The 144,179-nt window shown below is 39.7% G+C and overlaps 1 protein-coding gene across 1 annotated transcript; it reads right to left on the bottom strand.

Moving 5' to 3' along the window:
• Nucleotides 1-36,200: 36,200 nt before the first annotated feature.
• Nucleotides 36,201-100,100, bottom strand: RAB38 (RAB38, member RAS oncogene family). Its single transcript, XM_059070425.2, has 3 exons — nt 99,058-100,100; nt 75,282-75,562; nt 36,201-37,076 (listed from the first exon to the last, which is right to left on the bottom strand). Exons 1-3 carry the CDS (start codon nt 99,257-99,259, stop codon nt 36,924-36,926), a joined length of 636 nt encoding a protein of 211 aa, XP_058926408.1. The 5' UTR covers nt 99,260-100,100; the 3' UTR covers nt 36,201-36,923.
• Between the last annotated feature and the right edge of the window lie 44,079 nt (nt 100,101-144,179).

Genomic DNA, 144,179 nt, shown 5'->3' with positions numbered 1-144,179 from the left:
GGAAAGTGTCTGAAGAGCTGAGCAGGACATTTCGGTAGTCTCAAAAACAGAAATGAGATTTCTGTACTAACAAGAAGGAAGAGTAAAAAATAGATCTGGTGCCCAGCTGAAGATCCTAGGGGAATAGGGAGAATCGAGATAAATTATTAACCCCTAATAGCACTGCAACCTAGCCTTTCCTTAGAACTGCCCGTGATTGGATGAAGACCCCCCCCACCCCGCAACTGCCTAGAAAGAAAAAGGTGAAAGATAACACATCTGGAGTCTCTGTATTTTTTAACAGGCAATCAGAATTCTTTAAAAATTAATAAGACCAACAAAGTACAGTCTGCATGACTAAAAACAAGAGAATAATTAAGTCAGAGAGCAGAACCAGACCCACAAGTCATTCAGCTGCTGGAGTGAGGTAATGGGAACTTCACTCTGCTTAACACGACTAAGGAAGAGAAAAGGCATGACAAAAAGATTTTTTTAATTAGCTAAACATTGATCTTCTAAAAGGCAATCAAATGAAAAGTCTAGAATTGACCCATATAATATCTGAAATTAAATTGATTGGATTAAATCAAAATTTAAAAAATAGAACTGATAAGACACCTTCCTTGTCCTTTGTATGCAGTGAAATTGTGGTACTGGATGTATAATGAATGATGATGCACTAACCTTTCCCCCTTTTAGTGTCCTTCCTCTCGGCCTCTGTGTCTCAGGCTCTGATATTATTTCAAAAGTAAATACAACACTCTATGCCATATACAAAAGGCCCAGGCTGGGTGACTGCAGGTGGAAAGAGCAGCTGAGAGTTCAAGAGAAAAGATTGATAAGGCGTGGTTTGTACCCTCAGAGGAGACCGCTATATAATGAAAAACCTCAGAATACACATTAGAAATTCAGGAGAGTGGTTTCTAGTCCAAGCGTCTTATTAACTAGCTGTGAGACCTTAAGAAAGACTTTTTTCTCTAGATTTCAATTTCATTTTGTGTAAAACAAGAGAGTGACCCAAATATCTATGTCTAAGATCCCTTCCAATTCTGAGATTTAAAGCAAACTAAGCCAATAAGACAACATTCAGAAATCTCCAATTTAATTGTAGGAGAATCTACTCATGGTTTTCTGAAAGACGTTATAAATTCAGGTTTCTTGAGGGATAACTTACATAAAACACATTTCATCCATTTTAAGTGTACGGTTTCATACGTCTTGACAAATATACATATAGTTATGTAACTGCTACTGCAATCAACACATAGAACATCTGCAACAGCCCCAGAAGTCCCCATGTCTCTTTGTAGTCAATCTCAGCCTCTAGTAACCACTGATCTGATTCATGTCAATACGGTTTTGCATTTTCTAAAATGCTGTATAAATAGAATCATTACAGTATGAGGTCTTTTGCATCTGGCTCTCTTCATTTAACATAATGATTTTCAAATCTATTCATGTTGATGCATTTATCAACAGTTCATTCATTTTGTATACTGCTGAGTAGTATTTCATCCTATAGATAAGCTATGCTTTGTCTATCGATTCTTCAGTAGATGGATAATTGGGTTTCCAATTCCCAATGGAGCTATCATGCATAAAGCTGCTATGAACATTAGCATACAAGTTTTTGCCTAGACATGTTTTATTCAGTTGGGGTAAATACCCTGATATGAGATATCTGGTTCATATAACAGCTGTATGTTTAACTTTATGAAAAATCTAGCAAACTGTCTTCCAAAGTGGCTGTACCATTTTGCATCTCAAACAGCAATACATGAGAATTCCTGTTGCTTCATATCCTCTCCAACACATTCATGTGGTTTTAATTAGCATGTTCTTAATAACTAGTGATGTTAACTATCTTTTCATATACTTATATGTCATATGTATATCTTTGGTGAGATAATGGTTGTTAAAATCCCAAGCTCAGTTTTCTCATTTTTAATTGAAATTTGTACTGAGATAATTATAGATTCACATACAGTTGTAAGAAATAATATATAGTGATTTCTTGTAAAATTTGGTCAGTTTCTGATAACAGTAGCAGCTTGCAGAGTTATAGTTAATATCACAACCAGCATATTGACATTGATATATCCACCAGTCTTATTCAGATTTCCCCTGTTTGTGTGTGTGTGAAATTCTGCACAGTTATATCACTGGTGTAGGTTTGTGTATCCATCACACCTGTTGCCCTTTTATAATCACTCCTGCCTCTTCCACCTCCACCTTTCCCGTATCTGACCCTAACCCTTGGCAACCACTAATCTGTCTTTCATTTCTAAAATAACTTTCTATAAGTTATATAATTGGGGAATTCCCTGGCAGTCCAGTGGTTAGGACTCTGCACTCTAACTGCCAAGGGTCCGGGTTCAATCCCTGGTCAGGGAACAAAGATCCCACAAGCCAAAAATAAAATAAATAATATAAAGGATATAAAAGTTATATAATTGGAATCATACTCTATGTAACCTTTTGTGATTGACTTTTTCACTCAGCATGTTCCCTGAAGATTCATCCAAGTTGTTCTATGTTTCAGTAGTTGTTTCCTTTTTATTGCTGAAGAGTATTCCATGGTATGGCTAAACCACAGATTGGTTAAACACTCACCTAAAGGACAGCCAGGTTGATTCCAGATATTTGCTATTGCATATATGGCTGCTATGAACATTCGTGTATATTAGGGGCTCTGGTAGAGGAACTCCACTGCATTACTTTCCCACCAAGAGACACCAGCTGACCTGGCCTGATGAGACCCCTTCCACCTCCTCAGGCAAAAACAGCAGGGTTTCTATCATCTGTGTACAGCAGTACATCTTATAGAATGTTTTCTTTTGATTGTCTATTATAACAAAGACTTTTTTGTCACAAACTTGCTTTTCTTCCTCTCCACTCTTGCCTCACACCCTTGGCAAAAATTATCTTGAAATAGATCATGGTCTAAAAATATAAGCTAAAACTCTTAGTAAAGATAGAAAAACAAATTTTTATGAAATTGGGCTATGCAAACATTTCTTTGGTTACAAAACATATGAAACATAAAAGAAAAAAATATAAATTGATCTTCAAGTAAATTGGAAACTTTTACTCTTCCAAAAACACTAAAAATAATGTGAAAAGGCAAGCCACATATTAGGAGAAAATATTTGCAATTCATAAAATTGTTAAAGCACTTGTGTTCAGAGTATTTCAAACACTCTTACAACTCCGAAGTCAGAATACAAACAATTAAAAATTGGGCCAAATAAGGACCGGCAAGAGGAACAAGACAAAAAAGAAACAGTAACAGCAAGGAGCCATTCCAGGAGGTCTCTTTTACCCCATTGGCCCAAGACTATCCTCTCCTACTTAGAGAAAACTTCTCCATCTCAGAAGGGATAGGAGATCACTGGAGCTTGAGTTTGCTCCAGTAGCTCCACTGATGTGTCCAAGTGTTATATGGTCACCTTGGTGTTCATTTTCTCCCATATTCATCTATCTCCTGGGCTAGTGCTCTCTGCAACCACCTAACCCAGAGAGAGGAGGGAAATATGGTGAGGGTTACTTCCGAAGTGCTTCCTTTTCTGTTCCATTAACCCCGTGGTCTCCAACCTTTTTGGCACCAGGGACCAGTTTCATAGAAGACAATTCTTCCTCGACTGGCAGGGGGGATGGTTTTGGGACGATTCAAGCACATTACATTTATTGTACACTTTATTTCTATTATTATTACCTTGTAATATGTAATGAAATAATTATACAATTTACCATAATGCTGACAGGAGGCGGAGCTCAGGTGGTAACGTGAGCGATGGGGAGCAGCTGTAAATACAGATGAAGTTTTGCTCACTCGCCCACCACTCACCTCCTGCTGTGTGGCCCAGTTCCTAACAGGCCACAGACCAGAACCGGTCCACGGCCCAGGGGTCAGGGACCCCTGCATTAACCCCTTTCTTCTTTGTTCCAACATTTCCTTGCAACAGCATCCCCTTAAGCCACCAGAGGCGAGTGGCCTCTGAGGGCATGGAGGCTGGTTATGCAATGAGTCCCAGCTCTAGGGGTCACCCTCAGTGGGGGCTTAGTCTCTCAGGCAAAATCAAGTGCTGGCATAGTCTTTTCAACAATAGATGCTTGGACAACTGGACATCCACGTGCAAAAGAATGAAGCTGGATGCCGTCCTCATATCATACTCAAAAATTAACTAAAATTATATGATAGATCTAGACATAAGAGCTAAAAGTATAAACACTCTTAGGATAAAAAGAATAGGAAAAAATCTTCAGGACCCTGAGTTAGGCAAGACCTTGTTAGATATGAGATCAACCACACAAGAGAGAAAAGAAACAATAAACAAATCAGATGTCATCAAAATAAAAAACTTTTACACTTCAGAGGATGCCATCAAGAAAGTAAATGGAGAACCCATAGAACAGGAGAAAATGTTTACAAATCATATATCCAATAAGGGATTTTTATATAGAATTATATAAAGAACTCTTTTACAATTAAATAATAAAGAGATGAGGGGCCCAATTTAAAATGGTCAAATGATCTGAATAGATATTTCTTCAAGGAAGATATACAAATGGCCAATAAACACATGAAAAGATACTTAATATCCTTAGAAATCAGTTAAATGCAAACCCAAACCACAATGGGTTACCACTTCACATCCACTAGGGGAGCTATAGTCAAAAAGAGAAACTAAGAATTGTTGATGAGGATGTTGAGAAATTGGAAGCCTCATACATTGCTGGTGGGAATGTGAAATGGTACAGCAATGTTGGAAAAGAATTTGGCCGTACCTCAAAAAGTTAAACATAAAGTTACTGAAAGTTACTGTATGAGCCAAAAATTCCACTCCTGGGGTATATATCCAAGAGAATTGAAAACATATGTGCACAAAAAAACTTGCACATGAATGCTAAGTGAAGAAGGCAGTCACAAAAGACCACATATTGTATGTTTCAATTTATTAAAAAATGTGCAGAATAGACAAATCCACAGAGATGGAAAGTAGATTCGTGATTGCTAGGGAATGGGGAGGGAGGTAGCAATTGGTGGTGACTGCTAATGGTTATGGGGTTTCTCTCAGGGGTAATGACAGAGTTCCAAAGCTGACTGCAGTCATTGTCAGACAACTTTGTGGATATACTGAAAAACATTTAATGATACACTTTAAAAAAATATCTGCTGCAACTTTATACACTCACAGCCATTATTCTTGCTGACTGAGGCCCTTACCAATTCTTACCTGGATTATTATTATTTTTTGTTTGTTTGTTTTTTGTTTTTTGTGGGTTTTTTGCGGTACGCGGGCCTCTCACTGTTGTGGCCTCTCCCGTTGCGGAGCACAGGCTCCGGACGCGCAGGCTCAGCGGCCATGGCTCACGGGCCCAGCCGCTCCGCGTCATGTGGGATCTTCCCGGACCGGGGCACGAACCCATGTCCCCTGCATCGGCAGGCAGACTCTCAACCACTGCGCCACCAGGGAAGCCCTTACCTGGATTATTATTATAACATCCTAATTTGTCTTCCACCTCCAGTGCTGCTTTCAATCCACTTTCCATACGACAGGCAGAGCTTTCTAAAATCTAGACCTGGTGGTCACTCCTTTGTTTAAAACCGATGGTGACTCCAACTGCTTACAACATAAGACATCCTTACCATGGTTTGGACTAGTGTTTCAGACCCAGCTTGACAGCTTCTATACTACTTACACAGTAAGTGACCTGCCAATTAACTCTCCCCTCACATTTCAATTCATTTTCATACACTTTCTGTCTCTGCCAGATGTCCTAACCTCTTTAACTGTCTTGAAAGATACACTTATCCTTCAAAGGGCTCCTTGTTACCTCACCTGAGACAGTTTTTCCAACTCCAACTCCCCCGAGTCTTTCGTTATTGTTTTCATGACTAGTGATTACATGTTCATGATCACACAGAACACAGCTTTAATGATCTGTTTTCTGTCTCTTTCACTAGTCAGAAGCCCGGGTAAGCAGAATCCTTCTTTTATACTTTTTGACATCTCCACTCCCTGACACATTGGAGGACTCAATAAAGACCAAGTAAATGAGTCAATGAATGAAGCCAGCTTGAGTGTTTTTCCAACATACCACTATTCTCTCCCCTTCCTGGAGAGACACAAAACTTCCAAAACAACGCTCTTCCTCTTTATTTAAAGATTTTATCCTGCGCTTGCCACCATTTTCTAATTACACCTGTGCTATCATCGTTTTTGTGTGTGATTTCAGTAGGCACGTGGATAAATTTTCTAATATCATGGACCTCATCTTCTTTAATGATCTTATCCTTCTACGTACCTCAGCCACTCACCTCTGAGGTCTCCCCTAGCCCTGCCGTTACTAGTAACAAGTTTCACTTTCCATAAACAATCCTTTGACCCCATCTGTACCTATAGTATCACCTCCTTACTGTCCCTCAACTCCTCACATCTTCACTTTCCACCTTACCCACTTAAACTCCATTGTCAGTTACTATATTAACTCTCTTACATGCACTCTCATTTCCATTTTGCCTCTTTTCCTTGGTTGTACTTTCTCATTAAATCACCAATTCAGGTTGAATCTAAATCTCTTCCTACTTGAACCTGAACCTGCATAGCAGAATGTGACTGAGAAAAAGAAGCAACTATACTTGCTGATCTCATTTTAAATTTATAACCACCAACTTCAAATGAGTTCTTTGTGCTGGCAGGAAATTATATATATTTTTCATCAAGTCATCTTCCTTCCTTCTTTGATTATTTCACATCTTTTCATTTCTTCTCAAATCTTCCTCCACTGCCACTTTGAAGCCAACGTCATCACTCCCTTGGATTATCACAGTGATCTCCTACATGGTCTCTCTGCTTATCTCTGACCCTATAAACTCTTCTCCATTCAGCACCCAGAGGGGTCTTCTTAAGATGTAATTAGATCATGTCACTCATCTTCTCAATACCATCTAATCACTCCCTATTTTATTCCAATTAAAAGTCAAGGTAAAAAGTACTACATCTTCTCTCTCCACAGTTCCTTTCTTACCTCATATGCTACTGTCCTGCCCTTTGCTCAGTGTCTTCAAGTCACACTGGCCTCTTTGAGGATTTTTTAGACACTTCAAGTATGTGCAAATCTTCAGTGCCTTTGCATTTCCCATTCTTTCCTTCTGGAATTTTCTCTCAGGCATTTTCATGGCTTAGTTTCTCTTAGAAACTCTGCTTAGATCTCTGCTCAATTGTTGCCCCATCATAGAAGACTTCTTTATTTATTTTTTATTTATTTATTTATTTTTGTGGTACGTGGGCCTCTCACTGTTGTGGTCTCACCCATTGCGGAGCACAGGCTCCGGATGCACAGGCCCAGTGGCCATGGCTCACAGGCCCAGCAGCTCTGCGGCATGTGGGATCCTCCCGGATCGGGGCACGAACCCGTGTCCCCTGCATCTGCAGGCGGACTCCCAACCACTGCGCCACCAGGGAAGCCCCCATAGAAGACTTCTTTGACTAATGTATACAAATGGGATCCCAATAAACATTCTATCTCCCTCTTATGTGTCTTTATTTTTTTTCCTTGAAACTCATTAACATCTAACATATATATTTATTTGCATATTGTTCATTATTAACCGTTAGAATGCAACCTCCATGAGAACAGGGACTTTGCTCTACTCACTGCTTTATCCACAGCAACTCCATACTGCTGACAACTTGTTGAATAAATAAATTGCTTTTGAAGAAAGAATTCTATTACAACAAAAATAATAAAGTAAAGGAAGGAAGAAAGTGAAGAAGGAAGGAAAGAAGAAAGGAGGTGAGCCCTGTTTTTTTAAAAAAGGTTCTGTACATAGAAGAAATTATCCTATTATTTAGAGTGACAGTGTATATATAATTTGATACTAAGTTTTTAAATTTTTTTAAAAGAAAAGAAAAATGTGTATACATAGAAAAGAATCTAGAAATATATATATGTATCAAAATATCAACAGAGTATATCTTTCAGTAGTGTGAATATGATGAAGGTGGGTTTTTTTGGTGGGGACAGCCTGTTCTTTTTGTCTGTTATTTTGTATTTTTAAAATAAAAAACAGAATTTTACCTGTGAAAAATTTAAACAGAAAATTTTTTTTTAAAGAATAAGAACAGGATCCCCATATTTTAAAAATTCATTGTCTTTTTTTTCTTCTTTTTTTTTTAGATTCCATATATATGTGTTAACATATGGTATTTGCTTTTCTCTGACTTATTTCACTCTGTATGACAGACTCTAGGTTCCTCCACCTCACTACAAATAACTCAATTTTGTTTCTTTTTATGGCTGAGTAATATTCCATTGTATATATGTACCACAACTTCTTTATCCATTTGTCTGTCGATGGGCATTTAGGTTGCTTCCATGTCCTGGCTATTGTAAATAGTGCTGCAATGAACATATATGGAATCTAAGGGGGAAAAAAGGGTTCTGAAGAACCTAGGGGAAGGACAGGAATAAAGACGCAGATGTAGAGAATGGACTTGAGGACACGGAGAGGGGGAAGGATAAGCTGGCACAAAGTGAGAGAGTGGCACTGACATATATACACTACCAAATGTAAAATAGATAGCTAGTGGGAAGCAGCCACATAGCACAGGGAGATCAGCTCAGTGTTTTGTGACCACCTAGAGGGCTGGGATAGGGAGGGTGGGAGGGAGATACAAGAGGGAGGGGTTATGGGGATATATGTATACGTATAGCTGATTCACTTTGTTATACAGCAGCAACTAACAGAACAATGTAAAGCAATTATACCTCAATAAAGATGTTTAAAAAATTCATTTTCTACACAAAAACCTCAATACTGGACTGTCTAAATTAAAACAGACATGGTTTTACACATAAAGAACACTTTTCTTTCTATTCCCATTCCCATGGCTTTCCAGGCTATCCTTCAATACCCCCATGAAGTGGCTCTCACTCTATAGGGATCAGAGTGCTTCAGGTCTAATTCCAGATGCACAGCTTGGGCAAATTCAATCAGACAATTAGCATACTTTCAGCACCTACCTGATTGTGAGCTAAGAACAGAAGAAACACAGCACTCCATCTGTGCCCCCAAACAGCTTATAAACTGTTGGGAAAAAAACACTGAGTCTGTATTTGGAAAGTAAAACCATCTTTGATTGTGATTAACATATGTGCCTTGTTTTGCAGGAACACAGAAAAATGAGTAACCAAGAATGGAGAACAGAACCCTCCGCAGGGCACGTTCAGGATGCTTCAGGGCTGCTGTGACCACTCACAGTACTGAGGGTGGTATGGTGGTCTCAGCTTTGTCACTCATAAAGGTATCATGGGGATGTGATGAGCACACTAGGACCAAATCCATGAAATGCTACACAAAGGATTTGAGTTCCTTCATCCTTTCATTTCCTCTGTTGGCTCTACATTTTCATAGCCAACCTATTCGTACACTAATAGAAGGCCTGAATAATTAGAAAAGGAGTGATGGGCTTCTGAAGGAGGAGCCTTCAGAAGTTCTGATTATGCTTCTGAATAACCGATATCTTAATTACATTTGAATCTCAGAGCCTCAATTTTCTTATCAGTGAAATAAGTGGTTGTCGTGTGATCCAGCAATTTCACTTCCCAGAATATAACCTGAGAAAATGAAAACACTAACTTGAAATGATATCTGCACATCCATTTCATAGTGGCATTATTCACAATAGCCAAGACATGGAAACAACGTAAGTGTCTGTCAATGGATGAATGGATAAAGAAGTTTTGATATACATATACAACAGAATATTATTCAGCCATTAAAAAAATGAGGAAATCCTACCATTTACAACAACGTGAATGGACCTTGAAGGCATTTTGCTAGGTGAAATACATCAGACAAAGACAAATACTATATGATCTCACTTATAGGTGGAATCTAAAAAAACAAAAAAAGGGCTTCCCTGGTGGCGCAGTGGTTGAGAATCCGCCTGCCGATGCAGGGGACACGGGTTCGTGCCCCGGTCTGGGGAGACCCCACATGCCGCGGAGCGTTTAAGCCCGTGAGCCATGGCCGCTGAGCCTGCGCGTCTGGAGCCTGCGCGTCTGGAGCCTGCGCTCTGCAACAGGAGAGGCCACAGCAGTGAGAGGCCCACGTACTGAAAAAAAATCAAAAAAATCAAAAATAAAAAACAAACAAAAAAATCCCCACCAAACTCATAGAAAAAGAGATCCAATTTATGGCTACCAGAGGTGGGAAGGGAGGGGAAATTGGAGAAAGGTGGTCAAAAGTACAAACTTCCAGTTATAAGATAAATAAGTACTAGAAATGTAATGTACAACGTAGATGACTGTACGTAACACTGCTGTATGATATATAGGAAAGTTGTTAAGAGAATAGATCCTATCAGTTCTCATCACAAGGAAAAATTTTTTCCCTGTTATTGTATCTATATGAGATGATGAATGCTAACTAAAACAGTTGTGGTAATCATTTCACAACATATGTAAATCAAACAATTTTGCTGGACCCCTTAACACATACAGTGATGTATGTCAATTATTTCTCAATAAACCTGAAAAATAAAGAAACAAGCAAAAATATTTTAAATATGTTAGAGCATATTAAGCCTTCTAAATGATGATACATAGGATTGTTAACTTTAAGATGTCAAAATGTATATATTTGGAATATTGGAATACTGTTATGCTGAAATTGATTCTATTGTTATTAGAGATGAATAATAAGTTATTTATGTAAGAAAAAGAAATAATTGCTTGTGAAGATTGAATAAAGATACAAAAAGCATTTAACAAAATATTTTCACTTTATCAGTACCCTATTGCTCAGGACCCTGTTTTGCGAAGTCAGCCCCTCTACGCAGCCATCAACTTTCCTTTCGATTTGATTTATCAAGGAGAATGGCTAAGCACATTTGGAATTTGCCTTGAGCCACTTCTGAGCCTGTATAGACCAGCTATGTTAGAGATGCAGATATGGATATTATATATAATACATATTACTGTATAATACATATGTTTTATATGTATGTATGTTTTTTATATATAGGTATCATATTTGATAGTGCCTGCCTGACTTCTTATCAGAAATTTGGTACACAGCAAACCAGCCAGGAGAACAATAGCACAATGAAAGATTATTTCAATATTAGCGAGAGCAGGATGGAATCAAGGGGCTGTTATGAAGGAGATAGGGCAGAGTACCGGAAATACTCTATGCTAAGGGTCAGAACTGGATCTGAACCCACTTTTACTTTTGTGTGACCTCATGCAAGTGATTAACCTCTCTAAGCCTATGTTCCTATATTTGTCAAACGTGAATTTAAATCTACATTGCAAGTTTGCAATGCCAATTAAGTAAACTAATGTTAATAGAAGGGCTAGTACCCAACAGACTCTCAATGGCAGGAGATATTATTAGTGGAACAGTGGAGATGTAGCTTTTAGCCATCATTCTATATCTTAGCTAGTTGCGTGACCTCATATATGTCGCTGAACCTCCTTGAACTTCAATTTCATCTGTAAAATGAGTGGCTTGGATAAAAACCTAAAGACATTTTCACTCAAAGTTTTTAAAGCAGCCTCGTTTTGGGGGATGATGTGTAAAGAAGGTTGGATTTTTTGTTTTTACTAATGTCTTACAAAAGCACCTCTGGGATGCAACAAGAGAATCAAACCCAAGGCCAGGGCCGTTAGTGTACTTTTTAGCTGACCTCAGTAGGCTGTTCCTATTAGAATTCTGACTTAGCAGTTAATGACTCAGGACATCCTATGCATTGTATTTATTCCTAGCATCTCCTTCATGTCCTAGAGAACAGAAGAGACCCCTACCTTGTCTAAAAATAGTGCATCTTCAATTTGTGTCTTCTTAACAGGCATGATACTAAAAAAAATTTTTTTTGTAAGAAAATAGATTCTTTGTTGAGAAGCTAACTCTCTCCTACATCTTTTTGTGGTGGTTGCTTTTAATTGAGCATGGAGTGTAACAATAGAAATGAAAATGCTTCCCTAAGTGTTTGTTTTGTTTCAAATAAAGCTCTTTAATAATTTCTATTTGTTTTAATGATTATTAAAAACCAAATAGATCTAAAAAATCAAATGCAATCTCAATACAATAAGAAATTTGTCTATGCAATTTTCTCTTATGCAAACTGATAATGTGTAATATATTAAAGTGCAATAACATGATGACAAATAGACTCTGGGATTAAAATGAAGGCTGGTTTATTATTAAATATTCAGTGACTTTTATTCTCCAGAGTTCAAGGAAATCCTTTTCCTGTTATATTATTTTGTTTTTCAATTTTCACAGAATTCATTAGCTCCTCCTGAGTCTCTCAAGTTTTTTGTGTGTGTGACATCCCAGAAATCACATGAAGGGAGGGAGAAAGAGACCTTCAAATAGACACAGGTGGAAATTCTGTTTAAATCACATTAACATTCCATTGCTATCAATTAGAATCTCCTAAGGCGAGCAAACTAATCCAAAGTGTAAGCATAGCTGAATTAAAACACAATACAGCGGCACTCGTGTTGGTACACATATCCATACACACACATACACCTCACAAACACAGAGCTCGCATCTAGGGAGCTTAATGAATGGAGGCATACACTAAGATATGCCAGATGAGCCTCCTCCAACACTTGTAGTGCTTGACATTCTCTTAGAACAAGAGTGATGGGATCTGATCTCTCTAAATCTAAATATATGGTTTGCCACAGAACAGACCCTTGACACATAGGCTCAAGGTATGACTTTTGCCTTGTGATAATTTGAATTTGAATTCATATAAGAATAATAAGAGTTAACATTCCCTTAGTTCAAGATTTCAGGGACTCTACTTCAGATAGATTCTCTCATTCAATCCATTCAGCAACTCCATGATTAGGAATTTTATTCTTCCTGTTTTATTAGAAAGTATTTAAGGTAAAAAAACCCATCCTCTAACCCAAATCCCCAAGAATGAGGATAGCACAGTATTGACAAATGTCCTAAGCTCTGATTTAAGGTCAAAGTAAATTAAAAAGCAGTTATGGAATGCCTCTTTTATGGGAATCTAGCATTCTTCAGAGGGAACAAAAGAAATGAAAGAGGGGAATGAGATGGCATGTAACCTTAAAAAAATAAGAAAATAGTATAAGAAAGTAGTTCAAAATGGCATGTTAAAATTATAATCCATAGCACAATAGTCCTTGATATTTCATATTTTATGTTCCACAAATGCACTATATCAAAGAACCTGGTTCCCTTTTTAATTAAAATAGAAGACTGAGGGCTTCCCTGGTGGCGCAGTGGTTGAGAATCCGCCTGCGGATGCGGGGGACACGGGTTCATGCCCCGGTCTGGGAGGATCCCACGTGCCGTGGAGCGGCTGGGCCCGTGAGCCATGGCCGCTGGGCCTGCGCGTCCAGAGCCTGTGCTCCACAAAGGGAGAGGCCACAGCAGTGAGAGGCCCACGTACCACCAAAAAAAAAAAAAAATAGAAGACTGAGCATTTCGGGGGAGAAAACTGTCATGTCTGTATTTATTCTGTTATTAGAATTGTAGTTTTTGCAAAGTTAAGGTATGAACAACCTCAGTAGTTTTGGGAAGTACCTTTTATGGCCATGGATTTAAAACAAAGATAATTCAGTAGTCAAAACTGTAATGACACTTTTGGTAGCATAGATGTACTATAACACTAACTATAAATCACAAAGACGACTTATTCATTTTAGTAATACTGATATTATGGGCAAGCAGGTTTTGCAAGAGGCCCCAGGTTTTATCTTTCAAGTAGACAAAATAGTTCTTAGGAAACCCTGTTTTGGCTTAAATTTATTTTTATTTACTGCCATGACAGTTTTCTTCGACTATTATAGAGCAAACTGATCTTTCTCAAGGGTATTGCAGAAGAGGGAGAGAGAAGAGACCCACATTTGAATTTAATCTGATCTCCAACTGAAAGTGACATTGCTGTAATCTGACATCATGTGTTCCATGTCTGCAAAGCTTTCTCTTCTTTTCATATATTTACCATCCTTGCCCCACATATGTTGGAAGACCTTCTCCAGGGGATCTGCTATGCTTGTGAGTTTAAATAGGAGATATGATCATATCTTATTGTGCCCTTTGGGCATTTCAAAACATCACTGATGAGAGTAGAAATTGGTACACGCTTTCCGAAAGTCATTTTAAGATTGCTTAACTTTCTTTTTTGCAGTATGTGGGCCTCTCCCGTCGTGGAGCACAGGCTCCGGACGCGCAGGTTCAGCAGCCATGGCTCACAGGCCCAGCCGCTTTGCGGCATGTGGGAACTTCCCTGATCAGGGCACGAACCCGCGTCCCCTGCATCAGCAGGCAGACTCTCAACCACTTGGCGCCACCAGGGAAGCCCTGCTTAACTTTTTTTTTTTTTTACCTTTTTGCAGTACGCGGGCCTATCACCGCCGTGGCCTCTCCCGCCGCGGAGCACAGGCTCCAGACGCGCAGGCTCAGCAGCCACGGCCCACGTGGAGAGCCGCTCCATGGTATGTGGGATCCTCCTGGACCGGGGCACGAACCCTCGTCCCCTGCATCGGCAGGCGGACTCCTAACCACTGCGCCACCAGGGAAGCCCCTTGCTTAACTTTTGATTCAGCAAGTTCACTCCTAGGAATTTAATCTAAGGAACTGATCATGAGTGTGCCTAAAAATTTATCTTTGTAGCACTATTTAAAGGCAAAGCTACTGAAATAACTTAAATGTCTGTCATTAATGGTTTGGTTAAAAAAACACATGATATATTACAACAGAATATTTATTCATCTTCAAAATTTATGCTGTATATAATATTTAATGAACTTAAAAGTATTTACTACCAATTATCTTACTGTATTTAACTATATAGTACTACTACTATTATTTACTACCAAGAGAAGAAATTTAGGACACAAAACATCATATTCAAAACAATTCCATGTAGACAGAGAAAAAGCCTACTTACTGTGGGTAGTGGAATCATTCATGACTTTTATATTAGTTTTACTTATTTTCTATAATACATATGTTTAATATTCATTATGAGAGACAATATGTTATAAAGATTGCTATCTTTCATACAGCAAAAAATGTTTTGACTCCCATGGACACAAGCTCGCTAATGTTTTCAACAGCAGGTTATCAGGTGACCAATAAAGAAATTTAAGAATATATATAATTCTGTTCTTTAAATTATATGATTTATAGTCATATTTTTAATTATGTTATTTATTTATATAACTATTTCTTTCTGCCCATATAGAAATAATTGGACACTGACAATTATAATTCCCCATGAGATTCAGAGAAAATAGAATAAAATATAAATTGCAGTGGTTAACCTGGGGATCATGGAGAAAGTAAGAAAATAACAATAGCAAACATCTGCACTCACTAATGTGCCAGACGTTTTTCTACAAGTAGAGCACTCTGAACTGTACCTGGCACAGAGTAAATGTCATGTAAACATCTGACACAGCCATTGTTGCTGTCGTTGAATCTTTACAAGAAAGAACAGTCAAGTATGGTACTATTATCATCATCTCAATTTAAAAGATTAGAAAAAGCAGAGGATTATAAGAACACATGGTAGAGTTTACCAGACACCTTGAATAGTCTCAACAGAATAGAATTTTTCCCTTTTCACTAACAATATTCATGTAGGTGGTTCACGATTCTCAGGGCAAGTCAACATTACCTGGGACCCAGAATCCTTCTATCTTTATACTCTTTTCTTCTCCATATGAGGCTTCTATTTTGGAGTTCAAGGTGACTGCTCCGGCTCCCCACTTCATGTCTACATTCCAGAGATGAAGGGAAAAACACATTATTTTCTTTGAAAGACAACACTCAGAAGTTGCCTACATAATTTCAGTTGATTTTATACTGGCCAAATTTTTATCACATGACCATGCCCACCTACAAGGATGGCTGGAAAATGTATTTATCTGAGTGTCCAAATGCCCAGCAAAAATATATATTCTCAAGGAAGAAGGAGAGAAAGTTATTAGGCAGTGTCTTAGTCCATTTGCACTGCTATAACAAAAATATCATAAAATGGGTGGCTTGTAAACAATAAACATTTATTTCTCACAGTTTTGGAGATTAGGAAGTCCAAGATCATGGTGTCATCCAAAACGGCATGTGGTGAGAGCCCACTTCCTCACTAATGGTCCACTTCTCACTGCAACCTCACAAGGCAGAAAGGGCAAGGGCAGGAAGTGGGGAGGCTCAGACAAATGTTTTCCTTCTTCGGATGCTCCTTCTCAGCCACAGAAGTGGTGGCTTTACCCTGCACCTGCTAGTCCTGTATTCTTTAAGGTTATTTTTAACTTTAATTAATCCCTTTTTGCTAGCTAATAATTCTTTGTATTAAATGTTACTTGTTTACTGTATGATGACTATCTCTCTACTGAACCTTAACTGATACATACACAAAATAAATATACAATCTTAAAAATTGGTGCCATCTAAACTATGGTCACATAGAATCATGGTGAAACAAAGTCTTTTAAGTCAGTCAGTCTTGAGTGTGAGTGCTGGCTCTGTCACTTGCCAGTTGTGTGACCTGGGAAGAGTCTCTAAATATCTCTGACCTCTAAAATTGGGTTGACTCTCTACACCATGTTAAAAAAATGAAGAATAAAAACCATATGATCATCTCAATAGAGGCAGAAAAACTTCTGACAAAATTCAAAGCCTATTTATGATAAAAACTCTCCAGAAAGCAGGAATAGAGGGAACTTACCTCAACATAATAAAGGTCATATATGACAAACCCACAGCAAACATTATTCTCAATGGTGAAAAACTGAAAGCATTTCCTCTAAGAGCAGGAACAAGACAAGGACGTCCACTCCTACCACTATTATTCAACATAGTTTTGGAAGTCCTAGCCACAACAGTCAGAGAAGAACAAGAAATAAAATGAATACAAATTGGAAAACAAGAGGTAAAACTGTCACTGTTTGCAGATGACATGATACTATACCTAGAAAATCCTAAGGATGCTACCAGGAAACTCCTAGAGCTCATCAATGAATTTGGTAAAGTTGCAGGATACACAATTAATACACAGAAATCTCTTGCATTCCTATACACTAACAATGAAAGATCAGAAAGAGAAACTAAGGAAACAATCCCATTTACCATCACAACAAAAAGAATAAAACACTTAGGAATAAACCTACCTAAGTTAGCAAAAGACCTGTGCTCAGAAAACTATAAGACATTGATGAAAGAAATCAAAGACGAAAGAAATAGATGGAGAGATGTACCATGTTCTTGGATTAGAAGAATTAATATTGTAACAATGACTATACTACCCAAAGCAATCTACAGATTCAATGCAATCCCTATCAAATTACCAATGGCATTTTTTTCACAGAATTAGAACAAAAAAATTTACAATTTGTATGGAAACATGAAAGACCCTGAATAGCCAAAATAATCTTAAGAAAGAAAAACAGAGCTGGAGGAATCAGGCTCCCTAACTTCAGATACTACAAAGCTACAGTAATCAAAACAGTACGGAACTGGCACAAAAAGAGAAATATAGATCAGTTGAACAGGATAGAAAGCCCAGAGATAAACCCCTGCAACTATGATCACCTAATCTATGACAAAAGAGGCAAGAATATACAATGGAGAAAAGACAGTCTCATCAATAAACGGTTCTGGGAAAACTGGAGAGCTACTTGTAAAAGAATGAAATTAGAACACTCCCTAATACCATACACAAAAATAAACTCAAAATGTATTAAAGACCTAAATGTAAAACCAGACACTCTAAAACTCCTAGAGGAAAACATGGGCAGAACACTCTTTGACATAAACCACAGCAAGATCTTTTTTGATCCACCTCCTAGAGTAATGAAAGTAAAAACAAAAATAAACATATGGGATCTAATTAAACTTAAAAGCATTTGCACAGCAAAGGAAAACATAAATAAAACAAAAAGACAATCCACAGAATGGGAGAAAATATTTGCAAACAAAGTGACAAACAAGGGATTAATCTCCAAAATAGACAAGCCACTCATGCAGCTCAATAAAAAAAAATAAAATAAAATAAAACAAAAAAACGGATGGAAGATCTAAATAGACATTTCTCCAAAGAAGATACACAGATGGCCAAAAGGCACAAAAAAAGATGCTCAACATCAGTATTAGAGAGATGCTAATCAAAAATACAATGAGGTATCACCTCACATCGGTCAGAATGGCCATCATTAAAAAATCTGCAAACAATAAATGCTGGAGAGGGTGTGGAGAAAAGGGAACCCTTCTGCAGTGTTGGTGGGAATGTAAATTGGTACAGCCACTATGGAGAACAGAATGGAGGTTCCTTAAAAAACTATAAATAGAACTACCATATGACCCAGTGATCCCCCTGCAGGGCATATAACTGGAGAAAACCATAATTCGAAAAGATACATGCACCCCAGTGTTCCTTGCGGCACTATTTACAATAGCCAGGACAGGGAAACAACCTAGATGTCCATCAACAAATGAATGGATAATGGAGATGTGGTACATGTATACAATGGAATATTACTCAGCCATAAAAATGAACAAAATAATGCCATTTACAGCAACATGGATGGACCTAGAGATTGTCATACTGAGTGAAGTAAGTCAGACCAAGAAAGACAAATATCCTATGATATCACTTATATGTGGAATCAAAAAAAAAGAGTACAAATGAACTTATTTACAAAACAGAAGTAGAGTCACAGATGTAGAAAACAAATGTATAGTTACCAGGGGAAAAGGGAGGGAGGGATAAATTGGGAGATTGGGATTGTCATATACACACTACTATATATAAAATAGATAATTAATAAGAATCTGCTGTATAGCACAGGGAACTCTACTCAGTACTCTGTAATGGCCTATATAGGAAAAGAATATATATTAAAAAAGAGTGGATATATGCATATGTATAACTGATTCACTTTGCTGCATACCTGAAACTAACACAACATTGTAAATCAACTATACTCCAATAAAAATTTTAAAAATAAAATTGGGTTGACTCTCATCTGTAAAATTGGGTTAACGATGATGATCTTGTGGTGTTGCTGTAAAGATTAAGTAGCATATGTACAGCAGTTGGTACAAAGTAAGTAGTAAATAAATAGTATTTTACATACTTCACTATGATATTTTTTCAGTACCTATGATTTAGCATTATTTCATTTACTTGTCTTATTAGTGTGATTGTGTTCCCCCATACACTCTCTGTGCTTCGTTGTGCACTATGTTCAAACAAAGCATATCTGGATGTAGCTTAACCTTGGTCCTCTCATTTTGTTTCCTTTGCCAAAGGGGATAGCTTAATACCACTTTTCTTAAAATTAACCGGAATTTAAGTCATTTATCAAATTCCTTCTGATGCTTCTTTTGGGAGATTCCACGATCCCACACTGTTTTGCACTTTCACAAAATTTTTATTTTCCATCTTTTTTGGATCCCTCTCAGTATTCTCTGTCTCTCTCTCGCTAAAATAGAGATTCCCACAACTTTATGGAATTTTAGGAATAACTGTCTCCTGATTCTTGATTGAAAACACCATCTGGTTAAAGCACTTTTTGTTTTTTTTTTTTGTTTGTTTTGTTTTTTTTGCGGTACGCGGGCCTCTCACTGCTGTGGCCTCTCCCGTCGCGGAGCACAGGCTCCGGACACGCAGGCTCAGCGGCCATGGCTCACGGGCCCAGCCACTCCGCAGCATGTGGGATCTTCCCGGACCGGGGCACGAACCCGCGTCCCCTGCATCGGCAGGCGGACTCCCAACCACTGCGCCACCAGGGAAGCCAAAGCATTTTTTAAAATTTAATTTTTTATTGAAGTATAGTTGATTTACAGTGTTTCAGGTGTACAGCAAAGTGATTCAGTTATATATATCCATGTGTATGTATATATATGTATATATATTCCTTTTTAGATTCTTTTCCATTATAGGTTATTATAAGATATTGAATAGAGTTCCCTGTGCTATACAGTAGGTCCTTGTTGTTTATCTATTTTACATATAGTACTGTGAATCTGTTAATCCCAAATTCCTAATTTAAATTAGAAACTTTCAAAAAAGAGCATTTCAGTATTAATTTTTAAACATTAATTTAAATATTACGTGTGGTATGATATGCCTATTAGAACTTCCTCTGCAGTAACTTCACAATGTCATCGATTACCAAAAAGCATTTGTAGGCTTTATTTTTATTCTCTAAACCTCTTGTCACTATTTACCTGTTTATTTTGGAGTTACTGACTGTTTAGTTACTATTAGCATAAAACATCATTTTTCTATCAGTCATGTCTTTACATATTTCCCTACTAATAGAATATTTGAGGATATTTGAAGTAAAGCCTCCAATGCTTATAAAAATCTCCTATTTAAGTGGGAGTTATTATTGTAAATACACTTTACAGACCTGGAGGAGCTCTCATATACTCTTGGTGGGAATGTAAATTTGGTGCAGTTACTATGAAAACACTATGGATTTGCCTCAGAAAATTAAGAATAGGGACTTCCCTGGTGGTCCAGTGGTTAAGACTCCACCTTCCAATGCAGGGAAGGCATGTTCGATCACTGGTTGGGGAATTATGATCCCACATGCTGCGGGTCAACTAGGCCCACACACCGCAACTACTGAGCCTGCATGTTCTAGAACCCACATGCCACAACTAGAGAAGCCCGCACGCCACAGCAAAGAGCCCACACGCTGCAATGAAAGATCCCACATGCCGCAACTAAGACCCGATGCAGCCAAATAAATAGATAAATATTTTTTTAAAAAATTAAGAATAAGACTACCACATGATTCAGTTATTCCACTTCTGGGTATTTATCCAAAGAATATGAAAACACTAATTTGAAAAGATATCTGTACCCCTATGTTCATCATAGCAGTATTTACTACAGCAAAGATATAGAAACAACCTAAGTGCCCATCAATGGATGAATCGATAAAGATGTGTCAGACACAATATAATACTATGTACACAATGTAATACTAATCAGTCATTTAAAAAAGATGAAATCTTGCCATTTGCAACAGCATGGATGGACCTTGAGGGCATTATGCTAAGTGAAATAAATTAAGCGATGGGGAAGTACAAATACAGTATGATTTCACTCATGTGAAATCTAAAAATAATTAAAAATAAATGGACAAAACAAACATATATACAGAGAACAGAATAGTAGTTATCAGAGAAGAAGGGGGTGGGGGGAGGGCATGGGTAATGAGGGTCAACTGTATGATAATAAATGGAAACTAAACTTTTGGTGATGAGCACACTGTAGTGTATACAGAAATAAAAATATAGGGGGAGCGAGAAGATGGCGGAAGAGTAAGACGCGGGGATCACTCTTCCTCCTCACAGATACATCAGAAATACATCTACACGTGGAACTTCTCCTATAGAACACCCACCGAACGCTGGCAGAAGACCTCAGACCTCCCAAAAGGCAAGAAACTCCCCACGTACCTGGGTAGGGCCAAAGAAAAAAGAATAAACAGAGACAAAAGAATAGGGACGGGACCTGCACCAGTGGGAGGGAGCCGTAAAGGAGGAAAGGTTCCCACACACTAGAAGCCCCTTCGCGGGCGGAGACTGCAGGTGGCGGAGGGGGAAGCTTCAGAGCCGCGGAGGAGAGAGCAGCAACAGGGTGCGGAGGGCAAAGCGGAGAGATTCCCGCACGGAGGATCGGTGCGGATCAGCACTCACCGGCCTGACAGGCTTGTCTGCTCACCCGCCGCGGCAGGCGGGGCTGGGAACTGAGCCTCAGGCGGATCCCAGGGAAAGGTCTGGAGTTGGCAGAGTGAAAACAGCCTGAAGGGTTAGTGCACCACGGCTGGCCGGGAGGGAGTTCGGGAGAAGTCTAGAGCTGCCGAAGAGGCAAGAGACCTTTTCTTCCCTCTTTACCTCCTGCTGCGCGAGGAGAGGGGTTTAAGCGCGCCGCTTAAAGGAGCTCCAGAAAAGGGCGCGGAGCTGCCGAAGAGACAAGAGACTTTTTCTTACCTCTTCGCTTCCTGGGGCGCGAGGAAAGGGAATTAAGGGCACCACATAAAGGAGCTCCAGAAACGGGCGCGAGCTGCGGCTGTCGGCACGGACAACAGAGACGGGTGTGGGACGCTAGGGTTGCTACTGCCGCCACCAAGAGGCCTGTGTGTGAGCGCAGGTCACTCTCCACACCGGCCCTCCCGGGAGCCTGTGCAGCCCGCCAGCGCTGGGGTCCCGGGATCCTGCGACTGCTTCCCCGGGAAAACGCGCGGCGCGCCTCCGGCCAGTGCAGCATCACGCTGGCCTCTGCCGCCGCGGACTCGCCCCACATCCGTGCCCCCGCCCCCCCACGCCGCCTGAGTGAGCCAGAGACCACGAATCAGCTGCTCCGTTAACGCTGCTCCTTTGACCCCGCCCTCTCTGAGCGAAGGGCAGACGCCCTCGGACGACCTGCGCGCAGAGGCGGGGCCAGGTCCAGGGCTGAGCCCCAGGAGCTGTGCGAACAAAGAGAGGGGGTGGTCCCTCCCAGCAGCCTCAGAAAGAGCGGGTTAAAGCTCCACAGTCAGCTTGAAGTGCCCTGCATCTGTGGAAAACCTGAATAGACAGCGAAATATCCCAGGTTGAGGAAGTGGACTTTGGGAGCAAGATATACTATTATTTTCCCCTTTTTTCTTTTTGTGAGTGTGTATGTGGGTGCTGCTGTGTGAGATTTTGTCTGTGTAGCTTTGTTTTCACCATTTGTCCTGGGGTTAGACCAACCTTTTTTTTTTTTTTTTTTTTGGTCTTTTTTTTTTCTTTTTCTTTAATAGAAATTTTTCTTCTTAATAATTATTTTGTTATTTTAATAACTGTATTTTACCCTACTTTATTATGTCTTCTCCCCTTTCTTTCTTCCTTTCTTCCCTCCTTTCTTTCCTATTTCCCTCCTTCCTTCCTTCCTCCCTTCCTTTCTTTATTCCCTCCTTCCTTCCTCCCTTCCTTTCTTCCTCCCTCCCTTCCTTTCTTTATTCCCTCCTTCCTTCCTCCCTTCCTTTCTTCCTCCCTCCCTTCCTTTCTTCCTCCCTTCCTTCCTTTCTTTATTCCCTCCTTCCTTCCTCCCTTTCTTTCTTCCTCCCTCCCTTCCTTTCTTCCTTCCTTCCCTCCCTTCCTCCTTTCTTCCTTCCTTTCTTGCCTTTCTATTTTTTTCTCCCTTTTGTTTTGAGCCGTGTGGATTAAAGTCTCTTGGCACTCCAGCCAGGTGTCAAGGCTGTGTCTCTGAGGTGGGAGAACTAACCTCAGGACACTGGTCCACAAGAGACCTCTCAGCTCCACGTAATATCAAATGGCGAAAATCTCCCAGAGATCTCCATCTCAACACCAAGACCCAGATTCACTCAAGGACCAGCAACGAACAGTGCTGGACACCCTATCCCCAACAAAGAGCGAGACAGGTCTACAGCCCCATCCATTAGCAGAGAGGCTGCCTAGAATCACAGTAAGGCTACCGACATCCCCATACACGCCCCCAGACATGGACCTGCCCACCAGGGAGACGGGATCCAGCCTCATCCACCAGAACAGGGGCACTGGTCCCCCCAACCAGGAAACCTGCTCAACCCACTGAACCAACCTCAGCCACTGGGGACAGCCACCAAAAATAGATAGAAATACGAACCTGCAGCCTGCAAAAGGGAGACCCCAAACACAGTAAGATAAGCAAAATGAGAAGACAGAAAAACACACAGCAGATGAAGGAACAAGATAAAAACACACCAGACCTAACAAATGAAGAGGTAATAGCCAATCTACCTGAAAGAGAATTTAGAATAATGATGGTGAAGATGATGCAAAATCTTGGAAATAGAATAGACAAATTGCAAGAAACAGTTAACAAGGACCTAGAAGAAATAAAGAGGAAGCAAGTAACGATGAGCAACACAATAAATGAAATGAAAAATACTCTAGACGGGATCAGTAGCAGAATAACTGAGGCAGAAGGACGGATAAGTGACCTGGAAGATAAAATAGTGGAAATAACTACTGCAGAGCAGAAGAAAGAAAAAAGAATGAAAAGAACTGAGGACAGTCTCAGAGACCTCTGGGACAACATTAAACGCACCAACATTCGAATCATAGGGGTCCCAGAAGAAGAAGAGAAAAAGAAAGGGACTGAGAAAATATTTGAAGAGATTATAGTTGAAAACTTCCCTAATATAGGAAAGGAAATAGTCAACCAAGTCCAGGAAGCACAGAGAGTCCCATACAAGATAAACCCAAGGGTAAACACGCCGAGACACATAATAATCAAACTGTCAAAAATTAAATACAAAGAAAACATATTAAAAGCAGCAAGGGAAAAACAACAAATAACACACAAGGGAATCCCCATAAGGCTAACATCTGATCTTTCAGCAGAAACTCTACAAGCCAGAAGGGAGTGGCAGGACATATTTAAAGTGATGAAGGAGAAAAACCTACAACCAAGATTACTCTACCCAGCAAGGATCTCATTCAGATTTGATGGAGAAATTAAAACCTTTACAGACAAGCAAAAGCTGAGAGAGTTCAGCACCACCAAACCAGCTTTACAACAAATGCTAAAGGAACTTCTCTAAGCAAGAAACATAAGAGAAGGAAAAGACCTACAAGAACAACCCGAAACAATTAAGTAAATGGTAATAGGAACGCACATATCAATAATTACCTTAAATGTAAACGGATTAAATGCTCCCACCAAAAGACACAGACTGGCTGAATGGATACAAAAACAGGACCCATATATATGCTGTCTACAAGAGACCCACTTCAGACCTAGGGACACTTACAGGCTGAAAGTGAGGGGATGGAAAAAGATATTCCATGCAAATGGAAATCAAAAGAAAGCTGGAGTAGCAATTCTCATATCAGACAAAATAGACTTTAAAATAAAAACTATTACAAGAGACAAAGAAGGACACTATATAATGATCAAGGGATCGATCCATGAAGAAGATATAACAATTGTAAATATTTATGCACCCAACATAGGCGCACCTCAATACATAAGGCAAATACTAACAGCCATAAAAGGGAAAATCGACGGTAACACAATCATAGTAGGGGACTTTAACACCCCACTGTCACCAATGGACAGATCATCCAAAATGAAAATAAATAAGGAAACACAAGGTTTAAATGATACATTATACAAGATGGATTTACTTGATATTTATAGGACATTCCATCCAAAAACAACAGAATACACATTTTTCTCAAGTGCCCATGGAACATTCTCCAGGATAGATCATATCTTGGGTCACAAATCTAGCCTTGGCAAATTTAAGAAAACTGAAATCGTATCAAGTATCTTTTCTGACCACAACGCTATGAGACTAGATATCAATTACAGGAAAAGATCTGTAATAAATACAAACACATGGAGGCTAAACAATACACTACTTAATAACGAAGTGATCACTGAAGAAATCAAAGAGGAAATCCAAAAGTACTTAGAAACAAATGACAAGGAGACACGACGACCCAAAACCTATGGGATACAGCAAAAGCAGTTCTAAGAGGGAAGTTTATAGCAATACAATCATACCTTAAGAAACAGGAAGCATCTCGAATAAACAACTTAACTTTGCACCTAAAGCAATTAGAGAAGGAAGAACAAAAAAACCCCAAATTTAGCAGAAGGAAAGAAATCATAAAGATCAGATCAGAAATTAATGAAAAAGAAATGAAGGAAACAATAGCAAAGATCAATAAAAGTAAAAGCTGGTTCTTGGAGAAGATAAATAAAATTGATAAACCATTAGCCAGACTCATCAAGAAAAAAAAGGGAGAAGACTCAAATCAATAGAATTAGAAATGAAAAAGGAGATGTAACAACTCACTCTTCAGAAATACAAAAGATTATTAGAGATTACTACAAGCAACTCTATGCCAATAAAATGGACAACCTGGAAGAAATGGACAAATTCTTAGAAATGCACAACCTGCCAAGATTGAACCAGGAAGAAATAGAAAATATGAACAGACCAATCACAAGCACTGAAATTGAAACTGTGATTAAAAATCTTCCAACAAACAAAAGCCCAGGACCAGATGGCTTCACAGGCGAATTCTATCAAACATTTAGAGAAGAGCTAACACCTATCCTTCTCAAACTCTTCCAAAAGATAGCAGAGGGAGGAACACTCCCAAACTCATTCTATGAGGCCACCATCACCCTGATACCAAAACCAGACAAAGACGTCACAAAGAAAGAAACCTATAGCCCAATATTACTGATGAACATAGATGCAAAAATCCTCAACAAAATACTAGCAAACAGAATCCAACAGCACATTAAAAGGATCATACACCATGATCAAGTGGGGTTTATTCCAGGAATGCAAGAATTCTTCAATATACGCAAATCAATCAACGTGATACACCATATCAACAAACTGAAGGAGAAAAACCATATGATCATCTCAATAGATGCAGAGAAAGCTTTTGACAAAATTCAACACCCATTTATGATAAAAACCCTGCAGAAAGTAGGCATAGAGGGAACTTTCCTCAATATAATAAAGGCAATATATGACAAACCCACAGCCAGCATTGTTCTCAATGGTGAAAAACTGAAACCATTTCCACTAAGATCAGGAACAAGACAAGGTTGCCCATTCTCACCACTCTTATTCAACCTAGTTTTGGAAGTTCTAGCCACAGCAATTAGAGAAAATAAAGAAATAAAAGGAATCCAAATAGGAAAAGAAGAAGTAAAGCTGTCACTGTTTGCAGATGATATGATACTATACATAGAGAATACTAAGGATGCTACCAGAAAACTACTAGAACTAATCAATGAATTTGGTAAAGTAGCAGGATACAAAATGAATGCACAGAAATCTCTGGCATTCTTATACACTAATGATGAAAAATCTGAGAATGAAATTAAGAAAACACTCCCATTTACCATTGCAACAAAAAGAATAAAATATCTAGGAATAAACCTACCTAAGGAGACAAAAGACTTGTATGCAGAAAACTATAAGACACTTAGGAAAGAAATTAAAGATGATACAAATAGGTGGAGAAATATACCATGTTCATGGATTGGAAGAATCAACATAGTGAAAATGACTCTATTACCCAAAGCAATCTACAGATTCAATGCAATCCCTATCAAATTACCACTGGCATTTTTTACAGAACTAGAACAAAGAATTTCACAATTTGTATGGAAACACAAAAGACCCCGAATAGCCAAAGCAATCTTGAGAATGAAAAATGGAGCTGGAGAAATCAGGCTCCCTGACTTCAGACTATACTACAAGGCCACAGTAATCAAGACAGTATGGTACTGGCAAAAAAAACAGAAATATAGATCAATGGAACAGGATAGAAAGCCCAGAGATAAACCCACACACATATGGTCACCTTATCTTTGATAAAGGAGGGAAGGAAACACAGTGAAGAAAAGACAGCCTCTTCAATAAGTGGTGCTGGGAAAACTGGACAGCTACCTGTAGAAGTATGAAATTAGAACACTCCCTAACACCATACACAAAAATAAACTCAAAATGGGTTACAGACCTAAATGTAAGGCCAGACACTATCAAACTCTTAGAGGAAAACATAGGCAGAACACTCTATGACATCAATCACAGCAAGATCCTTTTTGACCCATCTCCTTGAGAAATGGAAATCAAAACAAAAATAAACAAATGGGACCTAATGAAACTTAAAAGCTTTTGCACAGCAAAGGATACCATAAACAAGACAAAAAGACAACCCTCAGAATGGGAGAAAATATTTGCAAACGAAGCAACTGACAAAGGATTAATATCCAAAATTTATAAACAACTCATGCAGCTCAATAACAAAAAAACAAACAACCCAATCCAAAAATGGGCAGAAGAACTAAATAAACATTTCTCCAAAGAAGATATACAGATAGCCAACAAACACATGAAAGAATGCTCAACATCATTAATCATTAGAGAAATGCAAATCAAAACTACAATGAGATATCATCTCACACCAGCCAGATTGGCCATCATCAAAAACTCTAGAAACAATAAATGCTGGAGAGGGTGTGGAGAAAAGGGAATACTCTTGCACTGTTGGTGGGAATGTAAAATGATACAGCCACTATGGAGAACAGTTTGGAGGTTCCTTAAAAAACTACAAATAGAACTACCATATGACCCAGCAATCCCACTACTGGGCATATACCCTGAGAAAACCATTATTCAAAAAGAGTCATGTACCAAAATGTTTATTGCAGCTCTATTTATGATAGCCAGGACATGGAAGCAACCTAAGTGTCCATCAACAGATGAATGGATAAGGAAGATGTGGCACATATATACAATGGAATATTACTCAGCCATAAAAAGAAATGAAACTGAGTTATTTGTAATGAGGTGGATAGACCTGGAATCTGTCATACAGAGTGAAGTAAGTCAGAAGGATAAAAACAAATACCGTATGCTAACACATATATATGGAATCTAAAAAAAAAAAAATGCCATGAAGAGATTAGTGGTAGGATGGGAATAAAACACAGACCTACTAGAGCATGGACTTGAGGATATGGGGAGGGGGAAGGGTAAGCTGTGATGATGTGAGAGAGTGGCAGGGACATATACACACTACCAAATGTAAATTAGATAGCTAGTGGGAAGCTGCTGCATAGCACAGGGAGATCACCTCTGTGCTTTGTGACCACCTAGAGGGGTGGGATAGGGAGGGTGGGAGGGAGGGTGACAAAAGAGGGAAGAGTTATGGGAACATATGTATATGTATAACTGATTCACTTTGTTGTAAAGGAGAAACTAACACACTATTGTAAAACAGTTATACTCAAATAAAGATGTTAAAAAAAAAGAAATAAAAATATAATACTGTATGCATAAAACTTATATGTTATAACCCAATAAAAAAATGGTTAAAAAAAACATGGACCTTGAGGGCCATGTACAGAGACACACAGGTACAAATCTAACTCCACTTTTAATTGTGTGGCTGTATTAGTTCAGTAGAGTCTGAATTTCAAGTGGCAGAAAAGCAACTCAATATGCCATAAACAGATGAACAAAGAAACCAAAGAGGAATTTATTGCTTCATGTAAACTAGCAAGTTAAAGTTAAATCAGGAATCACATAGAGCTGGACCAAGTCCCATCTGAGTCACATGGGTTGTTTTTTTTTTTCACTTCTTCCTGCCCTTCTCTCTCTCAAGCTTGCCTCTTCATCTCTCTGTGTATTGGTGTGTGCCCATCTAACTGTCGCATGTCACATGGGATAAGAAAATAATGGCCATTTTCTATGGCCCCCTTTCCTAAAGTGTTGGTGGGGAATGGGGGAAGGCACAGGAGAGGACTCTGCATGGTTCAGTTGGATCACAAGCTCATCTCTAGATCTGTCACTTTAGCCGGGCAGCATGAGGTCCTTCGATTAGGAGACCAAAAAGGAAGATACATTGACTAGGAATCCTGCCAGAATCACATAGTACGTGTGGATATTGTTTTTTATCACTCTGTTTTCTTATCCATAAAATGGGAAATCACTCTCCCCTCAATAGGGTGGTAGTGATGATGAAATGACACTATATTTGGAAAAGATATAATATAGAACTGAGCAATAAATGATAACTATTAACATTTATTATAATAGTAAAATAAAAATGAAGAGTGCTATGTAGTAGAAACAGAAACAACCTTCTTTTCTTGATCTAGACAGGTATCTTTTGCTGGTCTTGTTAACCCACCTCCCTCTCCCCAAGGAAAGAGCAAATTTAAAGAGCAGGGACCCATGACTTTTATTCCTCATGTTTCCATGACAACAACTAACACAGAGAAAGGAAAGAAACTAACATATATTAAGCACTATGCATTTTAGTAGAGGCCTTGACATGTGATCTACTTAAATGCGCCAAACACAGCAACTTGCTCAGAGCAGTCATTTGATAGCTATTTGTTCAATAAATGCAAATTGATTGATGTTATACATCTGGCATAAGGTAACTTCTTAAAAGTTCAAGACGAAACAGAACACATTGTATTGTATTACAAGTAGTAGCAACTCTTTGATATTTCACATTAAAAAAAGAACTTTCATCAGATTTCTCTAAATTCTTTTCAAAGCAAATTTTGTCCTAATAGAAAGCATAATCTGGGCCAGCTGGAAATTTGAATTCCAGAGTCTTAGTCTACCATTACAGTTTCAGTAAGGACACTGCACTTAGGACTATACTAAGACTTGTGCCTGGGGATTAATATTCTGAAAAAGCAATCAAATCGAACAAGATAAGTTGATTTGTGGAAATGGGAAATTTCAGACTCATCAATGCAGTGAAATAATGTACATATGCTTCTCAGAGTTGTTTGCCCTCATCTTTTTTTTTTTTTTTTTTTCTTTGCCGTACGCGGGCCTCTCACTGCTGTGACCTCTTCCACTGCAGAGCACAGGCTCCGGAAGCGCAGGCCCAGCGGCCATGGCTCACGGGCCCAGCCGCTCCGCGGCACGCGGGATCCTCCCGGACCAGGGCATGAACCCGTGTCCCCTGCATCAGCAGGCAGACTCCCAACCACTGCGCCACCAGGGAAGCCCTGCCCTCATCTTTGAGAGTTGCTTTGGCTTAGTTCATCAGCACTTCTGACCTGTTTATTGGGATTTCTCATGCTTTTTTCTCTTATAATATTGGGGAGTTTGTGGTGCTTAGAGATGCCAGAAAGACAAGAATATTTTCAGGCAGAAAAAGCTGAGATGTAGCTGAATTTAAACACATGTGTAATGCTAGTTCCAACATCTGAGTGCAAGTCATGAATGGAGAAGTGATGACTAAATAGGTACATGAAAATAGTGGTATAAAGGTACCTCCTAGGATTCCTTCTCTGGAATAAAACCAGGACTGTACTCCATAGTGGGGTTAACATATTGCAATGGAGGAAACAAGAACCTCATACTGCTTTCTCCTATGGGCGTACTTTTTCCTTGTCATAGCTTTATTCCTATTTATTTGCACACTAGACATGTCACCCATTTAAAGAATTAGGCTGCTGGGTTGGAATCCTTGCTTTGCCAGTTGGTTTCAGCATGAGCTTTGCCAAGTTGCTCAATATCTCTGTACTTCAGTTTCTTCAGATATAAATTGAGGAGATGAGTATTTTCGTGGAGGGTCATTGAAGGAATTGAATGACATAATAAAGGTAAAGTTATAGATCAGTGATTGTCCCATAGTATGTGTTCTATAAATAACAGTTGATGTATCACTATAATGCAGCATGTGTTTGATGATTGAATCAATCAAGAGCTGTGCAAATTGGAAAAAATTAGTGTTACCTACAAAGATCAACAAGGCTGTAAGGCTGTGCAATGGTGCTGATCCTTAAAGAATGGGTGGGTTTCCAGGCAAAGAAAAGAAAAGAATATCACAAATAGTAGGACGAGGTAGCTGAACAAAGTAGTTCAAAATGGCTAGATCCCAGTGTTCCAGGAAGAAGATGGTAGGAACATATATTCTATTTCCTTAAATACAATTGGAGCTGCAGTCCCCACATTTAGAAACAAATCATGTTTTCAGAAGAAATATCTTGGTTTGAACATTTGACTTCTCTCTTGACACATGGTAAATTGTTTACATGTTTGAGTCTCCTACCTGATCATAACACCTTAAGCTCTGAGACCATGACTTAGTCATTTATATCTCCACAACAGTGCCTAGTCGAGTGCTGGGAATAGAGTCATTGTTCAATAAATATTTGTTGAGGGAGTTAAGGAATCACTGAATCAATGAGTATTCATTTTGAAGACTGTATACATAACAATTTTCTGTGATAGGTGAGGGTTAGAAGATACTTAGTTCTGATTTGCCATACATATCTTAGACATCACGTTTCAGTATATGTTTAGAAAAAAAAGCCAATCTCACTGACTAGAGATTCCATGGTAATGAGAGCTATTGTCAGGATGCTCAGATGTTTTAAAAGCGACCAGTAATTGTAACTCAATCAAAAATGAATATCTCTGAATTGGGAGGTGATCTTTGGAAGCACTGGTAGAGGAGTAGAGAAGTGAGACAGGGAAGGAAAGGAAACCAAAAAGGGTGTGATAATGAGCAGGTTACCACTGTGTGGAACTTTGCCTCAATCCCGCCCGCTGGGGATCTCTGAGTGAATAGAGCAAGGCTCAGATTCACCCTACCTGAGGGGTGAGGAACTTGGAGTATTTATCTGCCAGTTTATGTCAGTCTCAGATGAGGCTGCTCCTGGAGGTGTTAACTCTGTAGCACTCCCGCCTGTCCAGCATGCAAGACAAATATGCTTCATGCACCCAGAGAACATTTTAAGGCAGCGCTGTAGGGATTTCAGGGGATTGCAATGGAGGCCATATGCTGAGGGCATATGGACACTTCCTTTGTTATGGCCTAGCATAGCCCATACTTTGCACTACCCAGATTCACTCATGCTGCAGGTTAAGTTCATTCTGTCCTTTCACTGATTATTTTAGGAGGTCACTTGTCACAATTCCACAAGAGAGAGAGAGAAAGAAAGAAAGAAAGAAAGAAAGAAAGAAAGAAAGAAAGAAAGAAAGAAAGAAAGAAAGAAAGAAAGAAAGAAAGAAAGAAAAGAAAGAAAGAAAGAGAGAGAGAACTTACAAGAGGAGGCCTATAGTCTCAACTGTTGTAGTTAATCTTGAAACCATAATCAATATTTGTCGTTTCCCTCCTTTATTACCTCCATGCCCTCAACCAAACTGCTTCCCATCTAGGTTCATCATGTGGTGCAATAACTCAGCCTTTTATCCCTGAGAGAATGAGTCCCTGGTTACTTGTCCTCATTAAGATATTGTTGCTGCCATTGCCCTTTTGTTTCTCACCAGGGACGCATCAACAGATAGGCCAGTGAGTTGAATGATTTCCAGACATATTCCTCCTGCTCCATTATTTAGCAGCAACCCTATGTCCTCCTCATAATCAGGATGAATTACTCCTGTCTGTATAGTAACTGCCTTCTCTGACTGCTGGCCTGTGGGCATAAGAGCCAAGAAGAATCAGGCAGCAGCTGAAGCTGTAGAATTACTGTGTGCCCTGGTAGACATATCAAGACTTCTAATTCTGCAGAACTGGAAGTTGTAAAAAGGGGAAGGCCACTTTCTTTTTCTTTTTAATTTATTTTATTGCAGTATAGTTGATTTATAATGTTGTGTTGATTTCTGCTGTATAGCAAAGTGATTCCATTATACATATATAATACATACACATTCTTTTTCATACTCTTTTCCATTATGGTTTCTCGTAGGATACTGAATATAGTTCCCTGGGCTATACAGTAGAACAGGAAGCCCATTTTCTTTCTTTTTTTTTTTTTAAAGAAGATGTTGGGGGTAGGAGTTTATTAATTTTATTTATTTATTTTTGCTGTGTTGGGTCTTCATTTCTGTGTGAGGGATTTCTCTAGTTGTGGCAAGTGGGGGCCACTCCTCATCGCGGTGTGCGAGCCTTTCACTATCGCGGCCTCTCCCGTTGCGGAGCACAGGCTCCAGACACACAGGCTCAGTAGTTGTGGCTCACAGGTCTAGTTGCTCGGCAGCATGTGGGATCTTCCCAGACCAGGGCTCGAACCCGTGTCCCCTGCATTGGCAGGCAGATTCTCAACCACTGCGCCACCAGGGAAGCCCGGGAAGCCCATTTTCTTAAGTGGATTATTTAAAGAGCTAGTGGGAGGTTTCATTCCTACTTCCACCTTTCGATGCTAGCTATTCATGACTCAGCACTACACATACTAACATCATTTAATAGTACAACCACATCTTGAACCTTAACCATGTAGAGTGTCATTCCCAGCAGAACACAACAACATATTTACAATCTCAAACCTGGTCTACAGAGAACAGTCACCACTGAGCTTCTCACTGAATCTGCCATACCTCTCTGGGGACATTCCTTATTGCTTTAGTGAAGGGAGTGTCTTCTAGACTCTCCTGGGAAACAAAATCAACCTGTAGTTTCTCTGACATTACAGAATAAATACATTTTAACATGCCCACCTCTCTGAGACCTTGGTACTCTTCTCCAGTGCTTTGCCAAGGTAGTTCTGGCAACTTCACATCATTTATTTTAGGCCAACATCCTTTCCAAGCTTCAAGGAGCTATTCCAGTAGCACATTGGGATCAGCTCCAGGTATACTTGCCAGAATGTTAAAAATTAACTAATGAAAGAGTGCTCTCACAGAAATAATGATCTGGTCTTACATTCTGTCCTCCCTGATCTAGCATCTCAAGACCAATTCCTCTGAATGTTTTCTGGATTCCTACTAGAATTTATTAGCCAGGTTCTGTAGTTCACTTGATCATCCATTTCATCCTACAACATAGATCATACTTTTCCACTCAAGTCATACTGAGACTTGATCCTAATTATTTGTCCAGAAGCAATGAGGGAAGATGGGAACAGAGCTTTAGAGGGAAATATCACTATATAAAACATCTTACTGGGCTTCCCTGGTGGCACAGTGGTTGAGAGTCCGCCTGCCGATGCAGGGGACGCAGGTTCGTGCCCCGGTCCGGTAAGATCCCGCATGCCGTGGAGCGGCTGGGCCTGTGAGCCATGGCCGATGACCCTGTGCGTCCAGAGCCTGTGTTCCACAACACGAGAGGCCACAACAGTGAGAGGCCCGCGTACCACAAAAAAACCCCAAAGAAACAAAAAAAACCCCATCCTACTGAGGTGAGGCTTTAACATGGTAATTGACTGTTTTCCAACTGTAAAGGGTAAAGGCCTCTTTTTCTGGAGCAGAGTTTCAGAAGATTCTCTGGGTTCAAGACTCTTAAGAGCATCTACCCAAATATCTCCTCCAATGTTTCAGTGTCTGACTCTTTCCCTATAAAGATCCTGATTATAGTGGAGAAGACTTGCTAGCTCTGTGAATTCAGCCTCTTTTATAACTCTACTTTTCCTAAAATTAAATCTTAGGCCCGATTTTCAGCATGGTCTATCCTGTAGCTGAAGGAAACGATGGTCATTTTGATTGTTGCTTGGAGGTCTTTAAACTTTTACACCAAATCTTGAGTTGAGTGTTGGCCGACCCAAGTCTGTAATTTTTTCCCCTATGGAGTTTTATGGAAGTTAACTCTGCAATCTCATGTCTTTCAAATACAAGAGCAATAGGGTTTTACTTCTGTCTGTATTCTATCCCAATCCACCTCATGAGAGTCTTAGTAATTATGGTGCTATAGCCTGCCAGGGATTAGCTCCCCTACATTATCCACCAGCAAGGGGGTCCCTGCTACCACCTGGTAGTGAATCATTCAGTTCCAACGCTGGTATTGAGGATCTGCTTCCTAAACCACCTCTGTCCCAACTAACTTAGGTGAGGTTTGGGTTCCCATATAAGACCCTGAAACAGGATTTGAGTGAAAGTAGTTTATTTGGTAAGTGACCTAGGAAGCACCAGTAGAGGAGTGGGGAAGTGAGGAAAGAAGGAAATGAAGCCAATAAAGGAGGCAGCAGGTAGGAAGGTTTCCCCTGTGGGAACCAAGGACTATTAGTACCACTGGGGTTGTCTAAGAGGCTGCATAGAGCATGCCTCAGAACTGGTCTTCCCAAGAGACAAAGAACCTAAGGTATTCATCCCCCAGTCCCTGCTATCATTGGTTTTGGGTTGCTCTGGAGACATTAACTCACTGGCCTGCCTGCCTCATGCATCAAGGGTTCCAGAGGCCAGAGAATGCCCTTAGGGAAAGGGTCACAAAGACAAATAATAGGAAGCTGTGTGGTTGGTACTTATGGAAACAATGACTGCCAAGACAATACGGAGAGGACACCCCCAAACATCGGTTACAAAGCTCCTGTGAGTGCATTATGAATATTAATGAAAAAGAGTGCCTTTAAACAGTAGTAGCCACCTGCATCATACCTGCACCACAGCCATTGTGTAAAGCAAGATATCACCATGCACATTTTAGTTGTTTCTCTGTATGTTGATTAGCTTGGCACCTTTCCTGACCAGAATACATGAGGATATATTCCTCTGCTTAACCAAAAATGTGTATATGTACTGCTTGCTTTCCTGACCTAAATGCCAATGTGAACTGTAGGCATAGATGCTCTGGATTCATCTCTGTTTTAATAGTACCATTCCTTTAAGTGTATATTTCGCATCTCTTTTTTGAAATTAAATTTTAGAAATGGGTCTTGAGAACTATGGACACACAGTCAACAAAAATATTTAGAATACTAAGAAACTTAAAGCACTTGCAGAAATAAGGAAACAGCATCTTTTAATGTTTTATTTTCACTTGTGAAAATATATATAATATGTATTACACGCACAGAAGAGTCCCACAGCTTGAGTCAAAGAAAGCTAAAAGAAAGGCACATACGAGGGGCAGTCTTTTCATAAAGTTTTCAGTTAAACCAACATTCAGGGCATGGCAAGGGACAGTAAAAGCAACAAAAGCACAGGAAGCCTGTGTACATGACTCTGAAGAGCTAAATCAGAGACAACTTTAGGTCTGTTGAGAATGGAGGTCATCTCTGGAGAAAATACTGTTTCTACTTAGTAGGCCTATCAGACCAACAGAGGATGTACTGAAATCTGAACAAAGACACCAGGGGCCAAGTGAAAGCCAATGCTTAACTTGACAGCTAGCCTGTTCTTCTGCCCCTTCTCTTTCAGACCTGAGGCCTCGGCTGACTCAAAGAAGCAAATAACAGGGCCGACTCTGGCCCTGCACAATTACGGTCAGCTACAAGACAGAATTTTGTAACAGACTAAATATTTTAAAAGCTTGTAAACACTGTGCTGATGCTGAGAAAAACATAAAAAGAACATTTGCTATTTCTCTTAGAGGAAAGATACAGGCATAGATCTTTGGCTTGCCCCAGGTGTATCCCTATCCTGATATTTGCCCAAAATGGTAGGAACTGAGACACAATCCATGAGATGATTGGATCACTTCCATCATATGCCAGCACAGGAGCCTACTAGGATTTAGCGCAGCTGGAGCAGCTGGCAACCCTGGGAGATGTGAGATGGGGCTTCACGATGTCAGGCTGAATGGACTCCATCAGGTCACACTCGTTCGCAAGTATATGTTTCACCAGGCATCTGGAAGCTTCATCAATGTTGATGTTTTCCTAAGGGGAAAAAACAGCTCTTATTATTCAATATTCTACAGTGATGCTATGGCAGAGATTTATATGAGACCAAAGGGCAGTATTTAAATATCTCTTCCTAAACCCTATCCATGCATCCTCTTTCTGTTCCCTTCACTCTCATTTATTGCCTCTAAGAACTTTACTCTTTAGTCCTTCACAAAAGTAAAATATGTATTTGTTTTGTCACTTAGGAGGAATAGTGTTTGGTGGGCTCACTTAGTAGACTGAATTTAAATTAGAGGGCAATTTTCTTATTTTTATAGACTCTTACATTATAGCATAATATTGTAGAAGACACAGTAAGTCTTCAGTCTAAATTAGGTTCATAATTGCACTCTGCCACATACTACCTTTGTGACCTTGATATGAAATAGGAATAATGAGACACCTCTTGCAGCGTCATTAGTGGTTTCACAAGTACTTCGGGCTCTCTGCCTTCTGGTCAAATGGTAGGAGTGCCCTGCTCTGACCTCTTTGAAGTTAGGCATGGACACGTGACTTTCATGGGACAATGAAATGGGAGGATAAATGATGTATCTCACTTTCACTTTCGTGTAGAAGCAATAAGAGACAATGCTCAATTCAGCATGTTTTTTTCTCCCTGCTTCTGCAAACACGGAAAGCACAGAGATGGAAATTCTCTTGGCCTAAGTCTATGAATGAGGTTCAAAAAGAGCCAAGTATCCTATGATGATTCATGTACGATGAATGAGAATTATGACCTTAAGCCACTGAGATTTGGGGTTGTTTATTACAGTGACATTACTTAGACCATCCAGGTGGACATAACTCTTCAAAGAAAAATATGAAATCAGAAATATGAATCTAGTTTCAAGAATGAACTAAGCTTCAACTTGGAGAAAATATGGAGCAAACCTTTGAATCTAAAATATATTGTTTCATTCTTGGGAATCCATTCCATGGCAATAAAAGCATTTGTGCCTCAGGAAAGATGTACAAGAATGTTTATTGTAGAAATTTTCATAACCAATAAAAAAGGAAAAAAGAAGAGAAAGAAAACAGAAGAACTGGAAAAGCTGAGGGCGCTCATGAACAGGAATGGAATACACACAACATGGAATATTACGCAATAGCAGAACATGGATGAACCTTGAAAACATCATGCTAAGTGAAAGAAGCCAGTCACGAAGGACCACATATTGTATGATTCATTTACGTGAAATGTCCAAAATAGGCAAGTCCAAGGAGACAGAAAACAGATTGTTGGTGGTTGGCTAGGGCCGGGTGGGGAGAGTGATGGTAGGGAATTGGAGTGATTGCTAGTGGATGCAGGGTGGGTGGTGTTTCTTTTTGGAGTGATGAAAATGTTCTAAAATTGGTTGCAGTGATGCTTGCACAACTCTGGATATACTAAAAACCATTGGATTCTACACCTTAAAGGGGTGAATTGTACGGCATGTGAATTACATCTCAATAGAGTTATAGGAAAAGAATGAGATTACTGCGTCAAATATATATATATAGTTTATTCAGTAACTATAGATTAAGTTGCCTTTTCTCTGCTAGTCAGGAAACTGAGAAATACAGGATATTTACTACTAATATACTAAACAAAAAACCTTGATCTCTTGTAAAGTCAGATTTGACTGTCTTTATCACAATTTGTAGAACTTCTCTGACGTGTCTCCTTATATTCAATGGAAAGAGAGAAGGACATTTTTGTCAAATTGTTTTGCCCCAAGGCCTTGTTATCCAATCTGAAGTATAACTATTTATCCCTAATTTTTGTATGTATGTCAGCGTTGCCGATATATTTTGAGATCATTGCACGAAATCATATTACATGGAAAATGTAGGAGGTAGTGATGTTTTCCAAATGGTATCTATGGCTAATGCAATTAGTTGTAAATATTCATTAGCACATTTCCGATCATTCAAGCCCAACCCTGAGTTCACTTGCTATGAAAGCTTAAGGTAACGTTTCAAGTTCCAGAAATAACAAACCTCTCCCATTTACAGAGCCTTAATAAAAATTCCTCTGAGGGTTTCTAAATCTAAAACAAGGTGAAGTTCTGGTTGCTTTTTTGTTTGTTTGTGATGTCGTTGTTACTCGTTTTTATACCAGACCAGAATTCACGTCTCTGAGCTTCCCTTTCCTCATCTATATGACGTTCTCAATGAGAATACTTATCTAATAGAAAATTGCTTTTCTTTATGAGATGTAGGGGTTATTGGTGCTTTCACAGTGCCGGGCACTTCATATACATAATCTTATTTAAACCCATTTAAAGCCCTATAAGGCGAGGATTCGTTTTTTGTTCTTGTTTATTTTGTTGTTATTGTTGGGGTAGAGGTGAGAGTGACCTTTCTCCCTTCAGCTGAAGTATCTGCCTTATGCCATGGAAACCAGTCCATAGGGAGTAGCCATACTTCTGCCCTCTTCCCATTAGCCCGTGCTCACCATGCCTTCTGTCACTCTTCTTCTTCCTAGTATCAGGCCCAGGGATCACTTTTAAACTACCTGCTCCAAGGAAGCAATCTGATGTAGGCAGAATCTGGATCTTTGGGACAGACCCAGGTCAATGCTTTGCTCTCGGGTCCAGCCTCTTGTTTACGTGATCAGTGAGAAGCCTGGCCCATGGTCCTCCGCTGCATTTTGGGGGGGGGGGGTGATTCGTGGGCCTCTCACTGTTGGGGCCTCTCCCATTGCGGAGCACAGGCTCCGGATGCGCAGGCTCAGCGGCCATGGCTCACGGGCCCAGCCACTGAGCGGCAGGTGGGATCCTCCCGGACCAGGGCACGAACCTGTGTCCCCTGCATCGGCAGGCAGACTCCCAACCACTGTGCCACCAGGGAAGCCCCTCCACTGCCTCTTATTCAAGGAAAGTGGGGAAGTGTAGCCTCACTTAGCCTCCCAGGCCTTGGCCTCTAGGGCCAGCACAACTCACTAAAGAAGCTCTACATTTGGGTGGTTTGAAGGTGCTTTCCTAGCCATTAATAAACACAGACTTTGATTCTCTTTTGGCTATTGCTTGTGTGTTGGGGAGCGAGCAACAACATCCCACCCCAAATACCAAACACAGGATATCATCGTATCTGTTTACAGGTAAGAAAACTTAAGTTTAGGGCTTCCCTGGTGGCGCAGTGGTTGAGAGTCCGCCTGCCAATGCAGGGGACGCGGGATCGTGCCCCGGTCTGGGAAGATCCCACATGCCGCGGAGCGGCTGGGCCCGTGAGCCATGGCCACTGAGCCTGCGCGTCCGGAGCCTGTGCTCCACAACGGGAGAGGCCACAACAGTGAGAGGCCCGCGTACCGCAAAAAAAAAAAAAAAGAAAGGAAACTTAAATTTAGAGAGATTAAGAGACTTCCCCCACAAAAGCATGCAGCAGATGGGTTTGAGGGCCAGAACTCACACCCAGGTGAGTTCTGACATGAAAGCCTGGCTCTTACCAAGCTATATTCCTTTTCAAGACTGTTTTGAAAATCAAGTGCAATAACAAATAAAAGTTCTTACTACAGGGTTAGGCCCAGTGGGTGCAAAATAAATCTTAGTCCCCTTCTCTTTCATAAAGCAGGTTTTAAGCATCAAAAAGGGCCTTCCTTCACATACAAGTTAGATTTGAGAGTAGTGTATTTAGTACCTCCACTCAAATATTAACACCATAGTTAAATAGGGCTTTCTTTCATAAATGTACAAATTGGCAAAATCTACTAACGAAGAGGGTGAAGTGTGGACAAATGAATGAAAATCCATCATCATTATGAGAAAAACAACTAAAACCTAAGCCCAATTAGTGGCAGCCTAGCAGGATCATTTTAGTAAAAGATAAGATGATGCTGGTGAAATTGTGACCTTTAACCCACTGAGTAAAGGCTGGCTGGTGTTAGGACTAAGGAAGGAGATTATGCAGGATGGGGTTCTGGACCAAGGAAACCATCCAAACCAAGGAGTGGCTGTACCTGCTTTTAGATTTTATATAGGAACAGGGTAGCAGTCCAGGATGACTGAGTCACAGTCATTCAATTAATATTATTTAGAGTCCCACTAAGTATGAGGAATACAAAGATAAAGAGGTTAAAATAAGCTCTGTCCTTGACTGAGCTTATACTAGCAAAACAACAGAGGCATAAGGTTGGAAAGGGCATCTGGAGCCAGGTTACTGCACAGCCTTGAATGCTAAGTTGGCCAGATAGAGTCACTGAGGCTTTTTTGCAACTGAAGTGTCAATAAACACAATCCGATACTAGACAAAACTATATGGACCCTTAGCACTCTTTTTAATTACTTAATCTTTCCTTGAGCACTTAGGAAATACCTATCATGTGTACCATGGTGCTGGTTGCCATGGCTACCTATTTCAGATTGGAACCTTCAAGAGGAAGCCAGAAAGAGGAGCATGTACTTATATTGATCACATGCTTTCTACAAAAGGGTACAATGTATAGTGTCTAGAGGACAGGTCTGAAGCCAAACTCTAATCTCAGCTCCCACTTTCTGCTTGTGTGACCTTGGGAAAACTGTTTCAACTACTCCACTCCACACCTTAGTTTCCTCCTCTGTAAAAAGGGAATCAAGAGATCTACTTTATAGGTGATTTAAAGTTAATACATGTTAATACTTAGAACATGTGAGACACTTAGAACAGTCAAGAGGATAGGGCATATATTCAATAAATGTTATCTACATATTCTCCTCATTTAATTATCAGGAGAACATGATAATGTGTGTATTCTATTCCCTCACTTTGCAGCTGAAGAAACTGAGATTGAGTAGGCATAAGTGGCTGGCCCCAAGACACACATTGGTAAGTGGTAGGGCCAGGTGTGAGTCCAGGGAGAACAGTAAACACTAATATTTGCCGTGATCTTTACTATATACTCACTACAAAAAGGCAAGATGTATAGTGTTTAGGGCACATGCTTGGAGCCCCTTATCTCAAGTCCCCCTAAATATTTCCCCCAAATAAATAAAGGAACACAGCATGGGCAGGGTGTGTGTTGCCAGCATTAAAAGGGTAAGAAGTTGCAGTCAGGGCCTCAGGCAAGGCATTGCTGGTCCTTCTGTCTTTCTGTACACCACTGAAGTCACAGCCAAGACAGACTAGGAGAAGGGATAGCAATACAGAACTAACTTCCCTCTCCCCTTCTGTGCAAAGTGAGCGTGAATAATCAAACCCTGCCTGATAAAACTATAGGTTTGGATCTTTTGGGCAATTAGATTCCAATATAATTGATTGTGCTACTTGGCAGCCAAGCAGACACAGCCAAGCCCACATTTTCTAGGTAACTGTTAAGAAGCAGAGCTGCTGGTATAAGTGCAAAATACTACCTGGGAATTTTTATTGATGTTTATTCTAGAGAGCTGTAACAACACCTCCAGGAGCATCTTTTTGTTTTGTTTTGTTTTGTTTTGCTGTACGCGGGCCTCTCACTGCTGTGGCCTCTCCCGTTGCGGAGCACAGGCTCCGGACGCGCAGGCTCAGCGGCCATGGCTCACAGGCCCAGCCACTCCGCGGCATGTGGGATCTTCCCGGACCGAGGCACGAACCCGTGTCCCCTGCATCAGCAGGCGGACTCTCAACCACTACACCACCAGGGAAGCCCTCCAAGAGCATCTTTTGCTGTAAAGGTAAATTATACATCCTATGGCTTTCAAGACACGTACACTTAGACTGAATCTGACTGTGATTTATTTACATATTTGCAATATGACAAGATGGTCTGTTGTGCTGACTACTTTAGGTTGATGTGTGCTCATCTTTATGTCTCTGCTCAGAATCTTTTAATTTATATCAATAAGCATGCGTGAGAAATAAGCTTAAAATGCCTAACAAAGCATTTTAGTAAAAACAAATGGTAGTAACTACCAGAGTATTATTGTGTCTACTCCCAGCTGGGCATATAGCAGGTGCTTTACTTATGAGATATTGTTCACATCCAATCCTTACGAAAATCTATTTAAGAACCAATAGCCATATTTTAAAGGTAAGGAAACTTTAACCTTTAACAAGGTTGAGTAACTTAACAGTGGAGCAAGATCTTGGTCAATCTGTCATTCCAAGCAAGAGTGCCCTAACTGCACTTTCTATTCTGCTCCCATACATTACATGACCGTACCTCCAAGGATTAAAACAGATATTAAAATAGTTTTATTTCTAAATCAGTAGTTCTCAGTCCTGGCTGCGTATTCAAGTCACTTGGAGAGTTCAAAAAAATCTATTACCAGGACCCTCCTCCTAGACATTCATCTGGGATGAGGCCCAGCATAAGTATTTTTTAAAGATCTTCCACTTCTTTAAAATGTGCATCCAATAAAAAGAACGAAATAATGCCACTTACAGCAACATGGATGGACCTAGAGATTGTCATACTGAGTGAAGCAAGTGAGACAGAGAAAGACAAATATCATATGATATCACCTATATGTGGAATCTAAAAAAATGGTACAAATGAACTTATTTACAAAACAGGAATAGAGTCACAGATGTAGAAAACAATCTTATGGTTACCAGGGGGGAAAGGGGGAGAGAGGGATAAATTGGGAGATTGGGATTGACATATACACACTACTATATATAACATAGATAACTATTAAGGACCTACTGTACAGCACAGGGAACTTTACTCAATACTATGACCTATATGGAAAATGTCTAAAAAAGAGTGAGTATATGTATATGTATAACTGATTCACTGTGCTGTACAGCAGAAACTAACACAACATTTTAAATCAACTATACTCCAATAAAAACATTTTAAAATGTGCATCCAGATTTGAGACACACTCATATAATTAAGAATGTCTTGAAAGATGCTCCTTTTTATTTCAATTGTGAACTCTCCGGAAATAACATTTAATACAGTGATTTTAAGCTGTGGTGATTCTGATTTTCCCAGAGAAGAAGGCATATAAATCTATCTGAGGTCTTGGGTACGTGTCAGTTTTTTAATTAGCTCTTCAGAACATCTGTCTGGTGGCAGATTATTTAATCTCTGACCCCCGGTTCCAGACAGCAAAAAAAATCCTAGCAGAAAACCTTCACATCTGCCTAGTTGGAAGCTGGCAGAGCATTCATCCTCCCGTAATCTTTCCAAATACGTCAACCTCCAACATAACACCAAGGGTACCAGAAGCTCTGAGGTTAGGGCACTAAATTCCTCAGCCCTGTGAAATTTTATTTAGAGAAGGTGGCCCACTAGATAATAACACCAGTGTAAGAAGTCTCACACAGAACAGGTGTTTTGAAAATACTTTCTCTAAGAAGATTCAGCACTTGTTTAAGGAGCACATAAGTGTCAAACCTTTTGCTAGCCCTCATTTACTGTAGTTCAAGTCTAATGTGGGGCAAGCACAGCGGACACCTTTATTTTTGTCTGTATGGCACATTTTCCTCCCTTATCCCCCATATCACTCCTCCTTTCCTTTGGGTAACTGCTTCCTCCCATTAGCAATCATGAGCTTCTACTGGCGCTCCTCCAAACTGAGTCCTATATCTCAGACATTGTTCTCAGAAGTTGGCACTTCATTTAATCTTCAAAATAAAGCCAAGGTGGGAGGTACTTCCCTTATTTGACAGAACAGGAAAGTGAGGTTCAGAGAAGCTAATGACAGACTCAAGGTCTCAGCAAGAGTAAGGGGCAAAATCGGGCTCCCAATCCAATCCTCAAAGGTTCTATATTTTCTCTTCCTCTTCTCCTTGAGAGTGTCTGGCCAACAGTTGGTAAGTGCCCAAGCGAAGGTCTACCTAAATCCAGAGCCCATGGTTTTGCACTCTGTCACACTTCTCCATGAAAGGAAGACAGACATGGAGAGCGTGATTCAGACAAACCAGGTCCTAATCATGTCCTATTATCTGAAAGCTACCAGACTTCAGTCTATCTAATGGACACTGGGAAGGACACATGGAGCCATATTGTCTCTGATTTCAATGCAGAATAGAGTCCTATTGTCAGCATGGAGATATGGAGAAGGAAGAGGAAAGTTCACAAAATCAACTCCAAAGACTGTGTCCCCCTGACAATGCCTCCCCCATCCCCACCATCGCCCTAGCTCAGCCCCTGTCCTTTACACACGAGATGTCAAAGTCCATCTCACATCCTCTTTTCCCCCTCTTCTCTACAGTCCCAGGGCCACCTACCTTAAAACTCTCTTCCCTTATCTCCTTCTCACCACTCTAGCAGCATCTGGAACCCCACTTCAGCCAGACAGCATCTCCAAACTTTGAGAGAAGCACCCAATATTAAAGAGGGAGGGAAATTAGACATCACTAATTCAACCTGCTATCTTTGATGCATCAGGAAATTAAGGCAACAGAGAAGGAAAGTGACTTGCCTAGCATCACATAGGCTACCTCTTAGTTCTTGCTACTTGCACAACACTTTGTTTCTAGAAACATTATCTCTTCTGAGTAGCCATCTCTCAGCACTCTGACATGTATCTTCAGGGCTCCTTGGTACTTTCTACCCACCTGGCACTTACCATTGACTCATAACTGCCTATTGTCATTATGTTTGTGTTCCTGGTTCCCAGTACAGAGCCTAGTGTGTAAGAGAACTCTAAACAACGTTACCAAAATTAGCTGATACCTGTTGATAACTTTGTATAGGCCAGGTACCTTTTAAGTACTTTAACTGTATTAACTAAGTCAATCCTCATGAAAACTCAGGTGAAGAAACCGAGGTATTGAGAGGTTAAATTTTTTTCCCAGGGCTACACAGCCAGCAAGTCAAACTTTTGGCACCTGATTCTCTAGCCCATGCTCGGCCAATACTATTACCCCAGAAAGTTCCAGAGCTCTTAAATGACAAAGCAAGACTCAAGCTCAGAGCCCCTGGTCTTATCCTACTGGGTCATACTCCTCTCTATAAATGTTTGCTGAAGGAATGAAGACTGAAGTCTCATCTCAAAAAGAGAGTAAAGAATAAACATAAGTGTAAAAACTATCATTTAGACTGATTTAATAAACCCTATTAATAAAGACAAAAGCCTTCAGTCAAAATACTTTCTCATTCATCAGTTTGAGAAGATAAATGGCCCACTAGACACAAAATGTTAATAGTAATATTTGCTGACATTTATTGTACACTTACTATGGAACCCTCACTCAGGTCCTATGCATGTACACTTCATATATAAATAATCTCATTAACCTTAGTATACTATGGGAGGTGGGCATACTATTAACCTATTTTACAGATCAGAAAACTGAAACACATATAGGATAAGCTACTTAGCCACAGTATTGTCTGGACTGAATCCAAAGTCATATTTATGGAATGCTAACTATGAGAAGAAAGTACGCTTTACAATTCATTTCTACTGTGATTAAATGTTTTCATTCTGACACCTCTATGTGCCAAATCCAAGAACTGAGACTAGAACACTGCTGTCCAAGGAAGTAATGGAAAGAGAATGAGCTTTGGAGTCAAGCTTTGAAACTTGGTTGCCACTTAATGCAGGACCAAGGGCAAGTCCAAATGCTGAGACTTCCCTGCTTAATCTGTAACATGAGGTTAATGACAACTACACTTCACAGGGTACATGTTAGAATTAAATGTTACACACAGATGAAGCACCTAGACATTACATATACATCCTCAGAGGAATACATGCTCCCTTCTTGTGTCTGCTTCTCTTCACCTTCGCCCTTTAAGTCATTCTTCAGTGATCACCTCTCATAAGAAGTTGCCTCTAACTCCCCCAGACTGAGACAAGCACCACTCTATTCGGGAATCTATCACTGGTCAATATGTAACAGCTTGTTTGTCTGTATCTTCGCCGCACAGGGGCCTTATTGCTGTGGCCTAGTGTCTAGCGCAGTGCCTGCAGGCAGTAGGCACCTGGAATATACTGGGTAAATGAATGAACAAATGAACAAATGAATGAATGAATGGATGGATGGATGGATGAACCAATCAATGAGGCCCTCAGAAGAGTAACAAGTTCAGGTTTCAACCTAAAAATAATTTCAGATGTGGGTGATTTCTGTAGGGAGTGAAAAGGAAAACATATTCACAACAGAATTTACTTCACAAGTCAAACTGCCTGTTCTTATCTTGTTTTCTAGCTATGATTTGACACCATTCTTTTTAGGTAAAATGAAGGAAGACTGACTGAACCAGTTTATAAAAATTGAGCTGAACTGCTAACGGCTTTGCAATTGAGTGGACCTACGTTGGAGTACTGATTTCACTCTTTTAAAAATAATTTTTCATATCTTGTTGCTTCAAAAATGATTTCAGGGTTTCCCTGGTGGCGCAGTGGTTGAGAGTCCGCCTGCTGATGCAGGGGACACAGGTTCGTGCCCCGGTCTGGGAAGATTCCACATGCCACGGAGGGGCTGGGCCCGTGAGCCATGGCCGCTGAGCCTGCGGGTGCGGAGCCTGTGCTCCGCAACGGGAGAGGCCACAACAGTGAGAGGCCTGCGTACTGCAAAAAAAAAAAAAAAAAAAAAGATTTCAGGTGACCTGTGTTTTTAATAACTAGATGAACTTAGACAAATGCTTAATATTTCTGGGCCTCACCTACAATTTAGAGAGAATAACACCCACTTGACAGAATTACCAAGATTAGAAATATCTTATTTGGGGCAAAAGTAGAAGCTGAGTAACATTATGTATTTTTATGACTCTATATTATACATAATTATTTTAATATCATTTCTTTCCTCTTAAGAACTTTATGAAACTGAATGAAAGGTCAATTCTAGCTTAATGACTTCGTTAGTTTTTTTCTTTATATATGATCCTTTTGCCCAGCCCTCAACTAACTTTTTAGTAAAGAGTTTGCAATCATTGCTTTTCCAGATAGTACTGTTACCGAAAAGTTGAGAATTATGTTGTATTTGTGGACAAAACTTAAGCCTGGGACACAGCCTCTCGGATAGCTCCAAGGGACAGTTCTGAAGAGGTAAAGGAGGAGCCTGGATACATAGGAATTTTTGCAGCAAAGATCAAGTAGTCAGAACATCAAAAGATTACTGTTAGTTAAAGCAAACCAGATATCTCAAGTTAAGGAATTTAGCATTTTTCTGTGTATGGGAAGATGCAAGGGTCTGGGCTCACTGAAATCATTCCTTTGATAGGCATCTCAGCTATCTGGGGCCAGTATCCTGTGCTTTCTCATCCTGAGTCCCCTCAGGGTGGACAGTCAGGGGAGGCTGCAGTGTCTGACTGCTAGATATGGGGGGTGTCCTTTTTCTATCCTGAAGTCCCTCAGGGCTCACTCTCCGGGCAGCTCTAATGTGACGGTTTGATGGCTGCAACATCCTTTGTTTACTGATATGGTAAGCAACATTCTGCCACTGTTGTTAGAATAATGTTATCTTGGGTGAAAACATATAGAAACAAGAAGTATGAGTAAAAGTGAATGTGTTGATAAAACGAAACAAATTCATCTTTTAATCACCTTTTTGTATTTAGAATGTCATGATGCTAGCTAGCTACCAGAACTCTGGCCCCAACCCTAGAATCTATGTCTACTCCTCCCTACTAACCCCTGTTGTCTAACTCCTAAATTCCTCAGTCAGATATCAAGTCATTCTTAGCCTGGGCAACCTCCCTGAAGCAGTAGTTAGCATGTGCTAAATAATTTTCTTCTTCCTGATGTGGAATAACACTATCCTTTTCTTCATTCTACAAACTTGTAATAGGAAAAAAAAGAGGAGATACATCAATCTGAAGTTCCTATCGTGTAATATTGAAATATCATGTAACTAAATGAAATAATTCATGATTCAGCAAATAATCATTGAGCACTTTCCCTGGACCAGGCACTATTCATCAAAGTCTTTACACTCTGTGTTTTCAAACACTGTGGAGTCAGCCATGCTGTGATTATCTTATTAGCCCAAGCCTTTTCCACCTCTGCTTCAAGATGATGATGGTGATATACTCCTTTCTCACAGTCACTCTGACATTTCACCCTGAGTCAGGCCCTGTGTAATCTCTTCTCTGATCACATGCCTCCATTTTCTTCCCATGGCAATTGTCCTCCATATTCCTGCCAAACTGTCTCCTGACTACTCTCATTAAAGTGTAGTGATGGCCATACCTCATCCCCACTCCCAGCTCAAAAAAATTTGCTGCCTCACCTTGCCTACTCAGAATCAATGCAGACCACTACACTGAGGGCCAACCAGCACGGCCACAACTTAACTCTCCTCCCTCATCCCCACTGGCTGTCCTTACTTGGCTAGGTTCCAGCCGAACTAAGCCTCAGGCCATCCCCTCAATGTGTGTTGCTTGGGTTATTCTTACTCCATCTCTATCTCAGGTCTTCTGCCCATCCAGAGCAAACACATCTCACTTGGAGGTGTTCAGCTGCTGACATCTACCTGATTCACTGAGATTTCATTTGAATCCTGCTTTGAATTTTTGGATGAAATTCAGGTACATTCCCCAGTTTTAGAATCTGTTAGTCAATCTGAAATTTTACTGTTTGTATATTTCTTTATTGAAGAGGAAAGGTGCAATAGAAAGACTCAGAACTATCCTAGCTCTGCCAGTCCTAACTGGGTAACCTCAGGGAAGTCACCATAACCTCTCTCTGAGCCTCAGTTTCTTTACTTATAATCTGTGATAAAAATAATGCCAACTTCACAAGGTTGTTGTGAATGTGTATAAAACGAGTTGAGATATTTAAAAGCACTCAGCAATAGCGTAAGCATACAATAGGCCCTGAAAAGAAAATACAACACTTAGGAAATAAAACAACATTGCATATTATTAAAGTTTTATATGAGAATGCTTGGAGGGACCACCATCCTTCTTTGTTAGAGTAAGATATCTCAAAGCAGGTTCCGAAGTTTCATAAGATAGCACAGGAAAAAAGAAAAGCATCTATGGTTAAATAATTTTAGGAATGTTAAGTTAAAAATAATTCAAAATGTTTCTTTATCACAATTAAAAATAATTCAAAATGCTTCTTGAATTAAAAATAATTCAAGATGTTTCTTTTTCAAAATGTTTCTTTATCTCAGAATCCTAGACAGTCACAGAAAGCGGTACGTGATGGAACTTCTTGCATTCAATGGAGAGGAACTTTAGCCTCATGGGGGTTGGACATGAGGGAAACCAAAGCAACAGGGCAGAACTGGGAGCAGAAGAGAAAGACCTGCAACAGTAACACGTGAGTCAAGAAAAGGCAGGTTCAGGTTGGGTGGGGAGGCTTGGCGAGAAGCAAGCTGTTCCCCTTTCCCCCCGACATCTCCAAGCAGAGAATGAGTGTGCAGTGTTTCATAAACTTATCTGATCACAGAACAGTGATCTCACGCTCTGTCTCACAGGGCTGGTGTTCCTCTTCGCACAGTTAGGCAACTTTTGATCAGGAGCAGTGGTAGGATAAATGGGAGTGGTGTGGATGGAAGTTGTGGGGGTGGGTGGAGAGAGACACTTAATAACTGATTTAGCATCATACTTGTGGATTTCTTTACTCCTTACCTAGGTACTGCTACCTCCGTTTTTGCCTTTTCCTATTTTTCTGAGCCTCGCCTGAAATGAAGTACATGTGTTTTTTTGTTTTGTTTTCTTTTGTTTTTTAACATGACTTTAACAGAGCAGAGTGAGATCATGCTCATAACCAAGTTGTAACCAAAGAGCCTGGTTGGTAATGACAAGGTCCTGAGATTATCCCCTCTGGTGAGTCTTCTCTGACCAATGTTCCACCCCAACCTGAGCTGGGTATGGTTGGGTAGCTCTCTTAGGTGCTTCCATAGCCGTTTCCTGTAGTAACTTTAATCATGCATGATTGCAATGATTTCTAGAAATTTACCTTCTCACCAGACAGTAAAATTTTTGAAATCAGAAGTGGCACTTTTATGTACTTGGAATATTACCAGCAGTTGATACAGGGCCTGTTGGCATGTACGTGCTCAACAAGTAACTTATGAATGAACTGGCTGGTAAAAGGGAAAGAAAAATGGACTAATACCAATTAAAAATCACAAAACACACATTGTAAGCTGCTCTATTATAGGGAAGTTCCCTTAAACTCAGGACAGCTTTAGACAGGGAATTAAGGGACCTGAGTCCTAGCCTTGGTGTTGCTACAAGTTAGCTCAGTCATTACAAACAGATCAAGTCTTCTCTCTGACTCAGTTTCATCAGGAGCAGGAGAGAATTTATACTCTACCTTTTTCCAAACAGGACTGAAGATGACTATTGAGACTATCTCCAGCTCTTGACTAATGTAGTTAAACTCGTCAGAATCCTAAGAATAATGCTCTTTTAATGAGAAAGTTTTCTCACATTGAAAGTTTAAGTATGAGGCATTTATTTAACCAGTCATTTACTAGAACGAGTATGCTCCATCTACATGATCAGCCCTAAGTTTTTGGTTGCAAAAATCAGAAACTCACTGAATTGCCTAGGTCCTCTGAAGGGTAGCTCCCAGGAGTAACAGAATTGCTAAAAGATTAAGGCCACACCAAGAACCTAGGAAATGAAATTAGACTCTGAAACACCATCAGGTCAGCTTCATTTTCTCTATCTGCCCCGCAGCTTTTTGCATATAAAAAAGGAGATAGCTGCCAGCAGCCTCTGGGTTTACATCCTCACAGCTTTGCCACCCAAGAGAAAAGGCCTCGTACCCTCAAACTCAGTTGGAGGAATCCTGGGGAAGAACGCTAATAAGTTTGGCTTCAGTCACGTGTTCATGCTTGAGACTAAAGCAACTCTGAGTCCAGGAGAGAAGTGGTACTCGAAAGGACCCCATTTAGGTCATGTAGACACTATTGGCCAATTTCTGTGATTTCAGAGAGAGAATATGTAGGAGATGGAAACTTACATTCGGACAAGCTTTAGGGAGAGCTGAAGGGGAATGGTGGGAGCAAGAGCAGAAAACTGGCCAGGGAGGAATCATTGCAAAAATCAGGAAACCCTCAGTGGTATTTACTATTATCGTTTTATGGACATTTGCAAATCATCTACAACAATGCAGATATATGCATTAACATTTTAGACAGATACAAGCAATGATTTATAAAAGGAATAGAAAAATATCTTTCCACAAAGTTGTGCATTATCAAACAGATATATATCTAGTGGCATATGATAACTTCAACATATGTAGAATAAGTGGACAATTGAGGCTCTTATATTGGACATACAAAAAGAGAAATGCAAAGTTGAACCATAAATGACCTGACAAGAAGTACCTCTTCAGAAAGGCATAACGTAGTTGCTTAATAATTTTTTCTGGAAAAAAAAGGGAACAAAAGAGGCTTCTCGGAGCTTAAAACTTAACCTCAGTTCTGATTTTCTATTTTTTTAATAGAATTCTACTGAATTAAAAAGATTCAAAAGGACAATAACTTTTCCAGATAAAGGATGTTTCTGGTTCAAATGTAAACTTTAAAAATATTGACTTTGTTCCTGAGAACTACTTAAGATGTATTACAGGCTTTCTTGCATCATAAAATATTATTCTGAAGACAATTTAGCTCTTTTTGCTGACCTGGGTGCCTTTTACTTTTTTTTCTTCCTCCTCCCGCTGGCGTTATGTACATGTAGCTATAGGTCTGTAGCTAATAAGCCAATTCTATGGGTTGACACTTTAAGGATAAATATGGCTTAAAAGGGATAGGATGGAATTCTTTTTAATATATACACATTTCTGATTAGAAAGGAAACAGACAAAATGCTAAAAAGTGAAATCAATTGGTGGTTTGATTACAGATCATTTTAATCTTCTATTTTATAATTCTGGTTATTTTCTAAGTTCTTCATAAGGAGTATGTATTTTTTAATATTCACATTCAAAGGTGCAGAACAAAGAAAATGAGAGTGATTAATTTTGAACCATGAATAGTGTAGGAAGTCCTAATATCTTTATTTTACCCATACAACAGGAAGGAAAGAGAACATCTATAAATATTTCATGAACTGTAAAATAGAAATATATGAGAAGGAATGGAAAATTATGTAGGTTTTCCTCACAGATGAAAAACTATCCATAAGATTGAATCTAGAAAAAAACAAGGACAGGAAGCTCAAAACCAGAAATTCTAACTATACAATCATGAGTAACCCAATGAAAAAGAAACAGGAAAGAGATCTTATGAAAACAGTTTGACTACAGGAATATCTCAGGTAAGATCAGGTTTAAAAATAACATGTCTAAAAGCTAGAAGGAGAAGGGAAGTGAACTCAGAACAGATTCAAGGGTGGTCTGAACTCACCCAAATTGGGTCAGGAAGCTCAAACCAAGTCTAAGGACATGCCTGCAGAAGGTGCTAAAGGCAGAAGAAGATGGTATTGGGGTTTATTCAGAGCAAAGTATTATCACAAAGGGAAAAACTAATGCTTGAAGGATGTGGTGTGAGGCAAACAGATGACCTAGAGAAGGCAGAGCTAACACAGCAAACTAACTTCGTTTTCTCCTGTAAGAAAGATTTCAGATTGAATGATCAGAACACTACCTTCCGCATCTTAGGTTTAGTATAATGCCCCCATAATGTCCTGTGGACAAGGTGGCTATATGTTGGCTCCAAAGTAAAATGGGTAAATTTAATTGTCTCAAATGGTGCCTGAGGACTACTAATTATTTAATTACATTAAACAAGAATAGTTTCTCAGGTAGTGGCACATAGCTCAAACCTCTGACCTCATGAAGAATTAACCTCATTTTTTTATCAGAAGTTTGGAGGAAGTCAAAAAAGGCATACTTAGCAAATTTTTCTTTGATATAAAGATAAGAAACAGACTGACACGATGATGAAATTGGGATTTTAGAGGGTTTTCATACAAACACTTCTATTCATTGTTGGCAAGTATAAGTTAGCTCATCGTTTTGGAAAGAAGATATGAAGTTATGTAATAAGAACCATAAAAATGTCCATTCCCTTTGATCCAGTAATTCTACTAAGAATAGAGCCTAATAAAATAATCTTAAATGTATAAACTATTTTATGTAAAAAGTATGCATCATGACATTATTTATAATAGTGAAAGTTTAAAGCTACCCAAAGATAGGGTTAATTACTGGGGATTAATTATAAGAGTTATTATGGTGTATTCTTAAGATGGAACATTATTCAATTATTAAATTATATTTACAAAGAGTTTACCATGAAAAAGTTCTCATGATATATTTAAAAGTTGCATATAGTATGATGTAGTTAAGAAATATGAGAATGTTAACAGTGATTAATCCTGTGTGGGAGCTTTTTTTGTGATATTTTTTCATTAACTTCCATTTCTCCTAAACTAGACAAGATTTGTTTTCTCCATTTGGCATTTCCATTCCTGCCCTGGCTATTCTATTTACATAATATGCAACATTTCCTCTTCCTCTCTAACGGAATCCTGATTGTCTGTAGGTAACCAAAATTTGATTTTCCTGGCGTCCTTGTGCTAAGGGTAGTTGTGGCTAATGAGATATAAGCAGAAGTCAACTGGGTGGGGCTTCTAGTAAAACTTATTTTCTGAACTTCAAAAAAGAGGAGGAGGGCAGACACAGTTGTTATGTGCCTTTTGCTCTCAGTATTTCCAGAAAACTTATTACTGCCTAGAAACCATTATGGCAGGCAGAAGTCTAAGCTGTCCCCGAGATTTCTACCTCCTGGGGTACATGACCACTGAGTGTAGATGGTATCTGTAAACATGATGGAATCGTCACTCCCTTGATTACGTTACCTTATATAAGACTCCACCGTAGCCAACTGTAAAGAGGTTCTCCTGCCATGTTGTGAAAAGGCCACGTGGCTAGGAACTGAGGTCAGCCTCTAGAACCTAAAAGCAACCCCCAGCCAACAGCCAGCTGTCACTGTTCTGAGTCTTTTTCCAATTTAGATGGACATAACCCTTCTTGAAATTCATACTTCACTTTGATAAGCAAAATAATAGATTAAAAGCGAAACTGGAATCATAGATTGAAGCCTCAGAATAAAATTTAATAGACATTCATATAAAATCCTACACTTGGGTTCAAATTATCAATAGCTTAAATGCTTAAGACCTTATCTGACAGTCTATTATTTGCAAAAAAAGGGGGGACTTTTAGATGTCCATGAGTGCATCATGTGTCAACAGTTTGATCCAGCTGTTCAAAGAAATTAGTACAGTACAATACTATCTAAAATAGAAATGTGACTTAGGCAAGGTAAGTTAAAGCCTTATTATACCATGCTTCTACGTCTGGTATGTTGTCAACAGATCTGGACACTACATTAAAAAAATGCATATGGACAGATTACAGAATATCCAGGTAGGAGAACCAGATGATAAGTGTTCTTAAAGCCATTTCACGTGAACAACAGGCAGGAGCTCTTAACAAAGAGAAGGCTTACAAAAGAGTGAAAAAACATTCTGTGCTGGGCATTTGCGAAAGCCAAATAAGTAGATGCTGGAAACATTCTAAATTTGAAAGTGCTCTACAAATGTTAAATATTATCATTTTGAACATTCTTGTCAAATAACAACAGCAGACTTTCAATCTACACGATGAGTTTAATTTACAAGGTTTCTAAATATTCTGGCCCTTCCATAGACCTGAAACTTAAATTTACATTTAGTTAGATTTGAATAACTCCAGCCAGTCTAAAACCTAGTGAAAGCCATGCTCCAATCATATCTTAGATACCTAAAAGGAAGTGCACTGTTGACAGCATAGAGGGAGACAATCACTTAGTCATCGTACTTGCCTACCTTGATTTTCAGACCCAATAACTAGCAGAAACACAGTAAATAAATCTAATTTTTGATGATATATGTATAGAGAGAGCACCAATGCTGTGCATCTGTTTTTCGGTGTTTTTTTTTTTCCTTGTCCAACATCTTCCCACTGTACTAACTCAGAAGAGTAGCACAGGAAAAGAAGATGAAAACTCAGGCTAATTAAATGTAATCTTATTAGGACTGTATTACACTGAGAAGAATCCACTCTCTTTTTTGAAGTATGTATTCCCTCTACACCTTCCTCTCTCTTTGACCTTATTTTCTTGTCTAAATGTTGGGAGTGCCCAGAGATCAGTCCTTGGTCCTCTTACCTGCAGCCTGGACTTTTCTATTAAACTCCAGAATCATATACTACTACCTACTTGACATCTGCTTTTAGATGTCTTCCAGATTTTAACATACACAAAAGTGAGTCTTGATCTCTCTCCCCATGGACCCATCCACATCTCAGGACCCCTAGCTCAGAAAGTGGCAACTCAGCTTTTCCAGTTGCTCAGGACAAAAACTGTGGAGCCATCCCCAAATCTCTTTCTCGCATACTTCATCCAAATTGTCAGTTAATCCTGTCTGCTGTATGTTCAAAAATACATGTAGAGTTTGACTACTTCCCACGATTTTTCTTCTCTAGATATGCAATAGAGTCCTAGCTAATCTCCTGCTTCCAACCTTTCCCACTATAATCCAAGATCAATACAGCCACCAGAATGACTGTTTAAATCAAATCATATCTCTGATCATACCCCACGTCTTCCCTTCTCATTCAGAGTAAAACCCAAAGTTGTTACAATGTTCTAAAGACTGAACAGGACCCCATCACCTCTTACCTCATCTCTGTCATCTCTGTCATCCTAGTAAAGCACAGCCACCGTGCCTCTACTTGTGCTATACCCTCTTCCTGGACCATTCCCCTCCCAGGAATCTGTATGACTCAATACTGTCCCTCTTTCTAATCTTTAATTTTAAAAATACCTGAGTGAAACCTTCCCTGGTCACCTGTCTAAAATTGCTCTCCTCTCTGTGAATTCCTCCCTACGATCCCATGCATTTATGCCACTTAAGTTCTAAACTCCTTCCCTGCATTAATGATCTCCCTAGCACTTAGCTCCACCAGACAAACTATATATCGCACTTACTTATCTTTCTATTACTTGTGTCCATCACTACAACGCAGGCTCCAAGAAGGCAGGGATTTTATCTTTTTTGTCCAGGTAGAGCCCTTTTGCCTAACACAGTGTCTGTCACATGGAGGAGAGTTACTCAATGATTCTTTAAAGAATGAATAAATGAAACAATAAAATACAGTTAGACAAGATGATTTGGAAGTACTCTCCAAATCTAATTTTCCTGTGTTTCCGTGCAATGTAGAAGACATAATGACATGATAATTGGGGAATTGAGTATGGGTTTCTATGACAGTGGTAACACAAGACCTCTTCAGATTTTGCTAATTTGAATTTACTGCTTGTGTATGTCCTTCTTTACAAAACTCTGAAACATAAGAACTACACTTATAACCAGATAAAACAGACAGTGATAATTCTCTTTCCAAAGGAACTCTTCCTCTGGGGCTTCCCTGGTGGCGCAGTGGTTGAGAGTCCGCCTGCCGATGCAGGGGACACGGGTTCGTGCCCCGGGCCGGGAGGATCCCACATAACCACGGAGCGGCTGGGCCCGTGAACCATGGCCGCTGAGCCTGCGCGTCCGGAGCCTGTGCTCCGCAACCGGAGAGGCCACAACAGTGAGAGGCCCGCGTACTGCAGAAAAAAAAAAAAAAAAAAAAGGAACTCTTTCTCTTCAAAGGGACTCACCCAGGGAGAGCTGCCGTAATCAGCCCCTTGAGGTTGCATTTAAACACGGGATTTACACACAATGTTTCAGAAACACACTGTATAGGTAATGCTAGGCATCCACTGCTGACACCCACCCTCTCTTTCATTTTGGAAACCCTGAAGAACATGAAAGCTAAATGACTTGCCTTATGATTCACAAAGATTGTACCTACACTAGAAAATTCAAAGTGACCCAAGAATTAGAAAAGTTCTCAACAGAACTTCCTTCCCCTGAAGCAACCTGTGACAGGCAAATTTATTCTCAAAAATGATTCCACTTCATTTAGTTCAAGGACATGGATTTAAAGCTCTTGATTTTTCTGTGAGTGGCTTTGCTACGTTGTTCCTAGAACAATCTAATCACTTCAGAATACCCCTGGACACGTCAGGCTAACCTCATCTGTGACCAGCACCCCAGCATGTTAGGTCAGCGAGCAGAGTGCTGAGGGGCAGCTGCTGCTACTTTCCACTTATGTCTAATGGGCTATTGATTCCCACCCGCCAATCCCAGCAAGTTCTCCCAAGAAATCAATACCTCACTAGTCAGTGAAGCAGACAGAGGTGAGCCTTTTGGAAAGGCAGGGCTGCTGCCCACAAACCTAAGGGTGCCTCAGAGATGGCACACAAGAGGCATCAAAGAAGGCAAAGGACCACAAAACAGGGACAAACAAAATCAACACTGAAGAAAATGAAGAAGCACAAGAAGGGAGAAAGCAAACATGTCTCATTAACAAAACCCCTCCTGAAACAAGGAGGCAACCCCTTCCAGAAGGTTCTGACAGTGGTTTTGAGAGAGGAGACAGAGGCTTTGCCCATGGTTTTTCTTTTAGAAGGAGAAAGCTGGGAATAGAAAGCACCAGCTAGATCCAGAATCAATCAGACCTGCGTTTAAATCCTAGCTCTGGTACTCCTTTGAGTAAGTGACTTAAATCCTGCTGTACTTCAGTTTCCACATTTAAAATGAAGATAAAATAACCTTAATTTTAAAAGAAGCTGTCATGAACTAAATTATATGATGACTAAGATTGAGTCAGAAATAAACAATTAGCAAAAGGTCAAAGACCATGGGCACCTTCCAGTTAAAGGCAGCAGACTGAGGGAATATATTTATTTACTTTCTTTACCAAAATTCTGAAAACATGATTTCAAAGAAGCAAAATATTTCAAATAGAATCTCAGGAATTAAAAGAATGAGGAAATGTGCACCAGCATTCAAGAGATTTCAACACAATTTTAGAAATCTGAAAGTAATGGAGAGTAATAGATTTACTAGGATGTACATAGCATGGTCTATAGGGTATGTAGAGGGAGATATGAACAATCAGAGAGCTCAATAATTCCCACAGAATCCAAAAGAGTCCCAAGACTCAAATATTGGGAGTAGTTGAAATCAGAAGGACTAGTTGAAGGTCAGAATGGGAAATGTCAACCACATCCCTATCCCATACTTCCATGTAGGATACCAGCAGCTAGTCATCGACACCCCAGTTCAAATACTGGTTTAACTTCTGAATAAACCAAAGAGAAAAGACTTGAGACTAAAGACCTACCAACTAATTTCCCCATGTGGGTGGTATGGGATTGAAAAAGGAATGAATTAAAAGTCTGTCAATATGGCAGCTGGGCTATTACTTTTCCCCTCACAGAACTCTTGCATCTTCACCCTTAGCAGAGAAAAGAGTTCTGTTGAGAAAAGACCTCTGAGAGCTGACATCTTGGAGTCCCCAGTGACGACTAAACTAAAGTGAAACCCACTAGTCAGTAATCAACGTAGCCTCTAATCAACAAGCCTACTTATACACACAGAGCTTGGTATCTGCTTTTGATGGTCTTGTTTCTAAACATGAATGTTCTTCCAAGAATCATCAGATGTTTAAGGGGAACAATCAACATAAAAAAGAAGAACAGAATGGGCTGAAAAATAACTAATGAAATAGGTAATGTGAGAAACAAGCCAAAAACAGTTAAGAAACTAATTGGTATCTTCACAAATACAGGAAGCGATTACATTCTTAACTAAGAATAGGATGCTACAAAAAAGAACAATCAGCAAATAGGAAATCCCTTCTAAATTAAAACTATGATTGCTGAAATAAAAAATTATAATAAAAGAATAGGAATTAAGTCAAAATATATAAAGAATAAAATAAAAATTACAAACTCCTGAAAATATGAGACAGTGTAGTAGGTTCACAGACTCAATTCAAAAAGTTACACCAAACTAGGAGTTCCATAAAGAAACAACAACAACAACAACAAAAATAGGAAGGGTGGAAAACTACCAAAGAAATAACCAGGGGTAGAGAGATAATCCCCAAAACTGCCATAAAAAATAAAACAGCATACATACAAAGCTTTAAGAACCAGAATGGTCTGAAACGTCTAAAGCACAATGCTAAATGCTATATACTACAATGGAGCAATGCATTCAAGGCATAGGGGAAATCATTTTCAACCTAGAATTCTATACCCATATAAACAGTTAAAATTGTGTGAGGGTTAAATACACATTCTTGAAGATATCAAGGACTCAGAAATGCCCATTCAGCTCTTCCTAAGCAGCTGCAGGAAGTTATGTTCCAGTAAAACAAGAATATAAAACTGGGACCCAGGCAACAAGCTATCCTACTCAGGAGAATGACAAAGAAAAGTCCCAGGATTACAGCTGGGTTGGGGCTCCAGGGCAGTCAAATTGGATGAAGAAAATAGAGGACTCTGGAATGGAAGCCACCAGGACAAAAGTAGTCTCAACAGAATAAATAATATGGTGGACATTTTTCCAAAAACTCTGAGGAAGAAAGATGGCAAATTATGTGAATGAATAATGTTTTCCTATCTCATGATACATACTATGATTTTTGTTATAATTCAACTACAAGCAGTGAATAGAAATCTACTGGTAAAATGGGATGGGAGTTAACAGTCAAGTAAGAAAGGTAAATCCTCATTTAGTATAGTGGATTATCAGTGGGTATGTCTAAATGTATCATATCAAGGAATAGCAATATTAGACTATTATGTAGACATATGGAAATGAAAAAATAACAGAAACTTCACACAGAGGGATCTGGGTTCTAATTCTGGCTCTGCCACTTGCTAACCATAGGGTCTTGCATAAATCATTTAACTTCTCTAAGCCTCAGCTCCTTAATTCATAAAATGGACATAATAACAGCACCTAGTTCACAATGGTTTGGGGGAAGTAAGTGAAATGATTCAATAAAGCACTTAAAACAAGGCCTGGTAAGAAGAGTAAGAATGTATTTCATAAATATACATTTTTACTATTATTCTTAATAGTAAGTCTCTGTGGTCTTGTATTGACAATTTTCTGATGACTAATAAAGCTAGGTAACTGCAATAGTGACATGTTCTTACTTAGATATCTTAGGATAAAGATGATATTTGTTTTTCTCTGTCTGGCTCACTTCACTTAGTATGATCATCTTTAGGTCCATCCATGTTGCTGCAAATGGCATTATTTCATTCTTTTTATGACTGAGTGATATTCCATTGTATATATATATACCACATCTTCTTTATCCATTCATCCGTTGATGGACGCTTAGGTTGCTTCCATGCCTTGGCTATTGTAAATAGTACTACACTGTAAATCAACTATATTGCAATAAAGAAGTTTTAAAAAGATGAAAAGCCTTGTCCTTGCTTTTTAAGACATCCACAGCTTCCTGAAGGTGGCTTCCATATGCACCTCTGCACAAACCTGTTAAAAAGGAGCTCCTCCCAGTGGTCCACTTGGATCTTCCTTTGGGGACTCTCTTAGCCGGGGTGACTCAGATCAAATATCAAGGAAGTTGCCTCATTCTCAGGTAGAGGTAACACCTTCTTCAAGTGCTCTCACAGCTCTTATAGAATCCACCAGTTTTGTTTCTTTAACATCTTTATTGGCGTATAATTGCTTTACATTGCTGTGTCAGTTGCTGTTGTATAACAAAGTGAATCAGCTGTACATATACATATATCCCCATATCCCCTCCCTCTTGCGTCTCCCTCCCACCCTCCCTATCCCACCCCTCTAGGTGGTCACAAAGCACCAAGCTGATCTCCCTGTGCTATGCGGGTGCTTCCCATTAGCTAGCTATTTTACATTTTGTAGTGTATATATGTCCATGCCACTCTCTCACTTTCTTCTCAGCTTACCCTTCCCCTGCCCTGTGTCCTTAAGTCCATTCTCTACGTCTACGACTTTATTTCTGTCCTGCCCCTAGGTTCTTCAGTACCTTTTTTTTTTTTTTTTTCAGATTCCATATACATGTGTTAGCATATGGCATTTGTTTTTCTCTTTCTGGCTTACTTTACTCTGTATGACAGACTCTAAGTCCATCCACCTCACTACAAATAACTCAATTTTGTTTCTTTTTATGGCTGAGTAATATTCCACTGTATATATGTGCCACATCTTCTTTATCCATTCATCTGTCAACGGACACAGGTTGCTTCCATGTCCTGGCTATTGTAAATAGTGCTGCAATGAACATTGTGGTACATGACTCTTTTTGAATTATGGTTTTCTCAGGGTATATGCCGAGTAGTGGGATTGCTGGGTCATATGGCGAATCCACCAGTTTTAATGCAACTTCCTACTGTATTGTAATTATTCATTTTTATGGGTTTTCTTCTAGGAGACTGAGAACTTCTTAATGAGAAGAAACTGTGCCCTTTATCACCAGTGCCTCAGTGCTTAGCAAAGTGCCTACCTGAATACACAGTAGGTATTCAAGGAATACACCAGGATTGAATAAATGAACGAACGAGTGAGTGAGTGAACAAAGTCTAACACAACGCATTTTAACCAGTGTGCACATCAAAATCACCAAAGGACTGTTGTGCAAAAACATACAATCTACGCCCCTCCAGACATCTCTGAGAGTAGGGCCGAGGCATCTGCAATGCATTTTAACAAGCTCCTCAGGTGTTCCTGATGTACAGCTCTGTTCAAGAATCACATCATTGTATAGAGTTCTAGACTAGATCTGAAGTCTAGGCCTCATTTCTGCAATGAAAATCATTGAAAACCCTCTCTGGAACTCTGTTTATTAGTTTTAAAAAAGGACAAATATGATACTGTGTGCAGCTCAAATGACAGTAGCTGAAACAAGAGGTACATGTAAAACAAGATTATGAGAATTTCATTGAGGAGGAAACCGCTAAATTCTAGTTCTCGGGTGTGAAGGAGGAATATGCTGGCTAATAAAATCTACAGGCTGATGGCAGATTCTTGCAGCATGCTATGTGGAATCACCACGCAGAGAATCCTGCAGTTCCCAGTTTGGGCCCAAAGCACTAAGGGGGACTGCTTCCCTCATCTTCATTTTTCTTCTCTACTTCCTGCTTCACACTGTGGGGCACTGTAATCTCCCTGCTGTGCAAAGTGTCTAAAGAGCTTTCTGGATAAAAGGAGTTACATAATGTGGAGTTCTCCTAGGAAATACAGCAGTAAATTAATTTTTCTCCTTCTGCACAGTTCTCTAAGGACAGAAATACCACACAAGGGGCAGGGAAAAGTATAATACGGTAAAGGAATCTCCTGAATAAGTGCTTGAAAAGCAGTGCTGCCAACCATTCTGTTCCATCCAATAAACATTGACTATGTGATCACCCACCACGTACAAGCCAACGTGCTGGTGGGTGATCAGGAGGATTTCACAGTGCAGCGCTGGGACCAGGTCCGTAAATAAAGAAGTTTAACATATGTGGCAAGAGATAGGAGAGACTACCTGAGAGCCAGTAACAGATGATGCTTGAGCCTAATTCTGAAGGAAGACTGAAAGACAGGGGAAGAGTGAGAGACAGGTGAATAAGTGTAGGAAATGTTCCAGGAAGGGGGAATTCCAAGATGTGAACTTGATGCAGTTTGGTATCACTAGGGGATGAATGGAAGGATGAAATAGCCAGGGATAGACCTGGAGAGGCAGAGAAGAGCCTCACTATGGGGGTTTCTCTGCTCAGGAACTTGGGGTTTCTGAAGCATGAGTAACCTGTTTCCATGGGTATATGGCTTGGATGTCTGGGTGGATGTAAGTTCTCCTAACCAGATGATCTGATTTGCAGAAGAGCCAATAAGTTCAGTTTCCAACATATTGGATTTGAAGAGTTATCTAGGTGAGATCCAGGGAGAGATCCAGAGGGACATGGAAGTCTGAAGTTTGGGAAAGAAGTCACGGCTGCAGGGAGAGATCCAGGAAGAAATCTGACTCCGGAAGCAGAGTCTGATTGTGTTTAATCATTCCCTGAGTCTGGGAATGGGAACTGTGGTCTACTAGTGAAGACCAGAGACATATTCCGTCATGATCGGCAATATTTTCATTCCCAAAGGCACCAGGATTCTACTTGTTTTTTTCATCCTCCTTCACCTACACTTTTCCATACAGCTCACCTCTGCTGCAGATTAAGCTCAAGATAGGATAGAACCTCAGGAGCATCCTCCCGTCTTTGAAATTCTGAAAGATAGGCCTTTTTTCCTTAAAAGATTTTTACAGAAATAATTATGATGGGGAGCTAGAACAGGATTTTTTAAAAGTGCAAACATGGAAATCTTACAAAGATTTCAGACTCTCCCTGCCTCTAATTTTGGCTCCCTTTCTTAGACAGCACCAGGAAACTCATCAAGTCCTTCTGAACTCTTCTTCTCTCCTTTAGAGTACAGCTTATACCTCCCTCCCTTCAGTCTCTAATTTCCTCTAACTAAGCTCATCATTTTTCCTGCTTTTGGTTCCTGTTTCCAGACCATGCAGAAGAGCAACACACTCCCAGGGGCAACATCTCTCATCACACACAGTGATCCCCAAAGGGGATCGGTGGACAGCAGTGTACCATCAACAGAGGCATTTTGCAAAAATCTGAGGAGAAAAGGCTCTCTGGTCCCTTCATCCTGGTTCTGACACTCTACCCCAACAAAGAATTCCTGCTCTAGCTGAATAGAACTTTTTCCCAAGGAATCCCCTAATTCTAACACATTTTTCTGAAGATACCATTAGAGAGGAATTAAGTAATTGAAGGCACATGGGCTGACTCTAGAACAGGGTCCACGCTTCAGTGGGCAGGATTGTCTGGGAAGCCCCGAAACTGAGAGCAATTTTTGTATGCATGCGTATTTTCTTTAGAAAGACCAGTCATTTATTGCATACTAATCTTCCAGGCATTTCACGCTTATTAGCACTGATATAACAACCCCAGAAAGTATTATCTCCATTTTTCATATGAGAAATGGAAGCTCAGCATGATTAAGGGTTTGGCGCAAAGCCACATAGCTTTGGGTCTGAGGCAAGAGCCTGACCCCTATCTACATGGCATCCAAGCCCACACTCGCCATACTCTGCCAAAGTGCCCCTCCATGCTTCTCAGGGCCCTTTCTCAGGTTCAGAAATCCATGGTGATCCTAGAGCCTGGGTCCAGCTGAGGACAGGATTGTTTTTCTGGGACCAGAAAGACACAATCACTCAGAGCGACTCACACCCTACCTCATCTCTCTAAGCAATGCCCATCCATCAGAAGAGAGGGCTGAGCCACATCCTGTAAGCAGGCCCAACAGTTAGCTATCTCCTAGCTGGTGCCCCAGACATGTAGGTGGGAGAGAGGAAGTCCCTTAAGGAAATCTGTAGAGGCGATATGGTGTGGGTAGGAAGAGAACAAAGATGTGGAAAATCTGGAATTTCCTAAGGCAAAGACCATAGAAGGATCGAGGCAGAAGGAACTGCATGTGAAAAGGCATGGGGATGAGTACTGGAAATGCTAAAATTCAGAGATTAAAGTATTAGGTGGGTGGGGAACAGAGAAGTCAAAACTCTGCCTTGTGCAGACCATGTCCCTTAGCATCAAACCCTCGGGGAGAGAATCCTTAATAGACTAGAGAAGCCTGAACCCAAAGACTCAACAGTTTCTTTTTTATTATTTGTTTATATCTTTATTTATAGTTTTATCTCTGTCATTGTAAAAGCAATATAATCACATATTTTAAAAAATGGAAACCAGAAACATGAAAATAAAATCACCCACAATCCCACAATCTAACAACAGTCATCATTTGGCAGGAATTAACTCCTAACTTTTTTCATACAGTTGCATACTTGGTAAACATACAAAACTCAAAAGACCACCCTACTTGATTTTTCCTAAAACTGCCAACTAACTAACAGGAACTTTTATTCAGTTAGTGCCTTTTCCTTAGAGGATTTAGATAATTCGAACATAAAGCATGACATCTGGGGGTTTGCAGCCTCAGTACTATTGACACCTTGGGCCAAATCATTCTTTGGAGGGGTGGAAGTTGGGAGGCTGTGTGCTGTGCACTGTAGGATGTTTAGCAGCATCCCTGGCCTCTACCCACTTGATGTGAGTAGCACCCTCCTCTCCCGGATCAGTTATGACAACCAAAAATAGTTCTAGACATTGACAAGATCACCCCTGTTAAGAACCACAATTAAATAATACTAAAAACAATCATTTAACAAAAATATGCCTGTGCCTTATTGGGCCTGGTCTTTTCTGGAGGAGGGATGAGCTCTGTCTTGATCCTGTCTGAAAACAAAGATTCCTTGTAGGCTTGTTCTCATGAATCTCTGTGAGGTAGAAGATATTTGGAAAGTAAGGTGTCTTATCTTTGAGCCCACCGATGATTAATTACTAAAGACTCCCTACTGCTAAATCCAAGGGTGTTTCTCCCTTTCCTGTCTCACACCCAGAGCTGGATGTGTTTGGACAAAACAATATGAACAAAGAATGGCAACTGCCTCTGCCTTGTACAGTCCACACAAAGGGAATATCAGGACAAAAGCACAGAGATGAGAGAAAGGCAAGTGGCTGTGAGAAATGGCTCCTTCATTATTCAGTCCCTTCAATAATTCCAGGTGAATTGCTCTGCTTTGGTACATTTCCTGGAAGACCTATTTACATGTCCCTGTATCTGTCATTAGACTTTAAACTTACAGAGACCAGGCTACATTTTACCTTATTTATCTATCTATCTATCTATCTATCTATCTATCTATCTATCTATCTATCTATCCCAATCCCTGGTCAACCGTGTATCAGTTCCTCCATAAACAGTTATTGTATAATTAGGCCAGATTGGAAAAGGCTATACAATAGTGCAGTGTGGTGGTTGGGTGTACTATGAGCACATCTGGCTTGAAATCCCAGCTTTACTACCTACCAACTATGAGATCTTTAGCTAGTCATTTATGTTCTCCAATTTAAACTTTAATCCCCTCATCTGTAAAACAAGACTAATAAAAGTACATACAAGACTGTTTCAAGGATGAGCTATTGCATGTAAAGCCACAAGCACAAAAGAGAAGCTAAAGCTACTGTAAGACATCACTGGCAAACTTTAATGAGTAGATGGCCAGATCATATGGTAAAGAGTTGAGGCTTTGAAAGCCATTGGGCCTCTGTTGCAACTACTCAACTCTGCAGATGTAATGGAAAAGCACCCATAGATAACATGTGCACCAATGAGCATGGTTGTGTTCTGATAACACTTTATTTATGAAATAAGGGCAGGCCACATTTGGCCCACAGGTAATATCTTGCTAACTCCTGTTTTCAGGTGTCTAAATTTGTTTTGTTTTGTTTTTTTTTAACATCTCTATTGGAGTATAATTGCTTTATAATGTTGTATTAGTTTCTGCTGTATAACAAAGTGAATCAGCTATATGTATACATACATCCCCATATCCCTCCCTCTTGCATCTCCCTCCCAACCTCCCTATCCCACCCCACTAGGTGGTTACAAAGCACCGAGCTGATGTCCCCGTGCTATGCAGCTGATTCCCACTAGGTATCTATTTTACAATTCATAGTGTATATATGTCAATGCTACTCTCTCACTTTGTCCCAGCTTACCCTTCCTCCTCCCTGTGTCCTCAAGTCCATTCTCTATGTCTGTGTCTTTATTCCTGTCCTACCCCTAGGTTCATCAGTACCATTTTTTTTTTAAAGATTCCATATGTGTCACCATATGGTATTTGTTTTCTCTTCCTGACTTACTTCATGCTGTATGACAGATTCTAGGTCCATCCACCTCACTACAAGTAGTTCAGTTTTGTTTCTTTCTGTGGCTGAGTAATATTCCATTGTATATATGTGCCACATCTTCTTTATCCATTCATCTGTCGATGGACACTTAGGTAGCTTCCATGTCCTGGTTACTGTACATAGTGCTGCAATGAACATTGTGGTACATGCCTCCTTTTGAATTATGGTTTTCTCAGGGTATATGCCCAGTAGTGGGATTGCTGGGTCATGTGGTAGTTCTATTTTTAGTTTTTTAAAGAACCTCCGTACTGTTCTCCATAGTGGCTGTATCAATTTACATTCTTAGGTGTCTAAATCTGAATCAAGAAGTAGAGCTTACAGAAGATTCTTGAACTAGACTGTGATGAAATCAAAGTGATTCCTTGGATAGGTTGAGTTTTTAGCACCATGCTGTACAGACTACCACGAGCAAGGTCCGGAGACTTTAAAGTTGTCTAAGCACGAAACAGGAAGGACCTGCGCTGTAGGTAATGAAAATGTGAACCATGCAGGAGAGGATGACAAATGCAACTCCTGCCTCCTGCACACCAAGCTGTGGTTATAGCCTCTGAGGGTCTGTTTCTATTTTCCTACAATGTCTTAGTCATAATTGGATCTCATATTATCTAGCAAGTTATTAGCATAGACCTAGAAAACCTCTGGAGAACCAATTAGCTAAAGATAAAAATTTAAACGTCATTCTTAATTTATACTGATTCCTAAGCAGGTGAGTTGCTTGAATTTGAGACTCTTGTACTTAAGCTACTCTCAATTTCAAGAAATGATTCCATTTTTCAAGCAGGGCATTAAGAACCTGTCAAAAACGATGATTCAAACAGTTGTACTAAAGACTAGTGGTCATTATATGAAATGATCATGACTATTAACCATTGCCATCATTTTCTTTAATGATACCTTCTAACTTTGCTCTGGTTTCGCATTTTTAGATTGGGCCCTTCCTTTTATGTTCCTGAGTACAACTAGCTCTAAGCAGATCGGCTAAAAAAATAAGGTTAAATGTGCTGTGTCCCAGTTAAGTCAGGGGAGGCACATCCTACAACCCCATCTAAAGTCTTTGGAGATGGATGCCTAAAACGTGGCCTATCTACTTCCCTTAGGGAATTCTGGCATTTAAGAGGAACAGGCACCTAATAGTATGCTCTGAATCCAGAAAAGGCTTAATACACATTGTTCACAGCACAGACCTGAACAGTCATTCAATACAAATTGTGTTGAATCAATGAATGCACCAGTGACTATCAAGAATTTTTTCATGGATTGACATTTAAAAATTGGGAATAACCAGAAATGGCCTACTACCCAACTTAGAAATAAAAAGATTTTAAAAAATGATTAAAAAAGGACTAGAACAACTGTCTACCCATACTCAGGTGCAATTATCTATGCATTTCCAGTTTGTATAAATGCATTATATATATTTTCTAAAAGCCTATAAGAAGAAATGATGTGTGATCCTACCCTTCAAGCAGCTTCTAGAAAACTAGCTACTTAACTGCTACATATTTTAGCTTTCATAGCAATTTAAAAATAATAATAATAATGGAAAAAGCTCACTAAACAATGGAAGACAAAAAACTTTCCCTTTAAAAGACAATTCTAGGCCAGTATTTCCTAAGCGTGTTCTATTAGTTTGTTAAGTGTTCTACGTGGCCAAAACCATTTATAAACTGCTGCATGTTATAGTCCCCTTTTGGAGGAGATAGTGAAAAAAACTATTATATGTATGACACACCATCATTTTAGAGATACACACTGACTAGAGGACATACCTTGATTCTGAAATGTCAACATAGGAAGGAACAAAAAGCATAAGTTAGAATCAAAGAAATAAGGTAGTAACGCTATGGTTTTAGGGAAATCACCTAAGTCTCAATTTTTAAAAAATTGTAACAATAATAATAACCTATTCTATAGGATCATGCTAAGGACTGAATGAGTTCATATACATAAAAATCTGTACACAAAGTTAACGTACAGCAAACAGCAAGAAACATAGCCATTTTTATTACTGGAGATTCAGAATGCACATAGGATATCAAAGGCCTGAGAAGTCCTACAGCAAGGGAGACAGTGAAGCTGGATTTCTTAAATGCATTTGACCACGTATATTAATCCAGATTCTCAGTCGCAAGATTCAGAAGCCAATGCTGGCTAAACATGAAATCATTTATTCAAGGGATGTTGGGTAGCTTGCAGAATTACTCAGTAGGCTACAGAAACAGTAGTCTAGAGAAACCGGATCGAGCCTAAAGCTTCCAGAAACTCAGATCCTACAAAGAACAGGCATGATGTGGACACTGCTGCCAGCTACCACTGAGCACTAGGTCCTGTAATCTGCAAAGCTCCAAGGAATTCAACTTGAATGCAACTGTTCCTAGCGCCAGCAGTGATCCTGTTTCTGTGTCAAGCACAGGACTCAGCAAACTCCGCTATCTCCCAAGGATGGAGGTCTTTTCTGCCACCATCCTCCCCAGAAAAAAAAATGGCTTCTCCATTGCACCCTCTTCCTCTAGTTGCTCACTTCTGAATCAGTATGATCTGTGGAATCTAGGACATATGCCTGTGCCCTAGCTGCAAATAAAGCAGAGGAAGAAAGTTTTATGGACTCTTCCTGGGGAGGTGAGCCTCCCATGGCTAGAAGTTCCCCAAATATAGCAAATGTGTTTAACAGTTACTGGAAACCCAAAACACATGAAAAATGTCCACTACACTGTGAAACACCTACTCCTCCCTCTAAAAACGATAACTTCTTACAGAGAACACTAGTGGGTGTATTCCTTCCCTTAGCAGGACACACATCAACATCTTTCTTTTTAGCTCCAGGGAAGAGACTAAACTTCAATAGAATTTAACGTTAGAAAGTGCCTTCTAGGGCACCCATTGATCTTAGAACATTCTGAGATAGAGGGTGGGCCTAAAAGTCACTGTAAATAGGGTAGAAACAGACAAGGAAATCTGCCTGGAGGAGGGCATGAGGTGGAGGCTGCATGACTAGAGGGCACTGCAGTTCTCTCTGAGACTGTTGTTCTCATCACCCCTTGGGTAGATCCTACCTGCCCCATTACTTCCCATCTACACTGGCATTTTCCTGGTGTCCTGTTTCTGAACACAACCACATGGGAACCACCACAGCATAAGAACAGGATGGAGCAGCCTGGGAAGGGCTGAGATATAGAAACAGGCCCTTCCTCTGAGTGTATGTATTGTGTGCACCAGAGCCAGGTACAGATGGGGACACCCAAACCAGCAGATGGGCTGTGGGGACAGGTGACAGAGATAATGTGGTATGTGTGTGGTGGGATCAGACGTAACACATCAGGGACCCCACGTACATTCTGTCTGGTGGAGATTCAGTCAATGGGCACCAAGAGAGCACCAGGTAAATGGGCCAGAAGGTCTTGGGGCCCCATCAGCCATTGAGACGGACCCGAAAGACAGGATTCTCAATCTTGGGAATGCACCAACAAGAGCAGACCAGGGCCCTCATTCAAAATAGACAAATCTGCCAAAATATATTATAAAGACTGAGCTTGGGCACAGGAATGCATAAAGGAGCCATTATTAGAGTAAAATATGATGTTGACAGTGATATAGACGTATCAGACCTCTTGATCTATAGGCTGACCATGTAAATTAAATTACAGACCAGAAATGGGGGGAGGTTATTAATAATTATGCTAGGACCACAGGCATAAACAAGGAATGTTCCATAAAATGGGACATATGATCACCCCAGTTATATATTTCCTGGCCCTAGTGAATCCCCAGGCAGAATTCCACTAAACACAGCTAAGAAAAGGAAAGAATGCAAAGGTTGAAAACTAAAGAAAATCTGACTTAAGAGAGACTATTTTTCTTTTCTTTCCTTTGGTTTTCAGTATTTGAAGAGATGATGTGAAAAACCAGAGATGCTAGCATACATTTATTTTTTAATTTTTTCCCCTTAATTCACAGCCAGAGGCTACCACAACTATTCCAGCAACAGCACAGGCAGGAAAATTCTTGTGGAAAGTTTCTTTAGAAGATTGAAGAGCAAGAGGGTAAATTTCCCTTGGCAGTGGGGTCAGCAGCAAGAAGGAGGCTGGTCTCAGTGACAAACTCCTTCAGCACCCTGCTAGTTTCAGCTTCAGGTATGGCCGAGCTGAAATACCCACAGGATTTCTCCAGGATGAGGCCATGAGGACAAAGCCAGACGTTGTGGACTTTGGCTCATTAGAAGTTTTGGAAACGTAAAAAAAAAAGGAAATCAGATGTTTATCACCAGACTGACTATGATGTCACTCAAGAGGACTTTCGTTGTTAGGAGATTCACTTTCTAAGAGAAAGACCTTTATGGGAAATGTTCCCTGATCCCAAAGATAATCAACAAATGAATTGGTAGCTGTCTCCAAATGCTGCCATCTTAGCTTCAGGCAGACAGTTTGATCTGGGCCTCTGTTTTGTACATGCTGAAATACTATCCTCAGAAAGTAAGTAGAGCTTTATCAGAGATCTTTTTTCAAAAGAGACGTTTTGAACCATTTGACACTCCAGCTTGTCAACGCTGAAGTATTGTTCCTGCGTGTCTAGGTGTCAACTTTGACTACTAACTTGGCACTGGGAAGCCATTTTCATTATTAAGACTTTCAGAAGGACAATTTCAACAGCAGTATGTTTGGAGGAAAGAGAAATGTGAGTTCTACCTTTCACAATGAGGCCTTGTACCCTCCTGGTCATATTAGCAGTTCAGTGCCTTGTGAAATTCCCTCCACCCTCTCTCCATACAAAGCTTCTCTTCAAAGTTTACACTTGCAGGGATTTAAAGGATTAGAAATCCAGTATCTAAGTACATGGTGGGTCAGCCAGGCCTTAAGTTAATGAACATCATGCCCTTAAGCAGAGTTTGACACTGTAATTGTTGTGCAAGGAATGTCAGAGTGAGGTGAAAGAAAATGTCCAGACGTCCTTTGTCCCACAAGCAATTTCAACCCTCCCCACAAGTGTATAGGTGTCTTCCTTCCTTTTATTTTCCTGTTACCACTTACTAGCTATCCATCCACCCACCCCTACCCCTCACTTCCCCCCGAGATTTTACTTATATTTTGTTGTTACTGTTATACATGAAGTCAGGATTCTGTCTGCTTTGTCTCTATTCCCAGTGCCTGGTACATAACAGGTGTCCCATAACATTTGTTGAATGAATGAATGATGGAAGACTCCCCTCCTCATATAAATATGAGTCATCCAATGGATGGACCTAGAGATTGTCATACTGAGTGAAGTAAGTCAGACAGAGAAAGACAAATGTCATACAATATTGGTTACATGCGGAATCTAAAAAAAATAGTACAAACGAACCTATTTACAAAGCAGAAATAGAATCACAGATGTAGAAAACAAACTTATGGTTACCAAGGGGGAAGGGAGGGTATAAATTGGGAGATTGGGATTGACATATACACATATATATACTATTTATATACTATATATAAAATAGATAACTAATAAGAACCTACTATATAGCACAGAGAATTCTACTTAGTAGCCAGTAATGATTTATATAGGAATAGAACCTAACAAAGAGTGGATATATGTATAACTGATTCACTTTGCAGTACAGCAGAAACTAATACAACATTGTAAATCAACTAAACTCCAAGAAAAATTAAAAAATAAAAAATAAATGAGTCATTCAATATAGACTGCCCTCCAGATGTAAGATAACCAATTAAAAAAAGGAGTTCTCCAAAATTCTACTCTTTTACCCCTGTGCCTGGAGGCTTCAAAGTATGGGGCTAAGGAATAGGTGAATGGATGAATTCACCCACATTTTGTAATTTTTTAAAAAGCCAGACTAACATCCAAGAATCAGTCTATTACAATTGTAATATTTCTTAAATTTCTATAACTTAGTCATATCTGCGAATGTTGCTTGACCAATCTCTCTTTACAACAATAAATTCTTCAAACAAACAAACCAAAAAGGTTCAATGAGAGCCAAGAAGTAAAAAATGACAGATACTGTGTCCTGAATCAAAGGGAAAAAAAATCCCAAAACAACAGGGGAAACAAAGGATTTTAAAAGGAAAGAAGGGGAAAAACATACAAGCACACTGGGGCCTCAAGAAGGAAAACAAGGAACTGAGAAGTAAAAATTTCTAAACGTAAGGCCAATTTAGAGACAGCACTGAGAGAAGGCAGGCACTGAGACCCTCCATGAAACAGCTGAAACAAAGGAACATCCCAACTATGACAAAATAAAGAGGCACCACCACCTTTTCCTCCTTCTCCATCACCTCCCACCCCAAGTGGCTGCTTACTCCTGCTGGTGTTTACACTTTAGTGATATTCTCATATCAGGTTTTTCTTTGTAATCTCTCAAGCCATTACCTTAATTCAAGGCTTTGTCATTTTCCCGTAAGAATACCATAACTACCATGTGGCTCTGTCTCCAGGTTTACTTGCCTCCAATCTACCTTCCCATAGTCCCCAGGGCAAATCTGACCATTCTACCCTCTGTAAAACCAGTCAGAGGCTCCTCCCCAGCCTATTTGAATGATGTCCATTCAAGCTATATTTTCCAACCATTCTCTAGTGAGGCGCACAAATGTTCACAACAAGGCCCAAGTGTGAATTTCCATAAGTACAGAGACAATGCCTATCTTACTCACAGCTGAATCCCAAACAACTAGCGCAGTGCCTGTGCTCCACAAGTATTCCATATGTGTGTTCCACAAATAAATAAAAATGGAAAAATCATGATATAAAGCTATGCAGAATGCAATCTTAATAATGTAAAATGTGCAGATATATTTATATGCGCACAGAAAATCTCAGAAAAATGTAGTAAGCCATTTACTTGTAATTCATGCTTTTTAAAAACGTTTTCAAAATTTTTGATGATACTATTTTTCTCTCTGATACTGAGATACAAAAATATAAACAGAGACAAAAGGGAGTAGAACAAAAATTGTGGCCCCGACACGTCAGATAACAGCATGGGGCCCAATGGGACGTGTAAAACCCCTCACCATGCCGCACTGGATTCTGCATCTTCCAGCCCTGACTCTGCCCCACTTCCTGCTACTCCTCTACCACCCAGGAGAGAGCAGTGCCAAGCCACACTATGTTCTTCACATTGGTATTTGCCATTTAGTCTCTCACCCCACTCTTCCGGTATGCCCAGTGGGCTAGTTCTGTGTTCTTGCCATCTTTTCATTTCTAGGGCCAAGAACAATCCCCAGCATACAGAAGAACATAATAAGTGTTGCTGGGGTAAACTAATTCGTACTTGAACGAAGCAGTGACACTGAATGTGAGGCCCATTTCTTTCATTGACTCTAAAACCACTCTCACCTAATAGGGTTGCTGTGAGGACTAAATGAGAAAATGCACAAAAAGCATGCCTGACACAAAATAAGCCCTCAATAAATGAACACGGTTATTAAACATTATCAATGTGATCATGCACAAGTTGCTTTGCTGCCTTAGCCACAGTCATTTTAAATTGTGGATAATAGTTCCAACTCATCCCCTTGAAATGAGAAAGAGTTTAAAGCAGTTTGGGAACTATAGATCACGAAACGAACACATACTATTAACATGATGATAATGACGATGATTATATGCCATTCTCTTTGTGAATCTTGCCTACAATAAGTTTATCCTTTAAGGTCACATTACCTTTGCTGATGTTTCAAACCATCCTACGAAACCATGCTCCTTGCAGAACTGGTCCATCTTGAGGCCATTGTTCACGAGCACATCTTTCCCCTGGTCACATTTGTTGGCCAACAAAACCACTGACACTGGTTTGCCATTAGGGAGACTTAACTTTGAGTCCAAATCATTTTTCCACTTTGTCACTGCTTCAAATGTAGCTGGCCTGGTGACATCGAAGACAATAAATGCACCCATAGCTTCTCGGTAATAGACCCTCGTCATGTTTCCAAATCTTTCTTGACCTATCACCAAAAAGAAATAGAAATCAAAAACACATTACAGTTGTAAACTGAATCATACATGGGAACCTAATAAGACCTCATATGAGCAGACCACTCAGTAAAGTGCTTCATTGCTTATCTTTAAAGAATGCACTAAATATGCAGTCAGGCAGCTCTGTTATTGATCTTTGAGTCCCGAGGGGATTCATTCATTTAATAAGCATTTATTGAAATGTCTGTGTACCATGTAACATTCCAGAACTGTGCTAATACAGTATCCCACTAGCCACATGTGGCTACTTCAGTTTAAATTAATTAAAACTAAATAAAATTTAAAATTCAGTTCCTCAGTCACACTAGCTAGCTACATTTCCAGTGTTCAATAACCATATGTGGTTAATGGCTACAGTATTAGACACTTCAAGATAGAACATTTCCATTATCATAGAATGTTCTATTGGACAACATTGTTCTAAATACTTGGGATACAATGATTAAAACATGAAAATCCCTACCATCATGGAGCTTACATTTTAGTGGGACGATAGATTAGTATGTTACAAAGGCATCTGCAGTCAACATCAATCAAGGATAACAGTAATAGCTAGCATTTATTGTATGTTCACTAATCATCAGTGATGTGATTCCCATAAATAATCATTAAGGTAAAATTATTAGGCCCATTTTAAAGTGACAAAATTGAGACCAATATGGCTAAGTAACTTGTTCAAATTATACAGAATGGTAAGCTTAAGAATTTACAATTCAAATATGAGCTTTTTGAATCCAGAGCCCATAGTCATTTACCAACATTGAATGCTCTCAACCACTGAGCCATAGTCTTATACTATCTCTCCCCCAGGTTTATATACCAGGAGTGTCCCATTCAACTCAACTGAACAGATAACAGATATTTACGCATCAATGCCAGTCTCTGAGCTACATGCAAGGATTACAACAGTGAACTTGAGGGCCTATACCCTTAACTAGTCTACAGTCTATGGGATAAGGAAAGCACTCTGACATAGAAATAAACAAACAAAGAAATAAATAAATGGATTAGTCTTATACCAATCAGCTAGAATCAGTTTGCTCTGATTCTTAATTTTCTTAATGAATATTGGCAAATTTCTTAAACACACTAAGTTTAGCTTTCCTCATCTGCAAAATGGCAGTAATAATATGCACCTCACAGGGTTGTTATGTGGATGAACTGAATTAACACACGTGGAACATCCAGCACAGTCCCTTACAACTCGTTGGTACTTGAGTTTTCCCTCCCTTCAGCATGTTAAAAATTATGAAAGACAATATGACAAAGGTAGTGAAATCAGAGTTCTAGACCAGAGTTTATGAAAGAAAATTACAGGAATTTGAGCTGATCAACCAAAATGAACAAAATCCTATTGCTTATAAATCTATCCACTAGTAGTTGCTGAAGACAGGAGCTGTTGAAGACTGGGTTTATATTTTCTGAACCCAAAACTCCCAAAGTGTATGACCAAAGTTTTAAAATTCTGATTTGGGCATTTCTTTGTGTTTAGAGTCTTATGAAGTTTTAGAAATTAAAACAAAGTTAAGTGTGTATTGAATAAGCCAACTTATCTTAAAAAAATAAAATGCTGAAACTGGCATGTATCTAGGAACATATAGGTCAACAAATCTTTAAGAACACTTTACACTTAAGTTTGTATTCAAGGTTTTGTGATGGTGAGTTTTAATTCAAGTTATCAAATTCTTTTGTAGGTCATGTTCACACTGGCATTAGCATTACGGATTGTAAGAGAAACTGATCCATAAGCACTTAATGAAAATGCATGAAGGTCAAGGCTTCCTATCCTAGTGTGTGAGCCTGTGTGCTCAAGCATGTATCACTGGAAAGAAGAACACTTTGTCAGGGCCAGCTCATGTCCATCCGAAAATATTTCTTACATGGGTTATACCAGCATTTAAAAAACTTTCCCACAGTCATCTAGTCAATGAAAGAAGTGGTATAATACTCCTCATATGACACAAAACCCGCAGATGAACTTTCATTTTTTCCAATGAGTTCTTAATTTCCTTTTTTTCCTTTTTTTTTTTTTTTTTTTTTTAGTTCCTTATGCCTACAGTGATTTCCTTTGATACTGATCAGGGTGGCCATGACATTTCAGGAAGATAGGGGAAAAAGGCCCTCTGTTATCATTCAGAACTCTGAAGGCCTCTAGGCTTTTTAAGGATGTCTTATGATCCTGAACTTTCAGGGAACTAATCAGATGAAGGGCAAAGTCATGGGTTATTCAATAATCTGCTTGTCCGGGGCTTTTCATCATAGAGTAAGGCAGCCCTCAAGAAGAAAGATTTTACATTTCAAATATACCGCAAAAGGTCATTTTTAAGACTACGCAAAAAAGCACACTATAGGCTTAACACCTTCATAGGGATTGTGTGTGTGTGTTTGAGTTTGCGAGGGTATGTGTGTCAGATCAGAAACAGGAAGAAAAAAGTTTGTTTCTAGAAAGAAAAGACCTTTGTATATTGAGGTCACTGGGCCAGGAGACTTGGAAAGTTTGTATTTTTGGCATTCCAGCAAGAGGTCACATTCAGCCCAGGGCCTTTCCAGCACTCATTTTATCCTGCCTTTGTCAGCTGACAGCTCTGTCTGCTGTTTCTTAAGAAAAGAATGAGAACCATGTGACTCTTCGTGAGTGCCTACATATGGACAAAGTACAGACCTGATGCAACTATCATAGGTGATTTACTTTAAAAAAAAAAAGACTGTAGTTCAAAAAAAAATGCCATTGGAGTTAAATCGCTGATTCGACACACATCTACTGAATAATATGATCCAGGTTCTGTGTTTTGTGCTGCAGATTCAGAATTTTTGTCCTTGAGGAACTTCTAAACTAAGAAGTGTTATACTGGATGCATGGACCAAAAATGATCCAGGTCACCATGTAGGTCCCCATTTCTTGTAGTCTCTAAGCACACACTCCATAGCCATGTAGATGCGGCTCATGATTCAGTTCTCAGCCTCAAGGGATATTAAACGACAGAGCAATCAACTGCCTCACAAACGTTAGTAACAAAGCTTGTGGTAATAATTTGGATAACCTCCCACAGAAGGCACTAAATTGATGTAGTATGCTAACACATATATATGGAATCTAAGAAAAAAAATGTCATGAAGAGACTAGGGGTAGGACAGGAATAAAATACAGACCTACTAGAGCATGGACTTGAGGGTATGGGGAGGGGGAAGGGTAAGCTGTGACGAAGTGAGAGAGTGGCATGGACATAAATACACTACCAAATGTAAAATAGATAGCTAGTGGGAAGCGGCCGCATAGCACAGGGAGATCAGCTCGGTGCTTTGTGACCACCTAGAGGGGTGGGACAGGGAGGGTGGGAGGGAGGGAGATGCAAGAGGGAAGAGATATGGGAACATATGTATATGTATAACTGATTCACTTTGTTGTAAAGTAGAAACTAACACACCATTGTAAAGCAATTATACTCCAATAAAGATGTTAAAAAAAATAGATGATTCCAGCACCAGCCATTTGAATCCTCATGAGCTGAGGTTTCAGACATCAGTCATGGAGTAGAGATAAGCCATCTCCTCTGTGTACTGTTTGAATTGCTGACCCACAAAATCTGGGCACATATTAAAATTTTTGTTTATTTCAAAAAAAAAAAAAAAAAAAAGAAGAAGAAGACAGGGCATCTTCATTTTAATCCCTCATTACCAGTGCAGTCTTAGACAACTGTATTTCTCTCCCTGACACTCAGTTTTCTCATCTGTATTCTGGCCGATCCCTACAGCCCCTTTCTGTTTTCATGCCTTCTACCCCTATGATACCACCATTAAATCAACATCTGGTCCTCTGTTCCAACTGCATGAAGTGGCCCATTTGGTGTCATGGACTCAGCTAAAAACACACCAGCAACATAGCCATAGTGTGTATTTAATATTTTTCACTTGATAATTAGTACTATCCAGATGCTCTCAGCAGGCATAACCAAGCAGTGTACCTCCTAGACGGCACAAAAACAGCAAGAGGGTTTTCTATTAACCAACTAGCTCTGTGACCTCAGATTAGCCACTTCACCATTCTGAGCCTCCGTTTCCTCATCGGTAAAAATAAGGAACTGGAATGGATACGTAAACTAAATTCATTATTACCTCTGACAACCCCGTTTGATCAACCTCCCCAGTATGCAGGCATCCAGCTCTCTACCTCCCATTCCTCCTGTGTTCCTCACACTGGTTCACAGCATCACCATCCACACTGCCACCCAGAGTGGTACCTTCAAGGCATCTTCCAACTCCTTCCTCATCCCCATATCCAAAGGGTCTCCAACATCCTATCGACACTTCCATTTCAAAAGGGGCTCTTGACTTTGCCCCCTCCTCTCCATCAGCACTGCCACTGATCCACTTCAGGCCCTCATTTCTCCTCATCTGGACCACTGAAAGCTCCTAATGGGGGCTCTCAGCATCTCAATTTTTGTCACTCCTTCTTTCCCTTAAAATAAATGTAAATATGGGCTTCCCTGGTGGCGCAGTGGTTGAGAGTCCGCCTGCCGATGCAGGGGACACGGGTTCGTGCCCCTACCCGGGAAGATCCCACATGCCGCGGAGCGGCTGGGCCCGTGAGCCATGGATGCTGGGCCTGTGCGTCCAGAGCCTGTGCTCCGCAACGGGAGAGGCCACAGCAGTGAGAGGCCTGCGTATCACAAATAAATAAATAAATAAATAAATAAAAATGTAAATACAACACAGGTTTTTAGACAGTTGCCATTCAGGCAGCATAAGAAATCACCTGCTGGGTATATATAAAGGAAATGAAATCACTGCCTTGAAGAGGTATCTGCACACCTATGTTCTTTGCAGCATTAGTGACAATAGCCAAGACATAGAAACAACCTAAATGTCCATCGACAGATGAATGGGTAAAGAAAATGTGCTGCGGTCGTCTCTCAGTATCCACAGGGGATTGGTTCCAGGACCCACTAAAGATACGAAAATCCTAGGGTGCTCAAGTCCCTGATAAAATGACCTGGTACACCCACCCTCTGTATCTGCAGATGTGGAATCAGCAGATACGGAAGACCAACTGTATACATGTACAACAGAATGTTATTCAGTCATAAAAAAAAGAAGGAAATCCTGCCTTTTGCAACAACATGGGCAAATGCTATGAGAGCATTATGTTAAGGAAATAGGTTAGAGGAAGAAAAATACTGTACAATCTCACTTATGTGAGGAATCTAAAAAAGCCATAAACAGTCAAAATTCACTAAAACAGAGAGTAGAACAGTGGTTGCCAGAGACTAGGGGATGGGAGAAATGGGGAGATGTTGGTCAAAGGGTATAAACTTCCAGCTGTAAGATGAATAAATTTCAGGGATCTGTATAAATTTCGGGGATCTGTACATCAGATCAATATAGTCAACAATACTGTATTACATAATAGAAAGTTGCTGAAAGTTGCTGAAAGATTAAGTCTTATATGTTCTCACCAAACACAGATACAAAAAGGTAATTAGGTGAGGTGATAAAGATGTTAACTAACCTCACTGTGGTAATGATTTCACAATATAGACATAGATCAATTCATCATGTTGTACACCTTAAATTTACACAAAGTTATATGTCAATTGTATCTCAATAGAGCTGGGGTGGGGGAAGAAATCATCTGAGCTATTTACAGACCACCCATTCCCAGGGCATCCTCCTCAGAGATTCTTATTGTACTGGTTTTGTGTGGGACCCAGGAAACTGTTTTTTAAAGCTCTCCCTAGTTGAAGTCTTAAAACTTCTATTTCTATTAGAATCCACTTTCAAAATATGAATATTACCATGATGCTCTGCCCTTTTAGCCCTCCAATGACTCTTACATTACACTTTTATGAAGACTACACATTTGGAGCCTTTGGCTCCAACCACCCTTCCAAACTCCTCTCCTGTCCCTTCCGAGTGCTCCACAGGCAAGCCACACTGGACTACTTGTCCTTCCTGAAACACATGCTGCATTACTCCCTGGCTTTTCTTGCCTTTTTGCAGCTCTGTTCCCAAAGCCTGAATTGCCTCCCCATCTCCCCTCTCACCTTCAATCAAATCCTGTGCAGCCTATCATTGTGCCCTGAAATCTCAAACATCCTGCCAGCTGGAACCATGGCTCCCTTTTTCACGACCCCATAGCATTTTCTTTATCCTATTCCATTCACTCTTATCATGCTGTGTCTTCATGCTTCTCTATCCAACTTGGCATTGGGACAACCTGGAAAACAGGTTGGTCACATTTTAAGGTTGTAAATCCGTGGCCTATTTCTTCACTTTTTGAATATGGTATAGCTCATGACACTATAGTAGAAATAAACTGAAATTAAGATTCCTCCTTCCTGTCAAATACAGCATTGTCTTATATTCATGAGCCAATGCCACATAATGATGCACTTTATATTCTGCTCTTGTTTTTAGCAAATAATCAATAGATGTTCACTGATGGAGAAAATTAACATTATCCTAACAGGGTTATGTGCATATCTGTTGCAACGAGTTTCAGACTGGAATGTTATGTTTTTGTAATCATTCTCATCCTCTTAAGAAATAATCCCTTGGAATCAGTTTACTCTATTCTAAACATATATTTTTGAGGTCATGGCACAATCAGTAGAGCTAAAAGTACCACCAAGGCATGCTCTTTATTTCTAGACAGTAATGGTCTGAAAAGAAGGAAAATAAAACCAAAAGTAAATATGAGTTTTGAACAAGGATCTGAAGGAAAAAAATCTATCCAATTGCTATGACGATCAAATGGCCACTGAACGTATAGTGGCATAAGCTGGTTTTGAAGGCTCAGGGAAATCCACAGACTAGGATCAGAGTCAGGCCGATAACCTGGTAAGAAAAGTTTTCTCCACTTTTTAAGAGCCCATCTGACCCTCTGGCAGTGGTTCTGAAACTTTTTCATCTTCTCTCCTCACTTCTTTGCTCCACCAAACCAGCGACAGAAATGTGTCAATCGATCACCATTTTTCCAAGTCATCTAGGCTTCTATTCTAGAATTAACCTTGTGTAATCTTGCCCTACAAAACTGCCAACCTCTCTCCCTAGCCAGACCAAGCTTTTGCAGCCCCATGACAAACACTGCCCTGTGTGTCCAATAAGTATTCAGTAAGACCTCTTTGCTGAGTGAAGAAATAACCCCTAATTCTTTACTCCCTCCCAATGATTACTGGCAGGCTTAACAAGTCTTTAAGAGTCATCCTCTGCCATGTCACTAGCAATCATCACTTTCTTTCCACTCCCAGTGAAATCATTTTAAGTTCATCTCACCTCATTTCTTTCATTCATCTAACAAAAAATTTTGAACTCCAATTCATTTCCAGACACTAGAAACATGCAACTAGAAAAAATCAGCAACTAAGAAAAAACAGTTAAAAATTGTTGCCCTCATGAAGCTTACATTCTAGTAAAAAGAGATCAACAGTAAACAAAAAAGTAAGATACATATAATACTACATTATCTGGTGAAAAGTACTACGGAGAAAAATAAAGCAGCAAAGGAGAAACGGGTATGCTGGAGGCAACGGTAAAGTTAAGCAGGATGGATAAGGATGGCTCACTAAGAAGGTATCATTTGAGTAAAGACTAAAAAGAGATAAAGGAACAAGTCATATGGATGTTTGGGAGAAGAGGGCTTTAGACAGAGGGAACGGCAAGTACAAAGATGCAGAGGCACAGATGTGTCTGGCCAGCATGTGGAGAACAGCAAGGAGACTGTTGGCTGGAGAGGGCCGAGCAAGGGGAAAAGCAGCCTGTGATGAGGCAGGCAGATCACAGGATCCAGACTGTAGATGGTTTGGTTTCAGGCTATTATACTCATGCTGCCTTTTATTCTGGATGAAAGAAGAAAGCACTGAAGGATGGTGAGCAGATGAGAAACATGAACTGACAGAAGCAAGTGGATATCTGTGGCTGCTGCACTGAGGAATGACTTAGTCAAGGTCGGAAGTAGGGAGACCATAATTCAGGCAAGAGCTAATGATGTGGACCAAACTGGTAGTGGTGAAGATGGTCCAGATTGGTTGTTTTCTAGATATATTTGGAGATAGAGAAGATAGGTGGGCTATAAATTATGAGATGATTCAAGCATGACCCACAAACTTTTGACCTGAATTTTTGAAAGTATGGAGTTGTCATTAGCTGAGATGGAGTAGGCTTTTGGAGACACAGGTTTTGTGGAAGTAGATTGGGACTTTGACATGTTAGGTTTGAGATGTCTGTTACACAGATACGTCAAATAGGCAGCCGGATATAGGAGTCTGAAGTTCCAGGGCGGGGGGTCAGGACTGGAGATTTACTTTGTATTTTAATTTCTGTACACCTCTGCCAGATTCACCATCCAAAGCCCTCTTTTCACCCTATCATTTGCCTACTTAAACTCACTACTGCCTAAAACAGATGCCAAAATTTGGAGGTTAGGCGGCTAACATGTTATGTGACCCACACAAGATTTAAAGCAATTTGAGCTATTTCCCAACAGTTATAAATTGGAAGATAAATACAAATATTGGAATGTCTTAAAAACTCAGAATATTCAGAAATCCAGAGTCTGCATTATATGAATAATGTTGTCAAGTTCATTTGCGCTGATCAGTACCAAACACTCAACGTTAAAGAAAAAAAGCTGGCTGAGATACTACTCCTTTGACATTGTTAGATACCACAAAAAACTGCTCTAAATTTAAATTTATGCATCTATATCCATTTTATTAAAATACTTCTTTAGAATTCAATGAAATTTATATAGTTTATTTTAAAATAAATCATTGCTATTGATCCATTTTTCTTATGCTAAGTGTCTTATAGATGGTTATGTAGGATCCCATGATTGTTTCTTGCATCAAAATACTCTTTAACACACTTGGCCTCTCTCTTAATACATCCATCTAGCTGTATGTGACGTTTTGTGGAAAAACAAAATGGGAGCCAGGATTAAGGGGAAGTTTTGTGCCCATTTCCTAGGGAAACAGGGAGCAGTAGCTTGTGTGGTCCAGAAGTGAGAACAGATTTTTCAGAGAGGACCTCGAAAGATAAACAAATGTTGGCCAGGTAGAGAAAAGAGTTCATTTATTTTACCCTCTGGTCTCCTATGGGATTTTTAAGGTTGCACACCTCGATCTACAAGTTAAAGGCTAACCCTCAGACTGAGGTCAGGGTCCTGCCCCAAACTATGCCTTGCTAGGCTCTGCTAAGTTCTGCCTCTTGCTTTCATTCACATTCATTCCATGGCACTCCCATCCTCACTGGAACATACCCTACCTCTGATTCTCTGCCTAACTAAATCCTACCTATTCTTCAAGGTTGTACCAAACCCTACCTTCTTGTAGCGTTTTCTGACTACTTGGCCCCAGGCTCAATTCTTTCCTCCCCTATACCCACACAGTGCTGACTGAATGTATCACTTGCTCGCCCATTCAATCAGGCCCTGCCTCGTACTGCCTTTTACGTGCTGCAAACCTCCGCAGACCATTGTCCCCAGTTACACTGTAGACTCCTTGAGCCCACTGTTGAATTCCTCCAAAACTGTCCCCTATCTCTCCCTAGCACATGCACTCTGAGAGCCTTTGTCGGTGCTCACAATGGTCTCGCGAAATAAAATGGAACTGGTAATGCAAGTACTCTTTACATAATAAAGTAGCAATTAATATTGATTTCTTATTTGTGAGAGGGAGCCCCAGCCGGGAGAGGAGTGGACTGAATAAAGCAAGATCTCTAATCCAACTCAATTACTTTTCATGCCTACTAAACTCCTGCTCATTCTTGAAATCCACTCTGAAAAAAATCTGCCCCCAGTTCAGAACCGCCTCTCCACAATTTCTTTAGTTCCCCTATAAACAGTGGCTCTCATTTCATCTTACTACTGGTTGTCACGTCTTATAGGCAAGTCTTGTCTCTATTTAACAAGAAGGTAAAGCCAGATGCAGTGTATTGAATTTAGCTAGAGTGTGCAAGAGAATAGGATGGCATAAAAAGTAACGATTGGTTTCTTAGGGTCCATAAGCAATAGCATTATAGATAGCAAGGGTGGCTGGGTTATAGTGATCTATTTTTAAATTGAACTTTGAAAATATTCTCATTAAATTCTAAATTTATATTTAAATTTAAAGCTCTGTGTGTGTGTGTGTGCATGTGTGTGTGAAAATGAGTATCCCAGTACCTCAGGAGATTTTTTTTCAGAATTATTTTTGACTAGGGTCTGACACTACTCAGTTTAAATGAAATAACTCACTTGGATAGAGAAGAAACAAGATCAAATAGCAATGCAGTGTGCAATATTGGATGGAGGGAGGGAGTGAAACCACGCCGCAGAAGAGAGGTTGACAAGAATCAAGATAGAAGGATCAGCATCTCATGCTTTTAATTAGACCAATTACAACCTAAACAAATACCTAGCAAACAACCTAAAAATACATCAACTGAATTACAAGCTCAAATATATTAAATAAAAAGCTATCTTTGAATTATTACCATTTGGGACATCACCTCTAAGTAACCTTTACCATTTGGGACATCACCTCTAAGTAACCTTTTTTTTTTCGGTACGCAGGCCTCTCACTGTTGTGGCCTCTCCCGTTGCGGAGCACAGGCTCCGGACGCACAGGCTCAGCGGCCATGGCTCACGGGCCCAGCCGCTACGCGGCGTGTGCGATCTTCCTGGGCCGGGGCACGAACCCGTGTTCCCTGCATCGGCAGGCGGACTCGCAACCACTGAGCCACCAGGGAAGCCAAGACCTCTAAGTAACCTTTAAAGATACTTTTATAAATAACTCACAAGGGACCCTGGACTCTAAGGGTTTCACTCTTAAAGAATTTCCTGATTCCTTCAGAGGTAAAATTCCCTAAACGTGTGCCAAGGTGCTTTGGGGGTGCCTCAGTGAACTCACAGGGTTGCAACAAGACAATTTTAAATTTTAAGGCAAGCACAGTGGTGTTCAAGATCAATCAGACACCTCAAGAAGTACTAGCTAGAGGCAGTTCACAATTTTAACATTAGATTGTACTACATTCCCTTTGATGTGATCATATCTTTTGGAAGCTGGGGTTTTTGCAGTTTGTGGGATAAAAAGCAAGAGTCATGTGAAAATCAATGAGAAACAGGAAATGAGGGTGGTGGTGTCCACTCTGACTCAAAGTTTTGAGATACTATTCCATGGCCCAAAGCAATGCATATGCCAATAATAAATTAGTTATTAAAAGTGAAATAAAAATCATTTTCTTTTAATTTATGTCTTCCATTTTTTCCAAAGGGCTATTAAGTTATTAAAGTATAATACTTATTAAATTGTTTGGTGCTAACTATTTAATAAGCAGAGCTTTTAGGTATTTCTATTGTCTTAGAGGCACCATGAAAAAATTACTTTGACGCCAAAGGTTCTGTGCACTGTGGAAGTTTGAGAACCTCTCCCAAGTCTAGTCTGGAGGATTGTTTTCTTTAAGTTTAAAACACACACACACACACACACACACACACACACACACACACACACACACACACACACACCTCTACCACCGTACAAGACTTAATTTTTATTCCAATAACATCAAGCATCATAGCCATTCTTATCTTTAATTCTCAAACTAGAGACTGTGTCCATTAGGCACTGCGGTTTTCCTGTCTAAAGTAGTATATTAGCATGGTTCTTATTAAGCCAAACCAACGACATAGTCTAAGCAATGATGTGTGCAAAGAACTCAGCTCATCCAATTCTTAGCCCTGTCCAAAATAGAAAGGTTAAAAATAAAAATAAATATTCCTTTAAAATAAATAATGTGCATCTTCAAAATGCAACTTAATCCATGATATGCAAAAACTATTGCACTGTTATATTACACAATAGGAAATAGTAGAGTGGAGTGGTTACAAAATAGAATTTGTAACTAGACAAATCTCAGTTCATATCCTAGCACCATCACTTACCTTCTGTGTGACTTTTGAAAAGTTTTGAGTGTTTATCTGTTTTCTAGCCTGTGTAAGCATAGCTCTCTCCTCTTTATGATAGGGTTAGTAACAGTACCTACAGATCAGTTCCTTGTGAGCAGTAAATGATACATAAAAATGCACAGCACCATGCCTAATACCCCATAAATGGTGGCTATTAATAACATGTTATATTGCAGGGGGAAAACAGTCCTCCCAACAAGTAATTTAAATCAATTTGTTTTCAACTTCACCCTACAGATTAGATTGAAATGTGTTTGAATCCCTCACACTGTAGATAATTTCTTGGTCTCCAATAGGCTGAGGAGTACACAAGAAGCTAAGTTTTCCATCGCTCTTCCTGAGAGAGCAGATGTATGTAAGGCTGATGAGGAAGAAAGGTTAAAGCATGTATCAGGATAACACACACTACAAAAAACAGCAACTTGGGGCAAAAAGTAATAATTCTGATTTCTCCCAGACATTTGAAATGATTGACTATCCTCTTCCTGAACTCTCTTCCCTTTGCATCCAAAACCTGCTTTTGCTTAGTTCTCCTCCTCCATAGTACTTTCTCCTTTTCTACTTCTTTGCCAACTCCACAGTCATTTCATTAAATTGTGTAACAAGTAATTGTGTCAAGCTCTGCTAAAAATCGGAAAGGATATCTGGAGAAGTACAACACAACTCTAATGAATTGCTAAAGGGAGACATGCCAGAAGGGAATAAAGTTGTGTCAGATTCAAGGGAGGAAGAGGTTACCACTGGAAGGAGAGAATTCAGGAAATCTTTGTAGAGGAGTTGCCCTTTCAGGTGGGTCTTAAACATCAAGTAGGTTTGGGATATGTTGAAATAAAGGGAAGGGCATGTGAACTAGCAAGAAGGGCAGGAGCAAAGGCACAGAGGCAACAAACACGGGGTGTGAATAAGGAAGAGCAAGGAGTCCAAATGGCCACATTGGAAGCCTCATAAGGGAGCACTGGGGGAAATTATATTAGGCATGTCATTTGAAGCCAAACTGTGGGTGACTTTGGTTCACCCCAATTCCATACCACCATCCTCTCTTCTTTATGGCATGAACTCCCATAGCTGGATGAATGCTAAGTTAATTTTTTTTTTGTGCCCCAGTACTTGAGACAACAGCAAGACACCTAGTGTTAAAAAAGAAGTTTTTAATTCTTCAAATCCCATCATTAATAAACCAGAGAAGCCTGTATTCTGGTTCTAGTTCTACCACTAAGTAGCTCTCTGAGCCTGAGAAACTAATACGAACCCCCTTTCAGATCATAGCTTCCTCATCTGTAAAATGAAGGATTTGGTTTGATGAACCCTCAAGGTTTTAACTCTGTGAAAATTACATATATTACTTCATCTAATCTATCCAAAAATCATAAAGAAAAACAGTTTTGTCATTTGACCTCCAAATGAATGACATTTTACTCTGAATTATGAAGATTTTGTTAAATGAAGAAGCACAGTTTTTAAGAATGGTCTTTAAGGTCACTCTCCAGTTTTTATGGTGAAAAATAAAATGAATGCCAACTTAAGAAAAGTGATCACCATATTTATCGATTCTAAAATGTATGCATTTTTCATATTAAAATGTTCATAAAATTACAAAGTCTTTCAAGCATGAAAAAACTTTTGTTTTGTTCATAAACAAAATGTTTCTTTTGTTTATTAAAGAAATTTTTAGAGCAATGATGAAATAGTTGACTGAAAATTTTTATTGAACAAATACTCATTAAGCACCCACTAGTACCAAGTACTAGGGTTACAGCTGGAAGGAAAAAGCATTCCAATGCAGTAGTAGAGGACTTCTAATCTGAAGTAAGCATGGTATATTATGAGAGCAGATAAACAGTATCTCCCTCAGTCACAGGGACTCAAAAGAGACTTCCTGAAGGAGGTGAGATGGGTAAGTGACAGAGGACCCATAGAAGCTATCTAAGAAGAGGGAAAGTGTAGTTAGCCAGAGGCAATTGTATGAGCCACAGTATAAAGGGAAAGGGAGTTGAACTGAAGGCAGTATACGATATCCAGAATGGTCAAGAATCATACATATGAGAGATGAGACTGGAATGGGTGACAGAGGCCAGATCATGAAAGGCCATGAATTTCATGCTAAAATGTTTAGTCTTTCATTCCGAAAGTGATGGGGATCCACTGAAGGATGCCAAACTGGAGAACACCCAACTGGAGAATGATGCCAAGAAGCCTCACCTCTGTAGATTACAGCTGATGGGAGGGGAAGGCTGAGGAAGGGAAGAGCATCAGGATGATGCTACAGTAGTTCAGATAAGTTGTGAAGAAGACATGGCTACTGAAAGGAGGGATAAAATAGAGTTATTTGTCAAGATGGAAAAGACAGGATTTGATTAATATGTGAGAACAGAAAACTAAAGGGAGTGGGGAATGGTGAAATTTAAAACCTGAGTTATTTTCAATGAATAGTTTAAGATAATGTAACTTCTCAACAAAGCTCTTGAAGAGCTGAAAAAAAATATCGGAACTCAATAATTTGGAATCCCAGGCTAGACTCTCAGACTTGACTTTGCGAAGTTGATGGAGCCTACTCTAGTACACCCACCTAGAAGATGAGGATCTTCCCCTGATAGAATAAACCCGAATTCCACCCCAGGAGCCACCATATCCATCTGGGAATATCCGTCCCAGAATCAAAGAGAGTAAAAAAATAAAAAGCGTTCTCAATGGTTTGAAAGCAGGGCTTCCCAAAGTGAATTCTCAGAAGAGTGAGCAATGGGGCTCTAAACCTACCACAACACAACTCTCTTCAAAGTGTTTTCAGGTGAGCAATGACTCTAATGTCCAACCCCACTGGCTATTTAACACCAAACCACTTTTACTGAGCAACTATAATGTACCAGGCACCATGTTCTACTTACCCTTGGCCCAGTTTCCTCACCTATAAAACTGGAAATAACATGACCCATTTGGCAGAATCATTGTGCTATTTAAACTGCAAAGTTCACTTTGATAAATTGATAAATGTAAGGAACTATCACTCTTAACCATTGGCTTAGCAAATACATCCTCTCCTAATTTGACTGCTATTCCCTCTCACCACTTCCCTCCTTACACTGTAATCTCTGGCAATGCCGGACTACCCACAGCCCTCACCACGTCTCCTCACCTCCACACCATGGCTGTGGCAGATGCTATGTTTTGACTTTCTTTAGCACCTGACATTTCTCCTTCAGGGCACTTATCAAAACAGTCAATAATTATCTCCATGATTATCTTTAAATATCTTTATGCTCCACCAGAATATCAGATTCCATACCAATGTCCATTTCACTCCCCCCTAAAACCCTATGCTTATCAAGTGAATGAATAAATTTTCCCAGGCAAGATCTTACAACTCTCAAATCCTGAGATTTTAAAATGACTTTTAGACAACCCTAAGAAGGGGAGAAGATATTTGCAAACAAACCAACTGACAAAGGATTAATCTCCAAACTATAAAAGCAGCTCATGCAGTTCAATATCAAAAAAACAAACAATCCAATCCAAAAATGGGCAGAAGACCTAAATAAACATTTCTCCAAAGAAGATACACAGATTGCCAGCAAACACATGAAAGGATGCTCAACATCACTAATCATTAGAGAAATGCAAATCAAAACTACAGTGAGGTATCACCTCACACCAGTCAGAATGGCCATCATCAAAAAATCTACAAACAATAATGCTGAAGAGGGTGTGGAGAAAAGGAAACCCTCTTGCACTGTTGGTGGGAATGTAAATTGATACAGCCACTTTGGAAAACAGTATGGAGGTTCCTTAAAAAACTAAAAATAGAATTACCATATGACCCAGCAATCCCACTCCTGGGCATATACCCTGAGAAAAGCATAATTCAAAAAGAGTCATGTACCACAATGTTCATTGCAGCTCTATTTACAATAGCCAGGACATGGAATCAACCTAAGTGTCCATCGACAGATGAATGGATAAAGAAGATGTGGCACATATATACAATGGAATATTACTCAGCCATAAAAAGAAACGAAATTGAGTTATTTGTAGTGAGGTGGATGGACCTAGAGTCTGTCATACAGACTGAAGTAAGTCAGAAAGAGAAAAACAAATACAGTATGCTAACACATATATATGGAGTCTAAAAAAATAAATAAATAAAATGTTCTGAAGAACATAGGGGCAGGACAAGAATAAAGACACAAGACGTAGAGAATGGACTTGAGGACATGGGGAGGGGGAAGGGTAAGCTGGGACGAAGTGAGAGAGTGGCATGGACATATATACACTACCAAATCTAAAATAGATAGCAGGGGGAAGCAGCTGCATCTCACAGGGAGGTCAGTTTGGTGCTTTGTGACCACCTAGAGGGGTGGGATAGGGAGGGTGGGAGGGAGGCTCAAGAGGGAGGAGATATGGGGATATATGTATACATATAGCTGATTCAGTTTGCTATAAAGCAGAAACTAACACACCACTGTAAAGCAATTATACTCCAATAAAGACGTTAAAAAAAATTAAAAAATTAAAATAAATTAAAAATAAAAAGACTTTTAAATGAAATGCAGTAAAATTGAACACAATATTTAAGTACCATTTTGACTCTCAGTGAGAGTACCTGTGTTCTGACAAGGCCAGAATGAAACAGATCCTGGGTTTCCTTTTGACCTGGGCAGGCCTCAAGGACTCCACTTACTTCTTCTTTCTAGGAGCCCATGAACTCCTCCCTCTATAGCTCTATAGCTTTTTATAGCTTCTAAAACTTAGAATCTGTCCTCCTTCTAGTCATCATCCCTCCAATCACCTCTTCCCAACCACTTTAATTCTTTTCACCATGATGTTTATAATCTATTGGCAATGGGGAACCACCAAAGTGATGTTCTGGGAAGATAAACTTGACCTTCATACACATAAGAAGTGGAGGAGGAAGAGACTAGAACTAGCCAGGTAGCTATGACAGTAAGACAGGTACATAATAATAGTGCTATCCCTTTTCTAAGGCCGTGACAGGAGAGGCATAATCACTAACTGACATGGAGATTGATAGCATGTGTGTCTCAAAAGAGAAGGAGAAAAGATGGCAGAGGTTTCAAGTCTTAGTGACTGGGTAAAAAGTAGTATAGTTCACATAAACTAGGAAGACCAGTATGTGGAGAGATATGTCTAGTTGAGGTTTACAAATAGCATCATTTACTACTTTCATTAAAAGGGGTGATGGTGTGATGGTAGATATTCTCTGCTTGTATTCCTTTGTTGTTGTATTGTTGTTTTCTTTTGCACTTTCCATTTTTGCTACATTGAACATATATTACTTTATTAACAGAAAAAAACAACCATCTTGTTTTTTTTATGCAACTTGGCTATGACATATTGATCTTGCAATATATATGAAATATCATAAAGGCGATGTCCAGCAGGAAGACGAAATTGTAGGTCTGAAGCTTGTGAGAAGGCAAGGTTATAAGCACAATTTTGTAGTTATAAGCATAGAGTATAAAGCCTCGGGAATGTATGAGCTCCCCAGAAGAAGGAGACAGAATTTAAAAGGGCCAAGGGATGAACTTCTATCTCAAGACGTGTGGCCCTGAAGTCATCACAGAGAGTAACTGGTGCTAGGTAAGAACACAGGAAATATCACACTAGCTAGAGGCTTTTTTCAGCCTGCTCAGGTTTAATCTCAGAGAATGGATGGATGCGGGGTGAACAGGACCCCGTCTGCATCACCAGAGTATTTTGGAGTTACCTATATCGATACACTTTACTCACCGTTACAATGATTTGTTTTTGTGCTGTCATGCCCACTAAACTGTGAACTTTTTGAGGTCAGGAATCAAGTCTTGTTCAGTTCTTTAGCCTTCTTTGTTTTCCCCTCACCTAGCACAGTGCCTAACACATACCAGGCATTTAATATACACATCTGCTCAAGAAACCAACCACACACATAGGAGGTGCTCCCTGCATTCCCTCCTTCTCTCAAATGACTTAGCTTTCCTTGGTCAGGCTGCTATATGCCCTCTTGTCTAGAGGAACTAGTCCTCTAAGGCCTAGATGAGGGGACTTGTCCCACAGGCCTAATGCCCATGTGTCTGTGACACATGGAGATTCTAATAACCTCCCTGCAAGAAGCCCTGAGGTGTGTTGCCCACCCATCATTCACCTCACTTTGAAAGTTCACTGTTTTGTTCAGTGTACATACTACTTACTTGTAAGCACATAGCATGTTAATCTACACGGTATTTAGAAAATCTATAATTAGCCTGGCTAGAAACAAGGCAATAAAGTGCCCACCAGAAAGTGGCCCAGACTTGCCATGCATTTTTACTTTTTGGCCTGACACAGTGGTTGCCAAATTTAGCTCTTTCTACATGTTTAGATCTAATTACATGGATATTCAAAACCCTTCTTCTAAAACTTCCTGGAGAATTAGTCTTTTAGAAATAGATATTGAAGAGATGCTCAAGTGCAAACCCTTCCCTCAGTTGAATTTCACAGTGTGGAAGCACTTTACAAACACTAAAACAACACACCAGTGTGACCCAGATGAATCTCACGGCCACTGGTGTGGGCAGTCAGCGTCTCCAGGCTCCTGACTCTAGACCCGGGCTACCCACTGCGGTCACTCTGCCTGTTGGATAATTAATGTCCTCCAATGCTTCTTTGTCACACAGCTTAGGTGGGGAAAGTTAGTATAGATGTGCCCTGCAGGGAAATATTTTTATGGATCTTGTTTTAGCTATATAGGGGAATTTATTATTTAGGAGAGTCTTGCAGTGAAACTTTCACATGGGGAAGAAGCATTCTCTAAATTACCTGCCAACTTAATTTATTTTCTGCTGTATTTGTTAAGTCTAGAATCAGGTTTTCTGATGACCAACAGACCTGGTCATTTCTCTCATATATATGCATAAAAGATGAAGTTAAACAGACCTTCTGTTCCTATTCTCCTCTGCCACATGCGAGCTCTTGTGACTTTGGGTCTCTGATTCTTCATCTCATATAAAATAGGCTTAACACTACCTGCTGTGTCAATATCCTCAGCAACATTGGGAAGATCAAGCAGGAAAATGTATGTGAACGTAGTTTGTAATAACGATTAAAACAACAAGAGTAATAGCTAACATTCCAAATGTGTCGGGCACAGCTTTATATGAATAAACTCATTTCATTCTTGTAACGTTAAGAAACAGGTTCTGCTGTTGTCCCCAGTTTTTTGACAGGAAACCAAGGAATAGAAGTTAAGTAACTTGCAAAAGTCACAAAGCTAGTAAGTAAAGAAGTTGGAATAAGCTGCCACATACTAACTGGGCACAGTAAGACTATATTAAAGCTGATAGAGACTGCAAGAGATAACACAGCATGAATATGGGATATCACAGGAAAATGAAACTATTGCCAATTTAAAGATGGAGCAACTCAGATCCAGCAAGGTTTATGATTTGCCCAATGTCAAGTATTACAGTTTTAGAATATCCATAATTTATGGATAGAATAAATAATAATAGATTCATTAGTATTCTAATTAGTATTCTAAAATATTCTATTTTTAAATTGTGGGAAGTAGAGCAAAGCTATAAGGAACCTGCGTGCTGGATTCAGTGGCCAAGTTTTAAATTCCAGCACTACCACTTAACCAACTATTTTACTGGAAAATAAATATGCACAGACAATTGTAAGAATAAATGCCTAAAAGATGTTAGCTACTATTACTATCACTGTCCTAATTCCTATACAGTTCCCAAAGCACATCAAGAGTTCTAGACAAAATTGTGTAGTTCTCTTTGAAAGTGCTAATGGAGTAATCATAGCATCAGGATTTGGAGAGGAGTAGGAAAGGAAAGTCTCAAGTGTGAACTTTTCTTTCTTCCTTCTTTTTTTTTTTTTTTTTTTGATAATTCTATAAAGTGAAAAAACACTATAACCAAGAATCAAATTTTCAGAAATAAATTTTCATTCCAGTTCCTTCCACTCTCTGCACAGTGGTACTGATTAACATCCCAAAACATGTTAGAAATAGGAGAGAGAAGGCAAGGATAATCTATCTACTAAAGAAGCAGTGCCATTAAAAAGGAAGAAAGCATCTCCCCAGTGGGCCACCTCTGCACCAGGCGCTCATAGGCCTTTGGTTATAAAGAGCATGGCTTGATTCCAAATCAGACAGACCTGCTTCAAAGCCAGCTCTTCCACTTATTAGCTGGGTGGCCTTGGGCAAAGTGACTTAACTTCTCTGACTCTATCAAGAGTTTCTGAACCCAGAGCTAACTCAGCTGCTCCTCTATGGTAGAATCACTGGGATATAGGGCAACTGCTGTCCGCTATGGGGTTTATGGGATTCATCACGCTGGTTTAAAGGTCTACTTCACAAGCCCTTAGGGAGGGGGAAGGGTAAGCTTGGAGGAAATGAGAGAGTGGTATGGGCTTATATATACTACCAAATGTAAAATAGATAGTGGGAAGCAGCCGCATAGCACAGGGAGATCAACTCAGTACTTATGTCCAAGTAGAGGGGTGGGAGGGAGACGCAAGAGGGAGGAGATATGGGGATATATGTATATATATAGCTGATTCACTTTGTTATAAAGCAGAAACTAACACACCATTGTAAAGCAATTATACTCCAATAAAGATGTTAAAAAAAAAAAAAAAGGTCTACTTCATAAGCCCTGAAAGGTACTTTTTAGAGTTTTTTTCAGGAGCAGACTGGCCCGTCTAAGTGGCTACAAGACACACATCATGTGAATTAGCTGAACAAATAGGACCCTACTTGGCATTTAACCAAATGGATATTAAAAGTCTAACTGAGCAAAAAATCCCTCTCTAGCAGATGGATGTGATACCCTATCAAGACAGGGCACGTCCCCTCTACCTCATCCACACCCCCGGCAATCTCAAAGCGAGTCCCCCAGCTTTCACGACCTGCTCTTTTCAGACACACACCAGAAGTGAGCACAAAGGAGACAGAGAAGCATTCCCCAAGGTTGGACAGACAGGCTGATCTGAAGATGCTATAAGATACACTTAGCTGACTGAAGTCTGGCTGGGAAGTTGAGGCTGGATTCCATATGAACTCACTCTTCACAGGACCAGCTATGCAGCTTGAAACATGTCAGTACTGCGCTCCAGTCACCCTTTCCCACAATGGCCCAACTTCCCCCCAACTAGCTTTGCCTGCTTCTCAACTTCTAACTCAGCCCACAGGGTCTTTGAGCTGGAGGCTGCCAAAGACAGGTTAGCACTGAACATCAGAGCTCTGGGAAATCGAAGCTTCCCTACAGAGATGGTGCACACCGCTGTATCTATAGGACCAACTTTCCAAGGCTCCTCAGATTTCTTACTTACACAGACTTCTGCGACTATAGCCTCCATGGCAACTTCAGAACTGACTCATGGCTCAGGAGGTATTTCTAAGCTTGGGAATGAAATTGCTCAAGACAGCATGTTGTAATATGGATAAAACTGAAAAATAGTGCTGGATGTTTGGAATAGATTATATGTGCTCATCATTTACTAGGAATTATCACTTAATAAGGTTTAATTAGCACATTTATATCATGTCCTTCTTGCCTAGCATTTACACATGTTCAAGAAAATTGGTAGCTAGTATAACAACAAGACATGCGGGTCTCCTAGGTAGTAAGTACTAATGGGTTTAGCTAGTATTTGCTGGTTATTCATCTCTTGTTTGCTCGTTTGTTGAGAGAAAGCATTCTATCTATTTACAGACAAGGAAACTGAGACCAGGAAGTTAGGGAACTTGCCTAAAATCGCCCAGGACATATGGGGTAAAACAGGGATCCAGACAGAAGCAGGTCGACTCTGGAATTTAGGCTCTTCATCTCTATATACCCTACTATTGTCCCTGTTAGGTGAGGACACTGAGACCCACAGACATTATGTAACATGTCTGAGGTCACATCATTATTTGCTTTTCACATAAAAATCTAAATTACAGCTACATCCCCTTCAAACAGTAAGCTAATTCTAAAACTGGGTCCTAGAGTCTTTGATGCAGCCCGAAGAGTCGTCAGACACTAAAACCAGCAGCGATGAAGTGCACAGACTCATAGAGGATTTCCTAGGTATAAAGTCCAATCAGATAGTGGCCAATGACATCTTCTGGTCTCTGATAACCCCTGTGCTACTAGAGCTGCTAAAAATGACACCAAAGGCATGAATCTGTTTAGATGCCAAGAGTTTTATCATAAGACCTGGCAGCTCAGGATTAAAGAGGCACTGGAGTACCCAGAACCAGAAATGCCCTTTCGAAAATTTTCCACATTTGTTCTCACTTCAGGCCATGATAAAGAGTTTCCAGTCAAATGCACCAGCTAAAATGAACCTATTTTCTGCAAGAGAAGTGGCCAGTTTGGGTCCAGCACTTATAAAGATTCCTAGTGCCACAGACTATGAAATAGGCAGAAGTGAAGTGGACTATTTGAAGGGGTTCACAGGGAATCCCAGAGGACCTTAAAACTTCTGAGCAGGAAGGGTCCTGAGCCGTCATTGTCCAACCACTCTCCAACTTAACAGGGATGCAGCTGAGCTGAAGGGACTTCTCTGGAGCCACTGAGCAGGTTAAGTGAGTGGCAGGGCCAGTAACCGTAATGAGGGGTTGGACATGCCCAGGTTGCCAACAGCCTCCATCCAAGGACTCACTCTTTATATCCCAAGCTTAGACTGAAGGCCTAACTTCTGGTACAAATCCTAGGAATCAAATTCTGATTTCAAACATTGTAAAGATGCTTCTCATTTTCCAGACCTCTCAGTGAGAACTTTAGGGACAAACCAAGAAATCTGTGGCTAATGTCATAGACCCTTAGACAAAAATGGCCCTAAAATATATACTCAGTCTCCTTTTCATAGATGACAGAGAGCCAGAGAGAGAGAGACAGAGAGGGACAGAGAGAGAGACAGAGAGAGACAGAAAGAAAGAGAGAGAGAAATAACACTTTACCCCCAATACATACACAGAAAGTTCCTCGGCTTTCTCAAAGCAGAGAACCTCCAGCTTGCTTGATTGAAGGGTAGAAAAGGGGGGTAGCAAAAGTTGGAATGCAGTGAGCGATTGGAAACAGGAATTGGGAAACTCCTCTAGCCTGGAACTCTCCTGGTTCCCGCTGTGAACCGGTCTAGGGGCTTCCCGTCGATGGCCCGAGCACAGAAGGGCGGGCAGGACACTCAGGGCCGCGTCACCGGCGGGACTGCCCGTGCCCAGAAAATGAGCTGGAGACCAAGAATTGAATGCAACTCCCGGTTGTCTCCCTCTGGGTCCCCAGGGAGGCCCGCGCTGGGGCGAGAGATCCCAGGGGAGGCTGTGGGAGGGAGATAAAGCAACAGCCCCAAAGCTCCAGTGAATGCACTTGAAATTTCTGCGCGCGAGAGAGAAACTGTTTTCTTTGACACCAAGTTTCCAGCCCACCGGGAAAAGTCTCTTGCGGCGCAGCGCCCAGGAGACCTGGGTCTCCCACTTGGCTGCAAGCCGCTGCCCCGGGACTGGAGACCAGCTGCGAAGCGCTCCCGGCCCCGATCCCCTCCCCCGCTGCTCACCTGCGATGTCCCAGAGCTGCAGGCGAACCACGGTCTCGGGGTCCCAGTGGAGCACCTTGAGCGCGAAGTCCACGCCGATGGTGGCCCGGTAGTGTGAGGAGAAGTTCTGGTGCACGTAGCGCTTGATGATGCTGGTCTTGCCCACGCCCAGGTCGCCAATCACCAGCAGCTTGTACAGGTGCTCCTTGTGCGGGACCTGCATCCTGGCGGCCCGCCAGCCGCGCCTTGCTGTGCAGTGCGGGCCGGGGAAGCGCAGCCGGGCCTTGGGCGGGAGAGACTAGCGGAGCGCGAGCGCGGGCGAGAGAGAGCGGAGGCGGCGGGGCGGGACTGGACGGGGCGAGGGGCGGAACTCCTCCGCGGCCGCCTGGAGAAACGCCCAGACAGGAGCCCAGGGGCTAATCCTCCTTCCTACCCCGCGCCGCGCGGCCTTGGAGAGGAGTGGAGACCCGAGCGACTCCCGGGCCCGGTAAGTTAGGGGGCCTCAAGGCAAATGCCTTTTGCAGAGGTTATTCGTACAGTACTTTACAGTTTCCGAAGTGCTTTTCTCGCCTGTGGTCTTTCCGAAGTGCTTTTCTCGCCTGTTATCTTGGCCACAAAGCTTGGAGGTGTGGTTTTTATTTTCTAAGTTTTGCAAGCGAGAGCATAAAAAAAATTAGGTGAATTGCCGAGACAGTAGTAAAAAGCCTGGCTGAACGCAGGGCTCTTGAGGTCATGGGCCCTGCCACCATCCCATACGGCAGAGAGAGCGTGGAGGCAAGGCAGCAGATAATACAATTTCAAGAGGCATAAGAGCTGGATTTGGGCCCGGCACGCTGTGGTTTTCGAGGTGAGTGACCTTGTGCAAGTCATTTGAGCTGCCCCAGCCTCCTTTCTTCCTTGGCGATCTGGTAATAGTAATTCTGACCTATCAGCAGCCTGAGAGTGTGAATACTGAGCACCTTCACACCTATTCAACTAGTAATCGTCTAACCAGGAGAATGATTGGGCTGTAAATGCTGAGGGCATCCATGCTTTTAGCCTCCACCTCTCCTATCCTAAAAGCTCTAAGCAGCATTGAAAGACAATTTAAACAACTGGTCAGATTATTTTACGTGGTAATAATACTAGCAAGCATCTATCCAGCACTTACTATGTGCCAGGTTTTATACATATGTCACCTAATCGACCCAGCAGTCTTAAAAATAGATACCATTATTCTTCCCATTTTACAAATGAGGAAACCAAGGCCTAGACATTATGAGTAATGTACCTAGGGTCAAACAGCTAGTGAGGAGAAAGCCAGATTCAGACTCTCTTTCAGTATGAAAGAGTTTTGTGGGTTTTTTTCCCCATTTATTCTTTTAACAGATATATATTTGTGTTTGGGATGATAAGGAATAACACAGACAGAGATTCCTACTCTCAAAAGCTTTACCTTCTTGTGAGTAGAGACAGACAAGACAAATGAAAAATAAACACAATTTGTAATATATTAGTTGATTTCTACCCACACAGGGACACACCAGGCAGGTTATATCTAATAAGTGTACCACATAGTCTATCTACTTAGAGCATTGGCCAACACTGAGGCTTCACGAATGGGGGCGGGTGGGTGGATCAGGAACCTGGGGTGCCTAAGCCATTTTGAGAGCCTGCAAAAAATTAGAGGTGATGGCAAAATAAGACCCCACCAGATCTAAAATCCTGGTTCTGTAGATCTGAAAGACAAGTTTGGTCAGGGCAAGAAGCTAATATTTTTAACAGTAGAATAAAATAAAAAATAAAGATGAGAGTACAAAACAATGGCATTAAAAGCAAATATAAAAAAGAAAATCATCAAAGCCAAAAGGTGGTTCCTTGTAAAAAATAACAAATTGACAAACACCTAGTACTACTGATCAAGAACTAATTAGAGAAAACACAAATTGTCAGTATCAGTTCTTATAGACATAAAAAAATAATGAAAATATATTTTGAACTGCATTCTGTGAATAAATTTGGAAATTTAAGCAACATGGGCAAATTCCTTGAAAAACACAACTAACAAAATTGACCCCCAAAATGGAAAAACTAGATCATTTATTGTACGTTGATTAGAGATTGGGTCTGTATTTAAAAATTAATTTGAAACAGTAAAGCTTTCACAAGTTAATGAAAGAAAGAAAGAAAGGAAGAAGGAAAGAGAGAAAGGAAAGCAAAAAAGCTAATGGTGGTCGAAGCAAGGAGGGGGTGCAAGTTTGAGACATCATGTGAGCCAGCTCTCAACGCTATGCCTGATGCAACTTCTTCACAGGCCCCAGCATGTTTTCCCAGCCAGTCCCGCTGAGTCATCCTCACTCACCTGGTCTCGTCTTCTGATCAGGAGCTTGTTGGAGCATCAGATGTTTAGATTTACTGTGTGGGGCAGGCAGACCCAAATACACATTTTCTGGGACCTGAAGCTTATCCACTTGAGGGGAGGGGACTCTTTAAGCAAAAGAATGCAAAATTAAGGACCGGGTCCTAAAGTTTCAGCTTTCCTTCACTGCCTCTCTGGGGACAGTCGCCAAGCATGGTGAGTGAGCTCCCTGGCTAGGCAGGAAGTACTGTAGTTCGTTTCTAGAGTCACTCATTTAGGTCTCATGACAGTGCTTCACAGTGGGAAGAAATGACTCTCGGTTTATAATTCTTAAATATCGTAGACTACAGCAGCTTGGTGAGCACCCCAGGCTAGCAGTTCAGTAAAATCCTGAAAGACCCTGAGTAAAATGAGGGTGTTGGGTTGCAAGATCTCTGGGGAGTACTTCTGACTCTAAAATTTCAGAATTCTGGGTCTTCTAGACATCTTCTGGCAAGAGTGATACCCCAGCCTTCTAACTACCTCCACCATGGCGCCATTACCCAAGAGGTGTTTTCTGTCCTGCACTCCATCCCCTCACCAGCCCCACTTAAGGAGATTTGGGAGAAAGGCTGTGGAGGGGCCATTTCAAGGCAAACATTATGCCATAGTTGCCTTCTGGTTTCATGGCTCTCTTCTCTCCTCAGCTGCTGTATATTTCCCCCCCAAGATAAGGGCTCTCCAAGCTCATGTTTTTGGAGGGCAGACCTTTATGTGCTCCCTTGCTTTGCTTTGAACTATTTCCTTTACTCAGAACTAGGTTGCAAACAGGAAGACAGGTAGGGGGGAGTAGAATATAAACTAGATTCAGGCTAGAGCTTCTTTAGATGAAAAGGGTATTAGCTAACAGGTAGACCATCCTTGTCTTCCTATCCTCCCTGGACTCCCAGATTATGAGGCTTCATAAGAACCCGTTTGTCTCAGCCTGCGACTCCATCTGCCTCAGACTGTCCGCAAGGATCCCCAGCTTTATCCTTACTAGCCGGCTCTCCTCTCCAGAAAGGACCTGGAGTTGTGCCATGTGGCTTCTCCTCCCAGCAGCGCCCTGCACCATGGAAACCTGCTTTCCACAGTAACTCTAAAAGCATTTCCGGGGATGTTTTGACAATCTTACTACCCTCAAATTGCTAAACCACAGCACACCCTCTCCTGAAGAACAGGAAGGCAGGTGACCCAAGTCTCTAAAGGGGTAAATGAGACCACAAAGGCTTAGAATTCAAGGATGAATGGTATTCCAGACAGCGCAGAGTCGGATTTCTCTAAGACTCCGTTTCCTTTTTGTCCCGTGTGGGGACATGTACTCACACATATTAAGTGGAAAAACTAATTTAAATCATTGGAAATGGCTTTGCAGACATAAACTTGAAATCCTCATGTTTCCCTCCCAGACCAGCTGTGTAAGGTGAGCCCCTAGGAAGTTACCTTATTTGCTTTCAGCAATGAGAACCATAAGGAGTTATTCATTAGCTTTTGTAGTTCTTAATTATTGTTCTGAAGAAATACTTAAATGACTGTAAGACAGAGTGCCAAATACTTTGTTGTAGGACAGGTAAGGTAATTGTTCTTAGATTAATGCAGTCTTCAAAAAGATGGACTTCACTCTGAAAAGGCCTGTGAGAGGAGACGGTAAAGTTTTATCATCCAAACCAAGATTCTTGAAAGTGAAAGGGGGCACTATTAATAATTACACCAAACCACAGGAACAAGCCAGGACTGTCCTAAAGAATGTTCATACCTGAAGCAGAGGGTTAGAGTTCTCAAATGAGATCTACAACTGAGAGTGGCATTTGAAAAATCTCCTAAATCACTGTTTTAATAAATAGTTCTGCCCAGTTAAGGCTGAAGCTCATTTCTCTGTTATCTTCAAAGAGCTCCCCTCTTATCTAGTAGGCTTGTCGAAAACCCGTGCTAACTTGCCATGGGAGTTACATCCAGTATTGATTCAGAGGTGCAGCTGTTGTCTGGAAGTACACAACACTTTTTAGATTATTTGGAAAGAGGCCAAGATGGATTCTGTATGGGAAGTGCTTGAAATGAGTACATTTCAGTCTACAAGAATTTTGATGTTGGACTTTTTCACCAGAAAGAAAAGCTGTAATAGGATATTTATTGATTATCATCAGAAAATGGTTGCAAGGGAGTTTCTGAACCCTCCGTTAGTCTGAACCAAGAAAACCAGACTATGCCCTAAATTACTTCCAGCAATAGATTTATCAACAACTAAAATTGTGTACCGTAGCTGCACACGTTAGATTTGCATTGGACAGACATGGTGAGTTAAGACTCATTTTCCTCCTAACCCACCTAACATGAATGAGTGGAAATGAGCTATGCAATGGGCAAAAGGCAAACATTTGAGAAGAACATGGAGCAAAATGATTCTGTACGAACTCAGAGTTTCAATTTCCTTGTATTGGGTGCCAAGCCACTTATGTTGGCTAATTTATTGAAACCTCACAATCACTCTGTTAGTATAAATCCCCACTTTATAATAAAGGAAATGGGGCTCAAAGAGTTTAAATAATTTGCCCAGAAGTGACAGAATGAAAATTATAACTCCTAATTCCTAAATCTATGCTTTTCCTACTCTAACACATTCCTTTTGCATGTGATAAAATCCAGGCCCAGACTCGTACTCCAGCTTTGTTTCTGCTAAACTGCTAAAAATATTCAGGCTGTAAGGAAAAGGGGTTGACTGTATATTTTACAAAGTCCTGAGTATGTAGGGAAATATCTAATAAAGGAAGAAAAGAAAAATGTGTGATTCAAAGTTACAAGGATATATCTCACACTCATTCAGCAACTCAGGCAAAAGGGCAGCACAAGTAAAAAGTGGCATGCTATTCATTCGTGGGAGTGATCTTACCCAGCATGTGTAGAGGGTATAAACCTAGGAGTCTACCCCTGTTACTCTCAGAGAAGTCAATAGCTTAATAATACTGAGATTCTCCTGTGAATGAGCTCCTCATTCATAACAGGTGGGGAAACAGCGACTGGTACGGTCTCTCGCTCAGACGATAACTCAGGAAAGTTACTGACACACCATCAGGGTCCAATCAGGAAATATTTTCGGCATAAAGCACTGTGACAGATTTTTTGAGGGTCAGGGTCAGGAGTGGGGTCTCATTTATCTACAGGAATACATAAAATATAAGCCCCTGTCATCAAACTGTGGGCATTCTGGTTAGAGTGTCAGTCAGCATGTACACACCTGGCCCTCCATCTCTCCATCTCCTTCTCAGGTCCCTTCACTGGCTTCTCCCCTTCCTTGCTGCCCACCACTCCAGAGGGCAATTCTCCACCCTTGGGACTCCGACTTTGCCTGCTTGAGTTCATCCACTCCTGTGACAGGAGAGAAAACCGGGCTAGAGATTAAACTCAGCAATCAGACCATCTTATTTGATTCCACATTTGAGGCCCACTACTAACCAGGTGTAATACCTTAGTAAAGTAATCTAACTTCTGTAAGCCTGTCCCCTCGTGTATAAAATGAGGATAATAATTTCTACCTCCTAAAGTTGTCAGAAGCCTAAAGGAAGTAATGCAGTGAAGTGCTCGGCATAGTGTTTGGCCCAGGATATGCACTGAAAAGAAAATACTGTTCAACTATCAAGTGTCTGCTGATGATTTCCATATTTGTACTTAAGACCCCAGCCTCACTCATGCATTTCACACCCTTGTTCCAGCTGCCTTTTGGGCATTTCTACCAGGCTTTCTGGAGGATATCTCAAATGTAACATGTGCAAAGCTGAAGTCATTATCTACCCTAACAGACTTGTTCCTTTTCCTGTATTCCTGGTTTTAGTCATTGGTCCCACCCTCCCCAAAGTCTACCAAGCCTGGAAACTCAGTCATACTTGACTCCTGCCTCCTTATTGCCACACATCCCAGCAGCCTGAGACTTCTGATTCTATCTCAGATCCCTTAGTGCATTTCTTCTACTCCTTAAAAGTACTATTAGAAGATAGAGGTGAATATCCATTCAATATTATTGTGGGCAAAGGATTTTTAAGCATTATGCAAAAGGAAGAAATCATAAAAAGGAAAAGCATTTTAGATACACACACACACACACACACACACACACACACACACACACACACACACACATATAAAATCACCAGAAGCAAGACAAATAGCAAATGCAAAATGGGGAAGATTTTTGTCTGCTTAAATGTCTGACATTTAAGACAGGCAAAAAGAGAATACACTATATATATATATATAAAAAAAAAGCTCTTGTAAAATATTTTAAAATATCCAAATAGATAAAGGAACAGGGATACAAATAAACATATGACTACACAAAAAGCCAATAATAATGTAAACAATATTTTTCCCAGTAACAGAAGTAGAAGAGTTAAACAATAATGAGATATTTTTCACTTTTCAAACTGACAAATATGTTTTAATACTAAAAATATTCAATATCGATGAGGATGCAAAGACATGGACACTATCATGATCCTGGTGGGATTATAATTTAAGAAAAAGTTGTTAGAGAGAAATTTGGTTATATGTATCAAAAACTTAAAAATGTATGTGCCCCTTGACCTAAAAATTCTATCTGTAGGAATTTATGATAATCAATCATTACAGAGAGAGAGATTTATAAAAATTTAACTTCATGAATGCATATTACAATGTTGCTTATCATTGGGAAAAAACAGGCACTTTCTAAATATGTATCAGGTTAAATATTACAATGTTTTAAATATGTGATGGAATATTATACAACCTTTATAAATGGTGTTTAAGAAAAATATTGAGTTACCTGGAAAGATATTCACAATGTTTTTTCACAGCATTTTAAAATTGGAAAAAAAATTACAAAATATATACCCAGTTTGGCATAAAATACATAATTTACATTATACAAACATACACACACACGCATAAAGATATAGAAAATCATACACCAATATGTTATCAGAGATGATCTCTGGATGATAAAATTACTGCTTTGTTTTATTATATATTTTTCTACCTTTCTATATTTCTCATTTTATTTTTACAGGTAACATTATTGTTTTCAAAAGAAGAAAACAAAACTTAAAAAAAAAAAAAGAATGTGCACTGAATGGGTCTTAGAGGAGGATTCCCAGGAATCATCATAATGATTTTTTTCTAGGTCTCTCCAGTAGATACAGAGTATCAGTGTTTCAGGTTTCAGTAATTTTCCAGCCAACCTTTTCTCATCCTGATTCCACTTATCTTATCAGTGCTGAGAGGTGTGCCTTCCCGAGAGAACCAAAGCACCATTTCACCGGCGGCATAATCAGGCTGACACTCCAGAACCTCACACGAGGTCCCTACACTGGTCCTGGAGTGACTGCCACAGCAACCCAGGCTTAGCTCTCAAGAAACTGATAGAAGCCTTCCCCACAAGGTCCATATGCCTGAAAGGAAACTTATCTTCCCCCAAAGATGCAGCCCTCCCAAACCTTGATGTCATTTTTTCCCCTTCCTGCTTGTGCCCTACTTTTCCACTCAGACACCAATTCTCTGATTCTTCCCTCCAGAATCTCTCGCATTCATCCTGTCCTGTTCATTTCAGTCCTTCTTGACATCTCATCAAGTAGCTTTTTCCTAAGGATATCTCCCTCACTCTATTTTCCCTATTTGGACCTGTCACCATTCCTAGCTCAATCGTCATTAAAAATAAAGTACTTCAGTGGAGCACTTCTCCACTCACAACCTTTGAACTTATTTTATGTGTGAGAGGAATACATTCTATCTTATTTAACACTTTGTTTCTTTCTTTTAAAATTTTTATTGGAGAATACTTGATTTACACTGTTATGTTACTTTCTGCTGTACAGCAAAGTGAATCAGTTACACATATACATATATCCACTCTATTTTAGATTCTTTTCCTATATAGGCCATTTCAGAGTATTGAGTAGAGTTCCCTGTGCTATACAGTAGGTCCTTATTAGTTATCTATTTTATATACAGTAGTGTGTATATGTCAATCCCAATCTCCCAGTTTATCCCACTCCCCCTTTTCCCCCCAGGTAACCATAAGATTGTTTTCTACATCTGTAACTCTATTTCTTTCTGTAAATAAGTTCATTTGTACCATTTTTTTAGATTCTACATATAAGCAATATCATATGATATTTGTCCTTTTCTGTCAGACTTACTTCACTTAGTATGATAATCTCTAGGTCCATCCATGTTGCTGCAAATGGCATTTTTTCATTCTTTTTTATGGCTGAGTAATATTACATCATATATATGTACCACATCGTCTTTATCCATTCCTCTGTCAATGGACATTTAAGTTGATTCCTTGTCCTGGCTATTGTAAATAGTGCTGCAGTGAACATTGGGGTGCATGTATCTTTTCGAATTATGGTTTTCTCAGGGTATATGCCCAGGAATGGGATTCCTGGATCACATGGTAGTTCTATATTTAGTTTTTTAAGGAACCTCCATACTATTCTCCATAGTTGCTGTATTAATTTACATCCTCGCCAACAGTGTAGGAGGGTTCCCTTTTCTCCACACCCTCTTCAGCATTTACTGTTTGTCGATTTTTTGATGATGGCTATTCTGAATATGATACTGGCACAAAAGGAGAAATAGATCAATGGAACAGGATAGAAAACCCAGAGTTAAATGTACACACCTATGGTCAACTAATCTATGACAAAGGAGGCAAGAATATGCAATGGAGAAAAGACAGTCTCTTCAATAAGTGGTACTGGGAAAACTGGGCAGCTACATGTAAAAGAATGAAATTAGAAAACTCCCTAACACCATACCCAAAAATAAACTCAAAGTGGATTAAAGACCTAAATGTAAGGCTGGATATAAAACTTGTAGAGGAAAACATAAGCAGAACACTCTGACATAAATCACAGAAATATCTTTTTCAACCCATCTCCTAGAGTAATGAAAATAGAAACAAAAATAAACAAATGGTACCTAATTAAACTCAAAAGCTTTTGCACAGAAAAGGAAACCACAAACAAACGAAAAGACAACCAACAGAAAGGGAGAAAATATTTACAAACAAAGTGACCAACAAGGGATTAATCTCCAAAATATACAAACAGCCCATGCAGCTCAATATCCAAAAAACAAACAACCCAATCAAAACATGGGCAGAAGACCTAAATAGACATTTCTCCAAAGAAGACAGACAGATGGCCAAAAAGCACATGAAAAAATGCTCAACATCCCTAATTATTAGAGAAATGCAAATCAAAACTACAATGAGGTATAACCCTTTGGTGAGTTGCATTTTCTGTTCTATGCAGCCAAAGCAAATTCTAAATGATAAATCTCCTTGACTCAGACAGGAAGAGGTCACCTCCCTCCCAAGTACATCTATGTAATAGCAGTCTATATATATGCCCTCTCACTGTCTATGTCCTATATGCACTCTTTTTGTAGATTTCTTCCCAGTCTAAATCCTGCCAATTCGATTCCTTACCAGCACCTGGCACAGCCCCTGCCATGCCCCACCTGTGGGCTCAAGACACATTCTGTCATTCAGGCTAGGCTGCATTAAGTGTCCTTGAAACAGAGCAGGACCCTATGGTCCTTCCCCCCAATCCCAAGTCCTCAGCCTGCTTTTGTGGAAAAACTTTAACCAAAGAATAAGTTTAATCAGAGAAGTGAGAAAATGCAGAAACGAAGGAAAACAGTAAAAGGAGACCAAATAAAAATAGTTTAGTCATTACGCAAACTCAAGGACCTTTAGTTCCTCCTTAAGTGCTATAGGTAATATTCTGAGCCATATCCTGTGAGGTGTCTTACAGACACGGGAACCCCCACCAGGTGGAAGAAATTAACTACATGATGACCAGGCTGTAGCCATGACATAAGCTGCCACAATTCTGAGAATTGCCCTCAGAGAAATGGAAACAAACCGACCCTGGTACTGAATATTAACTGTACCTAAAACAATCAAGATGACACTGGTCAGACTACTGATGACTAGTTTCAAGATGACTGTCAGAGCTGACTGTATTGTTTCTGCATGTAGCCCCCTCCCTTTGTCTATACAAGCTCTTGCTCCCTGATTGTCAAGGGGTGGGGGGAGTTGGCCTTTGGATAGGCGTCCACCCTTCCCGCCAGTTATTGGCATCCAAAATAAAGCTCGGTGGTCACAAAGCACCGAGCTGGTCTCCCTGTGCTATGCGGCTGCTTCCCACTAGCTCTCTATTTTACATTTGGTAGTGTGTATATGTCCATGCCACTCTCTCACTTGGTCCCAGCTTACCCTTCCCCCTCCCCATGTCCTCAAGTCCATTCTCTACATCTGCGTCTTTATTCCTGTCCTGCCCTAGGTTCATCAGAACCTTTTTTTTTTTTTTTAAGATTCCATATATATGTGTTAGCATACAGTATTTGTTTTTCTCTTTCTGACTTACTTCACTCAGTATGACAGACTCTAGGTCCATAGACCTCACTACAAAAAACTCAGTTTCGTTTCTTTTAATGGCTGAGTAATATTCCATTGTATATATGTGCCACATGTTCTTTATCCATTCATCTCTCAATGGACACTTAGGTTGCTACCATGTCCTGGCTATTGTAAATAGTGCTGCAATGAACATTGTGGTACATGACTCTTTTTGAATTATGCTTTTCTCAGGGTATATGCCCAGTAGTGGGATTGCTGGGTCATATGGTAGTTCTGTTTTTAGTTTTTTAAGGAAACTGCACAGTGTTCTCCATAGTGGCTGTATCAATTTACATTCCCACCAACAGTGCAAGAGGGTTCCCTTTTCTTCACACCCTTTCCAGCATTTATTGTTTGTAGATTTTTTGATGATGGCCTTTCTGACCAGTGTGAAGTGATACCTCATTGTAGTTTTAATTTGCATTGCTCTAATGGTTACTGATATTGAGCATCCATTCATGTGTTTGTTGGCAATCTGTATATCTTCTTTGGAGAAATGTTTATTTAGGTCTTCTGACCATTTTTGGATTGGGTTATTTGTTTTTTTGATATTGAGTTGCATGAGCTGCTTATAAATTTTAGAGATTAATCCTGTGTCAGCTGCTTCATTTGCAAATATTTTCTCCCATTCTGAGGGTTGTCTTTTTGTCCCATTTATGGTTTCCTTTGCTTGCAAAAGCTTTAAGTTTCATTAGGTCCCATTTGTTTATTATTTTTTTAAATATCCATTTCTCTAGGAGGTGGGTCAAAAAGGATCTTGCTGTGATTTATGTCATAGAGCATTCTGCCTATGTTTTTCTCTAGGAGTTTGATAGTGTCTGGCCTTACATTTAGGTCTTTAATCCATTTTGAGTTTATTTTTGTGTATGGTGTTAGGGAGTGTTCTAATTTCATTCTTTTACATGTAGCTGTCCAGTTTTCCCAGCACCACTTAAAAAAAAAAAATCTTTAACTCCCTTCTTCCTTCCTTCCTTTTGGCTGTGTTTTGGGTCTTCATTTCTGTGCAAGGGCTTTCTCTAGTTGCAGCAAGCGGGGGCCACTCTTCATCGCTTTGTGCAGGCCTCTCTTGTTGAGGACCACAGGCTCCAGACGCTCAGGCTCAGTAGTTGTGGCTCACGGGCCTAGTTGCTCCGCAGCATGTGGGATCTTCCCAGATCAGGGCTCGAACCCGTGTCCCCTGCATTGGCAGGCAGATTCTCAACCACTGCGCCACCAGGGAAGCCCCCAGCACCACTTACTGAAGAGGCTGTCTTTTCTCCATTGTATATTCTTGCCTCCTTTATCAAAAATAAGGTGACCATATGTGTGTGGGTTTATCGCTGGGCTTTCTATCCTGTTCCATTGATCTATATTTCTCTTTTCGTGCCAGTACCATACTGTCTTGATTACTGTAGCTTTGTAGTATAGTCTGCAGTCAGGGAGCATGATTCCTCCAGCTCCATTTTTCTTTCTCAAGATTGCTTTGGCTATTCAGGGGAGTTTGTGTTTCCATACAAACTGTCAAATTTTTGCTCTAGTTCTGTGAAAGCTGCCATTGGTAGTTTGATAGGGATTGCATTGAATCTGTAGATTGCTTTGGGTAGTAGAGTCATTTTCACAATGTTGATTCTTCCAATCCAAGAACATGGTTTATCTCTCCATCTGTTTATATCATCTTTCACTTCTTTCATCAGTGTCTTATAGTTTTCTGCATAAAGGTCTTTTGTCTCCTTAAGTAGGTTTATTCCTAGGTATTTTATTCTTTTTGTTGCAGTGGTAAATGGGAATGTTTCCTTAATTTCTCTTTCAGATTTTTCATCATTGGTGTATAGGAATGCAAGAGATTTCTATGCATTAATTTTGTATCCTGCTACTTTACCAGATTCATTAATTAGCTCTAGTAGTTTTCTGGTAGCATCTTTAGGATTCTCCATGTATAGTAACATTTCATCTGCAAACAGTGACAGTTTTACTTCTTTTCCTATTTGGATTCCTTTTATTTCTTTTTCTTCTCTGACTGCTGTAGCTAAAACTTTCAAAACTATGTTGAATAATAGTGGTGAGAGTGGGCAACCTTGTCTTGTTCCTGATTTTAGAGGAAATGGTTTCTGTTTTTCACCATTGAGAATGATGTTGGCTGTGGTTTTGTCATATATAGCCTTTATTATGTTGAGGTAAGTTCTCTCTATGCCTACTTTCTGGAGGGCTCTATCATAAATGGGTGTTGAATTTTGTCAAAAGTTTTTTCTGCATCTATTGAGATGCTCATATGGTTTTTATCCTTCAATTTGTTATTATGGTGTATCACATTGATTGATTTGCATATGTTGAAGAATCCTTGCATTCCTGGGATAAACCCCACTTGATCATGGTGTATGATCCTTTTAATGTGATGTTGGATTCTTTTTGCTAGTATTTTGTTGAGGATTTTTGCATCTATGTTCCTCAGTGATATTGGTCTGTAGTTTTCTTTCTTTGTGACACCTTTGTCTGGTTTTGGTATCAGGGTGATGGTGGCCTCATAGAATGAGTTGGGGAATGTTCCTCCCTCTGCAAATTTTGGAAGAGTTTGAGAAGGATAGGTGTTAGCTCTTCTCTAAATGTTTGATAGAATTTGCCTGTGAAGCCATCTGGTCCTGGGCTTTTGTTTGTTTGAAGATTTTTAATCACAGTCTCAATTTCAGTGCTTGTGATTGGTCTGTTTGTATTTTCTATTACTTCCTGGTTCAGTCTCGGAAGGTTGTGCTTTTCTAAGAAATGTGTCTATTTCTTCCAGGTTGTCCATTTTATTGGCATATAGTTGCTTGTAGTAATCTCTCATGATCCTTTGTATTTCTGCAGTGTCAGTTGTTACTTCTCCTTTTTCATTTCTAGTTCTGTTGATTTGAATCTTTTCCTTTTTTCTCGTGATTAGTCTAGCTAATGGTTTATCAATTTGGTTTATCTTCTCAAAGAACCAGCTTTTAGTTTTATTGATCTTTGATATTGTGTCCTTCATTTCTTTTTCATTTATTTCTGAACTGATTTCTTTCCTTCTGCTAACTTTGGGGGTTTTTTGTTTTTCTTTCTCTAATTGCTTTAGGTGTAAGGTTAGGTTTATTTGAGATGTTTCTTGTTTCTTGAGGTAGGATTGTATTGCTATAATCTTCCCACTTAGAACTGCTTTTGCTGTATCCCATAGGTTTTGGGTCATGGTGTTTTCATTGTCATTTGTTTCTAGGTATTTTTTGATTACCTCTTTGATTTCTTCAGTGATCTCTTGGTTATTTAGTAGTGTATTGTTTAGCCTCCATGTGTTTTTATTTTTTACAGTTTTTTTCCTGTAATTGATATCTAGTCTCATAGCATTGTGGTTGGAAAAGATACTTGATATGATTTCAATTTTCTTAAATTTACCAAGACTTGATTCATGACCAAAGATATGATCTATCCTGGAGAATGTTCCATGACCACTTGAGAAGAAAGTGTATTCTGTTATTTTTGGATGGAGTGTCCTATAAATGTCAATTAAGTCCATCTGATCTAATGTGTCATTCAAAGCTTGTGTTTCCTTGTTTATTTTAATTTTGGATGACCTGTCCATTGGTGAAAATGGGGTGTTAAAGTCCCCTACTATTATTGCATTACTATCAATTTCCCCTTTATGGCTGTTAGCATTTGCCTTATGTATTGGGGTGCTCCTATGTTGGGTGCATAAATATTTACAATTGCTATATCTTTTTCTTGGATTGATCCCTTGATCATTTTGTAGTGTTCCTCTTTGTCTCTTGTAATAATCTTTCTTTTAAAGTCCATTTTGTCTGATATGAGAATTGCTACTCCATCTTTCTTTTGATTTCCATTTGCATGTAATATCTTTTTGCATCCCCTCACTTTCACTCTGCATGTGTCCCTAGGTCTGAAGTGGGTCTCTTGTAGACAGCATATGTACGGGTGCTATTTTTGTATCCCTTCAGCTAGTCTATGTCTTTTGGTTGGAGCATTTAATCCTTTTACATTTAAGGTAATTATCGATATGTATGTTCCTATTACCATTTTCTTAATTGTTTTGGGTTTGTTATTGTAAGTCTTTTCCTTCTCTTGTGTTTCCTCCCTAAGGAAGTTCCTTTAGCATTTGTTGTAAAGCTGGTTTGGTTCTGCTGAATTCTCTTAGCTTTTGCCTATCTGTAAAGGTTTTAATTTCTCTGTCAAATCTGAGTGAGATCCTTGATGGGTAGAGTAATATTGGTTGTAGGTTTTTCCCTTTCATCACTTTAAATATGTCCTGCCACTCCTTTCTGGCTTGCAGAGTTTCTGCTGAAAGATCAGCTCTTAACCTTATGGGGATTCCCTTGTATGCTATTTGTTTCTTTTCCCTTGCTGCTTTTAATATTTTTTCTTTGTATTTAATTTTTGATAGTTTGAATAATATGTGTCTTGGCAAGTTTCTCCTTGGATTTATCCTGTATGGGACTCTCTGTGCTTTCTGGACTTGATTGACTATTTCCTTTCCCATATAAGGGAAGTTTTCAACTGTAATCTCTTCAAATATTTTATCAGTCCCTTTCTTTCTCTCTTCTTCTTCTGGGACCCCTATAATTCAAATGTTGGTATATTTAATGTTGTCCCAGAGGTCTCTGAGACTATTCTCAATTGTTTTCATTCTTTTTTCTTTATCCTGTTCTGTGGTAGTTATTTCCACTATTTTATATTCTAGGTCACTTATCTTTTCTTCTTCCTCAGTTATTCTGCTATTGATTCCTTCTAGAGAATTTTTAATTTCATTTATTGTGTTGTTCATCATTGTTTGTTTGTTCTTTAGTTCATCTAGGTTCTTATTAAACGTTTCTTGTATTTTCTCTATTCTATTTCCAAGATTTTGGATCATCTTTACTATCATTACTCTGAATTCTTTTTCAGGTAGACTGCTTATTTCCACTTCATTTGTTTGGTCTGGTGGGTTTTTTACTTTGCTCCTTCATCTGCTGTGTATTTCTCTGTCTTCTCATTTTGCTTAACTTTCTGTGTTTGTAGTCTCCTTTTCTTGGGCTGCAGGTTCATAGTTCCTATTGTTTTTGGTGTCTGCCCCAAGTGGGTAAGTTTGGTTCAGTGGGTTGTGTAGGCTTCCTGGTGGAGGGGACTGGTGCCTGTGTTCTGGTGGATGAGGCTGGATCTTGTCTTTTTGGTGGGCAGGACCACATCTGGTGGTGTGTTTGGAGTGTCTGTAAGCTTATTATGATTTTAAGCAGCCTCTCAGCTAATGGGTGGGGTAGTGTTCCTGTCTTGCTAGTTGTTTGGCATAGGGTGTCCAGCACTGGAGCTTGCTGGTCATTAAGTGCAGCTGGGTCTTACCATTGAGATGGAGATCTCTGGGATAGCTCTCAATGATGGATATTACATGGGGCTGGGAGGTCTCTGGTGGTCCAATGTCCTTAACTCAGCCCTCCCACCTCAGAAGCTCAGGCCTGACACCCAGCCAGAACACCAAGAGCCTGTCAGCCACACGGCTAAGAAAAGGGAGGGGAAAAAAGGAATAATATAAAATAGTTATTAAAATTTTAAAAATTATTAAAATAAAAAAAGAAAACAATTTTTTTAAAAAAGAGAGCAACCAAACCAATAAACAAATCCACCAATGATAACAAGCACTAAAAACTGTACTAAGATAAACATAAAAATCAGAAACTAGTCTGTTGCATTCAGCATACCCCGAGTCTACAGTGGCTCCCAAAGTCCACAGCCTCAATTTTGGGATGATCCATTGTGTATTGACATATTCCACTGATGCAGGGTACCTCAAGTTGATTGTGGAGATTTAATCAGCTGCTCCTTAGTCTGCATGGAGAAATTTCCCTTTCTCTCTTCTTTGTTCACACAGCTCCTGGGGTTCGGCTTTGGATTTGGCCCCGCCTCTGCATGTAGGTTGCCCTCTGGTGTCTGTTCTTAGCCCAGACAGGAGGGGGTTAAAAGAGCAGCTGATTAGGGGGCTCTGGCTCACTCAGGCTGGGGGGAGGGAGGGGTATGGAATGCAGGGTTAGCCTGTGGCAGCAGAGGCCGGTGTGACGTTGCACCAGCCTGAGGCGCACTGTGTTCTCCTGGGGAAGTCGTCCCCGGATCACGGGACCCTGGCAGTGGCGGGCTGCACAGGCTCCCAGGACAGCAGGTGTGGATAGTGATGTGCTTGCACACAGGATTCTTGGTGGCTGCAGGAGCATCCTTAGCATTTCATGCCCGTTTCTGGTGTCCACGCTGATAGCCATGGCTCGTGCCCCATCTCTGAAGCTCATTTAGGTGGTGTTCTGAATCTCCTCTCCTCACACACCCCGAAACACTTGTCTCTTGCCTCTTAGGCAGTTCCAGAGTTTTTCCCGGACTCCCTCCCGGCTAGCTGTGGCGCACTAGCCCCCTTCAGGCTATGTTCACACAGCCAACCCCAGTCCTCTCCCTGGCATCTGACCTCCAAAGCCCCAGCCTCAGCTCCCAGCCCCACCTGCCCCAGCGGGTGAACAGACAAGCCTCTTAGGCTGGTGAGTGCTGGTCGGCACCGATCCTCTGTGCGGGAATCTCTCCGCTTTGCCCTCTGCACCCCTGTTGCTGCGCTCTCCTCTGTGGCTTGAAGCTTCCCCCCACCAATCCCCCGTCTCCACCAGTGAAGGGGCTTCTTAGTGTGTGGAAACTTTTCCGCCTTCACAGCTCCCTCCCAGAAGTGCAGTTCCCATCATTATTCTTTTGTCTCTGTTTTTTCTTTTTTCTTTTGCCCTACCCAGGTATGTGGGGGAGTTTCTTGCCTTTTGGGAAGTCTGAGGTCTTCTGCCAGTGTTCAGAAGGTGTTCTGTAGGAGTTGTTCCACAGGTAGATGTATTTCTAATGTATTTGTGGGGAGGAAGGTGATCTCCATGTCTTACTCCTCCACCATCTTGAAGGTCCTCCTCAGGAGTCAACCAACCTGGCCTCTTTATTGTCTTTTGAGTGGCGAGCAGCCAGACCCCACTTTTGTTTACAACCTGACTGGCACAGACTCTCAGTAAATGTTTTAATGACAATGGAAAATACGAACGATGTGAAACTATGTCTTCTATTACTGCCAAACACTCTGAGTCCTGGGTGCTATATGCTGCCTGTCTTTTTCTACAAGGAATTTGAGCATTGCTGCCAGCTTCTACAGAAAGCAATGGGAAGGGGGCGGGGGGTCCAAAGTCTGCTGGACTGGAAGTTTTAAGGACTGTGTTCCATTTATGACTCTGCTACTAACTCCCAAGTCAACCTGGTCACTTCACCTCACACCCCTGCAACCCCCTTTGAATATCTTCTCTAAATTGTTCAGACCTTCTCAAAGATAACCTGGCCATATGCACTGAGTCCTAAATATAGGCATAATTATCCAACGAATAGTTCATGCCATTTAAACAGTTACTCTGCTTGTAAGAATCCATCCTAAAGAAATAATCAGACAATCTTTCAAAGATTTATGCACTAGCTATTTAAAGCAGCACTATTTTTAGCAGCAATCTGAGTACCAACGAATAGAAAATTGGTTAAAAGGCAATGTCATATCCATAAAATTTAATATTTATAGCCATTAAATGTCATGTTTATGAAGAATATTTAGAGCCATGTAATGTTTAGACTATAACATTATTTTGGAAAAAGCAAAGTATAGAATTACATATGAAACAAATATGTATACATACATTTATACATATATATATTCATCCCTATTTTGCAAACCTATGTGCATGATTATACATATAGCTGGAAGGAAACTTCATGAAATATGAATGATAGACTTACTGGTGATTTTTGTTCTTTATGCTTTTCTAAATTCTCTACAATATACATATACTGACTTAAAAATTGGTGAAAATTAATGTATAATTATTTTGGAAATCTTTTAGGATTTACTATTTATTGTTATTTACATTTGGCATTTTAAAATTTTACATAATATACTTTGTTTAAGTCACTAAATAATTTCTGACACCTAGATACTCATGCACGTGATTTTCCAGAAGCATTATTACATTATTTCTTAGACATTTTCTTCTGCCTTTTTCTAACTAATCTAACTCTAGACCAGCATTAATAAGACTTTTTACAATTACTGTTTTGTTCTTTTTGTCTCATTATTCTACTTTCTGGAAGATTTCCTCAGCTTGCTTTTCCAAGTCTTCCATTGAGAGTATGTTATTAGTCGATTTCCAAGAGATGTTTAGATCTATTTATCTACTTTTTTAAGAAATGTGACAGCTTCCTAAAGCATAAATATACAGCTTGATCAATTAAGTTGATTTCTCGTAACAATCTCATGGCAGCTTCCTAAGAATTATTGGAAAATTTACTACCCAGCACTTCCCACCCACCAGTGCACCACGTTGAAAGTGTTTAAACAGCACTGGAATTGTAGTTTGTGTATAGACGTGCAAGCCCTAACGTGCCCAGGCCTCAGAAATAACCTAGGTGTTTTGTGAAACAGGTAATAGATGGCCTGTGGGGAGCAGGAATTCTTAAATTGTATTATTGTTGGAAGACCCTTTCGTTGAGGTAAACTTAACTTGGGGAAAGCTGGGAGGCAGGAAAAAGTGACTTGTTTCTGCTGTTCCCCAATAATCCCTTGCCCCCACCCATCAAATGACCATCTTTATTTCAGAAAGTTGGGTTAGGAAGAACTCAAAGGAAATACAGAAAATGTAACAATGAGGAAAGGTAGTTTTTTTTTGTTGTTCTTACCAAAAAAAAAAAAAAAAACACAAAAAACTCTTAGCTTTGGTCTGTTTAGACTAAGTCTAACCAATAAAGTTGTTTGGAAATATCTTTCTGTTGATCAGCATCTGGATTCCAGATCTTTGTCAGCAGCAGGGTTCCTGAGTCAGAAGTCATACTGACTGGTGGCAGCCTCCTTCAGCCAGTGAGCCTTGGAGAAGAGATGCTTATCTAGATAGCTCGGATCATCTTCGCCAGGTAAGGCATACTGTTGCACAAATTGGCTTATGCTATAGGGAACAAGAGACACGAGGAGGATCAGAGGTCCCCCAGACTTGCCTGTTAGATTTCTTGAAGCTGATAATTCCATGATAAATTCCAAAACAAAATGGCACGAGGACCTCCAGAAGTCTCAGGAAGATCAGGGCCATATACATCTAAAACTCCAGGCCCCATAGGACAAGTGTTAGGTTTTTTGCTGCTGCTTCCTCCATTTGATGAAACAGTACTTCAGCCAAGCCTTTATCACTGACTCATTAAAGCTGAGTTCCTCCAAGGTAATTCAATCTGGGCATATGGTCTTGCTAAACACATCTTCCAACATGCTCAGCTGTTCTGGGATAGAGTCTGTACATCTTCAATGAGCACACCTTGGCTTTGCCAACTTGAGATCCTTTGGGAAGGCAGTGTTTCAATCAGCTGAATCCCCTGAACCAGTGCCTCCTTGGTCACTCTTAGCACCTCAGTTTATATATCATTGTTATTTTAATAAAAGGTTTTACATTTTTAAAATTCTCTTCCATTGAGGAAAATTTTACATTGCCAGGAACTTTTCTTGAGTCATTTTTAAAGGAGCTCCCTTGGAAAATATCCATCAGACAAGCAAGGTCCTGAAGCTTCCCCATCTCCAGCCCCATCGGGGTCATGGCCTCTCTGCTCCATGGCCCAGTCTTCCAAGTTCCTGGTATGCAAGGCTTGGCATTCTTTCCCACTAAAACCGATTCCTGAGGCTCAGCCTGGGGGATTAGACAGCCCCTTGCCCTCTAGAGTAATGGGCCAAATAAATAATAATTGAAGATGAAAGGGATTTTCACAGTTTCAACTAAGGCTAAGAAGATTACATGTATTCTAACCACAATCACAGTGGTAGCTTTATGGCATCTGGGTTCACAGTGAGGTCACAAGTCACTGGCAGTAAATAGGGGCCTTGGAAGAATAAGAGTTATGTATCAATGTGCATTGTCTGCTGTTTGCTAATTAGCTAGTGCTGCCTGGCATTTATTATACAGAGAAGTTAGCAGAACTAGGAAAAAACAATATTTGGAACACTGGGCTGACAAGCATTATTAAAAGGTTATATTTATGGATCCCAGCAAGGAAAGTAATGGTCATTTCAGCTGAGAGAAGGAAACATATATAACAGATCCCTGGGGCATACTAAGTTGGGAGGCCAGTGGTAACTCTCAAATTTGCATTCATGTTTCTTCAAATTCCACTGAAAAAGACAAATTACTGGGTCTAGTCTCAGCTCTATAACTCACTTGGAGTGTGACCTTGAGCAATCATTGGATCTCTCTGAGCCTCAGATTCTTTAGCAGTAAAACGTGATTAATATTATCATCCTTCCTGGCTGTAAAAATCAAATCAGATAAATGACTAAGCAATCATTTAAGAAATTGAAGAGATCTCTGTACAAAAGTAAGGTATAACTTCTTTTCTTTTTTTTTTGCAGTACGCGGGCCTCTCACTGCACCACCAGGGAAGCCCTAGTTATAACTTCTCAGTACTCCTATTGCCTGTACTATAAGAGGAAAAGAACTCTGCTATAAGACTGAATACCAATACTCTACTGTAAAACTAAATATAAGGCTTATACTATAGGGCTAAAAGAACTCTATAGCTCATACTATAAACCTAAAAGACAAAAAGAATTCAACTTCCTCTAAGAAAGCATCACTGAACTCTGCCAACTAGAATTGATTCCCCAGCTCCTCTGTAAGTCTAAAACACATGCTGCTTTTGCCTCAAGCAGACCTAAGTTTGAACTGTGGCTCTACCACTCACTACCTGTATAATCGTGGGGAAGTCACTTAACAATGTGTCTTGGAGATTTTTTCATGTCTGTATCCAGTATGTAATTCAAGCCCATTCTTTTTTATGGCTGACTAATACCATTATTGCCATTTATTTATGAAGAAACCCAGGTTGAGAGGCTAGATCCCTTTTCCAAAAATATAGTACATGTGGGGCTTCCCTGGTGGCACAGTGGTTGAGAGTCTGCCTGCCAATGCAGGGGACACGGGTTCATGCCCCGTTCCAGGGAGATCCCACATGCCGCGAAGGGGCTGGGCCCGTGAGCCATGGCCGCTGAGCCTGCGCGTCCGGAGCCTGTGCTCCGCAACGGGAGAAGCCCCAACAGTGAGAGGCCCGCGTACCGCAATAAATAAATAAATAAATAAATAAATAAATATAGTACATGTGAATACTTGAACTGGGATTTAAACCCAGAACCATCTAGATCTGAAGTATTCATCCTTTCCATTAAGCAATGATGCAAAATCAAAACTTCAGAGCACAGAGCAGACATTTGGTACGTGCAGACAGAGAATACTGGTTCAGTTTGACCCGGGAACCAAACCACCTGGGTTTATTCTGCTGCTTCCATTTATTAGCTGTGTCACCATGGGCAAGACACTTAACTTCTCTGTGCCTCAGTTTCTTCCACTGTAAAATGGAGATAAAAATAGTGCTAGTTTATATAGTTGTTTTGAGTACTACTTTAATGCATTAAATTAGTAGGTGCTCAAAAAATATGAACTATTATTGCTTAATAGTAATAATATTCTGAACTTCTCTTCACAAATCTGTAACATACTATTGTCCATCTTTTGAAGGAACAAAATATAATTACCAAAAAGAAAATTTATTTTTGGAGAGTTACTAGCAAATCATAAATTCTTCTGCTAATACATATATTAAATGTTGAATTTTCATTCACCACTCTCTGAGACAAATAGTAGCTATTTTTCTTTTTCAATTATACATTCATATAGGTGCATTTTTCAGGAAGTTTGGAAAATATAGAAAGTAGAAAAAATAAATCAGCCATAATTTCATCATCTAACACAATCACTGCCAACATTATATTGCATGTTATTTTATTATTAATTTCTATTTTTGGAATGTATATGTAGATATATAAATACAGTTATAACAATACTATATATATACCTTGATTTCTTAATTCTACTTGTTTACATAATGGTGATTTCCTTCATTTCAAACTTTATGAAATACATTTTTTCCAAACAATCAGATCACTGTCCCTTAAAAGTGTATCTAAGATGAAGCTTAGCAAATTACCACTTTTCAACCCAAATAGAGCTTGTTAAATATAACATCACTGGAGTCTTAATGAGTTTTTTTTCTTATTTTTAACATATTACGTAGGAAGTGATGTATCACAGGAAATGACATGTTAAGAAAATATAATTTTGTTTTCAAAAGATAATAAAACCTCTGCTTTTTTTTTTCAAAATTAAATAGGGAGTAATAAAAATAGTCTTCTTGAGCTATATAAATTATCTTTCATATATTTTTGGAGTTCATCCAAAATGTGAATTTTACAAAAAATCAATGTGGTGTTTGAACATAATTTTTAGCACATGCAAATTTTCTACATCTAATTATACTTAGTACTTAGCACTCTTTATCTTGAATGTATCAAAGCATTTCACACATTTTAATAAAGACTAAAAGTTTTTTTTAGTTAAAGATTGAATTTGGGGTGATATTCAACAAATAAATTACACAAAAAATCCTTTATAAAAGGCTACATGTAATATATGATAATATATTATATACTCAATTTCTAGAGCACTAAAATGAATACTGTATTTCAAGATGAAGATACAGCAAATAGAATCAAACAAACCTATTTATTTTTATTATTCATCTATTATAATTATTTGTTAAAATGAAATAGATTCAAATAGTAATTTTTTTATCAAGTATGGTCAATTAGATAAACAGCTTTAGAAACTTTACTAAATCCTCATGCTTTTCTGTCTTCCATTAAAATGTTTTGCGCTGCCATTTTTAAAAGTTTTTAGCCCTTTGTGATTATTATTTTGAATGTCTGGTTGCTCTCTACAGTCACCCTCCCATGATATGTCTGGGAAGTAGCAATAGACCTCATCCCATTTGGCCAGTGATGTGTTACTTTTAGAGTCAGAAGAAAAAACGATCCCTGCAGTAGTCTAGGAAGGAAAGGAAGTACAGATTTCATAAGGGATATTTTTATTTATAGTCTTGATTAGATATTTAAAAGGCATATAATCCAGAGTATTTGTGCTGAGGAGTATCTGTTGGGATTTCAGTTGAATCTTGGAGGATGGAAATTTAGCCATTAGCATGTTTACCTGCAAAAAGTAGTTAGGAAATTAGGGTGTTGGAAAAGAAGGAAGGAAAACAGAAAATGAGGAAGAGAAGGTAAAAGAAAATAGAGGGAAGGTGAGAGAGAAGAAAGAAAAAAAAAGAGGAAAAAAGGGAGGGTTCATTATACTCCTACTCTGTGCCAAGCATTTTCACTAAATCTGTACCATTTAGCTGTGAATCTAACCTTGAAATAACGGTATTATCCACATTTTTACAATGAAGTAATTGAAGCACAGAAAAGGATAGCTTAATTTCATAATTAACACAGTTTGTAAGTAATTAAATTGGAGATTAAACTCAATAGTATCTGACTTCAAAGCCTATATTTTTTTCCCTTAATATCACTGTACCATTCTAGATATTGCCTGAATGCTCTATGAGCTTTTCTCCTTCCTGATTTATGGAAGTTGCTCAATCTGGCTTTTCTCTACATTGCTGAGTCTGATACACAGTAGACATTCAGTAAACATTTGTCGAATGAATGAATGATTCCCAAAAGCAGAAAAAGGAAATGGGAAAATGAGCTTCTCTTATAAAGGAAACAAAGGGAGACAGACACCAGAGAGTGAAACTATGCTTAGCTCTCTTTTGGCCTTGGAAAGTAAGGTTGCTTGAATTTAGTTTAAGATATGAGTTCAGATTGGGTATCACCAAGAAGTGTGATTAGGACTCAGCTGATCTCTCAGCTAGAAAAAGCAAACAGACAAAACCTGAAGTCAAGTCTGCACCAGAGACTAATCTGTAGATTTTCTTCTGCTCTAGGGAAGTTCAAAGATGTGGTTATAGATTCTGAGACCCTAGTGGAACATCCCATACCACATTCCTACTACAAGATTAACTCTCAAACCTGGAATTAGCCTGCCCCCAAACTCTTGTCTTATATATTTTGAAGCCTCATCCCTTGGACCAAACTGAATCTCTCAGGATGCAAGCCTGATACATCAGATACTTTATTGGAAACCCAAGCATTAAACATTCCGACTGTACTTTACACAAATAGATAACAGGAAGTCATTGGGGGTGTTTGTTAGATGATGTTAATGGAAAATTCAACTGGCAACTGTATTAATTACAATATTTGGCACAGCAAGTAGTAGAAAATCCAACTAAAACTCTTCAGCAATAAAAAGAATGTTAGCTAACATCACTGAAAAATCTGGTGATATAGTGACACTTGATTGAGTAGCTCAAGGATATCAAGGATTCCATTCTTCCAATCTTCCTACTCTACCTTCCACAGTATTGGTGTCTGTGCAGAAACTGGTTAGCTGTTCACCAGAGTTTTTATATCCTTCTCCTGATGATGCAAGTGGACTGTATGATTTCCTAGCCTTCCTCACAGTTAGGTTTGGTTATGTGACTGAGTTCTGGCCAAGAAGAAGTAGCAAAAATATAATAGCTTGTGGAAGGAGAAAGCATGCAGAATCATGCATGGGCTACACACAGAAGAAGTCATGAACTAATACTAAAGATATCTTGACCACACATGCCTCAAACACATACAGGGTCCAAAATTTCACGAACAGAAAAGAAGTATGACATCTATGCAACCCCTGAGAAAGGACTGCTCCCAAACTAATTTCAGCTGTCACCATAAAAGGTCAGGGAGTATAATTAATAGGGAAGTACCTCCCAGAAGGAGGACTCAGGGCCTGCAGGAAACAACAGCTGTAAAAGTTCTTTTCAGAAAGCAGAATAAAATCTAGAACCTCCCCATTTGTTAGGGGAAAGGGGCCTCCTCAAGCCTGCCTGACAGAATGTTCACCATTGCTATGGGCCACTGACTTTAGTAGAATCCCACTTTTTTCTTGGTCTGAACGGAAGTTTGAGCTGTAGCTAACCCACCTCTGCTCCAAGACTTTACATTGAGTGGGCATGGGGGAGCAAATAATTTAATTTGTTGTTTCATATGCTGCAAGATAGTTAGAGGTATATTCAGACTCAATGGAGAAGAAAGAGCATCACCCAAAGATCATAAATACCTGGATGGCTATCTCCCTTGACACAGAATAAGTGTCTTCTATTATGTGGAAGGAAGAGTAAAATAGGTATTTGGTGCCCATAAAAGTGCAATGTGGCAGAAACTGGCTAGCCGTTCACCAAAAACCATTTCCTTTTTCAGTTTGGCCATGTGATCGATGTCTGGCCAGGGAGATGGCACAGACATGAGCAACCCCTTTCAGACATGACTCATAAAAATTTCCTGCATGTGATCCTCCATGCTCTTTCTCTTTCCATGGCTTGATGGAAAAGAGCACAGAGATCTTGCAAGCTTTGTATTGAGAATGGAGGAGCCACGAGATGTAAGGAGCTTGGGCACTTCCGCTTCTAACTGGGATGAAGTTAGACTAGATTTACTGTCCTTCCTGAAACAATCAATAAATTGGACAAAATATTTGAAACAATGGTTTTCAAGGCATTGGTCATAGACATCAGGCAGTGAAGAACAGTGATCACTGAGAAACTGAGAAACTGTAAATAAGGCAAGCCCCTACAACCATCGAGAGAGAGGTTCTGGGACATGGCTTAGGCAGTGAGACTTCGTGCAGGGCCCAGCACACTGTCTGGAGGAGGATGGGAGTCTGGGGGTACCAAGGCAGCTAGAGTTCACAGGATAAAGTACTATAAAGGGCAGAGCTGCCCAAAGAGAAAGACCTTGGGAGATATGCAGAGGGAACCCCTTGAGTGTTCAGCAAGTACTGATCAGCAAGTGTAAGGAAACTATTGGGGCCTGGAAAAAGAATGTTCTAGAAGGCACAGTACCTGGAGCTCACACGGGGCTGAAATTAGTGTGTCTTCTCACCAACTAGGCTGAAAACCCTCATATTCATGGGGTATTAGGTAGAGTTTTCAGAAGGCTCTTGTCTCAGCAGTAGGACTAAATTAGCTCGAAACTAAACGCTCTCTAGTTCTTTCTAACAAATATTAAAAGTAAATCCCAAAAGGATAAAACTGTTTCTAACATAGCATCATCCCAGAGCAAAGCTCAACAATGTTTATAGGGACACAGAGAACATGTTGGGTACTGGCAATTTTTGACTGGATGTCAGCAATAAAAAACCTAGACTTGATATAAGTTAGGAACAAACCTGTATTGTATTTGAGACATTTCTGTGTGTTTGTATGTTGTATACCAATATAGCTTCCTATTGGGGCTGGTCCCAAGATTTTATGGTCATATGACAGTAACCTGCATTAACTAAGGCTATATCTTTCTTATTTATGTCCAGTGGGATCCAGTGTCTTTTTAAATAGTTTCCATAGAAGAAAAATAATTGTATTTCCCAAAGCCTCCATTAATGTATCCTTGTATTTTATTAGTCTAAACTGATTCATGTTACAACATCTAAGTGAATGATGGTCAAGGCCACCATAGACAATTGCGCATGTTACACCTTGAACAGGGGCACTCAACCAAGGGAAGAAATGGGGGCTCAAAACCAGCATGTGCCCTGTTTATCAAACGGTACAATCTGGTGCTGGGCTGCATTCACCTGGAGAAGGGGGCACCTTTCTTTTATTTGCACAAAGCTGCCACACGGCCTTGTGTAGACCCTGATCTTGGTGATCAAGCAGAGAGACTCTAGTAGGAAATGGGGATAGAACTGAATGCTAGCTAGGGATCAGGGGAACAAGACAATGACTACTACAACAACCTCAGTGATGTGATTGTTGGTACAGCTATCATTCGTTATATTTCAATATATCTTTTCAGATATCCTAAATGAAAGGAATCGCACTTATTTGAAATCTTATACAATTATATCTTATAAAAATCTCTTAGAGAGAGAATTACCTTTAATTATAATTAATTGCATGCATGTAACAAGTCAGGGATGCAACACAGAGAGAGCCAAGGATTGGAGGACTGTGTGTCGAGACTCTTGTAGGACTAAATGGAGACAGGGAATTCTTTTGGCCAACACAGGGAAAGCCGGTAAAAGGAGAAAGAGTTCCAGCAAGCATTATATTTTGAGTGGAAAGTACTTAGGTGGCAAATGCTACTATGCCATCTTTCCTTTTCTCAAGACAAGAAATAAAGTGATTTCTTCAGCATATAGTGTGTTAATTCCAGCAATGACCAAGAGTGAGAAAATGTCTTGATGGATATAGTACTCAAGCATGTTTCCTAGACACTTCTAAGATACAGCAGTGAAGTCTCATTAAATCTTGGAAACCAAACACAGGAGAAAACTGATCATCTAGAGAACCAAATTAAAAATTAATTCTGTGCCCTGGTTTTCTTTGGGATTTATAATCAGTTTGGTGCTGTGACAGCTGAAAAAATTGTCATAGCATCATGTTAATAGGTCATATTGAACTCACACTGATCTGTGCCCAAACAGTCAAATCAAGTTGCAAGCAAATATATTGGGCAGATCATTTGTTTCTACATACCAACTTATACAAGTTCATTGGCACTATGTATAGTAGTAAATATAAAATGCAGAAAATTTTTTAAATGGTCCTTTAATTTTTCCAGTATTACACTTTACAATGCAACATTAATTGGCCCACTAAAATAATGTCTTGGTAGTTACAAACATGTTTCTATTAAAAATGAAATTAAAATGATAGGGATAGTGAAAAATATCCAAAAATTAGTCTGAGCCGTTCAAAAGAATAAAATCAAGTAAACAGAAAGTAAAACATATAGATAACCAATAAGGACCTACTCTATAGCACAGCACAGGAAACTATACTCAATATTTTGTAATAACCTATACGGGAAAAGAATCTGAAAATGTGTATATATATATTATATATATATATATATATATATATATATATAAACTGAATCAATGTGCTGTACACCTGAAACTAACATGACATTGTAAATCAACTATACTTCAATAATAAAATAAATAGAAAGGAAAACAAACAGAATATAAAACATAAAATGAACAAATGCAGGGCTTCCCTGGTGGCGCAGTGGTTGAGAGTCCACCTGGCGATGCAGGGGACATGGGTTCGTGCCCCGGTCCGGGAAGATCCCACATGCTGTGGAGCGACTGGGCCCGTGAGCCATGGCTGCTGAGACTGCACGTCCGGAGCCTGTGCTCCACAACGGGAGAGGCCACGACAGTGAGAGGCCCACGTACCACAAAAAAAAAAAAAAAAAAAAAGAGCAGATGCATATTTTTGCTATTAAATTCAAAATTGGCATTTAAATTTCAAAAATGACATCTATCACATTTAATTAATATTTTAATTCTAATAAAATAAGTCCTACATTTATGTATATAATCTATAAATGTGTTTTGGTGTTTTAGTTCTAAAAGAGCTAGTGAGTTTTTACCTACTCTTATTCTTAACCATATTTTATTAACATTATAATAAAAACAAGTTAAGACAACACTAGAAATCCATGAAAATATTTTCCTTTTAAGGGAGGTTTATATTTTACTCAAGTTTGAGAAACAATCCTATACAGAACTTTTTCTTAAGTAAATGTGTAGCTAGAGGGCTTGCTCTACATTTCTGAAATTCTCAAGCCTGATGGGAAAAATACCAGAAGAAATGGAATCCAGGAGAAAGAGGTAGAAGAGAGTTATGAAATGGAAATGTACCACCCAGAAACTCCTCACCCCTCAAACAATTAATAAAAAACCCTCTGTGAATGGAGACACTTCAGAGGTGTCATTATGTCTTTTGTTCTACCCTAGACTTTAAGTGTCTTAAAGGAAGTTTTCATATCTGATTCATCACTGTCTTGTATTCTATCTTATTTTAAAAATATGTGTTAACTTAAGAAAATACATTCCAAAATTAGTCAGAATTAAGGAAGTGGCAGATTAGTCCATAAACCAAACATATTTCAATTCAACAAAATTTATTAATTATGTACTGAGAGCAGTCACTATGCTAGGTGTTGTGAAAATGAAATAATATAATATATCTCCATGAATAATCACTAAGAGAAATAGACATAAATAAACTGTAAAACAGTATGATAAAAATTGTATAATATGTATATATACATATATGTGCCATATACGTGTGTGTGTGTGTGTGTGTGTGTATATATATATATATATATATATATATATATATATATATCAGGAAATTATTCAGAAGACAGAAAGATTAACTTCGGAATGGTAGCAAGATTCTGTGGGAACAACAGGAACCAGGTTAAAATTTCAGAGAAGGGATTGCCCTGGGTAAGTGAGCTGATGATCTCCAGTCATTTTCCTCACTAAGGACATTTGCCCATTCCAACAGCAGGCTGAGGACTGGGTTTGGCCCAAGCCTATGGCCTCTTCTGGGGAAAGAGAAATCACAAAGCTTTCAGCAATCATGCAGGGCTGGTGTAAAACAAAGGAAAATTGAGGGACCTCAAAGGCTGCAGTGATCCTGCTCCCAATTCCCAGTGTTTTAGGAGGGTTTCCCACACAACCAACAATTCTCTGACAACAGCTGGGTGTCCTACAATTCAACTCAATTCTGACTCTATCTACCAGGAGATAGCATCAGATTCCACAGGTTAAGGGCTCAGTCCCTTGACCACCTTAACATCAAACAAACAAACAACCCAACTAAAAACGGTTAGAGGACCTGAAAAGACATTTTCCAAAGAAGACATACAGATAGCAAATAGGCATATGAAAAAGTGCTTACCATTACTAATCATCAGGGACACGCAAATCAAAATCACAATGACATATCATCTCATACCTATCAGAATGGCTATTATCAAAAAGACAAGAAATAACAAGTGTTGATGATGCTTTGGAGAAAAGAGAACCTTCATACACTGTTGGTAGGAATTTAAATAGGTGCAGCCACTATGGAAAACAGTATGGAGTTTCCTCAAATAAACTAAAAATAGAACTACTATGTGATCCAGCAATTCTACTTCTGGTATTTATCTGAAGAAAATGAAACACTATTCTAAAAAGATGTATAGGGCTTCCCTGGTGGCGCAGTGGTTGAGAGTCCGCCTGCCGATGCAGGAGACACGGGTTCGTGCCCTGGTCCGGGAGGATCCCACATGCCGCGGAGCGACTAAGCCCGTGAGCCATGGCCGCTGAGCCTGTGCGTCCGGAGCCTGTGCTCCGCAACGGGAGAGGCCACAACAACAGTGAGAGGCCCGCATACGGAAAAAAAAAAAAAAAAAAAAAAAAAAGATGTATATATCCCTATTCATTGCAGCACTATTTACAATAGCCAAGATATGGAAGCAACCTAAATGTCTATCCATAGAAGAATGGATAATGAAGATGTGGTAATATATATACACACACACACAACAGAATATTACTCAGACATTAAAAAGAATGAAATCTAGGGGCTTCCCTGGTGGCGCAGTGGTTGAGAGTCTGCCTGCCAATGCAGGAGACATGGGTTCGTGCCCCGGTCCAGGAAGATCCCACATGCCATGCCATCGAGCGGCTGGGCCCGTGAGCCATGGCCGCTGAGCCTGCGCATCCAGAACCTGTGTTCTGCAAAGGGAGAGGCCACAACAGTGAGAGGCACGCATACTGCCAAAAAAAAAAAAAAAAAGAATGAAATTTTGCCATTTGCAACAACATGGATGGACCTGGAGGGTATTGTGCTTAAGTGAACTAAATCAGACAGAGAAAAACTAATAGAGTATGATTTCACTTATATGTGGAATTTAAAAAACAATACAAACACAGAAAACAATAGGAGCAGACTCCTAGAGAACAAACTGGTGGTTGCCAGAGGGGAGGGAGTTGGGGAGTTGGAAGAAATAGGTGAAGGGGATTATGCTAACACATATATATGGAATCTAAAAAAAAAAATTGGTTTTGAAGAACCTAAGGGCAGGACAGGAATAAAGACACAGATGTAGAGCATGGACTTAAGGACATGAGGAGGGGGGAGGGTAAGCTGTGATGAAGTGAGAGAGTGGCAGGGACATATATACACTACCAAATGTAAATTAGATAGCTAGTGGGAAGCTGCCGCATAGCACAGGGAGATCACCTCTGTGCTTTGTGACCACCTAGAGGGGTGGGATAGGGAGGGTGGGAGAGAGGGTGACGCAAGAGGGAAGAGATATGGGAACATAAGTATATGTATAACTGATTCACTTTGTTGTAAAGGAAAAACCAACACACTATTGTAAAACAGTTATACTCCAATAAAGATGTTAAAAAAAAAAAACCTGATAAACAAATCAATATAGAATCCTAAAAAGTGTTCAAGTAACCCATAAGAAGGCAAGAAAAGAGAAACATAAGAACCACAGAAAACAAATAATAAAATGGCAGATTTAATCCCTAACATCTCAAAAAAAAAAAAAAAAGAGGTGCAAACTTATAGCTATAAAATAAGTAGTCATGGGGATGTAATGTACACATAAGGAATACAGTCAATAATATTGGAAGAATTTTGTATGGTGACAGATGGTAAATGGTCTTATTGTGGTGATCATTTCATAACGAATAAAAATGTTGAATCACTATGTTATACACTTGAAACTGCTATAATATTGTATGTTAAGTATAAATCTATTTTAAAAAAACAAAGGGAAACATAAGGTTTATTAATAAATAGTGCTGGGGAAAAAAAAAATCTCAATATGGTGCCCAGTGCACTGTTCTAATTATTCCTCTTTCTTTCCCAATCAGAATGCAAACGAATGAGACATGTCATTTCGTCAATCCATTCTGATTTATTTTTTAAAAGCAAATCATTCCTTGGAAATTTTACTTATTATTAAGCTAATAGTATGTTAAATTGGTAATTTTCTCACTATTGGTTGAGGACAGAGAAACAAAGCAATATATGACAATACTCACTGCCCAAAAATTTCAAAGGGATTCGAACTACCTATGCAGATTTTCTCAAACAATGTGACTAAAAAGCCACCTCCTGGGTTGAGGTTCAATATTGAGAGAAATACTGAAGGAAAGTAGTTGAGCATGTTATAATATTTTTTTCCTCACCACTTGCTCTTTGATAAAGGAAAAGGTGTGCTTCTCCTTACTTCAGACACACTGAGAAGGGTTTCAAGGAATCACCATTAAGAAATCTAAAATGAATAGGCTGTGACTATTGTCCTAGTGCCAGTATCTACATTGGGAAACGGCTTAGTTTCCACTGATGTCAGGGAGAGATGCATATTTGTCAAGGACCCAACAAAGATTGTAGAGTAGGGAGCCAGTCTGAAGCATAAATGGCTCAAGAGTCAGCTTCATTGTGAAAGTGTTTATTAGATTCATAAAGAAAAGGGAGGGGATCATTAGTAGCCAACCAAGGTGAAGACATTGCAGACATCCAGGGTGTGGAAATCAAATGTCCCTAATTGGGAAATCTCCAAAGGACTCACAAATGTGCTTCATGAGGGGCGGGGGGAAATCACTGAATATCTACCATGCCCAGAGAGCACTAGCTCTAGATTACAACCATACAATTAAAGCCTGATATTTTCTGAATGTGATCTCTTTGTTCTTTCCCTATGCCTATCCTAGCTTCGAGAATCGCAGCTAGTGAAAAGAAACCCATCATGCTTCCTATCCCATAATTGGCTTCTCACCATGATGGAGATGCAGGATGGAAAGAGGAAAACTTTAGTTTCAAATGGATTTCATAGTTTTATTTTTTCAGACTGGACATTTCAATTACTAGACTGAGATTGTCCTGGGAACTAAAGTGATACTTTATTATCTGGGAGTGACTGGAATAGTCTTAAGACATGATCTAGTTTTCAGGTGGGGCAGGTAAGAAACAGCTTCAGAGGAGTTGTATGAATTGTTAATCAGTCAGGGGGAGACTGCTGCCTTGTCACAGACAAGTTGGATGCTGATCAATTCCATTTCCTCTTCCAGGGAACACAAGAAAAGTAATTCTCAGCTTCTGTTGTAGTTGGGTTGGGTTCATGTGACTGGGATCTCGCCAGTAAAATGTGAATGGAGATATACTATTATGTAGCGCGAGCTATAAACCACTCCAGTGATTCCCAGTCTAATTTTCTCCTGACCTATGCCTAGAAATGAGGGAGACTATACATGAGGGAAATCATGCTGTGTAATGGGAAGTCAATATCCCTGAGTCACTGCTTGGAAGCCAGCACTACATCAAGATCTCCAGCAAATCACCTGACCCTAGGCAGACTGTAATATGAGCAAAAAATAAACTTAAATTTTTTAAAATCCACTGATTTGAGTTTGTTTTCCTCAGCAGCTAGAATTAATTACCCTGATGAATACACAGCCTAATTCTCTTTCCACAAAATTTTGATAATATCAGCAATTATATGCATCGTATTCACAACTGATTGTGATTAATCAGTGAATGGTAACAGTAAGTAGAGAATGATTTCTGTAGAGGACCAAGTATCCAAGAGTCTCTCTCCCTAAAGCCAGATGTGACTCACAGAAATGTGTCCTTTAGTCGACGGGGTTATAACTATGTCATAAGGCTGTTGTGTGGAGAGATGAGTAGTGTTTATCAATCTGAGGTCCACAGGAATGGTTAAGACCACCTGAGAATTCTAAACCCTATCTAATCCTGATCTCTGGTGGCCTCGGCCTGAAGCAGGGTTTCAGTTCCCAGCCAGTGATTGAGGTTGTGTCGCGACGGTGAGCGCACCGAATCCTAGCCACTAGCCCAGTGGTCAGGGACAAGGTCCTGGCCCTATGGCTTTGCAGAAAGAGAATTCCCACAAAGACGGAAAGTAGTGAACAAGTAAAGTATTTATTAGGGAAAAAAGAGTACAGTATGTGTGGATAGACACACGGGGGGGGGGGTGCTCAGAGAGTCATGCCCTCGTGGCAGTTTAAATCACTGATATGGGGCATTTCTTCCTAGTTTCCTTTGGCCAATCATTTTAATTTGCCTGGCTCAGAGTCCATATTTGGTATATCTCAGGATTTTCCCATGTGTGCATGCACATCTCTTAGCCAAGATGGATTCTACCAAAGAGGCCTATGGGTAGTGAGCATCAGTTGGCATCAGTTAGCATCACTCCCCTTTTGACATCCAAGGAGCCTTTCTGCACATGTGTAGTCGGGGAGGTCTCCTGACTTCGAGAGTGAGAAATATGTGGTGTCTTATCTTCTATCTGGGCAGTGCCCAGCCTCCTCTCTCAACTATCCTGTTATTCCCATCTCGGAGTATCGGTCCACAAGGAAGGACCTCAAGCCATTTGCCCCAGGGGCCCATCTATCCCCTGCCTCAATCCTAAAACAAGGTTAACTCCTGGTTTCTCAGTGGGAAGAAGAAATTAAGACTTCTGGTTGGATTAATCAGAGAAGAATTTGTTTAAGCACCAATTTGAGCTTGGCCTGGAGAGGTGGGTAGGATCTGATTAGACAAAGAAGAACAGAGCAGGTATTCTGGAGAGAAGTGCAGCCCCAGAGTGGCTGCAGATACAGGATGAGTGTGTTACTAGGATAGACAATGGACGAGTCATTCAACATGATAGCTTCCTATATTTGGACCATGGACATTAAGGGTAAAAAAGATGAAAAGGGATACAGGAGAATTTTGAATAAAGGATTAATAAGATAGCATAACTGACTTTTAGATGATTCCCAGAGAAAATATATTGAGAGCTTACCATGTGCCAGTTACTGTACTAGGTTGTTTATATTTCATTTAATTCTTATAATTCAGTGAGGTATGGACTTTTATTAGTTCCATTTTATAGATGAGAAAACTGAGGCAGAGGAAAGTAAAGTAACTTGACTTCAAGTCATAGGCATAGCAAGTATAACATCCAGAATTCAGACTCAAGTAGGTGACTCTAGTAAATGCTCTTAACCACTATACTATGTTTTAAGAATAAGACAGTGAATGTTGGAGGTGGTGAGGAGTAGTGGAAAGAGTTTTACCTTTGAAATCATAATAATTGTGGCTTGAATCCTTTCTCTGCTATATGAAGTCTTGGGCATATGAAACTTTCTGAGTCTAAATATTTTTTAATGAAAATAATACCACCTACCTTTATTTTTTAATTCAAAAGATCTCTGGTATAAAGGATAACGTGTACAGTACATAGAGCACACTAGGTGGCTCAATACACAGTAGCTCTTATAATAGTGCAACATTATATGGGGTGAAAGAAGACTATGTATTTAAATTTATTTTTTATTTTGCAGTTAGATGACAGAGATAAGCATGTCTAGAAAGTGCCTAGCAAATACTTGGTATTTAAAATCAGTTAAATAAACAACAAGGTCCTATTGCATAGCACAGGGAACTATATTCAATAGCCTGTGACTAACCATAATGGAAAAGAATATATTGTATATATGTATAACTGAGTCACTTTGCTGTACAGCAGAAATTAACACAACACTGTAAATGAACTATACTTCAATAAAATTGAAAAAATAAAAAATAGAGTCTATTAATCTGAATCTGATTTGGGGATTGTAATGGGGCATTCAAATGGCACTGCCTGATGAATTTACAGATGTATAACTGGAGCTTGGGATAAAGGTGAGCATTGAAACAACAGGCACCTATATAATGTGCTAATTGAGTTCGTAACAGTGGATGAGATTTGTGAGAAAGAGGTGTAAAGTGGGAACACTAGTGACTGTTATGTTGTGGGGCATGAAATGAATCCAGGAAGGAATGATCAGAGAAATAGTAACTGTTACCTTCAAATAAAAAAAGAGTTTGCACTTCCTAGAGAGAAATGGGCTCTGATAGGAATTGTCTCTTACCTGGAATACCTAGTGTCATGAATAAAAAGATTGCTGGGGCTTCCCTGGTGGCGCAGTGCTTGAGAATCCGCCTGCCGATCTAAGGGACACGGGTTCGTGTCCCGATCCGGGAGGATCCCACATACCGCGGAGCGGCTGGGCCCGTGAGCCATGGCCGCTGAGCCTGCGCGTCCGGAGCCTGCGCGTCCGGAGCCTGCGCGTCCGGAGCCTGTGCTCCGCAACGGGAGAGGCCACAACAGTGAGAGGCCCGCCTACAGAAAAAAAAAAAAAAAAGATTGCTGAAGATTTAGTATTTGTCACAGACAATCCACAATGTGGGTTCTACGTGTGGGTAATATTTTTTCATTGTATTTTTAAATAAAAAGTTGCCTTTCTCTCTCCTTTAAAATAACTGGTGAATTAGAAATGTTGTTATTCATTCCTACTTGTTATCATGAAAACACTTTAAACAGTTTCTTCCGTTTCTATTGGACTTTTTTTTTTCAGAATAGCAAAAAAGAAAAATAGTCCTTTCCCATGGAGAGTTTAAGCCTACCTTCTCTTTTCAGTTTCTAATTTCTATTGCATTTTTTTTCAAAGTAATCTTTCTGCTATTTATTCAACAACCAAACATTTGTCAAGCACCTACTAGATGGAAGGCACTCTGGTAGGCTCTCTGGGGATTACAAAATTAAATTTAAAAACAATCACTGTCTTTAAGGCCTGTGTATCTCAATGAGGAAGAAAGATATTTATACAGAAACTATGTGTAAAAATGACCACATAACAGGCCTTATGTGAAAAAAATCTTCAAGTGGGCTAAGGATGCAGCACTGAGCCATGCAGATATTTAAGATCCGTACAGGTAGAAATGAGAAGTGAGGAGGAGGAAACATTGCCTGAAAATTTGAGTAATTATAAAGAGTTAAATTTCAAGATTTTATTGTTCTTGTTTGCACAAAACTAATGTATAATTTTGATGTGTTGCATTAACTAAATATCAAAGAATGTAGATGGTCCCTCTTCCTTTTGATTTTTTATTTAACCATATTAAGCAGTCTAGCTTATATAAAAATTTTAAGACAAGTAGTTGTAACTTTCCATAATCATCCTACTGTTTGAAATATACCTACTCAGGCGTAATTCTAAAGTTCACACTAGTATGTACGGGGAATTTTATCTTGGATCTTTCTAATCTGTCACCTACTCAAAAGGCAGAAAGAGATTCCTTTATTACAAATGCATTGGCTACAAGAGTCTAACCCATTCAAGATGGAAGCACTAATTTAGTTACTAGCAGTTTATTTATGGTACTTTCAGGATTTCTATATATGAAATAAAGTAAGGTTTTATCCGATGACTAATACACCGCAGGGATAGACCAGTCCTCAGAGTTCTGGAGCAAACCTTTTTTCTCTTTGAAGAGTGTCACAGACTTTTAAGGGTTTGTTACCAAGGGAATATAGTAGAGGGAAAATAGCCCACTGTACAGATTTTGTTAAATCCTAGCTTCCTTCATTTACTATCATAACTGTCACTTCTTGAGAGAAAAGCTTAGAGAGATCTATTTCTACCATGTTTTGCATTATCATTCCTATAGTTTTTCATAATGTGTGCAGCCAAGAAGAAGCAATCATTGATCGGATAGAGATTCAGGCTCTAACTCATTAAAAAAAAAAAAAAAAAAAAAGAGGGGCTCCTTATGAGACTTAGTCATATTTTAATAACAATAATAATAATAATAGAACTTATTGAATACTAATGATGTATCAGATACTGGGCTAAACAGTTTATCACACATCAAGTTTGCAGGCATCATGGTATAAAGAAAAGAGCTCATGTTTTAGGGTCAGGTAAGTTTGAGTTCAAAACTGACTTTTGACTCTTAACTATCTGGGTGCCTTGAACAAGTTGCATATCCTCTTTGAGTCTCATTCCCTTATAAGTCTCATTCCCTTATCTTTAAGAAAGGTACCAAAATATCTAACAGCTATTATATGTGTAAAACCTCTTCTAAAGCACTTGACACATAGTATGTGTTCAATAAATCTACAAGCCTAACAGTAGGTACAAAAAATTTATCCATGCTTTGAATACCATTGTCCTAATATTTCTCACCATGTGGCCTTAGTGTCACCAGTTAGAGGACAGACTATAAATGACTTTTACAAAAAAAGCTAGATTGGGTACACATTAATCTTGAATCAAAAGACAGAAATTATTGTTACTATTTACAATGCTTTGGTTGCAGCTGAAAAACTAAGTCAGGTGACTTGCTGCTTGCCTTTGGATCCTCATGGTAGCTTTACATGCATAAAAATTAATTTATTGGGCTTCCCTGGTGGCGCAGTGGTTTAGAGTCCGCCTGCCGATGCAGGGCACACGGGTTCGTGCCCCGATCCGGGAAGATCCCACATGCTGCGGAGCGGCTGGGCCCATGAGCCATGGCCACTGAGCCTGCGCGTCCGGAGCCTGTGCTCCACAACGAGAGAGGCCACAACAGTGAGAGGCCCGCGTTACAGAAAAAAAAAAAAAAAAAAAAAAAAAATTAATTTATTCCACAAGCCCGCTCCATTTTCTTCACCCTCCCTCAGCTGCAGTTTGAAGATCACTAGTAACATTACCTTCTTTAGCTCCTCTGATGTTCCAAACACTCATAAGACATACCACAACCTTTCCTGCCAGATATGAACAAAGCTTTGAAATCAATGACAGTTTTCACAGAACTTTTTTTAAAACCATCCTATGATGAGCAATTAATAGGTTGTCTCCTAATGGGGGCTTGCGTGCAATTAATGCTAACATTTTATGGGCAATTTTGAATGTTTTTGTTTTTGATCTGGATCCAGCCAAGTACGTTTAAAATCTCTCAATAATGTTTCATAGTGTTCTGTGTACAGGGAGACCTTGTACATCATTCATTAGCTACGTAGTTTAAAATTTTTTTTCTATTCACTTTTGCTGGTATATAAAATACAAATTGATATTTGTATGCTGAATTTACTAAATTCACTTGCTAATTCTTATAGATTATCTGGAGTGGAGATCCTTTTGGATTTTCCACATCTATAATCATGTTATCCACAAATAATGACAGTTATTTCTTCCTTTCCAATAGTCACACCATTTGTTCTAACTGGATCTCCAGTATATTGTTAAACAAAAAAGGTGATAGTGGGCATCTTAATCTTGTTCCTGATCTCATGGTGCAAGCTTCAAAGATTTTACCATTAATTGTGAAGTATACAGTGAAGGTTTGGTAGATGTTCTTTAACATATTAAAGAAGTTTCTTTCTATTTCTAGTATGCTACAAGTTTATAACATGAATGGATGTTGAGAGGTATCCATGCTTTTGTCTGCAACTATTGAGATTATCATATGATTTTCTCCTTTATTTTCTAAATACAGTGAATTATATTGATTTTTGAATATTGAAACAATCTGAAATAAACCCACATTAATCTCACTTGATTCAGTTATCAGCTAATACAATTTAGGATTTTTGCATCTATGTTTATGAGAGATATTAACCTGCAATATTTCTTTCTTATAATGCCCGTATCAGGTTTTGTTATCAAGATTATACTGGCCTAGTAAAATTGGAAGTGTTCCCTTTTTTTCTATTCTCTAATAAAATTTAGCAGAGGTTGGTGTTATTTTTTCCTTAAATGTTTGGAATAATTCACCACTAAACTTATCTGTGCCTGGAGTTTCCTTTGTGGGAAGGTTTTTATTTTGAGACACATTTCTTTACTAGATATAGGACTATTCAATTTTTATAATACATCTGTGTATGTTACAATAAATTGCATTTTAAAGTAACTTACTCTTGCGACTTCCCTGGTGGCACAGCAGTTAAGACTCCAAGCTCCCAGTGCAGGGGGCCCAGGTCTGAGACCTGGTCAGGGAACTAGATCCCATGTGCATGCTGCAACTAAGAGTTCGCATTGCCACAACTAAGGAGCTGGCAAGCTGCAACTAAGGAGCCAGCCTGCCACAAACTAAGACCTGGGGCAACCAAATATATAATAAATAAATAAATACATTTTTAAAAAAATAAATTAAATAACTTACTCATTTTATCAAAATTTCACTACTTGTTAGCAAATGTCTTTCATTATTCTGTCATTTTTATTTCTCTCATATCTGATAATAATGCCATCACTTTCGTTCCTAATATTATTTGTGCTCACATTTAATCTTCGTAACAATTCTATGTAGTTTTCTCACATTTTCAAAGGAGTAAAGGAATCTCAAAGAGCTAAAAAGCTGCCCGTGTTTAACTAGTTAAAGGCACAGAGGTAGGACTCAAAGCAAGGTCTGAAGCCTCAAAAGCCTATATTCTTTACAAACACGTCAACACTCATTTCAAACATACATTATAGTCATGACTATGCTGATTTCAGTCCTTTCAGAAAAAAAAAAAAATGCATGTAGGGACAGGGCTTTTGTCCAAGCAAATGGAACAGGAAAAAGATAAATTTACTTTCCTCAGTCTCTAAACATTTACACATTTGACATCAGTGCTGTGAATAATTTTCCACTTAACATGCACCATTATATGCTCTTCAATTTCTCTGAAGAGCTCCTCCCATCCTATTAGAAAATACTGAATTATCCTTTAAGCATCAGCTTCTATTCTGTGAAGGATTTTTAATGTTCTATTCTTCTACAGTATCCTGTGTCTTTGATTCCATGATGGATTCCTTAACTCTCCCAACAAAATAGATGTCTCTGTTGTATTACCACTGTAGTTACTGAAAAAAGCCCAAAAAACTCTCAATTATAGCTTATGTACTTATATAATATTGTGAATATGTTTATAAACATCTGCCTCTCCTAATGAACTATCAATCTCTTGAGGATATTAGGAACCATGTCTCCTGCATCTTTCTAGGCCCCGTGTTCAACATAATGACAGAGGAGGTGCTCAGTGAAAACATCTTCATTATTTTATAGGACTAATTATTTTTACATGCTTTTCTTACCTCCCCTAAGAACTTTTCTCTCAAGGAATCTACCACAGCAGAACTTTGCTTGGCATGCACTGACTGTGTTCTCTACATATGAAATTTCTCAAAAGTAAGAATAGTTTAAACTTCTTCCATTATTTGAGGCTGCATTTCTAATTATTTTAAATAATGATACTGATACATGGCTTCAAAAATTGAATCACATTTTAATGTTTACATTTAATTAATTAATGCTTAAACATATGCATTCACAGACTCAATAGCTGTCTATATTATCTCAATTACAGATAATAGCAAAGTCTAAATTTGATCTAAATTTGAGGTTTTACTAAATGTGAGAGTCAAAATAAGTATTTTTCCTTCTCCCCTTGTTACCACTCTGCTCCATTCTCCCCTGTTCTACTAATTACGAACGTACTGTGTGATGGGCAAACCAAAACTATCTGAGGGGGCTTCCCTGGTGGCACAGTGGTTGAGAGTCCGCCTGCCGATGTAGGGGACACGGGTTCATGCCCCGGTCCGGGAAGATCCCACATGCCACAGAGCGGCTGGGCCCGTGAGCCATGGCCTCTGAGCCTGCACGTCCGGAGCCGCCTGTGCTCCGCTGCGGGGGAGGCCACAGCGGTGAGAGGCCCGCGTACCGCAAAAAAAAACCCCAAAAAACAAACAAACAAACAAACAAAAACCTCTCTGAGGCACCTCACTGAAGGCCTAAGAAAACCGCGTAGAACTTAAAGCTGCAATATGGGGCAAAGCCACTAGGTGGAGCCCCATAAAATCTATGGTCCTCTCCTGCCCATTATTAAACACTTTAGTCCATAGGATGCTGATACTGGAATGGACCAAGGAAAGCAAGGAACCAACCCCTTCATTTTCACAGAGGAGGAATCTGGGAGCCAATCAGGGAAAGAACCAACCTAGGTCACACATTCACATTAGTGAAACCGAGCAGAACCCTGTGAGGCCCTCCCAGTTACAAAAGCCCTTCTGTGTCCCCTGTCTCATTTGTAGAAAAGCTGCAGTCTCCCAGGCATCCCCTGAGTCACAAAAGGTTCAAGCAATTAATGGTTAGGACTCTATCACGGAATCTGTAGTTCCTCCCTGAAGGACATAGATAACAGTGTCCAACGCACATTCCTGAGTTGTTTTGCAGATACTATAACCACCACCAGAGGGAAAAAGCTGGCCAGATGACCAGACTATAGACATAATTGTAAGTTGCTGCATCTTGAGCAGTATTGAATCTATGGCTTGCACAATTCCAGGAACTGGCCTCAAGGAAATGGGAACAAGGAGGCCCTGGAGTTGAAGACTAACTATGCTTAAAACAATCAAGATGACGCTGACCAGACCACCACATGACCAGTTTCAAAATGACTGTCGGAGCTGACTGTGCTGTTCTGCACATGGCCCCTGCCTGCACACCCCTGAAACTTCCTGGCTTTTCCCTACACAACCCTTTCCCTCTAACCAACAAGAGGGAGATGCTTTGGGAGACAACAGTCTGCCATCATCCCAGGTTGGCGGCTTCCTGAAGAAAGCATCTTTCTTTTTCCACCAACCCTTGTCTCTCAAACATTGACTTTTGAGCAATGAGCATCTGACCTTGAGCTCGGTTCTGGCTCTGGCTGGTAACAGCAGTAGAAACCCCAAATCAGCACCCAGAGTCTGCATTGCCCTGGGTCTTTGCATTTGCTACAGCAATGGTTTTCCCCTAGAGTTATGAATGGAAAAGGTGTACAGCTTAAATAAAATCAGGATACATACCTAATCAATCTCCTCAGTGGCAAAGAAAAGCAATATTGGCATAACATTAATTAGCTTGTGTTCTGGAGTCCCATAGTTTTAGCCAAAGGAAGTGAGCTTCATAGTCAGTGCCTGCAACAGTGTGCATTAGAACGAAGGTATCTAGGCTTCTTTCTACTGGATAATTTAAGGGACCTTATATCACTGTTCTGCCTCAACTCTGGGAAGGGGTTTGGGCAGAGTGAGTGGAAAGGACTGCCTGTAGCTTTTCCACTGACAAACTGTGTGGTCTCAGAGGCAAGTTTCCTGCCCACTGTTTCCATGGGGGAAAATGGTGCAGGCTGCTTTGCCTAATGGGCAAGATCAGAACAAGAAGTTATGGGGCTTTGGGATAAGATGATTACAGGACAAAACTGATCATCACAGGTTATCACTGGTAGCTTCTCTGCCCGTTCAGTCCTATCCAATAGAGTAAATTATGAAGGGATATATATATATATATATATATATATATATATATATATATATCCTATATCTTTATAGATAAAAACATGAAAAATGCTTATTGTATAATAACTTCTTTAAAGTATGATATAAATCTATGCTAATTCTTTTTGAAAATTTCTTGTATATATTTCCATTTCAGAGGTAAAGAAAAGAGAACAAATGTCAAGTTTTTTTTTTTTTTTTTTTTTTTTTTTTTGCGGTATGCGGGCCTCTCACTGTTGTGGCCTCTCCCATCGCGGAGCACAGGCTCCGGACGCGCAGGCCCAGTGGCCATGGCTCACGGGCTTAGTTGCTCCGCGGCATGTGGGATCTTCCCGGACCAGGGCACGAACCCGTGTCTCCTGCATCGGCAGGCGGACTCTCAACCGCTGCGCCACCAGGGAAGCCCAAATGTCAAGTTTTTGATGCATGGCATATACTAGAATAAGAAGGTAAACATAATAAACTCATTCTGATCAGCAAGTTCTAATTATGAGAATGTTTTAGTTCCTAGTATTACTAAGCTTTGTCTCACCAAGCATGTGAGACAATAATAATTATATCCTTGTTTTTGATAAGTAGGTTTTAGAAGTAATGACGCTTGTAAGAATAAAGCCTGGGCTTCTGATGTCCCTACGTGGGGACCTAAGCTGGAGAAGAGCAGGCCCCCCTACCTGTGATGACACGGTGGAAGGTGAACCCTGGAGATGTAGCACTGCTGCAGTGCACCCCCTGCTTATTTAAAGGATTCACTGAAATCTGACCACTTAGCTTCTCCTTTAAGAACATCAAGTAAAGAAGGGAGTTCCATATGGTAAAATCATTGCCTAAAAATTAATAGTAATATCACACCCATTATGAGTTATATCCACTCTGAAGGGTAATCCCAGGACCTTGAGAAGACCCACAATGAGACAGAGAGTGGAGAAACAGAAGGATAAGCCGTTGATCCCACTGATTTCTTCCAGGTCCTCTGCACCCTACCTCTTTCCCTTTTTTTCCTTTTTTTTGGAACCAAGTGATTAATTGCTCTCATAGTGGTAGATTATTGAGGATTCTTTTCTCTCGCTTTGAATTTTCTAGCAACAGATATAAAAACAAGACAGGAAAAAACTACACAAACTTATTACCTGAAAAGTAATCATAGAACAAGATCATCAGTGACATGTGTACTGATCAGTGGCAGTGACATATATACTTCTTTCCCTTGTTTTGTTTTCCCTATGGAGTGACACTGCTTTAAAACTTTCTTTAAAGGAAGAGCATTAAAGAGACTGGAGAGCAGTTAGTGTAAAAGGATCTAAGGCTCTTGAAAAACCCGGCAACTTATCTTTCTACTCCAGGTAAGTCTGAGACCCTTTTTTCTTCCCTCTATTTCCGTTCTCAGAATCTAGTGCTTTAACATCACACATATACACAC

The sequence above is a fragment of the Kogia breviceps genome, chromosome 7 (assembly GCF_026419965.1).
Source record: "Kogia breviceps isolate mKogBre1 chromosome 7, mKogBre1 haplotype 1, whole genome shotgun sequence".
In the NCBI taxonomy this organism is placed as follows: domain Eukaryota; kingdom Metazoa; phylum Chordata; class Mammalia; order Artiodactyla; family Physeteridae; genus Kogia; species Kogia breviceps.
The sequence above is the reverse complement of the archived record's forward strand: the minus strand, read 5'-3'. Positions and strand labels throughout refer to the sequence as shown.

Coding starts and splice junctions, on each gene's coding strand:
- RAB38 (XM_059070425.2), bottom strand. CDS start 99,259: ATGCAGGTCCCGCACAAGGAGCACCTGTACAAGCTGCTGGTGATTGGC. Junction 75,563..99,057: donor GCAGCTCTGGGACATCGCAG/GTGAGCAGCGGG, acceptor TTTTGGTGATAG/GTCAAGAAAGATTTGGAAAC. Junction 37,077..75,281: donor GGTTTGAAACATCAGCAAAG/GTAATGTGACCT, acceptor TTTTCCCCTTAG/GAAAACATCAACATTGATGA.